Source organism: Anoplopoma fimbria, chromosome 5 (genome assembly GCF_027596085.1).
Source record: "Anoplopoma fimbria isolate UVic2021 breed Golden Eagle Sablefish chromosome 5, Afim_UVic_2022, whole genome shotgun sequence".
Lineage (NCBI taxonomy): Eukaryota > Metazoa > Chordata > Actinopteri > Perciformes > Anoplopomatidae > Anoplopoma > Anoplopoma fimbria.
This window is the reverse complement of record NC_072453.1, coordinates 5386193-5508088: the sequence shown is the minus strand read 5'-3', so window position 1 is coordinate 5508088 and position 121896 is coordinate 5386193. Positions and strand designations below refer to the sequence as shown.

At 42.2% G+C, this 121896-nt stretch overlaps 10 protein-coding genes across 14 annotated transcripts in view; 5 read left to right on the top strand and 5 right to left on the bottom strand.

Annotated features, from left to right (window-relative positions):
- Positions 1-414: 414 nt before the first annotated feature.
- Positions 415-9068, bottom strand: LOC129091097 (cAMP-dependent protein kinase type I-alpha regulatory subunit). Its single transcript, XM_054598562.1, has 11 exons — positions 8929-9068; positions 7133-7348; positions 5639-5809; positions 5423-5514; positions 5264-5325; positions 5128-5174; positions 4870-5028; positions 4599-4659; positions 4242-4363; positions 3162-3243; positions 415-2955 (listed from the first exon to the last, which is right to left on the bottom strand). The coding sequence occupies exons 2-11, from the start codon at positions 7304-7306 to the stop codon at positions 2783-2785; spliced, it is 1143 nt and encodes a 380-aa protein (XP_054454537.1). The 5' UTR covers positions 7307-7348; positions 8929-9068; the 3' UTR covers positions 415-2782.
- Positions 9069-10188: 1120 nt separating this feature from the next.
- Positions 10189-17986, top strand: LOC129091036 (WD repeat domain phosphoinositide-interacting protein 1-like). Of its 2 annotated transcripts, none has more exons than XM_054598460.1 (12): positions 10189-10586; positions 11986-12068; positions 12655-12821; positions 12942-13038; positions 13930-14027; positions 14159-14251; positions 14327-14397; positions 14882-14989; positions 15445-15609; positions 15700-15807; positions 15986-16125; positions 16400-17986. In XM_054598460.1, the coding sequence occupies exons 1-12, from the start codon at positions 10501-10503 to the stop codon at positions 16519-16521; spliced, it is 1338 nt and encodes a 445-aa protein (XP_054454435.1). In that variant the 5' UTR covers positions 10189-10500; the 3' UTR covers positions 16522-17986. The 2 variants fall into 2 exon arrangements, with proteins under 2 accessions (XP_054454435.1, XP_054454434.1); XM_054598459.1 differs by having other exon boundaries at positions 12652-12821; positions 16400-17980.
- Positions 17987-18123: 137 nt separating this feature from the next.
- On the bottom strand, positions 18124-26084 carry arsg (arylsulfatase G). The gene is made up of 11 exons (XM_054598458.1): positions 26043-26084; positions 24654-24893; positions 24191-24426; positions 22894-23008; positions 22114-22260; positions 19807-20021; positions 19640-19720; positions 19404-19512; positions 18957-19077; positions 18763-18853; positions 18124-18648 (listed from the first exon to the last, which is right to left on the bottom strand). Exons 2-11 carry the CDS (start codon positions 24878-24880, stop codon positions 18368-18370), a joined length of 1623 nt encoding a protein of 540 aa, XP_054454433.1. The 5' UTR covers positions 24881-24893; positions 26043-26084; the 3' UTR covers positions 18124-18367.
- A 1176-nt stretch (positions 26085-27260) lies between these two features.
- LOC129091716 (monocarboxylate transporter 7-like) lies at positions 27261-30723 on the top strand. Its single transcript, XM_054599413.1, has 5 exons — positions 27261-27498; positions 27627-27770; positions 27890-28018; positions 28849-29823; positions 30566-30723. The coding sequence occupies exons 1-5, from the start codon at positions 27261-27263 to the stop codon at positions 30721-30723; spliced, it is 1644 nt and encodes a 547-aa protein (XP_054455388.1).
- Positions 30724-31408: 685 nt separating this feature from the next.
- LOC129091613 (archaemetzincin-2) lies at positions 31409-34378 on the bottom strand. Its single transcript, XM_054599300.1, has 6 exons — positions 34084-34378; positions 33583-33756; positions 33286-33414; positions 32767-32930; positions 32414-32590; positions 31409-32028 (listed from the first exon to the last, which is right to left on the bottom strand). Exons 1-6 carry the CDS (start codon positions 34370-34372, stop codon positions 31879-31881), a joined length of 1083 nt encoding a protein of 360 aa, XP_054455275.1. The 5' UTR covers positions 34373-34378; the 3' UTR covers positions 31409-31878.
- A 1408-nt stretch (positions 34379-35786) lies between these two features.
- Positions 35787-37732, top strand: si:dkey-21c1.1 (uncharacterized protein LOC100150256 homolog). Its single transcript, XM_054599329.1, has 3 exons — positions 35787-35980; positions 36472-36577; positions 36891-37732. The coding sequence occupies exons 1-3, from the start codon at positions 35964-35966 to the stop codon at positions 37146-37148; spliced, it is 381 nt and encodes a 126-aa protein (XP_054455304.1). The 5' UTR covers positions 35787-35963; the 3' UTR covers positions 37149-37732.
- A 555-nt stretch (positions 37733-38287) lies between these two features.
- tepsin (TEPSIN adaptor related protein complex 4 accessory protein) lies at positions 38288-44418 on the bottom strand. Its single transcript, XM_054599328.1, has 13 exons — positions 44334-44418; positions 43797-43869; positions 42401-42492; positions 42152-42245; positions 41977-42044; positions 41797-41878; positions 41438-41509; positions 41120-41308; positions 40758-40944; positions 40494-40607; positions 40305-40383; positions 40074-40208; positions 38288-39980 (listed from the first exon to the last, which is right to left on the bottom strand). The coding sequence occupies exons 1-13, from the start codon at positions 44370-44372 to the stop codon at positions 39312-39314; spliced, it is 1893 nt and encodes a 630-aa protein (XP_054455303.1). The 5' UTR covers positions 44373-44418; the 3' UTR covers positions 38288-39311.
- Positions 44419-44626: 208 nt separating this feature from the next.
- On the top strand, positions 44627-46026 carry ndufaf8 (NADH:ubiquinone oxidoreductase complex assembly factor 8). Its single transcript, XM_054599341.1, has 3 exons — positions 44627-44886; positions 45566-45676; positions 45764-46026. The coding sequence occupies exons 1-3, from the start codon at positions 44806-44808 to the stop codon at positions 45782-45784; spliced, it is 213 nt and encodes a 70-aa protein (XP_054455316.1). The 5' UTR covers positions 44627-44805; the 3' UTR covers positions 45785-46026.
- Positions 46027-46071: 45 nt separating this feature from the next.
- On the bottom strand, positions 46072-64280 carry slc38a10 (solute carrier family 38 member 10). 4 transcript variants are annotated; one of them, XM_054598746.1, is made up of 17 exons: positions 64090-64280; positions 63720-63935; positions 62077-62194; positions 61854-61899; positions 61584-61677; positions 61192-61335; positions 58497-58621; positions 55210-55312; positions 54766-54948; positions 54133-54244; positions 52423-52529; positions 52158-52323; positions 50279-50449; positions 49770-50195; positions 49576-49662; positions 48310-48450; positions 46072-48209 (listed from the first exon to the last, which is right to left on the bottom strand). In XM_054598746.1, the coding sequence occupies exons 2-17, from the start codon at positions 63807-63809 to the stop codon at positions 47038-47040; spliced, it is 3285 nt and encodes a 1094-aa protein (XP_054454721.1). In that variant the 5' UTR covers positions 63810-63935; positions 64090-64280; the 3' UTR covers positions 46072-47037. The 4 variants fall into 4 exon arrangements, with proteins under 4 accessions (XP_054454721.1, XP_054454720.1, XP_054454722.1 ...); XM_054598745.1 differs by lacking the exon at positions 58497-58621 and adding an exon at positions 59400-59524 and having other exon boundaries at positions 64100-64280; XM_054598747.1 differs by lacking the exon at positions 58497-58621 and adding an exon at positions 59400-59524 and having other exon boundaries at positions 52170-52323; positions 64100-64280.
- Positions 64281-104376: 40096 nt separating this feature from the next.
- Positions 104377-121896, top strand: part of bahcc1b (BAH domain and coiled-coil containing 1b) — a 51866-nt gene continuing 34346 nt past the window's right edge. Inside the window, exon 1 of the mRNA XM_054599468.1 lies at positions 104377-104548. Within this exon, the coding sequence (XP_054455443.1) occupies positions 104377-104548 (172 nt within the window). The remainder of the gene's footprint in view (positions 104549-121896) is intronic.

Below are 121896 nucleotides of genomic sequence, written 5' to 3'. Positions count from 1 at the left end.
AGCATACTATTAACCATACAAAGCTGGTTTAGAAATAAATTGTTGACAAAAGAGGAATGGAGGAAAGTTTCACATTTAAAATCTGTTCATAGATTTAAATATACAATATTTTTTTATCCATGACGTTTTGGTGAAAGGCTTTTCTGCAGCAACATGTCTCCCCCTGGTGGACAGTTGTCGTATTACATCTGTTTTCAAAGCCCCCAAAACACCGTCTAAACCCAATGAGCATGTATTTAAGATATATTACAATTTAAATTAGTTTAATCAAAAGCCAGTTACAGTAATAGGAGGGAATTACTTAACCAAGAGCCCATGAGACGCATCCTGAACTGGAACCACCATTACAGCTACAGTATCACAGTCAAAGTTGCAACATAAAGGACGGATCCTGACACAAGGATGAATAATTTTTACTTTTTTATTGCTTAAACTGCCATCTGGAACAATCTATACCAAAAGGATAAACATCTTTGCACATACAGGAGGTCAAACTGAATACAGGGTAGAATAGAAAAAGAATGGTCCTCTGATCGCCTGCAGCTCTCCGCGCTGCAGACCTAACAAACTCACTGAAGGTCGGGCTAGCAGGAGTGTACTGACGACTACCATAAGCCCAGGTTAGGTAAGCTAAGGCAAACCGGGACAATTGCAGTGTGGCTAAACATTTTGGACTAAAACCGATGATGCTTGTATTTACATTAAAACAATATTTCGATAAAGGTGAGTCAAACCCCACGCCTCTAACGGAGTCATTTCCTGTGGATCAGGATAAGGATCAGATGAAGGATGATCAATTTAACTGTAAAGAAACATACATATTACTCTTGTCCCTTGACGAAAACTCTTCCCACTGACCTGACTACCCTTCAATCGGCACCAAAATCAAATCTTTTTTGGACGAACAAACAAACATCTCAATTCTAAGCGCATCCCAGTGCTCTGAATGAGACAAAACAGAAACACGTGACTGGTTCTATGTCATTTCTGGTAACAGACAAGTGAGGCAGGAATGAAGAGTTAAGCCTATAATCCAGAAGTCAACATTTTGTGATTTGGTAAAGATCTTTAAAAAAAAAAAAAAAAAAAAAAAAAAAAAAAAAAAAAGAAAAGGAAAACAGACTTAAACATTTTATGCCATCTAAATAGTCATGAAGCAGTTAAGCTAGGTTAGTAACAAACCAAATATTTCACAAAGTTCCTGCTTCTGCACGCGACTGCAGGTTTTTTTTTATTTTATATTTTTTAAATACACGCTTCCATTCATACCGGATCACTGGATGCCTAAAACATCATGCCAAGTAAGCATAGAGAACAGATCACAAGCTACTCTGATGAAAAGACAGCCACCTTTTCAACAGGCAATAAGCAATGACACTAGTTTTAAATAAATATCTGCTCACTCTGCCCGTCAGCTCACCTGTGATGCTTTAATACATAAATACTTCAGGTGTCCTGAAATCCATAAACCTTCTTGTTTTTTCTTCTTTTTTTTTTCTTCAAGACTTCACTTCAATAAACCTGGAATTACCCATTTGATCTATTTTTAAAAAGTTTTAACCCATGACGTTTTACACAATACGATTACATACTGTTTTTGTCAGTTGACAAGAAGGAGCATTTATTTACTTTGTGGCACTGGACACCTAAAATAGAATTTATGGAAAAATAAGTGTTTACAAAAGACAGTTAAACATATTTTTTTTTAAGATCACCATCACTCCAAACCATAAGTTTATCATTAAGTCAATGATAATAATATAACTATGATCGTTTTAACTATACTATGATAACATTTTGATTACAAACCATAGCAGAATAGTGACCAAGTTATTTGGTATATACTAAAAAAATTGAATACTGAAATACACTTAATACTCTTGTTTTTTTTTTCCTTTCTTTTTTCCCCCCTCAGAGTAGTCAAGGCAGTTCTTGTATGGACTTTCTACCGATTAAGAGGACACTAAGGGAAATAACTACTTCCTGTTTGGAGCTCCAAATAGTCAGGGAACAGAACACGCGCTGCATTTCCACGGCTATGCATCTCTGCGTTGTGACAATAATAAACATTTGGCACTAGCCTGGTAGCTGCACAATAAAAAAGAAACCTTAAGTTGTACAAGCTCTCTCCAACGAAGCAAAACCGACTTGTCATCGTCTTATCGTGCCAATCAATGGTGACCAAAACAAGAGGAGCAAAACCATCATATAGCTAAAACCTTAAAAACGCCTGATAAAATTTGATGCAATCATATTCTTCCTGCTTTCTACAGTTTCTAGGTTCTGATCTAATCAGACTAACTGGTGTCAAATAGGAAACTCTTTAACAGGGAAGAAGAAGTCCTCTCTTTTCTTCAATCCTCAACATAAACCTGCAACGAATTCACCAAAAGCGCCATGTAAAGTTTGATTGTCCTGTCTCATCAGTCCGAGACCCTTAAGTCTTTCAGATCTCCTAACAATCCTGCTTTGCGTTTAAGTCTAAAAAAGAAAGCGTAACCAGCAAATACATATATAACATAGGTAACGTGTGATGTAACTGTGCCTACAAGGTAGCGTACAGCAGCTGGTACAAGCGCTGGTGAATGGCTGAAAGTCACCTCAGTGTGACGGTGGTAACAACAAAATAATCTCCGTGTGTAAAACAGAAAAAGGGAGAAAAGCCAACAGAAAGAAGAAGAAAAAGTGACAAAAATAAAGCAAATTGCATTCGTGGACCCTGGGTCTAAAAGGAGAAACGAGGGAGAGGGTGGAGGGAGGGTGGTGGGAGAGAGACGCCCCTTCAGACGGACAGCGAGACGAAGCTGTTGTACTGTTGGATGTTACGTTTGAGAATGTCTGAACAGGGACCCAGGACGCGCTCGAAGCGGGGCCGGTCAAGCTTGACGCACTTCAGGGGTCCGCGGGCGACCACAGTGGCAGCGCGGGGACGGTTCATCAGCAGAGCGATCTCACCTGGAGAACACACACAGAAACACACACACAGTTTAAAATTAAAATAAAAACATAAATCCTCTCACTAACATAGAAACAGAATGACATTTTTATCATGTGTTTAGTGCCACTAGTTCATTTTGTTCATTTTTTTTTTTACTTATGAAAGCACCACAAAATAATATAAAGTAATTACATGAAATTAAAGTGCTGTGATGAGTTCTTACCAAAGTAGTCAGAGGGTCCTAATCTCCCCACCTCCACAAACTCCTCGTTCTCTGAGCGACGCTGCAGCACAGCTGCAGAACCCTGAAAACACACACACACTTTAGTTACATGATCACTTATGTCAGAGAAAAAAAACATCTCTATAAAAGTGCATTCTTAAAGGCAAGAAGGTTTGAAAATTAACTGGTAACACTTAATTATAAATGTGAGTTTAAAGTCAATAACTAATTTCTTTAAGCAGTTAACTGATCATATTAACTCGTTCATTTCTTAATGGTGAGCTACAGGAATTCATGACGCATCCTGCATTGATTCATTTAATCATCATAAAATCTTGCATTGTTAGAGTGTATGTATGTGTGTTTTTATGACAATGTGACCACATTCACTATGACAATAGGCTCTCAATCAATTGAACAACTTCACTCATAAAATGCATAAATACAGACATTATAAGTAAGTAAGTGAAATGGTTTATGCACGATTAAATCAGTTTAGTATAATTAGAAAGAATACATTTAATATTTAGTTTTATTAATGTATAATACTAATTGGGGCACCAACTAATGGTTATTATCATGATCAATAAATCTCATGAGTCATTTCTTGATTAATTGGTTAATTATTTTGTCTACAAAATGCCATTAAAAAAATGTATTTAAACCATATATAAATGTCCATCATAGGTGACGTCAACAACAGAAATGTAAGACCAAAAAAAGCAACAAATTGACATATTTGAGAAGATGGAGCCAGTATTAACTCATATTGTTGCATTTTATTATTTTGATGATCAAAATCATTGCAAGTTAATTTTCTGTTGATAGACTAATCAATTTACTGACTAATCTTTTCAGTTTCAGTTCAAACATCAAATATGTGTGAAGGGCGAGTTTCACATCACGATGTATGTATGAATAACAAATAGGTCCCAACTGTTTGATGTAACTCGGCCAACAGCCAATTATAGAACTGATTAATCTTCACAGGTCAAAGGTAAATTCATGTTACAGTGACACACAGAGCATGTATAAAAGTCATGTGTGTATGCAAGGGAAAGTTAGTGATCATACACATACCTCTAAGATAATGAAGAACTCATCTCCCGGCTCTCCCTGCACAACAATCTTCTGTCCGTCCTCAAACTGGACGGGCTCCAAGGCATCAGCGACTGTCAGACGCTCCCATTTGTCAAGAGACTCTGAGGGGAGGAGAACAAAGAAGAAAGGAGTCAGCTGAAGTAACAGACAACCTTGATATAAAAAAAAAAATTCACTCATTTGAAGGGTTGAACCTGTTTTGGGTTCTTTTTAGGCGAGATATTTTTAGGAAACTCTTTCAGGTTATTTTTAATCTTAGCACCAAACACAGGTTACATGCTTCTTTTATTCTATTTTTAAGTTTACGAATGATGCCGATTTGAAAAACGAACTCACCTAAAATGGACACTTTCCTGAGGAATTCCTCGTACATCTTCCTCTTTCTCAAAGTGCTTCCCTGAAGAGAAAAGATATTTGTGTTAGTACGTTTTAAGTGCGTAAAAACGAAACTACAGACGGTTTTGTTAGAAGTTTGAAATTTCGATAAATACCCCACCTGGGCATTGCGTTAAATTACACTAATGACAAAAATTTCCCAACCAAGCTTTATAAACAGTGGTCTTTCTTTGCATTACAGACCCACATACTAAAAATAATGTCTCCTTACCATGAGTATTCTCCTGTAGCTGTCTCTGTCTATGCCCCACAGTTTGACATTGGTCTTGGCTCTAACTGTGGCCGCCCTTGGGGTGCCGTATATCAGGGCCAGCTCTCCAAAGCTGCCTCCCTCCCCAATGCTGGTCACCCATTCATTGTTCACATACACCTGTAAGATTAGTGGGGTAGAGACCAAGGTGTTGAAATGCAAAGATGACAAAAAACCAAAAACATTTCCTGCCAAATATGACGAGGTTCAGATACTCACATCCATCTCCCCTTGGTCGATAACATAGAAATTGTCACCTTCGTCACCTGGGTGCATACAACAAGACGGTGAGCATCACACAAGGACATGCTAGGATTTGGAAAAAGCTTTAATGACTAAAAATATGTCGTCCTACCCTGCAAAATAACCGTTTCCCCAGCGATGTAGGTGACTGGAAACATTGCATCAAATATGTCACTGGAAAGGAGCAGATTTGTGAGATGATCAGCTGAACACAGTTACACAAGTACCGAAACTTTGTTAATAAAGACAAAAAAAAAACAACAACAGGTACCTCCTCTCATTATCGTCCAGGTGTGAGAAGAGAACGTTCTTTTCAATAGCTTTGGCCAAGGCTGCCATCGTCTTGTAGTCTTTTGGAATGACCTAAGACAAGCAACACAAAGATGTCACACAACTTCTCATAACTCTGATAGCATCAGATTGTTGATGTAGATTTAAGTGTTGCAACACTCTCGTAGCCGCTTGCACTCATGCGTGCCTGTCTTACTTTTCTGACATATGAGGCGGCATCCTCCTCTGTGTAGACTTCCGCGCTGAAGGCTCCTCTCCGCCGGCGGCCCTTTACCACAGGATTCATGGGTGGAGACACCTCCTCATCACGTGAGTCTGAGCGGGAACTGCTGGCCTTCTGCTGGTTCTGAATCTGCTTGGCCTCCTCCTGGAGGAGAGAGAATGGGGATGGAGGTCTATAGTTGCTGCAGTTCATCTTTTAAGTTAAGTCATTGGTCATTTATAAAAGCACTTTTTGTGCAATAAATTGCAACATAAAGAAACATATGCAGACAAATACAAAACAAAACAAAACATACAATTAAAGAAAACCAACAGATGAGATGTTAAGACAAGTGTTCAATTTAAAGCACAACTAAAAAAAAACTGCCTGGCAAGTAAATCGAGAGACTACAAATATATATATATATATATATATATATATATATATACACATATATATATACTGTTTAAGTATGTAGGAGAATTATTTCCAGGCAAGTTTCTCTGTTCTATGTTCTTGGTATATCTAATAATATTCTATAAGACGATTTAAAGGTTACGTCAGGTGAGCATCTGAAAAAATCTGATCATTCATAAGAGGGTGATGAGATATAAAAGACACTCAAAAGAATTCTAAAATAACTCCTACCTCGAATTAGTAAGCTAGTTAGATAGTAGCAAGTTATGAGTGCATCCATCTAGCTGTAGATAGCATGGACAGCTAGACGGATGCAACACTTTTGAAAACAATTCATGGTAGTGGTAAAATGGGATTTAAATAAATATGTGTGCAGTATGTCTAAACTTAATTTACTGAATTGTTTAAATCAGGCATCACTAGCTTTGCCTAACAAAAAATGTTTCTGATTAAATTAAACATAATTTTGAACATGGCTTCCACAAGCATGATCAAAGTGTAAATGTACACTTAGGAAGTCAAAAATCCTGTCCAAAGCATATTCATTCTGTATACAAAAACCCTGTAATGCAGTGTTTTGCCCACTAGTTACAGAGTGAGCACCAAACAGAAACAACCGAAAAGTGAAAATAATAGAAGGGTCAGTATGCTTGTTATAAAGCTAATTAGCCTGCTCTTAATGTAACAACCATTTTCTTTTGTTATTGCTACGTGTTTTTAAGCCGAGCTGCTGTTCTCAGACACGATGCCCCAGAAAATAAAAGTTAAAAAGTTAAAGAAGCTTTAAAGCAAAACATGATAATCATACTTATTGTTGACATTACAAAAAAATAAAGTGCTTCAGGCTAAATGAGAAATAGCTTCATCGTTGACATCCACTGTGTCGTGTTGTTTTTTTACCGGGGAAATAAAGAGGAAATAAGGTCTGACCAAGTGTACAAATATACAGTTTATGATGCAAACATCAGCTGACTTATTAGACAGTTACTGTCTGGTGTAATATAGGCGTACATAATGATCTGCCTTCTGCCCAAAGTTCAATAAGGACAACCAAAAAGCACAGTCACAAACCTTCTCCAGCCTCTCGAAGTACTCCCTGAGGAAGGCCATGGGCCTGTCCGGCCTGGAGGTGCACAGCTGGACAATGCAGTCCTTCAGCAGCTGTTGAATGTTGTGTTTCTGCACGTACTGCTCACACTCCCTCAGGCTCCGCTCCTCCTCGCTGCTCGTACTTCCAGATGCCATGACGACAACCGCAACCCTGCTCTGTGACCTCTAACCTTTTAACTGGAGAGAGTGGACAGTAACGGGGAAAAAGGAGCATAGGTTCAGATCATCTCTGCACAACGTGGAGTCACAGGATTACCAGAGAGCAGCACTCAGTAGGGGTGACTGTGTGTCGTGATGAGAAATGGACGGACAGAAAAAGTAAGAATGTGAGAAAAATAGAACCAGAGTGAGAAGGCACAGAGAGATGGGGTGTTGTTTTGGTACCAAGGAGACTGAGTGTTTCTTAGTGTCGGTAGTGAAAACGGGTCATATGATGTGATCACACATATCCGACCACAGACAACAAACTAGGACTGGGTTTATTTACTCAAAACAACTTGACTTTTTCCACCAGCATGAAAGAACCTCTCTATCAAAAGAGGCAGCTTCATACACAAGGCCTAATTTTAGGCAAATGCTGAAATGAAGGCCGGAGAATCAATTCGCTGAGAAACAGATCAAACCAAAAAAAAGCAAGTGAACTCGCTCGGGGTTTAAACATCTCAGGACACAATGCTGCTACTGAGCAAAATAGCCTGACAGATCCCAGATCATGTGATCAGCCTGATATAGGCTTGTTCGGATAGCTCTGAGCTTGATCAAGCTGTGTTGTGTAAAACAGGAAGGCCTCATGTAACCAGCGTGTGCCTTTTGAGTAAAGATGAGTAAACGAGTGAACAAAAAGAAAGATTCCATCTTGTCCTTGCAAGAGTATCATGCATGTGCATTAGTATAATAGGCTTCTAATTTCTAATCTGACTAGGCCCAGTGGAGATTACTGGTCTTGTTATCAAAGATGAGGCTCACACAACCATTATGCAACTAACTACACTCATGGTGGAAACTTGGCAGGCTTGCTTTAATCTACACCTATAACTAAGAGACAAATGATGCTGTTTTCCAACCAGTTAGGATAAATTAAGAGCTGAGACTACAGACTCAACAACAGGAATCTTCTGCCATATATTATCAGGAAATTATAGTTTAAATATTTTAGGTAGTGAAAGTATATAATTAGCGTGTTGATTTTCTGATTCAGTTACTAAGCTGCAGCATCACATCTGCTGTCTGCCCAGAAGCTGGCTGTCAATTAAATTAGAGAAAACACTGTGATGCACAAATGACCTTGCTGGAAAAGTGAAAACGCGCAATGCTGGAGGATGGACGATAATAACGCATCTAATGATTTATAAATTGAGTAAATGTTCTCGCCTTTGGAGACAGTATGAAGTGTATGCCCTGTCTTTAACACCGTCTAGGTCAGGAAGGCTTCATGAGGAAGCTGGCGGCTGCAGCCAAGTAGCTTACAGCGAACAGACTAACACCGAAAAGCTTCCTACCCTCAATTATAATCACCAGCAAAGACCAAATATGTGAATACTTGATGAATTACACGTTTGCCCGACTGTCTTTGGCCTACGTTACATTGAAGAGTGTGTCTAGTGTGATGCCTAGCTGGCTAGCTCCGTGCAAAGGCAAAGCTCTCCTCCAATGACGCCATCTTGAGTTCTATCATAAACAAACGAGAGACGGAGGAAACAAATTTCACCTATCCAGAGGTCATACGATAGATGGACTGAAAACACGCTGATACTCACAAGAAACGGTGAATTCCTGCCGAGCCCTTCGATAGCGACTCGGGATGGGTGATATTTCTCAAAGCGTACCGTTACCAGATCCTCCTAGCTTCGATTTTTTTCCCGAGCCCTGGACCGCTGCCCCACCGGATACGGCTGAGAACCAATCAACAGCCGTCACTGACGTCAATTCTCCTCGTTCTGACATGTGAGCCCGTAACCCCTGGCAACCTTAAAGGAGACTGCACGGAAACCGTGACGTCAACGAAATAGTTTAGAATTGAGAAAAAAAAAAATCGATTTAAATCTGATTAAAAATTAGCCCGATAACAGGAATCTCTCAGTGTGGTCCTTTTTTTAGACCTCTTCGTTTACTGCAGTGTGCATGGACCTCTTTCGTTTTTCAACATGATGTACAAATGAAATTAAACAGGAATATGACCCCAGTCATAATTATAGTATTATTATATAGTGTTATTACTGATAAATAAATATCCAAGCAGTATTCTAATATTGTGGCCGGTCAAAATACAGCTATTTTAATTGATTTATATTATGTTGGGTAGTTTAATCTATAGTAAATCATCATATTTAATAAGATGATCATGGAGTTAAAAGTATTATGTCTCTAGGATATGTAGTGGAGTACAAGTATATAGTAAATATAATATAATGGAAGTACTTAAGTGAATTGAAGTAAAATAAAATAGTACATGTACTTTACTTTCCACCACAGACAATGAGCGACATAAATGGGTTACTAAGCGTATATATTGTTTGTGGCCTAAAAAATATATAACATTTCAGGGAAAGTATTTAACACCTGTATTTGGAAAAGCAACGTAAACATAAATAAATAAATAAATAAATAAATAAATAAATAAATAAATAAATAAATAAATAAATAAAGCTATGTAAAGGCAAGTTAAAACAAACAAAAAGCATAATATTCCTTTAAAAAGAAAAGTAAAATAACACCAGAATGGCTTTGTTTAGCAGCTGCACATCTCTCCAGGTCGTCGGTGTCTTGAGGAGCCTGATAGTCGTTCGTCCAATGAAATCATGAAAACATTTCCACGTGACTAGCCTGAACGCGTAATTGGCCAATCAACCGTCTTTTCCGCTAAATGGGCGGCTCTTATTTTATTGGCAACTTCTCTGTCCAATCACCTAGAGGCTTTTAAAAGCTCGACCAATGGAAACGCCGGAAAGGAGGGTTAACATGTCGCCACCAGCCAATCAGGATGCACCTCAAAATTGACTCATCCACCCATCAGCTGTTTTTGTTTTGCTGTATGAATATTGGAAGTTAATAACATAATAACAACTGTGTCGACTGAGTGAAGTGAAACGGCTCATTAGGGAGGTGTTATCGTTCATCTTGTATCCCGTTCACGTTTGGGACAGTTGACTCGGTGTGTGATGTGTGCCATCTGAGCCAGTCTGCCCGGACATTCCTCTCCCTGAAGAGTGTGAGCGTGGCGCTTCGAGTCGGGGGGCAGAGGAGGCGAAGCGGGTTCCGGTGGGGATCGACCCGAGGCCAAGGCCACCGACCTCGGCCGGCAGGAGGACAGGGGGATCTACGCGGCTCCGATGGAGTCCCAGGAGTCCCAGGACGCACCGGACGGCACCGACGTTCACCGAGCCTTCATCTGCGCCTCGTTCAACCAGGACACCACGTAAGCGACCCGCGGGCTGGGCCCAGCATGAACCCAATCTCCTTGCTCCACCTGGCATTTGCATAATTATTTATAGTGGCATTTACATACCCCGGTTTGTTTTCTGTCACTCTTGGTTATCAGGCAGTTGTGTGTGTGTGTGTGTGTGTGTGTGTGTGTGTGTGTGTGTGTGTGTGTGTGTGTGTGTGTGTGTGTGTGTGTGTGTGTGTCCAAACTGAAACCAATAGCTTCTGTAGAATTCAAACTTCTAGATTAGTCCCTAAGTGAAGTAGGCTTCTGTTAATCTTTAAGGCCCGTTCAACATTGAACTAGACAATTAGTAACGAAACTTCTGTCTGTTGTGTAATAAGACACAACTTAATACAATTTATTGTAAACAGGCCTCTATATTGTCTTCTGGACACCAGTTGACATACCATAATAGGTTCATATTCAGGTAATGGAACTATTATTGAAAGCAACTTTACAGTCAGAGGTCCCTGTGTCATTTTGACTCCCCCCAAATAACTAATGACTCACACCTGTGTTGTAGGTGTCCACTGGTCCATGTTTAGGGATTATTAACTATAACAGATAGATCCAGCAGAACACAGGTGTGTGCCCTTACTTAAACATCTCCTGTGGCTCTGATAATACATGTCAGCAGGTGGACAAACAGTCAACAGTGTTATCTCTCTGTCGTTGTGTTTTTTCAACCTCAACTATGATAAGATAAGGCAAGCTGCCTTGGGGGATATTAACAGATTTCAATGGAAGCTGCATCACAGCTGTTCTTTTCTAAACAAGATGAGATGGACTGGAAGAAATCATGTCATTGATGACTACAATCTTCGGATGAGTTATAGCCTGGATCTGACCTGGTGACTGCCTCCTGTCAGTTATAGACATACATTGGCCTCTTGCTCCTAGTTCGGGACAATAATGGTTCAACTATCATAACTGTAAAGAAGTCGTACCAGCTCATGCCGCTGTAAGTTTGATCATGGCAGTCATAGAGACAGTGGCAAATAGCAACTATTACATAGTTTTTACCCCATTTTGTGCATTGCTACACTAGCGGTTGTACATGTGTGTGCATGGATTATTTTACTCTAATAGCAAGCTATTCCTTTAAGAGGAAATCCCTTCACTAATCTGTTCTAGTAAAACCAAACAAATAAAAATAGTTCTCTGGGATTATTTTACTGCAACAATAGAAGATTTTATGTCTATCAAAATGTCGACAGCAAATGTTGATATTACGGGTGTGTAATCTGTGTGACAGCAAATATAATATCTTGGATTTTCTGTGAAAAAAGTTGCGGGATCTTTTTATTAAATCGATGTAAGCGTTATTGAGGTATGTTTCACAATGGTGGACGTGGCTGGTAAAATGGTCTTGTTTGTGTTTTTATTGTAGTTCTCTGTCTGTTGGCACAAAGACCGGCTACCGGCTCTTCTCGGTCACTGCTGTGGACAAACTGGACTGCATCCATGAAGGAGGTAAGATGGACACTGTACTTTACTCCATGCGGTAGTCTTCTTTACGAGTTAAAGTGACAGGAAGTGTATAATGTCACATGACAGCTCTACTGCACACACTAATCTATCAATCCAGTCACGCATATACAGTAAGTACATTGTGACACAGCAGCATCTACAAAAGGGACATTAATGCAGATTGATAGAGGTCTACTCAATAATATTTAAGCTCACTTTGGTCATACAACGGTTCAGACTGGCCGCAACATGTTTGATCCTCTACATGCAGAGGGTAAACACAGGAAATGTTCTAATCCTCAATAGCAACAATGGACGAGAAAGTCCGGAGTCAGTTTGAGCGCCATAATGCATTCCTTGTCTGGGGACTGACAGTTTCTATTTATGTGTAGCTACTGTGATTTGATAGCTTAGCATAATAGCAGTAAAGCCATTGTCATTTGTAATTAAAGTGTAGGAAATTGTAAAGAAATTGACAACAGAAGATGTATTTGCCTTCACTGCATGGGTGATATGAGCTTACATGGCTTTTTCTGAGTAAAAGTATGCGATCCGTATCCAAGGTCTTTCTCTCGTCCTCTCCCAGTAGAGTGTCCGGATGTTTATATAGTGGAGCGACTGTTCTCCAGCAGCCTGGTGGTGGTGGTCAGTCTGTCCATGCCCCGGCGAATGAACGTTTACCACTTCAAGAAAGGTACAGAGATTTGTAACTACAGCTACTCCAACAACATCCTCTCTGTCCGGCTCAACAGACAGGTAAAAACGGGGAAACAGATCTCTCTATACCTGTAATCCTTAAAGTCGTTGCTTCTGGACTGTGCTATGTTATGTTTTATTAATTTATGTTGATCTCTCTGTCTGTCAATGTTACCTCAGCGGCTGGTGGTGTGCCTGGAGGAGTCGGTCTACATCCACAATATCAAAGACATGAAACTACTCAAAACCCTGCTGAACACACCCATCAACCCCACAGGTACACTCAGTCTGTTGTACAGATTACATAACATTACATTACATTACAGTCATTTAGCAGACGCTTTTATCCAAAGCGACTTACAATCAGTAGTATATTACATATCATTCACCCATTCACACACTGATGACAGGCTACCATGCAAGGTGCCACCATCAGACTCTAACTAACATTCATGCAACATCCAGTCCACACCGATGGCAAGCCTTCGGGAGCAACTTGGGGTTAAGTGTCTTGCCCAAGGACACATCGACTGCTGAAGCCGGGTATTGAACTACCTTGCTCTCCACTACGCCACAGCTGTAGTGGTGTGTATACAGATATCTGTATACACACCATATAAAAAAGTGTACACATTGATTCCTATAGAATTTGACCAAATTCTTAATTATGATCACTAGGGCCACAAATGGCATTTAGAGGATAATGCTAAATGCTATCACACGGAGTGTAACAGTAGCACAAGCAGAGAGGAGTCCTAAAGAAAGCAATACTGACTCAGTAATGTCAGTTGTAGAACGTGTTTTCTAAGCTTCTGGTCATACTAGCACCATTTGAATGTGTTATTTATTCTTTCGGAACCTTCATAGTGTAGCTTTAAGGCTACTTGCGAGGGAGCCCAGTGCCAATGTAGTCTTATAATATAAAGAGATACTCAAGCCATGCATTTGCAAAACAATTCAATTTTTTACTCAGTATTGTGTTGACATGCATAGCTTGTTTGATTTGGGAGTTTTCAGGACCATTCTTGACAAATTAATAGACGCACACAGATGATACATGTGTAAAGCAACCAATAGGTCCAATTGGTGTGTTGAAGAATAGAGACAGGAAAATCAAAACAAGGAAGAAAAATAAAGTGTCATAATCCACCGCTGTTCTCCCTCGTAGGTCTTTGCGCTCTCTCCGTCAACCACAGTAACTCCTACCTGGTGTATCCTGGCAGCGCCACCATCGGAGAGATCACTGTATACGACGCCAACAACCTGGTGAGGCTACATTAAACTCTATCAAAGCAGCAAAGGACAAAGCTGTTGGCGTGTCTCTTGAAAACCCCAATGAGGACAAGCAGCTCAGTTGTGAGTGCCGATGTCATTAGAAATGTTTTTGCCGCCTTTAGAGCACCCTGACGCTGATCCAAGCCCACGACAGTCCCCTGGCCGCCCTCACCTTCAATGCCTCTGGCAACAAACTGGCCAGCGCTTCAGAGAAGGTAAGGATTCCTTTTTCATCCCTCCTTCTGTCTCGTCTTCCACCAACCTCTGTCTGACCAGTTCCTCCTCTACAGGGCACCGTCATCAGAGTCTTCAGCGTTCCTGAAGGACAGAGACTCTTTGAATTCCGCAGAGGCATGAAAAGGTTAGCGCTCACAATTTTCATAAATTTCAATCAGAAAGTAATAACAAGCACACTTCGGACAAGATGGTTCATGGTGGTTGCGTGCCAGACATTACAGAAAGGTGACATAGGAAGGTCAGCAGTTTAAATTACCGTCCTGTAACTCAACAGTTACTGTTCAGGTGAGTAAGACAACTCCTGCTGCTCAGTAGAACATGGTAGTTGTATCACAAGTATCAGTGATTAGGACATTGTGATTAAGGCAAGGGGAAACATTAGACTCAGAGACAATATCGAGGCTGTTTTACACACATACACACACGCACACACTATGTGCAGTGATCAGGTTTGATCTAAAAACATGGACAAAAATCTGTATTTTGGGCTAAATGTGGTCTTGTGGGTAAATTTTTTTTTTAAATGAAATATGTTGATGTATTTTCAATCAAAATGTAATATTCTAATCATAACTGTTTTGTTCTTTTCCGTCTCTCGTTGGTTTCAGATATGTTAGCATCAGTTCACTGTCCTTCAGCGCCGACACCCAGTTCCTGTGCGCCTCCAGCAACACTGAGACCGTCCATATCTTTAAACTGGAGCAGCACAGCCCCAGGTAAACACATACAGTTCGTTTCTACCTGTTAAATATTTCACTACTTCGTTTTCTGTCAATCAACCACTTACTTGACTAACCAGCTTAGAAACAATGTGATGATAAAGCTGGTACTTTCATCCAGATAAAAATAAAGCCTGTTATTTGCAGACCTCAATTGAAAAAACTCTGGTTAAATGTTAAAATATTACGATAACAAGTGATTCCTCTGAATTAGTAGTCACATGCATCGTCCTTCTCTGAACCTTGCATGGTTCAGAAAAGGACAATGCATGGAAGGACCAGCACCCTCTGCTGTATTTCTGATGTAAAGGAATCCAGTAGTGTTTCTATGACATTCAACCAAGTGGTTTACTATGTAAAATCCAGTTTTACATAAAGAAATTTCAAAGTTTCCAGTGGTGATTAACTCATGTTGGCACCTTTTAACTCTGACCCACGTTGTTTCCTTCCAGTCAGGACGAGGAGTCTCCTACATGGTCAGCATACATGGGCAAAATGTTCACAGCAGCCAGCACCTACCTGCCCAGCCAGGTGTCCGACATGATGCATCAGGACAGAGCCTTCGCCACAGTGCGGCTCAACATGTTTGGCCTGAAGAACATCAGTGCTCTGGCTACGTAAGGCGGAGCGAGACGAGAGAGGGATGTTTCTTTAAAGAGGTGTATTTATGTGTTGTGGATACACATTGTGTGTGTTGTGTTTGTCAGGATTCAGAAGTTACCTCGTCTGCTGGTGGCGTCCTCAGACGGGTGTCTCTACATTTATAATGTGGATCCACAGGATGGAGGCGAGTGCGTCCTGATCCAAAAACACAGGTGTGTATGTCTTAGTGGGCTGCATCATGCATAAATGTCAACATGTTAACAAGATGCTATAACTTCTTCTTTTTTTGCAGATTGCAGCTTTAGAACGTGGCATTGGTTTCTGCTTGTTTTCTCTCAGTGAGTTGGGTGTTATGATGTTGTTACGTCTTTGTTTTCTCTGTCTTTGCAGGCTGTTTGACACCAACGAGGAGCAGGTGGAACAGAAGGAAGAGGAGGTTCCAGAGGATGTCTCTCCCCAACCAGCCAGCCAATCCTACGCTGCCACTGTGGCTCTCCCTTCAACCCCACCCTCCTCCACCACTCTCATGGGTACAGTATTCTTAATCAAAACCTTTTCCAACATTCTTAACTAGATACTTTAACCCTGCTGTGCACTATATTACTTTAGCTCTTATACTGTGTTTGAGGTGAAAAAAAATGTTATGCAACTCCGGAAAACTGCTTGGAGATGCTGGAAAGTCATTTCTTTTACAAATAAATGTGTTCTTAAAATTAGTTTTTAATACTAGAAAAGGTTTCTTCAAATTTCTCAAATGCCACTTGGCCACAACGACCTTATTTTCCTCCTCCCTTCTCTTCCCAGGTTACTCTGAGGAAGGTGGAGCCCAGAAGGGTGAGGTCATCCCCGAGCACGAGTTCGCCGAGAGCCCTGTCTGTCTGGACGACGAGAACGAGTTCCCTCCGTTCGGCAACCAGAGTAATTGACCAAATCCCTCTCTCATGAAACATCCTATCCAATCCCTGCATAACAATCAGACTGTTTTCAAGCAGGAAGTTGGACAAAAAATATTCCTCTGTTGAGACATGGTGACACCCCCACCCTTCCACGTGTACCCCTGCTGGCCTAGGATCAAATCTTTGCCAGAATGTTACTTCCCGGTGTTTCGGTATTCTCAGTCCCTCTCAATTTTTGTAAGGAATAATGGGGGAAAAAAAGGGTGGAAGGGTCCGATCATCACTAAAACAAATTCACAATATATTAGACAGATTGAAAGACTGTCCAAGTGTCCCGTCGTTAACTTCCATGTTACGCCATTAACAACAGTGTTTAAACTATTTTTTTTTTTTTTAATAATGAAACCCTGACAACACAATGATGTAATTGTTGCACAATTATATCATGGTAGCAATCAGATGCACGCACATGTGATTGATCTGGCAGAGTATTAATGAGCAGACTGAATATACCAAGATAGTAGAGGACACAACAGGCGGGTCTGGCCTGCAGCCGTTTTGAGGTAACCAGGGGCAAGATTCACAAAAATGATCTTAAGAGAGGTCATCTGAAAGGTAATTTTAGCAGCTTCTAAACAAGCCAAGTGCAATCAGACAATAATATAAATACAAAACGAAATTAGTAAACTCTCTTTAAGATCATTTCTTGTTTTCTGTCCCTTACAAGTCTTAGAAATAAGCACCTGAAAGTATATCATATGGAAATATTTGTTAATCAGGCCTTTAGGAATGTTTTCAATGGGCATTAAATGTGTCACACCTCAGTAAAGAGGGGCAGTAGTTCACTCAAGAAGGAAAAGATGTGGTAAGTGTGATACACTATTTAAACCATGGTACATGCAGTTAGTATAATATGACTTGCAGATGCAGCTGTCATACTAATTATGGTGGCGATAGATGAGACTAAACACCTGCAGAGTCACAAATGTATCCTGATAATATGTGGAGGAGTCATCAGCTAACTGTGAAGAGCTTGATTGTGAAGCTGCACACGGCAAAGTTACAGGTCCTTGAATTTCACTAATATCCTGATATTTTTATTTACTATAAATGATGCTGAATACAGTTTGTTAACATGCAAGTCATTTTTACTTTGATGTATGAAATATTATTTTGCAAAAATGTTTTAAGTATTACACATCAACGCATAGACCTACCATGCGTGCATATATATTGAGATTTTTTATTGTGTGTATAATGTGTATATAACATTTATATATAGTACTGTTGTAATAAGTAACATGGTAATACCATTTGATTTGCCAAAAGGTGGCGCTGCTAGGACACCCGTTCGCTGCATTGAGTTGTTCAATACTGGACATTGACGCCAGAGACTCATTAAAGCTGAGAAGTGATTAAACCTACATGGTGTTGTTTTTTTTTAACATAGCATAATTTATGTTTATAATATTTTAATCCTGTTTTGAATCTAATCAAATATCCAAGAAATAATAATAATCAAGCTAACCTTTGGACATCAACAAACATTAATTAACGAATTACACAACAACAAATTGACTTATAAATTGTAGTTATGTCTTTTCTGCCTGATAGATCAAATTATTTTAAGTTATTGATCTCACAATACCAACTGGTCAAAGTTCAGCCACCTGCAACTCTTTGCTCTCTGTATGTTTGCACATTTCTGCATTCTTGACAAAAAACGCACCCTCCAAACAAACCGCTGAGCACATCTAAAGGAGATATTTGTCTCCACGTCTGTTTGCGTCGTCTGTTTTCGTCGTCTGTTTTCTTCTCTTTCAGCCCATTGTGTGTTTGTGTGTGTTTGTGTGTGTTTGTGCGGTTTCTCCACCCCTTAGTCCACTGTGTGGCAGCGGCACACAGGCTGTGTTGGGTCACAGCAGGGCGATGCTGATATGTCTGTGCTGTAGTCTGCTGTGGACACAGACTGGTCGGTGGCAATGTCCCATAACAACTTCTCCCTCGCACGGGCGACCCTTTCCGCTATCGCCTTGTACTCAGGTGTCTCGACCTCCAGGGGTGTTTCCTCAGCCTCGTCGCGCTCTAGATCAAATATCAACGGCGGGTCATATAGCTGCTGCATTCCTGTTGCACCGCCACATGCCTCAGCTGCACCTGCAAAGAACAGAGGACATGAGTGTAACATAACAAGCAGCACTGCAGACACACGTCAGTGAGCACTGAGTGTAATGTAGTGGGACTGGTTATTGCACTTTATTCGACCCGTACCTGTGATGTAGAAAGCCTTGTGTGTCTCTGTTCGCACAGTCTGCAGGTCACCAAACTTTCCCGCAGCACCGCTGTTAGGGTGGAACAGAAACTACAAGAAAGAAGAGAAAAACCTAATGCAGGACCCCCACTGACAATACAGGGGAACTATTTATAAAAACCAGAGTAAGACTGACAACAAAACTACTTAGTACCTCATGACCAGTCTGTTCACCACGCAGGAAGATATTTGTGGCGTCAATGCCATCGTAACGTCTGTCTAAGGGCGGAGTTACCTCTGCCAGGGACAGAAGGGTTGGGAAGATGTCCATTCCACTGCAAGAGGTCATAAAGAGGAGAGGAGATACTGTTTTGCATCATGCAATCTTAAATTTGAAATTGTTGACCTGCTGGTGGCACTAGATGAAAAGTCACGGAATCACCAAAGCTATTTGGAATGATCCTTTGACCATGAAGCCCTTTGACCAAATTTCATGATAACCTATCATATTATTATAAACATATTTGGAAAAAAAGACAAAAACACTAGTGCTATGCCTCAGTCCACAGGGATGGATCCATCATATCTAGCAAACACTGAGTCCCTAGCTATAAAGTAAACATAGGATCAAGTCTCTGCTTATTGGTAAAACGTGTAGTACCTGAGGAGGGCGGAGTTGGTGGTGTTTGCAGGGATCCTCCCGGGCCAATAAGCTACTGTTGGCACCCTATGTCCTCCCTCCCAGGTGGTCCGCTTAGCTGAGCCTCCGCCTAACACACAGGCAAAAGATGACTTAAGTGATATGAGGATCCACAGCAACAAACTGTACACTATCAAACACTCATAAAGCATGCATTAAAAGTGTTTCCAATTTCTCAGTATGTTTATTTTTCATACCTCTGCAGGTCTGCCACTTTCCCACGAAAGGTCCTACACTTCCTGCATACTGGCACTTCTGTTCCCACGGACCGTTGTCACCTAAACACAATGCACACACATAATACTTTGATAAGAGTTACACTGGTAGTGTGGGAGGGCAGACATAATCCATTCAGCAGACTAACCAGTGAACCAGATGAGAGTATTGTCTTTATCTGCGGTATCAGAGGCGCTCTTTACCGCCCCCACCAGGCCGTCCATCTCTCGCAGGCTGGCAGCGTACACTTTGCCGTCATCTGGGCGATGGGCGGAGGCGGAGGCATCTGGGGGGAGCGGAGGGGCCAGGGGAACATGCATGTGAGCCAACGCTATGTAGAGGAGATACGGCTGTCCTCGCTCCCTGCAGAGACAATCAATAATGTGAAGCCCTGTCAGAGAACTTCAATGATTTGTACAACGAATGCAATTACTATATATATATATATATATTACTGTTTCTATTGTTCAGTGTTTTGCAAACATACGATACTGGCACCCCCAACATGACATTTAGCATTTTGTTTAACTACATTTTGCAGTATTTTAAACAATTTAAAGTTAAACAGTACAATGCTTGAAATTAAACTCAAGTACATTTTGGGGATTGAAATCATGGTGAAAAATATTCTGTGTGGCATTCATGGTGCAGTTTCCTACTTTAAAGTTCATGGAATCTAAAAAATAGTGAATGTGTTGTTTCAACCAGTCACACTGCAAGAACATCTGTTTTTCTAGACCAGAAAACCCCATCATAGAAAATGAATTTTACAAAATATATATCTGTATCTGTTGTTCTTAAATTGAACTTAGATTCAATACTTTTAAACTGTAATACAGTGCATGGCCCACTTGAAATGAAATCTAAATTAAACCTCTAAATAAGGAAAGTTAAAACAGCCACATATGGTCATTTCAAAGATGTTTAGACAGAATTAATTTCACAGAATTTAGTCAACTACTAATGTTAAACAGGGATGTGCAATGAACATGTAATGTAATTTATCAGAAATATGCCCAAGCCACATTCTAGTTCATTTTTAAACATTACCAACCCAGCTGTACACAGTTGGGTCTTGTCAGCTCATGACTGACAGCTGCACTAGATCACATGACCCTGTTATATAGCATGAAGGTAAGTTGCCAGGCAGCTGTAAACCGCAGGGTTCACTGTCCTCACACACAAACGCACACGCACACGCACACACACACACACACACACACACACACACACACACACACACACACACACACACACACACACACACACACACACACACACAAGCCTCACAAAGCCGATACTGTATTGGCATGTTATCCAGATTAACAGATCTAGCGTTATATTATGTAACTCAATTTCCCAAGCTTCATACTTACATAATCTTTTGGGTATGGAAAATATAAAAACAAAACTTCCATAACCAATAAAAAACAAATAGAGAAGTCATACCATTGCACTAGGGTGACATATTCCTTCATTAACATAAACATGGAAGACAAATGGATGGTGGAAAAAAAGATTCCTAGCTGTGATAAATGATCAGGCTACCAGTGTCTCACGTGGCATGGGAGACAAAAGTTTAGTAGTGTTTTTAAGAACTTTACTGCAGTGTGTTTGGATGGCTGTTTCTTTGCCCCATTGACAAATACAGTTACACTTCTTCAGTTTCCTCTGGAGTACATTTGAGTTTCACCCTCATGCACACTGACGGACTAGTCATCATCAGCTGCTGAGTCGGCCGACGACATACTGACACAAAGTAGGTCAGAAATCTACTTGCCCAAAGACTATTTTTACTTGACCCTTCTTTTTTTGTTGTTGCAGTTATCAAATAACAGCAAGGGCTAAAGCCTATTGTTATGGTAAATTAACAGGAGTTTCACCCACATCCTCTAAAGTCACCCAACTAAACTCCTGTTTCCAGGATAATTGAAACGCTGAAGTTAGTTGCTAGATTTACTTGCCCGATGTGGCGTTTTATTTGCCCCCAAGGCAAACGGGCAATCCTTATCATTGAGCCCTGGCTTAATTAAACACCCAGGTGGCGTAGCTAGGTTCAATAAAAGGTGAACTCACACCAACATAACTACTACAGGGAACTCAAACAAGAACACGACATCTGGCATGCTGTTTTTAAGTATCATATGAAGAAATTGAATCGGTGCAACCTTATGACTTATAAAATCATTATGTGCATCTGTATGTACGCACTTTGATACAGTATAGTGTCAGTTACTTGATGACACACACACACACACACACACACACACACACACACACACACACACACACACACACACACACACACACACACACACACAACCTGTAGGAAATATGACTAAAAGAGAGGAGAATGAATTGTGTCAAATTCAAATGGGTTTTATAAATGTCACGCACGTCAGCAACCTAATATAAATGTCCTATTCTATTGTGTTTGTTTGCAGCTTTATTGTACCTTGCATTGTGTATAATCCTGGTCGCAGCAGATGTGTATTGCTCCGTTAGCGTCCACAGGTCAAGCGGCTGGTCCACTATAGTGCTGTTTTCAATCAGAGGAAGGCCCACTTTGGAATAACAGCCTCCATGTACACTCCTCTTCAATCTAAACCATGTAAACAATGTTGAATAATAACACAATACATGTTATATGTGTCAAGGTTAACATGTTTTGAAATAAGAGATCGAGAAATAGAGAATTGTAGGTATGCAGTGTTTGGCCTGATCAAATAAGAAGCAGTTGGAACTAGTTACCATACTTCTTGCCAAGTAGGCTGGGTGACAAAGTCTCTTTCTTTTTTTTTTTAAGTCATAAATGGTTATGACTTCCAATGTACGAAACATACAACAGGTGCACTCGGCCATACTATGTTTTACTTCATTATCAAAGCTTTATGATTACTTGTCAAATTTCTTCATCAGCAACACAATACCCTAACTTACCAGGGTGTATAGTGGTATTGGTATTGTGTGATGTCTATTTAACTGTATCCCCATATTCTTAGTGTATTATGTTTTTATGATATTAGAAAGCTCTATATTTTAACGGCACTGTTCATGTAAAAGTCTCACTAGGTAGTTGAAAATTAGCTACAGCAATAATCTCTCTGTACTCATCAGCTTCATGCCCTGTATAGGAACTATGTGAAATTACATCGTCCCTTTCAAATAAAAATAAATTCAATACATTATGGCCTGAGAGTGTCATATTTGTTAAAGTAGGAGCACAGAGCAACACCTGATCACTTGAGGTCCAGGTGAGTCACAGGGAGGGCACTGTGGCAAATTATATCCAGGAATGTCAGTGCAGCCCATGTCATTACTGTAGGGAATACCAAGGTAGTAGTCAAAACCTGCCAAAGGGACAATACACATTTACACATTGTTTACAAGAAGAAGTATTTCTCAACCAATAATTAAAAAAATGTAATTATATGACAAAGAAATTGAGCGCCAAAGCTCCCTTTTGACCTTGGAGAGAATAACTTGCACCGTTAATGTGGTGTTAACGTTTACTCTACCATAAAATACCTCAGAATGACACTCTGAACTACAGTGAGATCAGTTTCCAGGAACTAAAGCGTATAAAACAGATAATATGTTCTCACATAAGCAAAAGAGAAGACATGTCCATTTTTCAAGACAAATGATCTGGGATGTCACTCTTAACATTACACCCTGGAGCTGTGCCGCTGAAAAAAAAAGCAGCTGCAAGTGGTGGTGGGGGCTGTTGTTGAGTCAGCTGTAGGCGAAAAGTCAAGGTCAAGTATGTCGTCTCTCAGGATGCGTCTGCAGGGAGTTGTGTCCTGTCTAGTCTTTTCCCTGCAGCGAGGCCGAGGGATTCGCTCGCACACTCCACGTGGTTAGAATGGCCTAGAAAAACTGACTGACGCCTTAACACTGAACTGGAAAGATACAGTACAATGCAACAGGAACAGTCTACGTTAGCTAATATCTCATTCTTTTATGTGGCGTAAACAAATAGTTTTTATAATATGTGAAATTCTTTAACTGCTAAATAAATGCTTGTACGTTGCACTGCATTAGTGTATCAGGAATTATTCTATTACTAATAGTACTGATGACATTTTGCGCACCCTCAAGGCTGGTTTTATATCATACTTTATCATAACCTTATACTCTTTGTACTTATTTACATCTTACTCTTCAATTCATTTTCCTATCATTGTTTGCGTCTGTAGTGGCCGACTACCTCATAGGGTTTATTGATGTTTTAGATAACTATTTAATCTCACCTCACAAAAAGATACCAAAGAGGTTCCAGAAACAAAACAAAATTGCTAAGAGTAGATGGTAATAGGGTTTATTTGTGCTTCAATTTTAAATTTTGTCTGTTCTTGTAGGCAATGGAATGTTTATACCCAAAACCAATCTCTATTGTTTGGCTGAATAATGAGGGACGAATTCAACAAAAGTCCACACACCTCTGTGAAGTTCCTTCTTTATCTGAGCCTGTTGTGTTAAGTAAGGCGCCCTGTGTTTTTTTGGGGTATTAATGTCAAGCTCCCACTTACCTCTCTTAGTCGGACCGTATGGTCCATTGTGGCCGAGGTGCCATTTCCCTATCATGGCCGTGTAATATCCCGCCTTCTGTAGGAGGTGGGGCAAGGTTACTTCAGACAGAGGCAGACCGGCCACAGAGCTCACAGCGAAGTTATGAGTCACACCATTTCTCAGGCCATAGCGGCCTGTCAGGATGGCAGCGCGGGATGGGGAGCAGGTCGAGGCAGGAGAATGGAAGTCTGTCAATCTGGAAGAAGTAAGGATATTATGACTTGGTGGCAATTGGAAGGGAATGTCACTGAGGGGGAGAGTATAGAAAATGTCCTGTCATGTCTTTCTGCAGTACAAGCCCTGGAGACTATGATATCAGAGAGGTTAGGTCACAAGATTTACACCAGACTCTGATAATATGACTTGGACTTTAGATCTACTCAACAAACACAAAGGTATAGAAACAAGGAATAAGTTACCTACCTCAGTCCTTGCTCAGCCATCAGGTTGAGGTAAGGCGTGTTGTTTGCCTTCTCTTCAGGCCGGTTAGCATCCAGGTCACCCCAGCCAATATCATCTGCCAGTATGATGATAAAATTGGGCTTCTTGCTGGGATTATTCACGCTGGCTCCATGTCGGGACACCGTGTGGAGCAGCAGACCACACATTAGCATCCCAGACAAAAGAAACAGGGTGAGACCCTCCACCATTTCGGGTCAAGATCTGCAAAGGGTCACATGGGTTTCATTGTTATACAGTTTTATAATAAGTGAGGTTTCAGTCAGTCAGTGAGGGTAGTAAGTAATCCCATACAGAATAAAGTGAGCACACAATTTAAACACTTAAAATAATTTAGAACCATTGCTGTAATTACGAGTAAACAATAAAGAAGCCTGTAATCAGGGATTGAGATAAATACAACCATGTTTCTTGCTTTAACCTACTTTCTTCCTAAACCTTTATTATTATATTCCTTTATTGATCCCCATGGGGGAAATTCAAGTGTTGCAGCAGCTCAACTACACAGAAACAGATAATAAATACACATATTATACAATAAAAAATAAAATAAAAATAGAATAAAAAAAAAAATAAGAATACAAATAAAAAATGTACAGTATATCCACATGGGGGGGGGGCTGGTCAGCATGATGACAGACTGGGCAACCTTGGGCATGTTAACGTAGTGACAATAATAAAAATCAGATGTCGATATCTGTGCCTTTCCTTTTAGTAGGTTATTTCAAGCTAAACTTCTACACCAGCTTATTATTATGCAGCAGATCACACACTAACTACATAGACAGGTGAAAAAAATAAAATAATAATAAAATAAATAGAGAAAAAATAGAGACATCAGCATGTACCATTGAGAAACAAAAACTGTCTGCAGAAATGAATTACTGCCCCGCTGAAAGGGGGGTTGTTGTGGGGGAGAACTGGCGGTAACCCAATCCCTTGAACCCTCAGGACCCCTCCGTGTATTCTGAGCGAGGGCTGTCCCGAGCATGTGGGAGCGCGCTCCGTGTGCGTGAATGCATACATCCACCCCCCCCCCTCGTGTGCGTGTTCGCGGACACACGCACGCGATAATGTGTAGAGGAGTTCATAGGCGGTGTGCGCGAGACATGGAGACGGGACTACGGCAGGAATAATCACGCGACCGGAGGAATAACTTTGCTCTGAAACGAGCCCCACACACACATACACACACATATATATATACACACACAGGTGAGACCAGACTAACACAAGTTACTACTAAATCTACCAGGATGTTGGCTTCAGTAAAACACTTTGAATGGCAGGAGAGGGATTCAGCACGACTTGAATTAAACGTGTGGCTCAAACAGACGACAGACCAGTACTTACAACGTGTGTATGAGCCGCTACTAAAGTCACGCTGCGCCGCCGGACTGAGAGCGTTGCGTCAGCCGCGGGACTGTTCAGTGTCCATGTGTTCTCCCCTCCCACCCCTCTTAATGAAGGGAATAAGGATAAACAATTATCCTGTTTTAAATTTAAATTATATTAAAAAAAAATAACTTGTGTGTGTTAAATAATTTGATAATCCTAAATAAAAAAACAATAAGGTGTTGGATCCTGTAACAGCACAGACTAGTGTTTTTCCAACTGAAACCAGGACGATGTTATAAGGATTGTTTCCTACCATTAAGTTTGAGTAAATTGAGATGTATGTTAAGGGATTTAATAATAACAATGGAAGGAAAGTTCAAATAACGAATAACAATTTAATAATATCTGGGTGGTAAAAATATACTTTAAATGTTTTTGGAAATTCACTAAAGAAAATAAGTGTGGGTGGGGGGAGGAGAGTAGAAACATTACAAGAAATATGGCTTTTAAAGTAAATCCAAACTGTGCAATGTTTGCCGATAAGAATTATTCAGCGAGCATTTTAACATTCAATCAAACCAGCCTCCTATCTGTAATTACATTGGAGATATCCATTAAAACATTTCTCCTGTGTTCTCACTTGTCAGAATGGTAATTAAAGAAATCCACAATACCATTTAAAGAGTAGAAATAGTTTTTCAAGATATCTACAACTTTAGTTGTACTTACTAAATGTAAAATATATTTAAATCCTTAAAAGGTTTAAGTGGCCATTTTGACATTTAACAACTAGGGTGGAAATAATTGCAGATATCTGTTATCTGATTCTGCATATCAAAAAGAGTATTTCAGATATCCACGAATCATTTTTTTATACACAAATTACATTTTAAATATCCATAACGCCGTTCATCTATGGGCTTTCAATTTTGGATATCTACAATTGTATTTTTGATGTCTCGAATGAATATTCTGGATTCTGCAATGTAATTCTTACACGGAAAAACTATGACAAGTTATTTTAACATTTAATTGCCAGACTGGATAATCATTACTGATATCAGCAACAACGTTTTGCCAAGTCAAAGCTCTAATTCAAGATCTATATTTATGTTTTTACTGGTTGAAAATATTTTTTGTTTTTTTGCATGACTTTATAGATTCACAGCTAGATTATTTTGTTTTTAACTTTGAAAAATGTCTTACCCACTCTGCCATTTCTCTTTACAGGGCATGGCACTGTGTGGAGTGAAGGGGACACGTTTCTTGGGGCCCAATGTGTACCAAGAAGCCCCTGACGGAGGCTGGGGATGGGTGGTTGCTGTGGCCTTCTTCGTGGTGGAAGCTTTCACCTATGGTACCATTAAGATCTTTGGCATCTTCCTCCAGGACCTGATGGAGGAGTTTGGAGAGACCAACAGTCGGGTCTCGTGGATCATCTCCATCTGTGTGTTTGTCATGACCTTCAATGGTGAGTACAGCTAATGGGGTGTTGTGGGAGCAACCAGGTATAGTACAGACTATAGATAGAAAATGATCATGAGGTTGTGACAATCACTGGTCCGTTGTCTATATTGAACAACTGTAATGGGTCCTCAGGTCCTCTCTCCGCTATGATGACAAACCGCTTTGGTTTCCAAGTTGTTGTTATGATTGGAGGAATACTTGTTGCCTCCGGTACCATTGCAACCAGCTTTACCAGCTCCATCCATCAAATGTACATCACCTATGGTTTAATTGCAGGTATTTCATTTCTCCCTATTTGAACATCACGTTAAGCTAATATTCTCTTTGGGCTTGCTTTTTAGCGGCTTGTCTTGCTGAAATACAGTTTAAAAGCTTGAATCTTTTCCACTGTCCAGGTTTTGGATACTGTCTGACCTTCCTGCCCACTGTGACCATCCTCTCCCAGTATTTCACACGCCGGCGGTCTCTGGTCACAGCCGTGGCGTCCACTGGAGAGTCTCTGTCCATGTTCGCCCTAGCACCAGGTGATTGCAATGGCTTCCACTGATGTTTTATGCATACATTTGAAAAGGCAAGCGTTTGTATGGGGGTTAAGGAAAACCAACTCTTTAAGACAGGTTGACTTGTACAATTTATTTAGTGACAGGAAAGCTCAAGGAAAGACAATGTATAAAAAACACATTTTTGTTAGAAGATTCAGAGACTATCTTAAAGGCTAAGTCTAGCATTATTATACATTTTTCTTACTTTCAAAAATGACCAAGAAAAGACTTAAACCAACCATCAATTGATCCCATTAACAATTAATCTGGGTAGTTGTCTTAAAAACAATTAAAAAAACATCAATAGCCACACTTGTACTGATTTGAACATGGGCACTTTAGTTTATTTTGAGTCAATCCCACATACTGAAAATAGTCCCGAACAAATAGACGCTTTATTCCTGTTTGTGTAATCTTTGACAAACACCAATACCCAGCTGTTCTACGAAATTATTTAGCCTTTTTTCAATATCAAACGTTGCAATTTTACCTGTTTTCAAGCCTATAGTGGGAACCATTAGGTTTGGTCTAAGAGCCAAACACAGGTACTGAGAAACAGACCAAGACATTGTTGATTTTAGTCCTTTAATTGGACTTGTTGAGAATAGCCTAACAGAAATGCTTTGATAGCCTTATCCTGTAATGTAGAGAACACTGACGGCACTAATAGGTCATGTCTCCTGTTTCTTTTGTTCATTTCCATAACAGTCTGTTATATACAAGTCACATCACGAACCCTCCACAATTATGACATTATTGTGCATGCATTTTTATTGATGAATACTCACTTAATACCTCCTCTTTCCCCTCAGCCTTTTCTGCCTTGAAGGACCATATTGGCTGGCGACACACCATGGCAGTGATGGGAGGTTTGCAGAGCATCATAATCATCTGTGGTGCTCTGCTTCGGCCAATCATTATCAAACCTAGATCGACCCGTGAGACAGAGACTGACGGATTGTCCCCAAAGGAACTGGAGACTCTTAGTACATCAGAGAATGTCGAGGGCACAAATCCAGAGGACTCTATAATAAACAATACCGCACATGCACATAAACACTCCCATAGTCCCGACAATGAACCAAACGGAGGCTCTGTGATCACTGGGAACTATGGAGCCCAGTCTCTAAAGGACAGAGACCACAGCAGCCCGGAGGAGAAGACCTTGATGCACAAAGAAGCTAGGAAGTCTGTGGAAAACATAATGGCAGAGATAAGAAAATTTGAAATGGAGGAGAAAAAGAGCGAAGATGCAGAGAAACAAGTGATGAAAGATGGGGGAATGAAATCAGCAAAGAATTCAAAACTTCTAGATTTCTCCATCCTCAGAGAGCGCAGCTTCATCCTCTATTCTCTGTTCGGACTGTTCGCTACGCTCGGCTTCTTCGCCCCTCAGCTTTACATCATCGAGCTGAGTGTGAGTCGAGGTGTGGAGCGGGACCTCGCCACCTACATGCTCTCCATCATGGCTGTGGCCGAAATCTTTGGCCGATTCTCTATTGGATGGATGCTGACACGGGAGCGGTTCAGGAAGAAGAAGGTGCTTGTGCTTCTGGCTTGTGTGATTGCTATGACGGCGGTTCTTATAGGAATAACTTTGGCTATGGAGTTCTACGGTCTGGTTGTGTGCTGCTCTTTCTATGGGTTCTTTATGGGAACCCTAGCATGCAGCCACATCCCCATGCTGGCTGAGGACGATGTGGTGGGCATAGAGAGGATGTCTTCAGCTGCTGGTGTCTATGTGTTCATACATAGCTTTGCTGGGCTGGCTGGACCCCCACTGGGAGGTAAGAGACATCTTATAGTGATGAGTTTATTCTAAATACAGGTTATGGTTTCACTTTACCACAGCTTTTATCTTTTTAACACACAAGGATGATTCAGATAAGATTTTCCATTGACTGTGTGCACATGTCAACAGTAAAATCAAAGCTGAAAGATGGAGAGCAAGAGAGAGAGAGAAAGAATGGAAGGCAATGATTTAAAGCACAGCAACAGTAACTGCATTAATGCTGTTCTGAGGTCTAGTTTGGATATATATCTAATATATGTCTTAAAGATCAGATTACATCTAATATTATTGATTTATCATCTTTTTCAGAAGCTTTCTAATGGAATAACTGTTGTCTGCCTTAAAGAGCTACTCCACCATTTAGTACTTAACTTCTATAAAGTTAAGGGACTTGGGGAAGACAGATCAACAAAAAGGTGAAAGGCTAAATATCCACACCAAATCCTACATTTCCCATAATGCAGCTCTTTAGACCTTTCCTTTCTTGTAAGTGTGTAGTAAACTCCACACCTTCAGTTTGTAACACAGGCTTTATGTTAAACAAATCTAGTCTCATAGTCTCCACGCCCAAACTGAGATAACCCTGATGACATCACTGTGACATCATCAGGGTTATTTTCTCAGCCCCCTACAGAGCCACAGGAGGCACTATACAACTGTTTTACACAGGCTGGGTTGTAATCCTCATGTCAAGTGATTTGTTGGAGTGCCCCTTTTTAATTCTTCTCTATCCCCAGGTGTGCTGGTGGATGTGACTCAGAACTATGGATCAGCCTTCTACTCCTGTGCTGTCGGCATGGGACTTAGTGCGCTGTTCCTGGGTTTGGTAAAACCAGCTAAGAAAGGACTACTCTGTAGGAGGAGGAATTCAAAACGCCCTGAAGACATACATTAAAGAGAAGGGGGCTCTGAGGAACAGAATGTGGTGGACAAACAGGACAAAAGAACTGACAGTCATCAGGATGACGACCAGATGGAGGTCACAAGAGATGTCCAGGACGTCATACGTTTTGCTTCAGCTGATAAGATCAAGCATATGAGGGTGAAATGCTGGCTAAAGACTTCAGCTGGAAAGGGCTGAAGTGACACAATGAATAGAAAGACCAAAAGTGTTTATGATCTGAGAGCATTCTTTAGAGTTTTTACTACGTAATATGTTGTGCCATACCTACCATATGTACCAAACAGTGAATTTTCTAGAGTCAATGTTCTTAAAATTTTAAAAAGTTAGACTACTAAATTAGCTTAAAGTGAGTAAAGCTTTTGATGTAGTCTTGCTTTAGCGCACAGGTATAGCTGCAAAGTATGGACATGTTCAAAAGGCAAGACGTAACACTAATACTTGATGAACTTATTACCTAACGTCAAACAATACCTCACACTGCCAGAAAAGCTGTGATTCAAAAATGTAGCTGTGAGAACGATAAATTGCACAGATTCTGTAATGTTTTATAGAAAATACATAAAGCTCAGGAGATGTCATTCAAAGTCTTTATTTTTAATCAAACCGTCACCAAGCTGACAAATCAATGTTATGTGATATGAGATGTCAGAATCAAGCTATTTTTGTACTGAAAATGTGTTCATAATAACGCAAGAGTGATCCGAACCACTTAATGACATTTAAATGTTTTGTTTTTATATGCTTCAACCTTAAAAGCAACTCATTCAACTGCTATTGTTTTTGTCACATAACTTTGATTTGATATACTTTCACATAAAAATATTTTATGTACATATTGCAACCTTCATTTTCTATCCAGAAAACACATTTACTTGAACTCGGCGTTTCATTCTGCCTGGAAACACAAGGGCCATTTGACCTTTTTAAATCAATACAATATACACCTTATTACGTCTCTAGTGGGCCTTGTGTGCGTCCTGAAATTTAATGTAAGGGTCAAGAAAAATAAGGATTCTGATTTGTATTCTAATAGCAGCAGAAATGTTAAGCAAATATTTTAAATGCTATCCATGAATTGGTCAGAGTTGTTGCTTTTATATCCCGATTTTATCCAGACTTATTAACAAGTACAGTCGTTCATCTTTCTCACAGTATGTTGAGGCACCTGTTTAGCCACATTCTGGATGTCTGAAAGGCTTCAGTGGGTTTGGAAAGGTGGAGCACAGACTGACAGGCAGTCGCCTCCTCTTGTCTGGATGTTGGACTCTGATCTCCCTCCATCCAGTGCAGTAAGGCCTGTGGACCACAGTTAAACTTTTACTAAAAGGATGTACAAAAAAATAACATAAATGCATCTGAGTGTGTCTTTGCTTTAATCTGTGATCTGATGTTGTGGTGAGCTTTGATCAAAACAGGAGGGAAGGTGTAAAGTACCTTTATGTATGCTAATTTGTATAGATGATTCTTGGAAAACTACTGGTTCTTATTTACTGGTACTGAAATATACATAAGTGTGGTTCAAATTCAAACTGTCCTGAATGAATGACATGATGGTGGTGCTGTTTTAACTAGGTATCACTGTCATGCATCTTAATTTTACTGTAAACGATGAAAAAATAATAATAAATAGATGAATTTAGGTTTATCATCACAATCTTTTTCCATGAAAAATGTTTTTTACCTTGTATCTTTCAGACATTTTGAAACCGATAGCGACCTGTAGCTTGCGAAGGCAGATGGGACAGAAATCCAGTGGCCTACGATCAGACTCCTCCAGGTGGTTGGAGCCCTGCATGACACAGCTCATCCACTGGCAATGCTTTATTCCAAACATATGGCCAATCTCATGGGTCATTGTCTGTAAAGAATAAATAGATATCTTTCATCAGGTTCTCTTACAAAAAACAACCAGCAGTATTGACTGTTTTTATCAGCAGTATATACAAAAGTAAAGGGATTGAGGATGTTTGGCAAGACCACTCAATAGTTCATAGTACAAAATTGAGTGAGTGGTGGAGAGTGTTTGTTACAAACCTTGCAGGATCGAAGCAGCAGTGTGCTGGTGATGGGGGGAGTGTAATATCCGTCAAACACAGAGTAGTCCCCCTGTTTTGGCTGGAGCCTTTTCTTCAGCCTCCCAGCATAACTTTGGCTGTAGAAGTTGTCATCATACCTGGCAAAGCTGAAAACACCCATTCCTGCAAGCACAGTTGAGAAACAACCGAGAAGATGTAGGTAATAAAAACAAAAACCTCTCCTTGATTGTGTGTTTTCCACCTAGCACCATCTAGTGGCAGCTCACCCACATTACCACGCGACCAGAGACTACTAATGAGAATAAAAAGTTAGTGTATGATTGACTTTGTTAAAAAATATTCCTCTACTATGAAGCAATGTTTCTCTCTTCTCTAATTTAGTGTGGTATTTCAACAGCAAATTAACAGTATGTTGTGTTGCATAGTAACGTTATTATTACGAGTGGTAGCCTCAATCATTATAAATCACATAGAAAGTTATATTTTCTTAGGAAAGGCTTTGTGGTACAAATCTCACCCATGCTTAGAGAAGCCTCTCCGAAGACAAAGTTCCAGGATTCTTTGGGGAAGAGGTCAATCATTGTGATTCCAACAATACAATAAGCATCTTTTGGTTTCCTCTTCCACAGGAATTGCAGCAGGTCACCTAAATTTCACATGAAAACAATAATAACAAAAACAAAATCATACACAGGCGAGCTGGACTCATCCTCTTGCATTTTCTACATGGAGCCTGGCAAAATCCCCCCCCCCAACAGATATATGGTACAATGAAGGCTAGCTTTAAGTGAAAGTGATGGACTCCCTAACTTACCAGTGAGGATCTGAAGGTTGTGCGAGTTACTGTTAACCCTGAAAGAGCATCCTGTTTCGGGCACAGTGACCGCCGGCAGCAACTTGACAGAAAGCCCGTAGAAGAAGGCCTGGCAGTATTCTCTGAGCCACTCCACATACTGGTCTGTCTCTGCCGCCGCAACCCCAAAGGAACCTACAAGAAACAAAGGAGAATTAAGAGCAGCCAACTATGTAACATGCTGCACAAAGTGCCCTGTATAACATATTGTAGATGCCTTATCCATCTGTATAACCTACAATGTAGCTTGAATTTGGTTGTCATTTAGTGAAAGGATGTTACATTTACTTTAAGTGCTCAGGGGTTATAAGTTATTGAACTGGCACTGAGAAATAGCAAATATGCACATGCTTAAATTTCCTTTACTTAACAATGGGCATTATTTTCCCAAATTTACCCACACACTTCACGAGGGCCGAGGATTACAGAGGCTCTAGCCCCACTAAACACAAACATGCTCACCTATGGTTTGAATATAGATAGTATTGTGGCTTGCATTGGGGGTCTTGCGCAAATGGTCTCTATAGAACTTCTCGAAGTCTTGAGGCTCCTCAGGGTGAGCAGAGACCCAGTCTGAGTCAGAGTGCACTTTGATAGGTTGGAAAAGGGAGCCCGGCTGCCCTGGGTGCAATCCTTCCTCCAGAAGATGCCTCTCTTCTTTTGTGTACTGTCTATAAAGTTTAGCTAAGTCCTGGCGGTTGGAGACCAAAGCTCTTTGCAGTGTCTCCACAGAGTGCTGGATCACCTTCATCTGCAAGGAGAGATTTACAGCAGTGACATGGTTACAGATGAAGTCAGGATGAAATATGCAACATGGCTTTGCTACCACATAGAGATTATTTTTTTATCCCCTACAACCTATGGATTTATGCTTATGACGATTATTTGACCAATGCCCTGTCATGCTGTCATTGAAGAAGTACTACCCTGAGCCTTCCACTCAGCACTTATTGTATTTGTATTAGTTTGTTGCACTTATTGTATTCGTATTAGTTTGTTTATGTACTTTTGCTCTGGTTTATGCTTTTAGATGCTTGTTTAAGAAAGGAGATGCACTTATGACTTCTGGTGACTAGCAGTTCTCTTGAATACCTATGTTGAATACACTTATTGTAAGTCGCTTTGGATAAAAGCGTCTGCTAAATGACTGTAATGTAATGTCATGTAATATCATGTGACCTTTGTAGCAGTCAAATTGGAGCTTGCTTAGTAAAGAAAATGTTTAATATGTTACAGATGATATCAAACAATATAATATACACTTAATATGATATTGGACGGAAATGTATAAAAGTGTATAAAATACTGCACAGGGAGGGTATTTAAAGTAGCAGAAGTGAAATTAAAAAACTAAACATTCACACATTATTTGTATATGTGTGCATACTCTTCCTTTCGTGAATGCAAACTCTCCTCGTCACTCAAAATCTCTCTCACGACATATTAATGGATTAATTCGTAAAAAAAAAAAAAAAAAAAAAAAAAAAAAAGCATAATCTGATCCAATTTACAGACGTAAACCAGTTCACCATGGCGACACCATGGCGACACCGGAATCCGTTTCCGCCTTGTACTTCTTCTGGTGACGTCATGTAAACAGAGGGGTGGAGCTCTTCTGGGGAAACATTGACGAGCAGCGGAGAAGACAGGCTGGCGGCTACCGCACGCCTAACGACCTCGTATGATCACTTTATCCTAATTCGGACAAAATTAAACCATTTCAAAACTTATTTAGTTTTCTTGCAACTGAGTTGTGTCAGGTGACGGTACTTGCGACGGTTAACTCCGACCAACGGCAGAGGACGGCTTACGAAAGCGGAAGAAGTTTCAGTGAGCGTAGCGCTGGTGCAGCGGCGGTGGTTAGCTGGAGTAGTTAGCGTTAGCTGACACAACGTCGCACGGTAGCAGCTAGCGGGCTAGCTGGCCGTCATGCCGGGGATTTCTCGAGATATCACTGCGTAAACGAGAACACCTAGCAGCTTGCCGGTTAGCTTCCAGACGCCCAGCAGCAGCACCGAGGCGTAGGCAGGGCGGACCGGACTTGGACCGGTGACAGGTCTGAACTCACGTCAGCACACAGCGGAGGGTTTTGTGCTTTCCTACCGGGGGGGTCCTGTGCTTCAGCCGGCTGGGGATCGCTCACTAGCACGTCCTAGACTTTTTTTTTTTTTTTTTTTTTTTTTTTTTTTTGATGAGATGAGAGCGAGCTTGCCAGGCTGAGTTTCTACGAAATGGTCGTGGAGCTTTAACGGAACCAAAGCTTTACAATAAGAGATCTCAATCCGGCACAAAGGCAGTGTCAACCTTTCTTTTAGCCAAAAAAAAACTGCAACACTGCAGAAATGCTGACAGACAACAGGTAACATGAATACCCCTTTTTTTTCTTTTTTTTAATTTTTAATTTTTACACATGATTCATTAATACAGGCTAATCATTACATACAATAATACATTTGATGTCTGTATCACTGCTGTAATGCAGCATTGTAACTAAGGCATCCATTACAGTAATCAAAAGCTAATACCAGGACGATTGAGTCTTTAAATGCAGTATCAATGTTCTGTCCACACTATGTGTAGTCTCTATATATGCACCCCAGGGATAGCATAGTAATCAATGTGTTCTCATAATGGGAGTGCCACATGTCTGATCATATAACTGCCTGAGTGCGAGTTGCTATTTTTGGTTCCTCTTCATGTTCTCTCTTTCTGATGCTCTTCCTTTCTCCTCCCAATCTCTCCCCCCACCCCCCTGCCTGCCTGCCTCTTTTCTGTCACACTCTCTCCTTCACTTTTATGTTCAGTTAACTGTCCTTTACTCGATGCTCCTTCCATTTCTGTTTTGCACAGGAAACGACTCCGTAGCTGTGACAGGGAGGAGGACCAACAGCTGAGCTCTCAGGCCAAGAGGTCAGGAGGGGGTCCCAGCCTTCTCCTGTCAGATCTGGATTCAGAGGTGAGATTGACTTGATCTTTACGTTCGACTGTGGACCATCATACAGATGTGACTTTACCCAGATTTCATCTAATTGTGTGATGAAAATAAGTCATCTTTTGGCGGAGGATAAATCCGCCAAGGTCATTTATTTTCCATCTGATGTAGAGCCTTTTGAGATCTGCAGACAGTGCAAGCAGTGTGAAATCATGTGTATAAATACATGCGATGCAATGCACCACTGTCAGGAAAAGCACAGAATGTTTTATTTACAGCATCTTGCATCCATCCGTGAAGCTACAATTCAGAGCCCATCTCTGTTCTGGTTTTACAGTCTTCCAGCAGCGACAGCAGTAATGGGATCAGTAGTCCAGAGAGAGCAATAGTGGCCACCACCAGGCCATGCATACACAGCCAGAACAACCGCATCACCCAGGGCTCCCTCAGCCCAAAGCCTGAAGACTCTGGTATCTCCTTGCAGCACGGTTTCCATGGTGATGGCAGCAGGGTCTCTTACGACCACATCAACAAAGTCCTGCGGGAGGCGCACTTCAGTAGTCTTCAGACCAGAGGGCGTCCAGGCTCAACATGACCGTGACCTCCGATCCCTCTCCTGACCTTTTGTCCCTCGCCCATCAGTGCTGACACGACTGGCACAGTGGCTCCTCCTTGAGAAGCCTCAAGGAAGACATTTGGGTCAGGGGGGAAGGGGATGACGTGTGGGGAGGTTTACAGATTTTGGGCATAAAGGCTCATCCCCACCTCACCATTTGTACCATTTGTCAAGACCATAAGCACATCTGCTGTTCCATGGCCCAGCCACTGTGGTTTTTCTGTGCAGTATTGATGTGTATGTATGTTTGTGTGTGTGTGTGTGTGTGTGTGTGCGCGTGTGCACGCACCCTGTGCACTTTATAAAGAGGAATCATTCTCTTTACTTGCGTGCGTTGATGTGTGAACATTGTCATTGGTGCTAATCTCAAGAAATGTGCGTCGATCCAAAGTGCTTGCGAAACTAAATAAAGCTAAGCACTTTACTCAATAACTTCTCATTCTGTTTACTCTCGGCTGGGGAGGTCAGCCGCATGTTTGTGTCTGAAGTGGGAGAGGTTGCGATCCCGCTCACAAAGGAAGTTCATTGAGGCCGATGGATTCGATCCAGAGGACCATTATTAAAACAATCCAATAAAATAACATTTAAGGCCTTCTTTGTTTTCTCAAACCAAAGTAGAAGTTAAATTATAGTGTATTTTCCAGTTACTTTAACTACGACGAAGGTTTTGGTGTGGCAGTTCAGTGGGTTCAAGGTAATGGAACAGAGATTCTTCATGAGCCTCACCACCAAAATCCAACCTCAGATTAGGTCCAGGCTAATTATAGAGCTGTGAGCAGGCACCGGAGTCTGCGGCTCAGGCAGTGTACTGCTCAGCACAGTGCGTCAAACAAAAACAGCCTCGAGAAGAAGCTCTCTAAATCAGTTTGTAACCATGCGTTTACTTCAACATTTTGCACATCGTGTGTATGCGTCATACGCCTGTCAGCCATACTTGGTTCTGTATGGTTAAATATGACCAGTACACTGTGTTGCAAATAAAATGAGATGTGAAAGTAATTCATATTTAATGTAATTTTTCAAATCAATTTGACATTGAAATAAATCGTTCCTGAAAGTGATGCCTGCAACATGTCGCTGATACCATTTAAATAGAGCATAACGAGACTCATTTGTGGAGTAGTTAGTGCTGTAACAAAAACACAGCAGGTTTTATTGTTCTTCAGCTTATGCAACAGCTTAGCTTGTGCTCACTGAAACAGAATACATCAGTGGCGTTCATTGTTCATATCTGTAGGTTGGATTCCCATTTTGGCATGTAGTGTGTACCACATTCCACAGTCCTCAACTCCACAGTGGAGTATGTAACTGAAACAGTCATGGTGAGATAGGGAAGGTAATCTGCTTTGTATTTGGCTACAAAAACAAACCGCTCATGAAATTGCTTATTTTGCATTATGCTGATGGCAGTTTAATGCCACACAAGATATGCACACAAAATATCTCAATATGGAATTATTCCTTTAGTTATCCACTAGTCTTTAATCATGCACCCTACAACCACTCATGAGTTTGTTTTAATCAATACACTGGAGACAATAAATCATTTGTAAACTAGCACTCGTAACATTTACACTGACAATGGCTAAGTACCAAAAATATGGAAGACAACTCTCGTTTGTAGGTTTATGAGACCATTAGAAAAGCAACTGTAGTGCAAATTACAAATGGAGGGATTCTCCCTCAGAGGTTTAGGACGTGCTGCAGAGGCGCAGGAGTTGTTAGTCAGCTAAACGGAATCCTGAGATAAAGCAACTATCAATAATAACCTGTAATTCAAGGCAAGCATTCTTGTTTAATACTTTTAAGATACAAGATTTCAGCCAACAAACAGCAACATAGCTTACAGACCCGTCTCACATATGACAGCTGAGGGGTTTCTCATGCCAACTGTATATTGCACTCACTCTAAGAGGACAACAGTTATGTGTCCTAAATCTCTGTCTCTCAGCCCAGTCTGCTGCTTAAATCGATTTCCAAGGAGGCACCATACCGATAACATAAAACTCCAACCATCAATTTAATCTGCTGTTTATATATAGCTCTAAGCTTATTGGTTTATAAAATTAAATAGTTTTCTAGACATATATACATGATGACATCATTGGCTTAACTGTGACAGTTCCAGCTGTACAACGTTGGTCAAAAGTTGAGAAATGAGAAGGCCGATACTGGTTGGCTGCTCTCAGATCCAACTGAATTGCAAATTAAAGGAGCGTCATCACTGGTTTTACTGGTGCCGATACTGGTATGCACAGCTAGGTTCTCCCTTAAGCTGTCGCCCGTCCTGCCCGTCTCTGTCTGGGACGTCTCTCTTGAACACAGGGGCCTCCCCTGAGTCACCAGCTCCATACCGCTGAACAGCGTCAGTCTGCCCAGACAGGGCTGCTCGCTTTGGGGCTCAGCTGAATGGGGAGAGCTCCCGTTTGTGTTAAGCTCTGATTCCTCATCAACCAATTTAACCTCAGCAGTCCTGACTGGCTCCGGATGGCTTTGCACTAACTCGTGCAAAATGGGAGAACGTTTTTCATCATCGCAGTCCTTCATCAGCTCCCCTGAGAGGTCTCTCTGGGCCAAGGAAAGACTGGAGTGGGGAGATGGGTGATTTGGTGGTTGGGTGACCCCGGTGGGTGAGATGTCAGGCTGTTTATAGATGAGGTCTTGATTCCCAGGTGAGTGGTTAAGTAGTAGAGGGTCTGAGTGTGTAGATGTGGTAAGCTGATTAGTTGTTGCCTGATGGCTGCTGTTTGCTGTATCCTGCCTCGGAGCGAGTACAGATCCACCCATCAGAGCCTCAAACTGTCGCAGGATCTGGTAAGAGGAGATAAGAACAAAAAAGTTAAAAATAAATTCACCCTAATAATTTGAGAACCCTGTGAGGCGTTCTCTTTAGGTCTCTCTTACCTTGGTGGCTTTGTTGGCCACAGGTCCTGAAGCCCCCTCACTCAGCTGGCGGAGCCTTCGTTGTGTTGCTCCAAACATTTGTTCCAGAGACAGGAGGTCAGAGGTCAGGAGGCATGATACAGCACACAGTACCCGCTGCAGGTTTGGAGGAAAATAAAATATATTTATATTAGGATTGCATTCTATGATTAAGAAACCCTGGATCTCCATTAAATCTTAACCATTTGTTACCATCTGAATAGTGTTTGACGGATCTTGAAGCCTGCTTGAGAGCAACTCCACTACGACCTCACAGTTGAGAATGGAGCACCTGACAGATCAAATGAGAGAGAAATTTACCACAAAAAAAACACAGACAAATAATACAGTTAATAAATGGAGAATCAGCAGTATTCTTAGTCTGAATTTAGATGCACTGACTCTTTTATGAAGTGCTGGCTCTCCTCTCTGGACAGGAAAACTCTGGATCCCTCAGTCAGTCTGCTGATCAGCGCCATCTCCTGGCCACAGTCCCCCAACTGCAAGGCTTCCACCCTGAAGACCAGAAGTTGTGTGAGACAAAGATTTGGAGAAAGCGAGAAAACTAACACTGAACATTTAAAAGACTACACAACTTCTCCAATATGACTTCGATGTGATTTAGGCAGGAAATGGCTGGTTAAATCAGTCGACTCTGGCACTCACCTTTCTGATAGGTCCCCACTGCTCTCTCTACTGGCCCCCGATTGGCTCCCGGTACCGGCTGACTTGCTGCCCACGGAGGCCTGGCTGTTTGCTGCGATATCCTGAGAAGAGTTGTGAGAGGAGCTGTTGCCGCTGTCGGTCTCTTCCCAGCCGCCTCCCACCTGCCCTGGACACCGCTGGGTCAATGCTGCCGTGGAGACACGCGGTGGTTCCAGGGGTCAAAATAAATGTATAATCGACTCTAATAAGTCGTGCCACAAAGTGAGCTGGTACATGATTCATACACAAATACATTTTTTAGATTCAAGCTTTCTTTTAAGAAAACCTAAGTCCACGTTTCCATCACACCGACAACGGCTCACCTTTTGGTGTGCGAGCAGGCAGGTTATAGGCACACGCAGGCACTGCCACCTCTATGGGTGCGGACGGCGCAACTACTGCCCGGTAATGGTTGTCATGGAGACGGATGCCCTGGTGTTCGGTTGGGGGAAGGACAGCACTGGCCACTACCTCTGCAGCTTTCTGGATCTTATTCAGTAGTGAATCACTGGCTGATGGGAGGAGCAAGTAAAGACAGAAATATACAGAAATTTACAAAGACAATAACCTTGACTGTATTTGTGTCAGTGTGCAGCGTGTGTGTGTGTGTGTTTGTGTGTGTGTCAGTATTTATCCCTCACCTGTCCCCTGCTTCCCTGGACTGTATCCAAAGCCCTGCATTCCTGACCTGTGGGAAGTCGCTGAGCCCATACCTGGACAGAAAGACACAGGAGACTTCTAGTACTCAGGGCTTTAAGTTCACAAAATACTAATAACCTGATGCAAGTTATTTTAATCATTCAAGCTCAGGTGTTTTCACTTATGAATGATGAGCCCTGCTCTTTGGACTGTCACATTATTTCCAGTATAGCTGTGCCCAAATTCAATCTGAGCAGAAGTCTAATTAGCCAGAATAAGTGAAAGCACATGCGAGGTTGTACCTGGCATTTAGTAAAGATTTTAATGGCACTTATTAAATGAATCATTACCTATCACTCACCCATTGTTATGGGGGCTAGGTTGAGCGGGGAAACTCCATCTTTGGTGGAAATTGTATCTGTGAAGAGCAACCTGGCCACTTCCTGCAAATAGAAAATAGAAAAAAGTAAAAAGTGAGGGTGTTTGCCTTGCTGTCACAGATATATGATTGACATGATGATTGACTACAGCCAAGGCTCACCTGTGCTGTATTTCTCACTTTCTGGTACAATGCTGTGCCATGGATAGGATCAGGAGGGCCGCTGTAAACTTAAAAGGCAAAACACCCGACAGCAAGTGAATCTTCAGAACGACATAGTGGCAACAGAGTGATAACAGTCAAATAGAGCTAAAAGCAAAAGTAACCAATGTCTAACCTGATGCCTGCTGGATGAAGGTGGAGTTCCTTCGAAGTTCTGTGAGGAAATGGTCTGAGCCATGACCACAAAGATGGACAAAGATCTTCAGCACCTAAAACACCAGCGACATTAGCAGAACCTCGAGTTACTCACAGACAGGAAAGGGAGGAAAATCACTAACATTAAAACTTTATACATTATGTCACAGCGGCACTACACAGTTTTTAGATAACAGACAGAAACTAGGATAATAATCACTGTTCTCACCTTAAGTTTGACATGACAGGATTCCACCTGCAACCTCTCCAGAAGGTACTCCAACAAACACTGACCGCAACCTGAAGACTCATGGGAGATTTCTACAGTGTGACGATGGTTAAGGATTTTACAATCATAGCATAAGAGACTCAGTATGTCTGATTTGAGAAAGGTGATTTTGCCCTGGTCAGAATACCAGAAAATAACAACATTACTATGAAGAGCACTGTCCTGCTGTCATGTGTATGAATGGGTGTGAATGATTAGATAGATCCTGATGGGCAGGTGGCGTAGCATGGTAGCCCCTGTCATCAGTGTATGACTGGGTGTGAATGGGTGAATGATTAGTAATGTAAAAGCGCTTTGAGTGGTCGGAAGACTAGAAAAGCGCTATACAAGTACAGTCCATTTACCATGTTTATATCATGAACTCTTGTGGATCCAGCTCATGATAATAAACTTACAATCCGGTCCTGCTTAGGATCCAAATTTAAACCATGTACAGGTTCCCACACAGTTATTATTATTATTATATTCCTTTATTGATCCCCATGGGGGAAATTCGAGTGTTGCAGCAGCTCAACTACACAGACAATAAATACATATACTATACAACAAAATAAAGATAGAACAAAAATAAGAAATAAGAATAAAAATAAAAATAAAAATGTACAGTATATCCACATGGGGGGGGGGGGGGGCTGGTCAGCATGTTGACAGACTGTGGTCTCCGCTGTTGTTACAGTCTGATGGCAGTGGGCACAAATGAGCGTCTGAAGCGCTCCGTCCTGCTCTTTGGCAGAATCAGCCGATGGATGAAAGAGCTGCCCAGCTGCCACAGTTCCTCATGGAGAGGGTGAGAGGGATTGTCCAGGATGGCTCCGAGTTTGGCCTTCATCCTCCTCTCACCCACTGACTCCAGACTGTCCAGCTCCAGACCCACCACAGAGCTGGCTTTCCTCACCAGCTTATTAAGTTTGTTGGCATCTCCAGTCCTGATGCCACCACCCCAGCACACTACAGCGAAGAAGAGGGCGCTGGCTACCACAGACTGGTAGAATGCCTTGAGCAGTTTATTGCACACATTGAAGGACCTCAGCCTCCTCAGGAAGAACAGCCTGCTCTGTCCTTTCCTGTAGAGGGCATCAGTGTTGTGTGTCCAGTCCAGTTTATTGTTTATCTGCACCCCAAGGTACTTGTAGGACTCAAGTACCTTGGGGGTATTTTCCCTGAAGAGTTTTTATTGGTAGGGTTTCTGGAAAACAGTACGACTTGAACGGTCACTCTCCATTAGAGAGCGTTACATTAAAAAGGGAGATGTGTCACTGAGCTTTGCTATGTTAAAAATATAATTGATCAATGGATGTCAACCCTTTGTTCACAACAGAAGATGGCAAAAGGATACTTCCAATATCTTGGAAAAGGTACCCAGGACAGGGGGTTTCATCATCTGCTGTAGCCTTCATCAGAGTTGGGACCTTCAGTTGGTGGAAAATATGGTAAGACAAAATGTGATACAAGTTTCAAGCTGACACTAAAAGACTATCTTGTATCCCATGAGCATTGAACAGTCCATAACCAAATACACAACACCCCTTGTTCTAACCACGACACCAGGATGTGAGTACCAGGTTAGCTTTAGCCAAACAGACTGTTATAAACATACAGCCTGCTGCTTTAGGACTGCTGCTTTAGGACTGCTGCTTTAGGACTGCTGCTTTAGGACTTCAACGAAACAAGCTGGCAGGTCAACAGGAAAATGACATGAAATGCAATTCCCAAATGAGTGTCTTCTTACTGTTAGCTGGCATGCTACTAGCAAGCTAGTGCTAGCACAACTTAACAGATACAAGCAGACACGTTAACGTACGTCAACCTCGTCATGCTCCGTCCAGCTGTTTACTAGCATTCACAAAAAGTAATGACCGTAAACAGCACTTACTTTCTGAAGGAAAGCCAGTCGTTCCATGAATGTTGCCATGATTTAGCAATCCTGGCTGCGGGTTACTCATCTTCCTCTGAGGGGTACGAGGGGAAGGCGGTAATCGAGGTGACAGCTAGCCAATCACAGGACAGCAAGCAGCAATCCTAAAGTCTATTGGCGCTCAGGTGACGCCTACGGTCTAAAGACAGCGAATCAGCTTCGGGAAAACTAGAGCTGACACTTTGATTGACGGGGACGGGAGCGAATCACATCACTGAACACCCTGCTGGACGTTTCCTTGATGACAGGGTCAACAATATGGCGCCGTCCATGGTGTACAGAAAAGCTTCGTCTAGGAGTTGATGTATACTTGTTTATTTACAGCTTAATACGTTTGCTAGTACATTTTACAAACTGTGAAGTGTCGTCTGTTTATCTCTCCATATACTTAAACACCTAAAGGATTTGCGTTAACGCCTGAACAGCAACCATGTCTGGTTCAAATGCCTGGAGTCGAAGTCGAGAGAAAATGAGACTTTTCCCTGAGCTTTTTGCACAGTGTGCAGGAGAGGTAAGCACTGCTATCATATCTGAGCAGGGGACATTGTGCTGTGCAATTTTTGTGCACGTCTTGAAAAATTCAAATTAATTCCAACTAACTGCCTATGCTACTACAAAACACAGTTTAAGTACAAGGTAGATATCAGACTTTTGGATGACATTGTTTGTGTAGTTAAATACCACCTCACTCATAGTCATTATGTATTTTTATTTGATTCCATTATTATTAATATATGTAGGCTTGGGTTTAGCTGTGGGTGGATAGGTTAAGCTCTACTGTCATAACTGAAAGCAGGATTGCAAAATGAAATGCAGTTCCCCTGTATGCAATAACACCAACAGCAATTGTATGAAAAAAGATGAAATGATCAATAAGCGTAGGATAAACATTTGTAGAATAATAAATACAGCAAAAAACAAAGCAGCAATAAAGAAAGATGACATAGTATATTTATATGCATGCAGGTTACACACACATTATGTATAATGCGACTTAAATTTTTGATTCAAAGAAACCAGGAAGTAAGAATGGCCAAGGGTGTGCAAAAAAACAGACACAAGAGGTCAGCAGAGTAGACACAGTAGAATAAAAGAGGGGAGAGTTTTCATTTTACATGTGTGTTTCCTTCACCATCAGTGAAAAAGATTTGTGTTCCTTCGTCTAATGTCAACTTGTGTGTGTGATTCAGGCAGCAACGTATGGGAAGTGTGTGGCAGCTACCACAAAAGGCAGACAGGAGCTGAGGAAGGACATGTGTGCCAAGGAATTTGAAGCATTGAAGACGTGCTTTACAACTGCAGTAAGTGATAAAGTCAGTAATCCTCCTGCTGGATTTACGCAGTCGTGGTAGACGGTCATGATTGAAATGTTATAATCTTTATTACAGGCCAAGAAAAAAGCCAAATGAATGAAAACTGTCCTGGCTTTGTTGGAGCTGTAAATTCACTGAATGGACCTCAATTGTGAATAGAGAAGACGGGAATTCAAAGTGTTGATCGACTTCTTGTGCTGGATCTTGAAAACAGAACACTTCCTCTACTAGGAACTGTAAATAAACTGGACGTGTGATGTGTTGAAAAGTATTTCTGCTACATTCTTTTATATTAAAGACTGAATGTAATATACTGAGGTGAATAAAACATTGCGTTTATTATCTGTCTTTATTGTCTGAACACAAACCAACAGTCCTGGATGTAATAGAGATGTTTTTTTATTCATTCTTATCAGCAAAAAGTACAGAAATACAATGCACATAGAGAAAATAGAAAAATAGCTTCTTTTTCAGAAAAGTTGGATAACAAAGAAACACTACAGACATATTCCATATTTCTTTCCACTGTCCTTAACACAACGTACACATTTTCATAATTACTGTACTCACAGTAAGAGTAGAAGCAAAAAGAAAAATACCACATTTTGTTTTGAGATAACAGCAGCATAGGGATTGGAAGGCACTAATAAATCAACAGGAAACATATATCCAAAATGGAATGATTGATAACTCGAGTCATGGTTCCAGCTGCTTCATTGTCCACAGGTTATCAAACAATAAGCCTTCACTATAAACCTTGTAGCTCCAGCATGAGGCTGAATACCGTTACTTTCATTTGAAAGCATAGTGAAACGGCTCTTACAAAAGGCCTCTGAACCCACATTACATCCAATATGTGGTACATACACCCAGTTATATTATATATACATATCAAAGTAAAAGATAAATACTAACCAGACTTGACAGAAAACCAGCACAGAAGACAATAAAGCACAAACAGATCCTACAGAGAGGCAGACTCCTCTAAGCTGGTGAATGAAAAGTGACTCATATACACAAACATTAATACATCCACCCCGTATAAACACTATAAAGAAAGGTATTGCATAGATTTATATACATTTTAACAGTTACCTCTTCAAAATTCTCCTCCCTCGAGACAAAAATAAGTTAATATTTACATCACACATTTGCTCTTTAATAAAAGACTTTGGGTTTATTCTAGAGTATCAAGAAAGAGAAAGTGGTCCTCTTTGTCCATATCATTTCTGAAGGCAAAAAAGAATGTAAGGCAACGACATAGAAGTCCACAGTATTAGAAGTTTTCTGCAGGAGTACAGTAGGAGTTGAACTTCCAATCATTGAGTGAGAATGTATGTGCGTGTTGTCTAATGTGTGTTATTTCGCCCATCATCCTCCTCTGGGGCCTGTTTAATCTGCCGCGTGTGCACCATCGCCCCAGCCAGAAGCTGCTCCTCCAGGGCCGCGTGCAGGTCGGAGCCCCCCAGCTCCAGCAGGGGCTCCAGACCCGGCATCCCCCTGGACACCCCCGTCTCCTCCGGGGGCCCTCCGGCTACTCTCGGTCCCAGTGCCCTACGCCTCCGTCTTAGATCCGTTTCTCCCTGGTCCCCGATCTTCCCGTGGAAGCCCTGGGGGTGAGCCTCGGCTTTGACGGCCCCGTCTTCCACACCTTCTCCGGGGTCCGCCCGAGCAGCAGCATTCTCTTTGAGGTCTCGTCCTCCTTTCTTCAAAGCTTCACCATCTTCTCTCTCAGCCCCCTGTGCAGCCTGTCTGTCTTCTTCTTTAGCTCGCTCCTGCTGCGCCAGCCTCTCCTGAGCCTCTTCATTCTTCTTCTTCTTCTTCTCCTCCTCCTCCTCCTCTTTTTTCACTCTCTCAAGTATTTCATTGTCTGTTTTCTCCATCTCCCGCTGAAGTCTCTCTTCTTCAGCCTTTTCCTTTGCGATTTTATCCTTTACGGCTCTCTCTATCTCCAGCTCCTGCTCTTTGGCCAGCTTCTCCTTTATCTCGCGATCACGCTGTTCTTTTTCCTCTCTTGCCTTAACCCCTTTCTCTTTCTGTACTTGTTTAAGATATTCAGTTTCCTTCTTTACCTTATCTATACTTGCTTCATCATCTTTAGGTTGAGCTACCTGATCATTTTGAGGTACTGGCTGACGGTTATCAGGTCTTTTCTTTACCAATGGCACGCCCCTAGCCCCTAGCTCACTCTGCTTATGGGATTCTCCTCCAAGTGCAACATGGCCATCCTCCTTGTAAGCTGCTTGAACACCTTCTTTTGGAGCCCCTACCTCTGCAACCTTATCCCTGGCCTGTGCTTGATTGTGGACCACGGCCTGAGGCTCCTCTACTCTAGATCCAGTGTCAGCTGCATCTACAGCTCCAGCTCCAGCTCCAGCTCCAGCTCCTGCTCCTGCTCCTGCTCCTGCTCCTGCTGCAGCTCCTGCTCCTGCTGCAGCTCCTGCTCCTGCTCCAGCTCCAGCTCCAGCTGCACCTTCCATTCCCTCCTGGATGCCCTTCTCTGGCTCACCGTCAGCAGCCCCTTTAATTAAAACCACTTTTGTCACGCTTATTTCTTAAATTTAACACAACTACCTATGATCTCAAATGTCATATCTGCAAAGCATTAGGTGTGCACTCACCAGCAGGTTGTTTCTGGTGAATTTCCTTGTGTTGCTCTTCTATTAAATCCAGTAGTTTATCCTGCTGGTCAAGAAGTCTCTTCTGTTGCTCTTGCTGCTGCTTGATCACCTGCAGTAGCACTGCGTGGTCCAGCTGGCCTTCTGTAGGACCAACATTTTGAATTAAAGTAAGTCACAAAATTGATATTAATATATTGCACTGGTTAAGAAGCTTAATTAGACTGATGTAGGGCCAGTCTCTAGGTGAGAGAGGAAGGGAAATAGTCCACTATGGCTTAGTACCGTCTCAGTGATCCAATCAAACACACATCTCTAGATTGTAGCCTTAAACATAAACTAGAATGGGCAGCTGTAGACACACACAAACTATGTTAGGGGGGCAAGGTGAGAGGGCGGATTATACACTGGCACATTATTTAGTTGTATGATAGAAATGCATATTACTATATGCACTGTATATGTAAATATCTGTTAACTTGGCCCAGTGAGTGAATGAAAATTTGAGCGACAGACAGAGATAAAGAGAAGAGGCAAGAGGGAATTCATACCTGCAACCAGCTTTTTTATCACTGTGATAGGAGTCCAGCAGAGAAAGACAGAAAAAAAGGAAAGAGAGAGAGAAGGCAAAAGTAAACAGAACAAGAAAGTCAACAAAAGCCAAAAAAGACTGTGTGGTGTATACAGTAAGGTCAAGAAATAGGAGAAAGAAATGGATTTGAATATTTCTGCTGTGTTTTAAACTATTTATGCCGTAAGAACAGGCACAATAAGCAAGAACAGATCACAGAGATTAGATTATACAAGATAAAACAAGGCAAGTTAAATATGAAAAAGAGAGGCAGGGACATAAACATGCAGCAGACCATGGCAAATAATTATATAGCCAATTAAAGGAAAAAAACGTATTTAATTATTTTCAATTTGTGAGTAAGTGGTTAACTTGTTTTATGTCCTGTGTCCTCTTTCCTGCAACCTGTCTAAATCTCTTGTATTGTAGTTATTACATTTTTAAGAATAACCTTAAAGTACAAGGTAGGTCAAGCTTGCTGGCTGCATGATTGTTAAATGTTGGTGAAAAAACCATCTCTAAAATTAGCAGGACAAAATAATATTAGTGGAGCTGCGTTTTAGATTACATCCAATCCATTGTATAAATGAAAAATAATGACAAAGGCATCACCAAATGATACATTTGCAGTCCAACTTGTTTTAAATTGCTGCTAAATAATTGACTCTATGCGACTGGACGTGTTCCACTTCACTCACCGTCCATCTTCTCATCCGCTGTGTCTTTGCTGTCTGCAGCGGCAGCTCCATCTCCAGTAAGATGATTCTCTCCTTCAGGAAGCGGAGCTGAAGAACAACCAAATATCGTGAGGTCAATGTTGGATTTTCCTAGAACCGTTTTACCACCTAGCTGCCTTAAACTACAGTTATACAAGGGTTGGGTTAACACTCACGTTTCCCTGCAGCATCTGGAGCTTTGCCCACTGGATTTACCACCTCAGCTACATTCCCTGCAAGAGGATCTTTCATCGGATCCAGGTTCTCAACTTGCTTTAGGAGGGGAATGTCCTGCTTTTTGTCTGCCTCTGCACCCGGGTTCTCCACCACTTCATTGGACCGGACTTCACCTCCACCCAAATCCACCTCCTCTTTCCCCACAACAGCCACAGCAGGCTTTGGATTCTCTTCAGCCTTGTTGTCTTTGTTGCCGTCTTCCACCACAGCGTGCCCTAAACCTTGCTCCTCGTCTCTTTTAGGTTCATCGGGTTGTTTCTTATCTTCCGCCAGCTCTGCGTTGTTCTTTCTTGTGTCCACATGGACCGCGTCATGAGGGATGGGTGGTTCATGCCGATGGGCCTCGCCCTCTGGCACCGCAACACCTGGGAGAAAACAGACAAAACATCACTTATTCTGGCCAGTTCCAAATTCAGTGAAGATTCCAGCATCCGCTCGGTTTCCTTACCGGCACCAGGGCGGTCCAACTGGGCCTCTTCCTCCTTCTTCCTCTCAGGTAGTTCCACTGGTCCTTTAATCTGGGGGGGCTCAGGCGGGTCCCTCTCGACTGGTTGTACCACCTCCACAGCTGGAAGGTCAGGTTTTTCTATCTCCACTGGCTTCTTGTTTGGAGGGTTGTCTACATGCAGACACACAAAAACACAATCTGTTACAACACAGACCACTGCTACTGAATATCACCTCTATTAAAAGGGCACAGATCCCATAGCCAAACTGTGTTCCCTGTTACGTCAAAATCAGTAAATCCCTCCTTTACTAATAGATTTATACAACTATAAAAAGTTATTCTATGCAAGAATATGTTGCATTCTTGTTTAGTACCGCTGCTGCTGGTGAGCTTTTTATTTGCTTTTCTCACACAGCCAGAATATAAATATACATATATATAAATATATATATATATATATATATATATATATAAAAAAATATATATAAAAATATAAATATAAATATATATATATATATATAAAAATATAAATATAAATATATATATATATATATATATAGAGTCAGTCTAAAAATATGAGACACATTACTGCGACTAAATTTAGAAAACATAAATCTTCTACCTCATTTATTCCACTGTTTTCTTTCTTGTCTGACAAATGTATAATGACTGTGTTCTAGTGCATTACTATTTAACACTGGCCCTGACCTGCACTCTTTATTTTCTTGCGCTGTTGTGTTTATTACACAAATTAACGGCTGGCATTAAAATAAATTAGCACCTCCGGTATATCTCTCATGAACTGTGCGTACTGATGCTCTCAGATGTAATTGAATTCAAGCCGACTAAACCTGACAAGTATCTCCACTAGGTGGCAGCAAGCACTGACAATGCCTGAACTGACACAGTTGGTGGGGTTTTATAATTGAGCAAGAGTGGAGGGAGACGAATTAACATTGAAAGTGACAAACAGGAAGCAGATGTAAAAGGTTGGACCACATGAGTTTCACCTTGAGTCAAAATGTGAGAAAAGAATGCAGTTAAATCAAACTAGTTAAGGAAAAAAGAAAGAACCACAAGGGCTTTAGTAGTGTCAGTGAACAGGTTAGAAAAAGATTCTATGAAGAACCATAGGGTAAGAAGAGGAAGTGGAAACTAAAAGCCCCTCCTGTTTCACCCTAAAATAAGAACATTCACTCAAAAGGTTCCTCTCCGAACTCATCCCCTTTTTTTTCGTTTGTACCCCTCCCCAAACCTATATCACCCTCTTCCCTTTATACAGCCAGAGCTCGCAGGCATTTTATAGCTGCCACAGGAGATGGGGGGGGGGAGGAGACAGAGGTGTAGACAATGTATTTTGGGGGGAGGGGGTGGCAGGAGAAATGAACAGAGGTAGAGGGGTGGAGAGAAATTACTGGAGTTTGAAGGGCATCACTCTCGCTCCATCAATGTCAGGCACTCAGCGCTGCTCTCAGATATTATCAAGAGGTTATCTCCTCACCCTGCCTGTCTGTCTATCAGTCACTGTCTGTCTCCATCTTTTCTTCTCACAGAGATAAAAGAAAAACCCCGTTCTTTGGCTGTGGCTTTGTGCTTTTGTTTTAGTCTCACTGGCCCCTCTGCCACTGGCTCATATTTTTCTTTACGTTGCCGTTTTAGGGCGCTGTAGTCCACGACTTTGAAAATAAAACAAGAAATAAACGTGTCTCTGGTGTCGCCGGAGCTTTTGCATGAAATAATTACATGGCGTCTGATCTCAGACGCTGCAGAAAACCCTGTCTCCGGCCCGTTAAGGTAAATCTTTCCATGGTTGATTAGTAAACCACTTTCTTATATTGTCCATCAAGTAGATAAGTGATAGCGAGCCATTAGCCCATACCATGATCTTTACCGTTCAGTTCAGGGAGGTCTGGAAGCAGCTGGTTGTGCTTGACAGATGCTGGAGGTGGAGGAGCTTGGACATTGGTGCGGGGGCTTGTGGCCGAAATTGAGAGGGTGGTAAAGGTGCTGACCAGTAGGATGCCCAGACCAACGCAAAGCACCAGCTAAAGGAGAGAGAGAAAGAGGAAAAGAACAGCAGGTCAGTGAATAACACATTTTCACTGAGCAATTGATAAGGAAAGTGCCAATTCTGACTGTGTAACCTGTGAAATGAAGCCATTTTTCTGGATCTTCCTGTAGATGAGAGCAGGGCATATGAAGCAGATGAGGCTGCCCATAGTGGCTCCAGTCAGACCCAGAATGGTTTCCACTAAAGAGAGAAAAGGAAAAAACAAAAACACAGGGATCATCTTGTCGTCCTGTAGGGTCACACCCAGGGGTGATGCAGTTGTTAGGGTGTAAGTGGCAGTAATGTATGTGAAATGAGTGGCTAACATATTTAGCTGAAAGTAGTGGATAAATAGCTAAAACAGTTAGATAAAAGTAATAGATCAATTATTGTAATAATTAGGTAAATTAATGGATAAACAGTTTAAATGAAGTAATGAAGTAATGTATTGACCATCAATGGTATGAGAAGAATATTATAACAATAATCACTTTTTGTGGCATTTGGAAACGGACATGTGATGTGTCAGTGAAGGGATACTTGAGCTCATCTAATAGGGATGTGGTGCTCCGTTAACATCAGTCAGAAAATCTTGGGAACCACTGCTGTAGAGCACACTGGGCCACACATGCACCGACATTGCCAGAGTTGAGGGGTTTGGGTACCGCTGAGCACACTGTTCTACATCTCTGTTGCTAAAAAGCGCAAAGCTATTCCCACGTATCGATGCTCTTTATCACTAGCTCCATTCATACCTGCCTCTGCCATTCATAACCGGCACCCGCCCAGCCCCAGGCTCCCGTCCATGGCACCCTGCATCTTGGCAGAGGCAAGCCCTGGCCCCACCCCTGTCTCTGTGGACCGCGTCTGGCTGGGCGTCAGGCCTGGAAAACCCATCGTTCATCCAGAGGACGGACACCATATTGTCTCCATCAGATTTAGTGTCCATTCTCCCCAGGGTCCTTACCTCCCTTCTTCTCAGTCTATTAGTCTGATTAGATACACAAAGGGCCAGCCAAACCCACTGTGTGTGTGTGTGTGTGTGTGTGTGTGTGTGTGTGTGTGTGTGTGTGTGTGTGTGTGTGTGTGTGTGTGTGTGTGTGTGTGTGTGTGTGTGTGTGTGTGTGTGTGTCTACCCAATCAAAAGTTTAACAAACAGCCTCCAAATAAAAGGATGAATAAAACATAAACTCATTCTAACCTTTACATCTCCACCATTTTGGAGCCGTTTGTGAGTGGGACAGAAAGACTCAAAGAACCTGACAGAGAGCCAATATTGGTGTGTATATATATATATTTGTGTGTGTGTGTGTGTGTGTGTGTGTGTGTGTGTGTGTGTGTGTGTGTGTGTGTGTGTGTGTGTGTGTCAGAGATGAGAGAGAGAGAGAGAGAGAGAGAGAGAGAGAGAGAGTCTGGGAGAATAATAGCCCTATCTTCCTGTCTTCCCGTCTTAAAGAAGATAAAAGTTAGGGCCCTGATTTAAGGACTGTGTTAGAGTGTGACAGTCACTGACTCGTAAAGTCACATTCACACACACGTCGTAAAGCTACCCGGCTACTCCGCCCACATAAAGGAACACATGCACCTTGAAGAGCGAGCTGTACACATACACACACACAATTTCAATCCAAGCCTGATTGTTCACACACACACACACACACACACACACACACACACACACACACACACACACACACACACACACACACACACACACACACACACACACACACACACACACACACACACACACACACACACACACACACACACACACACACACACACACACACACAGGATGTACCATTTGGGATGAGAATGCCTCCCAGCATGGTGCCAAACACAATGCAGAGGGTGATCATCTTAAAGCGCAGAGGAGGCATGTATCCCCCGGCAGCAAACGTCCCGTCCTTCTGCTGTGAGACGAAAACAAAGAGTCTCACAAATCTCAAAATGTACAATTCAATTGGCTTTTATTTTTTGTTTCTTGGGTAACTTGTTCTTTTTATCATTTCTGTTACATTCAGTCAAGTGCTGTCTCTTACCCACAGCCAGCACTACTGATCTGGTTTTCACCAAAAATACAAGCAGGACTTTATTTTCTCAATGTTTCTGTTTTCATTATAGAGAGAAAGGGAGTGCAGGTTCCACAATAATAGATGCAGTGGGTTACACTGTGTATTATTGTGCAATAATGAATTTTATTAGGAAGGCAATAATTATTTTTTCTTAGGAAAGAACAAGAACATAGCAGCGTTTAGTATCTACAATATGTTAAATGCAGCAAACACCTACTGGAAGGGGGGCTGTTGTTTAACACATCACACACTAACTTCAGTTTCTGAACTTGTATCCAAACCTTTAAACCATTTGCAATCAGCATACAGCTATTAGTACTTTATATATATTCATTAGTAGTAGTAGCATTCAAGCTAACCTGCTGCTCAAAAAGCATGGTGTTGATGGCCTGGCGGCAGGGCAGGATCATCATGGGGAATCCTACGGCCACGGACATCATAAAGCCCACACGAATCATCTCTGTGACCAGGTTGGACGGGAAGTTCATCAGCACGTTGCCTGCGATGTTCTCTGTGAAACTGACGTAGCCAAAGAAACCCACCTGGTTCAGAGAGGTGGAGGGAACCAAACACAGGGTTAGGAGGACAGCAAAAAGAGGGACACATTAAGATGTAAAACACTAACACATTAAAAACGGTGTTCCAGAACTTTTTAGGCTCTGATTTGAAGATGTTTGAAAAGTAGACACTCCGTAACAACATCACAAAATCAATATGAATCTATGGAACAGCAGCATCTGAAGCAAGTGTAGCCGGTGTAAATGGCGGTGGCTCGTGCGCATGGAGAGTGCGTTTCCACTCACAGTGATGTAGAAGATGGTGACTACGTTGAGGCTCGAGGTGAAGATGGTGCTCATGCGTTTGACGGACGGCTCGTCAAGGCTGTCGTAAGTCGGGAGCACCTGCCTGTGAGAGAAAAAGCAGTCCAACAACAACATATTCCGCATGCTGTGTGACATAAAGACCACACTGGTGCTGCTCTTGTGCATTCATGTGCTGTCCAGGTTATCAGATATACAACTTTTAGCTATGGGAAGTGGAAGGGGAGTCAGGGAAAGTAGTCCCATGAATGTTACATGAACTGCTCTGTAGATTTCTCTAACGAGCAGCCATATGGAGGCCCATTTGTGCCATTTAATAATCAAATGATGCATGTCTTTTTCTCATGTCCTTGTCAGCATCCAACTCAGACAAGTGATTTGTTTGTGCTTGTTTAGCCCATTCTAGTTTTAACAACATCAGACAGTCATCAGTAACACAAGTTTTGTATTGTCTACAAAAGGTGTAGTTTTTTATCTGCATTGTTGTAAGTTAATGTAGATCATTGCCAACAAGCATATCACAAAACTATTTATATCTTTTAAAATTATAATTTTTTGAGAATATAAAATATCACAGTGGCTTCAACTGCCTGCAGGTGCTTATGATAGCATTGACCTATGGGCAATAAGAAACAATTTTTTTTTTCTGCAATAGGAATAAAAGAAAAAAGATTAAATTAAAATTATATTATTTATCCGTACTTAGTGAATCATTTGTTATTCTCTAGCTAATGTTTTGTTTCACATCCTCCCTTTACCCATTCATCCAACAATTGTTTAACCAAGTAAATCCATTGAATCCTTATGTGATAGCTGTCTTGTTAATTATTAATTGATTAGTTGATTATTACTTACAAAGTGGGCCTCCAAACCCTACAGCCAGATGCATTTTAGATACTTGTAATTCTGGACATAAAGCACATCAATATAAAGGTAAGAACATCAAACAGGCACATGAATGCAACAATTTTTTTAGCATGTGGATTTCTTTCAGATTTTGAATATAATGCAAATATATTTTATATCACAGTAGATGAAAGTAATGTCATGGCAGTGGTGGTGGAGTAAGTGGGAAGTGTTTTTGTCTACATCCGAGTGTGTGCGTGCATGTGTGCGACACAGAATGGGTGACAGTAGCTAAGGCTGGCTGAAGCTACACCTGAGACTGTCTGGCCATCTGTAAGCAGTAGGGGTGCATGTCCCTCTGTCATTTTCTGCTCTGTGCTATAGGAGAGCGCGGCGGTGTGGAGGGAACCATCGGCACATTAACCTGTGAATTTACAAGCGTTATATATAACGGCAAGTGCCTGGCTGGGTTTAGAGCATTATAAACTTTCCTGGCAGACTCTTTGTGCTCACCTCCTCTCTTTCTCCATCTCCCTCACACGTGTGTGAGAGGAAGAAACAGAGAGACTCTCTTTCGCACACTCTGGTTTTATGAGCAAGCACTGTCCCGTGGTGCTTTTCTCTTGATGCTTGTTTAATCTGCAAACCAGTAAATTCTCATAGCCAAGGTTAAAGAAAAATGGCATTTTGTAAGTGGGAAGCTAAAGCATTTAATGTTCACTCAATAGTCCTGACTCAGAGGCTAATGTGTTTTTTTGCTTTAACGCTGCCCTTAAATGGAGGAAATATGAAGGAGGAAGTCTTCAAAGCAAAAACGTGGTGGAGTGCGTATGTGTGTTGGGGGGGGCTTTTAGTGTGTGCTGTAGATAATATCATTAACTAGTTGAAAAGCCTGCTGACAGTAGCATCACAGAGGGACATTTTTTTTCCTGCATGTTTTTCTTATGTCCCGCTATTATGAGCTAACTGCTCCTCGTCATTTAAACGTGCAGCCAAAAACACAACCGGGCCGGCTCCGGTCCCGCCATAATGGTGATGTTAAGTAATGTTTTAACTGAAAGTAAGCACGTTTCATGACTGTAATAAAAATCCAATGTGCTGAGAGCAGTTTAATCAGCCTGTGAATACATCAGTGTGTGTCTGCAAGATGGCGGCAGTCCAACCCGTTGATTAGTGGTTTGGCTTTAGCTGCCTGCCGCCTAACGGAGCCCTTGCTTTGCTTGGCCCGACCACAGGCCAAGAAATCGTCCTGCCAAGTATCACTCAGCACAGCTAGTGGGAACCGACGCACAAAACACACATGCGTAAACACACACAAGTGCACACTTTCTTCTTCTTCTCCTAACATGCGCACACCTCACTTGCGCTAATGAACACGTCCCGCCATAATGTTACGTTGGCTTTGTAAGATTACATTAATTAAAGTCTAATTTCAGTCTCACGGCAACGGTCACCCATTCCTGCCACTTACCTCACTCGCTCTCACACAAACAAACCCATACAGCAGCAGCACCACCCAAACATCTGGCCCCGAATGACTTCCACAATAACACTCCCTGCACCCTCCCCCAGCACTGTATTCAATTCAAAGATAAGACTTTGTACACATCAAGATCCCATCAGACCTTCACATGTTACCCCCTTTCGCTAGATCAACTCACCACAAACCCACAGCAAGCGCTAAAGCAAAGAGGACAGGACAAAAGAGGCAGTGACAGAGCATGCAGATGAGTGAAAATGGAGAAATAAATGAGTACGGTGGCTCTGATAAAGCTGTAAAAGTGAAATATAGTGGTCTGATCTCTGCAGTCACTGCGAGGAATGTTAATGCAATGCAAAGATAAGCGTGGAAACCCTCCTACTGTTTAGCAAAGAACAAAAAAGATCTCAACGTATGTACCGACAATTTATATTTTCAGATCAGAATATCTGATTGGAATATGGACAAAGTCTAAATGTTCAAATTCTCATTGTAGCTTTTGTGACACAGTAAAGTCACTTGACAAATGAACACAGACACTGTTTTCCACCTGAGACAGGTTATTTCTAAAAAAGGGCAGCACAAACGGTGGAGCAGAAACTGATGAGCTGACAGTGAAAAGCACTTAAGCGATAATAAGCAGCGTCCTTTTAAAACTAGTAATTCCTCAACAACCACCTCATCTCCACCACACGTGTCTCTCTACATGACAAACTCATCCAAAACCCTCCTCTCTGGCTTGCAGCAATGATGCAAGTGCACATGCACTAACTATGAAATTTGCTCAATTTCTACATGCAGCAATGAAGGATTAAATTCACTGTGCCTCTGCAGGAGTCAGACAGTGGAAAAGCCCCCATTTGAGCATCTACTACCCCCCCCTGTTTGACATTAGTTTCATTACATTGTCCTGTGCGGGTGGAGGGGCGGGAGGAGTACTTACGACTGACAGGCGAAGGCCATCCCACAGATGGGGAGACAGCGAAACACACCCTCCCAGCGCACCAAACAGACCTGCCCTAGCCACCAGCCGCCGAGCAGCCCGTGTTTGAACGACGACAGCACCATCTGAAGGGAAGGAGGGGGGGGGTGGAGGGGGGTTACCGGCCCGAACCAAATGAAGACGAGGTTAGGGAGGGAGCAAGGTGGAGAAAATTGGGGGCTGCACCCATGCTGGCAGCTCACAGACAGATAATGAAGGCGATCAATGAGGAGAGAAAACCAGAGAAAATGAAGAAAGGGAAACAACAAAAAGACATGACAAGAATCCCCATACTAAACATAAAACCTGTCATGGCTGTGAAAATAAATTAATGAAGGTGTGATGGAATGAATTCAAGTGAAATCATAAATTTGATCAAAATAAAAAAAAAGAGCGTTCGAGACAAAAACAGCCAGACAGGTTTTCGATCAGCATGCGTTTCTTACGTCTTGCTCATTTAATTACCTCACAGAGTCCCAAAGGACAGCAGAACACTCCCCCCCCCCCCCCACCCCACCCCCACCAGACTGCTAATAGGTGGTGCGGGGCGGTGGTGGGAGGGCAGCGAAGATGAAACTTTCAGTTGAGTATGTTACACTTCTCTGCCTTACTACTACTGCCACCAAGAACACACACACACACACACACACACACACACACACAAATACAGACACACTCACAGAGCTCAAACGGCTCAGACCAAACCCGAATTAAAGGTGAGAAATTAGGATGACTGAGAGGAGAGGTTAAAGGAGCGTAAGGATGCAGGAGAGACATCTGGCTTCCTTCACTCTCCAACCCCCACCAACTGCCCTTACGGTGGTGTTATTGCGGGGGGTGGGTGGGTTCCTTTGGTTTACTTACGGGTGACAGCAGAAGGTTGTGGCGACAATGGGCAGGCACTGAATGACGCCCTTGATACGCCACAGGTGAACCCGCTCCACCCAGGAGCCTGAGATAATGCCGTAGCGCAGAGACGACAACACTATCTACAGCAGCAGCAGCAGAAACAGCAGTGGGACAGAGGGGGGAGCAAACAAAGGAGGTAGTCGAGGAGAGTGAGGGAGAGCAGAAGGATACGAGGGTAAAAGAGAGGAGGAGAAGGAAGTAGAGGGGTGCGATGAGCAGAAGATGAAAAAACGAAGAGTAGGATGAAAGGAGGGAGGGAAGGATATACATCACTGTTAGAGGGTTAGGGATCTGGACAGGTCCGGGCCTGGATCTAAAGCCAGACACACACCACACCACTGCTCCAGCTTTTCACAATGCTACGAACTACTTTCACATCACACGAAGAGACCGTAAACGGCAGTGAGAAGTCTGTGGAAGCAGCAACACGGGTCAGTAGAACAGAACCACACATTTAAATGGTAAATGAGCTGAATCCCATGAGGCAGAAAACTCCTGCTGGACCGTCACTTGAGTCAAACGTTTTAGTATGTTGCACACTCTGAGCACACTCCAACCTATGAAGCAGAGCTGTGTGTGTTTAGTGCTGCTGAACTTTAAATGCAAAGAGTATAGCATTGAACGTCCTATTGGAAAGAGTTGTACTTGTTGCTACTTTAGTAGGCTTTGATTATTGTGTGAATACTGATATTGTTATAATATGCACTGATGGCTGATTACATGAAAATGTGCGCTACTGATGCGTTTGCATTAGTACTGAAAGGACTAGTCCGTCATCTGGGAGCAGTGTAATTTGAATATCTTTGGGTTTTGGACTGCATGTTGGACAAAACAGCTATTTGAAGACGTCATTGAGGTTTCTTGGAATTTGTGATCCAACATTTTTCAGTTGGATCACAAATTCTTTTCTACACTTTAAAGACTTAGTTTATTCAATAAATTAAAAGGAAGTCAAGAAAATACTCTCTTATGAAAATGTTTTTGTTTCAGCCATAGTTTCCACTATGGATGTACAGTTTTCATGTTGTTAAAAAATCTAAAAGTCTTTCTTTAAAAATGACAAGTAATTTGACATTTGGCAAGAAAAATAAGTCTGAAATATATCAAATGCAATTGACATTAATATCTGGCAACAAATGAGCAGATATAGAAAAAATAATTCAGTTAAGTTGCAACAGTGTGTGATTTAGTGGAGTTGACTATGTGACCTCTATTTACTTTGCATTTACAGTGCTTAAAATGTCTCTAGTGGCCATTTCCGAGTGGTGTCTCCCTCCCAGGGGAGGGACTTTGTTTCAGCCTATAAAGAGCAGTGCAGCAATTGTTTTCTGCCTGATGTGATTTAGTACGACTTTGCTCTTGAAAAAAAGAGGAGCCAGAAAATATTGTGTCAGTAAGGAAGACATACTTCTGTACAATGGAGCGAATAAGGAGGTATTAACACGGAATACAATTAAATAACATTTGTCCATGAACTGTGTAGCAGGTTACAAATGCATTTATGGGAAAGAAAACTACAATAAAAAAGCACACTGGCTTCAGAATCAACTCTAATACTTTAGGAAAACCCATAAAATAGAGAACATAGAGAACAAAAAGCATCAACAAAATTTCAGTAATTATTTAACCTTATAAACAAATGTAATATTCAAAACGCTGTAACAAAAACTGTCCTCTCTAAGCAAAGCCAAAGTGTTTCCACTGCAGTCTGTTCAGAATGTAGCGGTCTGTGTGTTGGTGGGCTCACCGTGAACATGAAGAGGGTGTAGAACATGAGAGCCATGGCGGAGAAGGACTGGATGGAGGACATCATGTTCCTCTGCAGACTCAGAGGGAGGACGATGAACAGAGACACGGCGATCAGCAGCAGCACGCGAAAACCGCCAGTCACCTTTAGAGGAAAGCGTGACACGACAATACAACATTGTTTCTTAAGGACTTACTAACAGACTTGATTCTACCTATTCGTAGTAAGTTAGTTTAACACAATTAATCTTATTATTTCGACATTTCAAACAGTTATTTGCTGTTTTGGTTGCTTAAGAGTAAAGTTAAGTCTCAGGACGCAGAACGGAGCAGTGGATATGAAACATATGTTCAAAGATTAAGAGATTATTATAGCAAATAATTATCTCAAACCTGTAAACCCAACAGCTGAGCGAAGAAATTCGAGCCCAGATCAGCTATCACAACGTAGAAGGCAATACAGGTCCCCAGCATCAAACCGATCATACTGCAGGGGGAGGGAGAGAAGGCAGGGACAATCTGGATTATTATTACTGTCAATGGTTTTGGAAATAAATGCACTTCATATTTATACATCTATGATAATTATCTGTAGAAAATCAAGCCATAATATACGCTTCAAATACAGGATAATGTGTGTGGTGAATTAATAATGAGACTTGCCTCATCTCCACCACTGTTTTTCCTGGTTTCCCGTAAGCATGGAAAGCTGCAGGGAAGAGAGTGACGTCAGTGGGAATAACAGGCGGACAAACAGATGGCAGTGTCGGGAAAAATACATTTTGATGTTGTATTCTGTAAAATGAAGCTTAACTTTCTGTTGCTGGTACAATTGTATCTGTCTGCTCAGTTACGATGGCCATTATTCACCACTATTTAAACTCACCCAATCCTGCATAGGTCCTTCTTTTGGTGCTGCTCGCTGTGTTGACCAGGAACATACAAGACTTGTGGGTCATCCACGAACAGAAGAACAACAGGAGAGTTCCCAGCACTATCCCACACTAAAAGAGAGGACAGGACACTTAAACACACAATACACATAAATACACACATTCACATACCAAACATGCAAATTATTGTCCTCTATGAAATCATACAAGCACCTTTTTCATTTGGGTAAAGTATCCCAATCTTGATGTGCTGCCTTGGAATAAAACTAGAATCCTGCTTGACCTTCTTCACTACATTTAATACTTACAAATAACTGCAACATCAATCCAAACAGGAAACATATTTGACAGTTTTATATTAAGTAGTCTCAAAACATCAAGGTCTGAAAAAAAACCAAACTTAAAGATATAACAAATGATAGCTTATCAATGTGAAGGACATCTGCAACATAAAATAAAGAGAATTGAGTTTACTTTTTTTTTAACTCTTTTTGCCCTGTTTTCAACAAGGGAGGTTGGAGGGTAAAATACAAAAAACATTGTAACTTCTTTGAGGTTTACAAACACGGAGGGACAAAAACACTCGTTGGCCAAAATGAAGCGCTCTCTCATCGACATCAAGCGGTAGTTTGTTACAACATTCAGTTTAGGGTGAAATCCTTTAAGCAAGATGTTGATTCAACAACGTTGTGGTCATTGAGGGGGCTTTAGTTTGAGATGCTGTTGAATTATGTTGCATTATACTGAAAGGTGTTTTAAACTGTTTCTCAGCTGCAATATATCAGTGAGTGTCAAACCTAATACTAGAAACATCTCGCTTTAAAATTCAACAACATCCAAAACTACTAGTGACTGGAAACTACACTATTTCGATGGACTATTTCAAACTGAAGCTTGTTAATTTGAACTGGAAATGTGACAGCTTGTGAGTTGTTTTAGGCATGATGTACAGTACAATTTATCATGTTCTCTAAGGCTGTTTATTGCTAACTGAGTGTTAATTGATATATGATATTCATGTGATGAAATAAAAGCTATTATAAAAATATTTATGTCGCTTGAAACATTTCTCTACACCTATACAATCTGACTGTCTTAGATTTATGCAAAACACATATGTAGTCAATGATAAGGAGTAACAACCAAGTGCATTTACTCAAGTACTCCACATAAGTACAGTTTTACAGTAATGTTACCTGCAATATACTTTCCCTCTTACTACTACTACTACTACTGTAGCTACTTTTTAATTTACAATGTTTATATCCGACCTGTAGCTATATATTTACAGATGAAGATTTTATACACTAAACATATGGTAAGTTTTAATAATAGAATCCTTATTAAATTACCCAACAGTGTGTGTGTGTGTGTGTGTGTGTGTGTGTGTGTGTATGTATGTATGTATGTATATATATATATATATATATATATATATATATGCAGTTAAAATATACTGCTTACATGTAAATCCAACAATACTTATGGTCCAGAAGTATATAATAATATCATAGCCATTTGCATTATAACCTATTTTGCCAATACTTCTGTTTAAGCACTTTTATGGAGAACTTTCAATGCTATTAAAAGTAAGTGAAGTAGAGGGTGGTGTTTCTGACAGCTGCTGACAGCCCACCTGTTTGAAGCAGAAGGGCATGGTGAGGACACTGACTCCAACGATGCTGTTCACCACGTTCATGATGAGACCCCAGTTAGACGCCGTCATGGTCACCGCTTACTGGGAGGTGAAATGTCAAACAGACGAGGTCTTGTGTGCAGTCCGGAGCGGGGACTCGGGACTATTTTCTGGGTGCGTGTTTCTGACTCTTCCGCCGATCAATGACGTGGCGCTCTAAGAGAAAACACAGAGACAACCGAGGGCAACGTTTGACACTTTTTAATCTGTCCATGCTTTGTAAAAACACACAGTAACACAGGCATGAATAGAGAACTAATTAAAATAAAGTCCAGAATGTCATAAAACTATAGACATTAAACTACTCAACCTTGACTCACGTGTATCTGCGCCTCACTGCGTGCCTGTCCCGTTTACGGCATCACAGACGGTTTCCTCTCATCAAACGACCATTTATCGGGGAAAGTTGGGTGTTCGTGAGTGTAAAAGCAACAGGTTAACGGAAACTCTTTAAAAACAGACAAATCCAGCTTTTTTCCACCGAGCGCGTAACCAGGAAGTAGAGATAGTAGTCGAGGAAGTGATGGAGACAACACAGCCTAGTTTCACCTCTGGAGAAACGCTCCAGCGCCCACTAGTGGCTCAGTGTGGTCATTACATTACATTACATTACAGTCATTTAGCAGACGCTTTTATCCAAAGCGACTTACAGGAAGTGTATTCAACATAGGTATTCAAGAGAACTACTAGTCACCAGAAGTCATAAGTGCATCTCCTTTCTTAAACAAGCATCTAAAAGCATAAACCAGAGCAAAAGTATAGTGCAGAGGCAAATTACTACGAAAACAATAATTGCAACAGACTAATCCGAATATAGTAAGTGCTACAAACTACTACGAATAGGATAAGTGCAGTAAACAAATACAAATTCAATAAGTGCAGCGAACTGATACGAATACAGTAAGTGCAGCAACTAATACGAGTCATGAACACACTACGGCTTTAAACTCATGTTTATTCCTCCAGCAGGAGTAATCATTGCGAATTATTTCGTTTCTGCTGTTGTTGTGTACTTTACTTGAGCTTTACTTAGTTTCTACGGCTGTATATTTCATAGAGAAACATTTTTACTCCAAGTTACTTTTCAGACTTATATTTTTCATTCACAAAAAAGTGATAATATATATATGACATATATGATTTTAATATCTTACTGGGCTTTGGATTCATCCAATCCTACTTTATTTGCAAATAAGAAAACATGTGATTCATATACACACTCGCTGTGTGTCTATGAGGACGAGTCACGTGACCGTGGGAATTTGTTTAGAGACAATGGTTTGAAAGGTTTAAGTTATCTGCTTACTAACAAACATGGATAAAACAAATGAGCAGATGAGCAGCCTGAGCGAAAAGGCTAACAAGAAAAAGGTAGTATAGACATTGTACTTCGGAAAAACACAACATAACTTATTTTTCTCCAAAAATCGTCTGGCCAGGACCACACCGACGCGGAGGCCCAGCCTGACACGGAACCAGAAGGCAGAGACCAGGCGGCGGGTAAGCCAGCAGGTTAGCAGCCCCACAGTTTACCTGTTTCAGTTTGAACCGTAGTGTAAAGCTATTCCAAACATATATCCATCACAGTACTTTTAGCTAACACTTTCAAAAGTTTATTCCTTATGAATATACCAGGTTTAAGCCTTAAAAGCGGAGTCAATCCATTGAAGATATGAATACTGGTTGTCTATTTCAATTTTGAAAGCGTGTTTACATTCTGAACACCACACCTATAAATTAGAGGCTCATCTCAAATATATCACACAATACTGTGAGCAGAATGGGCTGTACTTACTGACTGTGAAAAAAAGAAATAGTTATCCTGACGGATCAGTACTTTCTTGCTTATCCCATTGAGCTACTCACTAGGGTAATCCGCTCTGATATTGTTGCCAATGGCCCAGAAATGTATTGTTGCAATCATTTGGTGTAAATCCTGTATGAACGATGATATCTACAGGCCTCTTATTGTCCTTAAGGTTGTGATCATAGGCTAAAGCCTAATAACAGCAACGTTACTAATACAACAACAACAACAACAACCTTGGTATTTCTAGGCACAGGAGCTCCTTCTCATCATCCAAGTCTTCCATAATTATGTTTTCCAGCCATGGAGTTGTGTTGGGAATCTCTCCTATCAAATAAATCTAAGACCGCCTGACAAAAGTATCTGAAAACTGCATGTCCAAATAAATACTACGCTGCTAGAAAACAAAAAGATATTTAAATTTAAGAGGCATTTATGTTTTTATTTTTCTTCTTTTCTACCTCAATAATAATCCCATGACCCCCCCAGATTCATCTTGTGATCCTTTGGAGGGGGTCTGAACTCTAAGTTGGGAACAGCTGGACCAAACTATCTACGATCTAATAATTCCATATATAATATAACAGTCACATGGGCCATCTTTCTATAAAAGTACTCATGCTGCATGAGTACTTTTATTTTTGATACTTTAAGCACATGTTGCTTATAATACTTCTGTGCTTTTGCTCGAGTAGGATATTGAATGAAGGACTTGGACATGTAATTCAATATTTTAAAACCCACATGTCATGTTGCTATTTTTACTTAACTAAAGGATCTGACCAGTTCTTCCACCACTGACGAGCTCTGTAATCATAACAATACCAACAGACTTGCATGAATCCTGTTTTTCCAGATGCCACAGCGATTCCTTTCAGGAAAGGGAAACCGGCAACAGAGGGTGTGAGGGGGGGACAAAAAAAAGACTAAAACAGAACAGGCAAATGGTGGATGACATCAGAGAAAATACTCAGCCCGAACACCTGAAATGTTGTATTTGGGTTTATTTCAGTCGGTCAAAGCGCCTGCCCGGTGCCCTCTCTCATAGACGGCTATTGTGTTGTTTGACCAGGAAAGAGAAGAATGAGAGACGGTTTGGAAGGGAGGGGAGGGGTTTGACCTGGGAGCTTTTCCTCAGCCGGGTGTGCTTTCCCCCGGGGACGAAGGATTTTTTAGAAGCAGAGACGGGATGAAGCTTTGAGAGGCGGACAGGAGGGAATTTTGAATTGTATGGACTGGTGTGTTTGTGCATTTGTGTGCACATGTGTGCGTGTGCCTTTGTGGCAAGATTGCATAAAGTCCTGTCCGACAAATTTCTAACTTTTTTAAAATCATCTTTAACTCTGAAAACACTTTTATTAACTTGAATATGTAATGATTGTTAATCTTGCATATTTATATAGTTTCTATTCTTATAGGATCAATTTTTTTACTCACTTGTTCAGCATTTAACTCATCCAGAAACAGTTTTTGAGCCCTGCCTTTTACTGAAATGATATAAATAATGTTTATTGTCATTACGTGTGCATGCCTATGAGTGTGTGCGTGCATATGTGTGTGATCAGAGGGGTTAAGACAGGAAAACCCTGGCCATTGTGCACCAGTGACCCCTCAAAATCAATGTGACAGACCGGTTGATTGGCTGGAGGGTCCTGTCTCTCTGCACCTAATCCCTCAAGGTAGACCCTCAGCCAGGCCTGCTGCGCTCGTAAGTGTGTGTGTGTGTGTGTGTGTGTGTGTGTGTGTGTGTGTGTGTGTGTGTGTGTGTGTGTGTGTGTGTGTGTGTGTGTGTGTGTGTGTGTGTGTGTGTGTGTGTGTGTGTGTGTGTGTGTGTGTGTGTGTGAATGTATCTGTGCTTGTATGTGTGTCTTTCTGCACCTAATCCCTCAAGATAGACCAAAGGCCATGGGATGGGGTATTAGTGCAGTTACAGGGGGTCAGGCAAGCATGTGTGTCTGTGTGTGAGAGAGAGAGAAACAGAGTATGAGAGAGCTCTAGTGTGAGTCCAATTAGGCTGCAGAGTACCTATGTATTTCTATGGGACTCAGTCATTCGTGGAGGTAGTAGTGGGGTTTAGGGTGGGGTAGGCAAGGGGCAAATTTTAGGGCAGATTTGGACGGATAACCCAGTTGGGGCGAAATTAGACGCAGGCATCTGGATTTGACCTCGGGCCCTCAACGTGACCCCGGGTCACTCAGGGGTCGCGGGGCACAAAGCAGAGCGCTGACCCTGCACAGGTCAAGCATGCGGGCGGCTGAAAGGACGCCTTTGTGGGGCCCTGGCATGCTCACTATTTCCCATGAGCACCAGGGGACCGTGTCTGCCCAGGAAACTGGACCGGAGAGCGGGCCAGACAAGGTGTGTGTGTGCGTGAGTGTGTGGATGGAAACCATAATTGATTTTTGTTTATGTTTCTGCTTGTTTGCTTTATGATTATCACTGACTGAAGGTCATAGTTTAGCCTGATTTTTATTTATCACTTGGTATGTGTTTATGTTTGTGCCTTTTTGGAGGCTTCGGAGGGTAGGTTACAAACTGTCAGGTAAAAACCTTGCAATTCATGTTTAAACTTCAGTTGAAAGATTACATACACCCCGCTTGAAAAAAAAAAGTCTTCCACCCTTGGGCTTATTTCCTTTCAAATCCAATCCTGCTTTCTTTAGTGCCTGAAAAGTTGACATTTTGGAGATACATGATTTTGTTCTTCTGTTTATGTTTGTGTATCAGGGAGAGATATATGCCGTAGTTTTTTTAGGTATGCCTGTGGTCATTGCTTGTGTACATCTGTTAGCGCCTCCTTAATGAGGGCATGCACGCTGCCTCCAGTCCTGTGTGTGGCCCTCAGAGAGGGAGAGAGAAGCCCTCTGCTCCAGTAATCACATTTAATTACGCACCAGCATTAGACGGCCTATGAATAGGGTTTTTAGGCAGGCCTCTCACACAGAAATTGGCTGCATCCAGCTGAACATTGCCCACCTTTGTCCTGCCCATCCCACTATATTCTATTAACACTTTGTCATTTGACCATCAGCGAAGCACTACGGTCTAGCACTAACAACTGCTGGACTAATGCCGCACATTAAAAACGGGAAGGTAAAGGGAACAATAGGCGTTTTCTTGGCTGAACGGCTTGCATCTGCCCCTTTAATGAAGCAAATGGACCACACATTAGACTCCATCCACAATTACATAGCACCTAGAATCACAGAAAAGGACGTGGAGTCTCAAGAAAATCCTGTCACGTCTGCTAATCTTAGGTTTAAGCGACAAATTCGGGTGCTTCTTTTGAAGAGAAGAAGTGGAATTTACTTTGTTAATCTCTGGGGGGGGGTTCTCGCTCTGTGAAATCAATTTGGAACCAGAGCGTTTTGTAAGATGACGTGGGATTTTGCATTGCAGAGAGAGGGAGAGAGAGAGATGCCAAGTTGCCATCTGCACCGTTAAGTTCTGTATGCGTGCATGTGCAATGTGTGTGTAAGTGTTAATATCGACATTAATCACTATGTTTAGATGCAGGAATATTTCTGTTTCCCACTCGGATCACCTGGTTTGGGGTCAACTCATGTAAACATCACTACTCAGACAGTTTACGGCCCAAACTAAACATGTTACTGTGGCATGAAAACACTTTTTAGTGCTTTTACTTGATTAATACTTGCAATTGCACACCCCTAATGCATTATGGGTACATCTTGTATTCCCTTATTTGCTGTATTTGCTATCACACACTCTAGGGTTGGAGTAACACAGGGCTGATAACCCTCTCATCACGTTGACTATTTGGGTTAATTATAGGGTTGTAAATCACAACTTTCAACACAATGAAATATTGTATTGCTTCTTTAGACACCAATACCATTGCTGATATCCCAAAGTCTGCCACTATACTGTTGCAATTTGATTCGATTTCGGGGCCAGAGATTGATATGAGATAATATCATATGCCTATTTAACAAAATCAGTTACATTTATATAATCTCATATGGAGCAACGAAAATATGATTTGATAATTTTATTACTGCGGTCTGTAGGAAAGAGATGCTCTTGTCTTTGTTTAAGGGGGAAAAAAAAATGTCTTGACTCACACACACACTAACACACACATCAAACTATTTCTCTCTCACACACACACACACTGTGTGTGAGATAACGCCCAAACTGACCATAAATCCAGTCTGTTTTTAAAAGGCTAGACTCGTAAAGAGAAGAGGTGACACAGCAGCTCTGATGGGTCAATATGGCCAATCCTACCACACACATACTCTCTCTCTCGCTCTCTCTCTCCCCCTCTCCCCCTCTGAGAGGTCAGATACAATACATATACAAACACACAGCGCTACATTTGCATGAGAACACTCAATCACATTCATATATGCATATTGTATACATATCTATGTGCACACTGAAGCACATGATGTACAGTATGCAGGGACTCTCACAAGTGTGTATTAACACACACACACACACACACACACACACACACACACACACACACACACACACACACACACACACACACACACACACACACACACACACACAGGGCCGGAGTGTAGTGAATGGTGTGTTTGACTGGAACAGAATGACTGTGGGGATTCATGCTGGCTTTCCTCTATTAAACTCTGCAATAAGGCTCACTGTGTATGGGAGCGCTGACGTCCCTGCCCACCTCGATGATCTACAGCCTGTGTGTTTGTGTGTGTGTGTGTGTGTGTGTGTGTGTGTGTGTGTGTGTGTGTGTGTGTGTGTGTGTGTGTGTGTGTGTGTGTGTGTGTGTGTGTGTGCATGCTAAACTCTCTACCTGTTCCCAGTGATCTATAGCTCCAGGGGATTTTTATATACCCATATACGAACATTTGTGTGCATTTGTGTGTGTTTAAATCAATGTTTGCGAGTGAGCGTGTCCACATGGGCGTGCAGCTGCATGCTCCACAGCTCCGGTTCGCAGAGGTTTGGGGTTTGGCACACAGAGGGAGGGAATTCCTTCGGATTCGGACCGAGACAGAGGAGGGTCTCACCGGTGACTCCAGACGGCTGCAAACATTGGACGGGGGAGTGATAATTTACAGTCCGAGCAGGCTGCAACTGAAGGGCGACTCAGTGAAGTGGTGGAAACGGGCCGGCCCGTATATCTCCCGGTAATTGACGGCGTTCAGGCCCTGTGCAGAGTTCAGAGCCAGGAGAGATGGTGTTACCCCAGGTTCTCCTCAGGCTCCTCCACTGCTCCCGTCTCTGTGGCCGTCTGCGGCTGCCACCAGAAAACAGGCCTTTCATTTGAAACACTGCTTTATATGGCTCTCTGGTGCCAGCAGCATCATTAGGATTTTAGGAGTGGCACTTACCACATGAACAGCCAGGTCCTTACCCAACGAGTATTGGGATTATTCCTGTTTTTTTATTTTTTTTATTGCTTTGCTGATTTATTACAGACAAAGCAAGAACAGACAGCAGCCTAAACGCCCTAACCATACCCAGTCAGCTTCGTACGATACAGACTGAAAGAACGTTATTAAATGTTTGTTACTTAAAATGCACTTAAAGTCAGAGGCTTTTTTCCCAACCGCTAAAGGATTACATAGAGGAGACATGACAAAAAACAGACAGCAGTTTGACATTAAAGTACCGAGGTGGAGGGGTCTGGAGGTCTGGGGCGGACCGTTTGCTGCATTTGCTTTCAACTCTGTTGACCATTTATAAATCCTGCAAAGGAGTTTCCTGGAAGGGAAACTTAGATCTTCTCACAGTCTCTTGTGAGTCTTTTGTGAATCTTGCCACATGGAGGCGCAGAATGCTGTAGGATCAACAGAAGAGTTGGTGATGGAGGGTTTCGAGATGTTCAAAGGCGGTTTTAATAACAAAACTGAATTGAAGTTTGTTTAATTTTTCTAATCAATCTGTGCCAAAAAGCCATGATTGTTTTATTAAGTTTGATGCAGTCTTTCTGATAGGGTCATGTTTGGTATTTAGAAGTTCACACATATTACATTAGTAAATAGCCATGCAGTTATGTTTTATTTATTTGTTTGTTTCCTCAAGTTTTAAGATATTGGTCTTTGAGGTTTCTGCTGATATCTCAATATAATGGCGGTAAATGGAATTTTGTATATGGAGCTCAATTAAAACAAAATAACACAGTTCAACTGCATATTTCCAGAAAAAGTACATCACATTGAACAGTGTTCTTATAAACTACTTTCTACCAGGAAAATGTCCCTATGAAAATGGTTGGTGAGGTTTGTGGATTACCAAAACAACCAGTACATTTTTCTTAAAGAGACACGCTGCTTTCGAAAATGATTAAATTCAATGAATGTTTATTTTCAATGCGGTGAGCAGCAAACATTCACTTCCAATTCATAACGACAGTGGCATAAATCTGAAGGCCTCAGTAAATTAAACTATATACATAAAATACCGCTTCGGGAGAAAATAGTTTTTTTGTCATTTGGGTGAGATGACTATGTAGTGCAGTTACACCTTGAGGATTTTTGCCTAAATTATGAAGGAAAAAACTCAAATGTCATAGATCACCGTAAAGCCTACAGCTTTGAATACACATTAACATCTTACCTCGTAACGTCACAGCAGGATTACATTTTTTTTTTGACTGATACAAATATCAACGTACAGCTCCTGTTTTTCTCATCTCTCTTACCAGTATGTGTGTGTGTGTGTGTGTGTGTGTGTGTGTGTGTGTGTGTGTGTGTGTGTGTGTGTGTGTGTGTGTGTGTGTGTGTGTTGATGCAAACACAGCAAATTCCCCTAATAAACAGGAAATATATCTTCAATCCTAAGACATGCTCAGGCATTCACTTGTCAGCACAAATTATGTGCCGATGCTCATAGATCTGGTTGTTAAATCAGTCCAGCAACCCACACACACACATGTGTGTATATGTATATGTGTGTATATATATATATATATATATATATATATATATATATGCAAACACAAACCTTAAATTACACTTGAGAAGATTTTTAAAGTCTTGCCAGGCTCACACATTCGTCCGGTCTTCTACATAGTTTTCCACATTCCTCCCATTTCTTTTTTTCTCTTTTTCTTTTTTTCCTTGAAGGATATACTATCCTTCTTCTCTCTCTCCCTTTTCACAAGCCTTCCCCGCCTCTACTTGTTCTCCCTTCCTCCTCCTTTTCTTCTGTTCTCATCGAAATTCAGCTGTGTAATTCCCTCTCCGAGGACACCATTGATCTCTCCTTCCCTGCATGTTTGAGAAACACTGGGCGGGCAAAGCAAGACGGCGAGAGGAGAAGGGACGAAGAGCAGAGGAATGACAGAAAGTGAACTGGAGAGAGAAACAGGAAGCAGAAAGAGAAAGCGTAAAAGAAGAAAAAAAGGGTGAAGAAGAGGAGGAAGGGGGGAGGCAGAGGAGGAGAGCCAGACCCACTCTATAGTGGCTGGAGAAGAAAAGACACGGGCTTTCCTCGTGATCGCATCTTCCGCCCCTCTTCTTGAAGCACAGAGAGACAAGAGAGCAGCTATTTACTGGAGCCCACACATAATGGCCACTTTTATTTACTTTCGTCCATTTAGCTTCTGCCAAAGACTCTATAATGTTCGGGCCAAAAACAGAAACCCGAGGTGTTTTACAAAGTACCAAAGTCCCCTCCTCCTCGTCTATATGTGTGCGTTCTTATTTAATTGCTGATCTCCGACTCCAAAACCACCAACAAAACAAAGAAATCCCAATGCATAGGCAGAGATATTTCTCCCTTTCTCAACATGTGGGCACATTTATATATGACCTGCCTTCAATCCTCCCCCAGGCCAGTCTACACACACACACACACACAGACATACACACATACACACCAAATCCACACACCCACAGACCCCTGCTCTGACATCAGAAAGGTCAGCAGTCCTATCCGGGCTGCGACGCAGCTGACCCTCTGTCCTGAGGCGAGCCTGGCGACCAAACGCCGCTCCTCCTCTCCTCTGAGTTCCCCGTTGACCTTTGAATCATTGCTACCAGACCTCAGACAAACCGCAGCTCATCAGGAAAATCAGGCCCGAAGATCTTTATGGACTCTCTTCTGCTGTTTGTAAATCTGACTTTCTTCCGATAATGATCAAATCTGCTCTTAGAGCGTTCTCATTTATTTTCTTAAGTCCAATTATTTTTTTTTTATCCACCAATTTACCAAACCACTTCCAATGCTGATATTGCTACTTTTACTAATTATTAAAATAGCAAAATGAAAAGTGGTATTAGGATCATAAGTGTAAGTAATTAATTTTGGATTCAGATTTTAGTTTAGTGTCACTACCCTTTAAAAATCATGTAATTTGTGTCCAAAATGTAAATTGAATGAATGCTGTTAACTTAGAAAAACAACCATAATTTTATTTTTGTGGTAATGCTTTTTGATTTTTGGTTTTATAGGCCAAAAAAGAAAGAAACATTTTTCAACCCTTTAATCTTACAGTGTATCTTGAAACTTAAAATTTTGAGACACATGATTTCCACTGCCTGCTAGTGACTTTATCAGAACTGTAGCCGGGACTTTAGAAATACTTAGGCCATGAGAATAAATTCACCCAATGCAACCAGACACCAAAAAGGAAGTCTGTGAAAATCTTCTAATTACCTAGTTTTTTACATTTCATATAACTGTTCATTTATATTTACAACAATCCTGATGGGGAGATAATTAAATATTTATTTATTTGTCTGTGACCAAAACTTGTTGAAATGGTATATATATAAAATTATATAAATATACAATTATATAAATATAAATATAAATATATATATAATTTTTTTTTTAATCCTGCATTTGTTTATAAAAATAAGGTAAAGTGTACATTTTATCATGCTCCCTAAATGTTCCTTATTCATACAATGTAAATTATCTGAGCGACTGGACACACTTTATTACATTTAGATGTTTATTGCTACATTTACTTCTTTCACAATTTTATTTCCATAAAAATGTTTAAACTGCTCATAGCGATATCTCATACAGATTAGGAAATCCTGCAGAGCTGCCTTTCCGTTCAAGTACAAAGTAGGATCCAGAACAAAATGTATTGATATGGAGAAATTGATTGTCAAACTTTTACCTTTACTGTGGTCATTTGAGTAATAATATTGTAGTTTGTACAACTTTTGTGATCCTGGATCACATCACAGCTTTGCAGTTTCTCACTTCTCACCGACTCTACTCTCTGCCTTATGAAACAGCGTCCTGTGTGACACTGATCTTCCTGCTCTTGCAACGTGCTTGTTTTCTTTTTTGCAAAAACGAGAAGCAGCTTTCTCTCAAATGAAACTCACAAGGGGCCGATCACAGGACGGAGCAGGTTGTGTGTCTGCTGACAGTACGGTGACGGACGCCCCTCTTGCCCTGCACTTGGTGCCTTTTAGTCAGGGGCCTCTGAGCCTCCTACATTCAAAAACAAATAAGCTGCCACATAAAGATCATCCATGATTTCTTCTCCAGTCACTCAGAGCCTCGCCGCCTTCTGTCATACATGTGAAGATGCACCATCACTTAAAGCACACTGACCGCCATACGTCTCCAATCAGTAACATACCGACCTCCTTTAAAAAGTGTTATGTGCTCTCTCTCTGCGTAGCATTTGGTAACTACACACACACACCCCAGAACAAGCAACACACACACACCCAGCCATGCACCAGAGGCTAACATCTGTAAGGGATTTGTACAGTGAGATGATACCCAATAATAAATAATGTGAACATTTGAAACTCATTTCAGTCCCCCTCAGTGTGACCCCAAACAAGGTCAAAGGAGTGTGTGTGTTGTAGGAAGTAAGATAGCGACCGTGCGTGCATGCATCGTGTACATCAGTGTTTTATCCACGCATGTCTGCGATATGACGAATCCTGGAATCCCACAGGTGTTCCCAATTCCCAGTTACCGCGGCGACCTCGCCTCAGTGTCCCCTCTCTCACCCTTCACCCTTTACCCTCAAAGGAAAAACAAAAAAAGTCTCTCCATCAGATCTCACCTCCTCTGCTCACTTTTAATCATAGGATCCTTTAATTGGTTCAGTTAATCAGATTCAGATGATGCAGGATCAGATCTCATGTCCCCCCCCCTTTAAATCGAGTCTGGTATGTGGCCACTAGGGGGGGCTGTGGCTCATCCTTTGAGACTCTTCCTGTCGCCTCCCGAAAACACAAAGCCAGCTGATCCCGCTGGTCACAGGTCAGCAGAAGGCCCTCAAAAGTCACGGGGCGTTCCAGTTGAGCAGATTCAGAATTCAACAGACAAAAAAAACCTGCAGGACGGCGGAGATGAGGCTAGAGTCACTACGGTGGATGAAGTTTTACCCCGATGGAGGATGTGACTCCTGGACTGTCCTCCTCCTCCCAGCCTTTGACCCCCCCCCCCCCGCCTCCTCCTCCTCCTCTTCTCGTTCTCAGGACGGCCTGTTGCATATTTAGTTGTTGTCATGGCAGCAGCTGTTTGTTTGAGACCATGACGGGATCATCTGTTATGTCACCTGACCCGACCTCACTCTGAACCCACGCGCCCACAATTGTAGTGTGATGTCATCTCAAACAAGACACCTTCAAGTGAAGCTCCATGTTCTGTTATGATGATGTGATGTGTGTGTGTGTGTGTGTGTGTGTGTGTGTGTGTGTGTGTGTGTGGAATGTAGAGAAGCAGACACTCAGCTGTGTGTGTGTGTGTGTGTGTGTGTGTGTGTGTGTGTGTGTGTGTGTGTGTGTGTGTGTGTGTGTGTGTTTTTCTGCCTGATTTTATGAAGGTGAGGATGGGGGAGAAAAAAGGAGGGAGGCAGAGGTGGCATGTGACGGTGTATGTCAGCTACGGGGGAGGAAAGAGGGGGAGTAAATCTGACCCTGTGACACAACCCGCCCCACACACACATACACACACACACACAAACGCAGCACACCTTCACATCTGGTTTGGCCATCGGTCCCATTCTCAATTGACGTGCCCCTCCTCCAATACACACACACACACACACATTAATTCTCCCCGTAGTGCTACTCCTCACCCCTTTCGCTATCGCTGGCAAAGAAAACCCACCATGTGAGAATGATGAATGGGCTATCCTGCACCGGAAGCACACGTTAGAAACCCCCTGCCACCCCGGCCTGCTGCTGCTGCTGCGCACACACACACACACACACACACACACACGTCCACTATCCTCTCTCCTCCTCTTTCTCTCCTGTTGACTTCATAAGCCTCCTTCCTTCCTGGTCGCCACATCTGCCCTCCCAACACACACACAGGATCCTGACGTATGTGTGTGTGTGTGTGTGTGTGTGTGTGTGAGAGAGACTCATACAGAGGGTGTAGTGTCTTGTCGATGGTGTCCATTGTCATACACACTACTGCAGGTCCTGTGCTAGTTGTTTATTATGTGCTTTTGTGAGTGGATGCCTTTTAGGTAAACTAAATGGTCGTGTTTGTGTGTGTTGATGTGGCGGCTAAATGATTATGTGTTCCACAATTAGAAGCCACAAATTCAAAGATTTCAATTCTTTATTAAAAAATGTTAAGCATCGATTTTTGATGAAAACACAAATAAAAAACATAATCCATGCACCATTATTCCAGTTTAGCATTGCAAATGACATATTTCATCCGTCTCTTCTTCAGCTATAGACATCACATGTATAGTTGACCTGAGGGAGTCTGAAATCAGCCGGGGGAAATGTTGAAACTCCAGGTGGTCCACAACCAATTAAATAAAGCATCACAGTGCTTCTTTTTGAACACACACACACACACACACACACACACACACACACACACACACACACACACACACACACACACACACACACACACACACACACACACACACACACACACACACACACACACACACACACACAGTGAGCGAGAGAGAAGCCCTCTAGATGCAGGGTAGGAGGAAAAAAAAGAGAAAAGAATTGTTTTTTTCCACAATGTTGGGGAAAAAAGGAGAAAGAAACGAGTTTCATTTGCTGTCAAAACATTTGTAGTGGAATTAAACATATGGATGCCACAGGCAAAGTGAGGGCTGGAATATATTAGAGCTGCACGATGTTACACTAACCCTCCAGTATCTTACACTGCTCCGAGAGATTAATGGAATAAAGAGGGGAGAGAGAGGAAGGGGAGGTTGGGGGAGAGAGAAAGGGTGAGTGGTGAGTGAGTGAGTGAGTGTGTCTGTCTTTCTCAGGCCACTGCAAAAATCAATATTTTTTCCATGATACACCCTCATTGATGTCCGTAGACGTACAAACACCTCCATCAAAACCTAAATATTAGCTGTTCTGACTTCAAATCTGACGTCTAAGTTAATTACGCACGTGTGTTTGAAATTGTAGTATTTGATTTGTTTATGAATCTGCTCCTGAGGTTTTTCATTTGTATACAAAAAGAAATTAAACTGACATCTCTTTTCTTTTCTACACACACTCCTGCAACGTGTAAGTGTTATTGCTCGCTCTACAGATAATATTCTGCACCTAGTTCCAACACGTTCATATCAACATGCGGGTGTCTGTTAATTTTTTTTTTTCTCTTTTTTTTTTTTAAAGAAGCCCAAGGAGCACACTACTGCATCGATTTTTCTGTTCTATTAAATTAGTTGTTTCAGCACAGCGGGGTAATTGAGAAAGGCTTGTATGAGTAAATTTCAGTGCGAAGACAGAAAGGGGGGAAAAAAAAGGAATGTGCCGATACGTTCACAAATGAATAGTGGGCTTGTTGTTTTATGCCCTCGGTACGGAGAGAATTGAACTATGCATTGAATGTCTCAAAGGGAAAAGAGCCTGATGGGAGGAGGGGACTCAACAGATACAGTGTTTGGTTTGAAATCTACAAGTTTGAATGGAATGATCTAGACAAAAAAGAAATGCTGCTAATATAAACCGAAAAATAAATCCTGATTGTGGTTTTCACTTCTCCTTCAGGGGCATTACGAGCTCATATACCTGGCATGGGTGTGATACCGCTCACTGTGATATTTGCTCTGAATGTGAGTCATAAAAAGAGTTTCAGCGGTTTTGACCCTCGACGTATTTAAGCACTCACCAGGCGACTCCGGTTGAAAATCTATCATTGTACATGAATGTAGCTAGTTTAAATATGACTTGACACAACTGCTATAAACAATGATTCTCCATATTTTTTTAACATGATAAATTAATTATCTTTATCTTCTTTTTTTCCCCCATATGAAACGCCTCTGGAGGTTTTGTTCCAGGCAGGGTGTGAATGACATTTAGCCTGCAAATGATTTCTAATTTGCACTTTTATCTGATGATCAAACAGCGAGAATATTGAAAGTGAAAATGAGAAATGACTGTACAATAGATCTATACAGGATAGTCATTTATTCAAATTTCTGTTAGTGTACAAAAAATGTTCCGCACAAGTTTTTGTTTTTTTCATCCTGTTATATTTAATAACAAAATAAGGAAACATTACGAAATGAGCTTTTCTATAGAATAAGACTAAAGTCACTAATGTCCTTGTCAAATATAAGTCTATAAAAATGAGTTTAGCTTTACTCTCCACGTAGTAACATAAACACTCACAAGGCTTGAATTACACGAACATAAACAGGCTTGTGAAGCAGTTAAACAAGATTAACCCTAATATAATTCAAATTTTAGTAAGGAAATGAAAAGTCTATTTCTTTCTTATATCTTCTCTTTGAATCCTCATGCAACCTTTCTGATTTGAATGAGATTAAAAGGTGTGATAGTTATAACGTTCACTTATTTGAAGTCTCACCTCATAACTGTCTGGTTTAAAGCAAATAAATAATTGTGAAATGTGTCACAGGTTTAGAAGAGTGTTTTAAAATGAGTTTGCCTGGTTTTGTTCTCCCTGCTACAGAGGCTGCAGGTAAAGACTGACCCTCCCTCCCTCTCTCTGTTTGTAATTATTGTTTACACTCTTTACTGCTAAACCATCTTTTTGCCATGTACTAATTTCACGCTAGACAGCCACAAAATTATTCAGCATTCTTGCAATATGTGAAAGTCGTGAATACATTTTCCTTTTGCAGCGGCCGTCCTCTCTGGTGGGTAACAATGTGGCAATTTAGCCCATGTAGCAGTTTGACCTTAAACACGCGCTTTTAGAGACAAACCTGGTTATTTGAGCAGGAATTTCCTAACAAAAGGCACAAGGCAGACAGTTGCCCCTCCTGGACTAAATTTGGTAAATGTGGCCCTATGCATATTTTACATAACGATTCTGCCTATTATTGCAATTTCAGAGATCCTACAGTGTGAGAACGACGGCCAATTTATCATTCATTGCGGGTAAATCGCAGCGGAGACTGCATTTAATTGAGTTTGTATTGTATTTCGTAGCTGGGTGCCTTCTCACTATAGGGTGGGGGGATTCTCTCCCAGGCCATCCCAGTGCAGCGGGGGCTGAGAGAAGGGAGGTGGAGGGGGGTGAGGAGAGGGGACCCCCTCCACTACACCACCCCCCCTCCTCGCAGCTCCGCCTCTGTCTTACCAAACAATCAACTGGTAACGAAAATAGGCATCTTTCATGTAAAGTAGAGCCACAACAGGCTGCTGCAGATTCACATATTGTGGTTATTGTATGCAAAAGCATTTATTAGCCCGTTTTAAATGATAGTGATGTGTAAGTTTATAAAAAAAAAAGGGGAAAAAAAGCAGTAAGTAAACAACTCCATTCTTACACCAGGAAGTTAATTATGGCGCAAGAGAAGCATCAACTTGCGCCATTTAATCGGCCTGATTTTATGAGGTGGAATAAATTTAACGATAAGGTGAAGAAACCAGGTTTACCTGCACGTTCATCTGAGTCATGTGAGCAGAACTTTACTTTGTATTATTGCCAAACCTGCTCCACGTGAATGATCGCGGACACGTTGCACGAGCTGCACGTCTGACCCCTTTACATTAAACCTCACGGGCTCTCCACTGGGCTCATTTGCGTCTTAATTGTCCGGTTATGGAGACACGGACGGTCTGCCTGACGCCCATCGGTGCGGTTCGGTTAATCAGCTTTGACTCCCTGGTTCGAGTCGACTGTCTGTGGCCTCGACTAGCAGCTCCGCCCGGACACATCCCAGCATGCCCCGCTGCTGTGGCCTTCACTGTTCACAGGAAAGTCTGTCCGGTTGTTTTTTTTTTTTTTAAATTAAATATATTTGCTCTTTCATATTGAATATAATGCATCAGCGGCCTTCTTTTAGGTTTTGCATGGATTACACTCGTGAACACACACACGCAGGCACACAAGGCTTGTTTGTCTTGCAATTTTTTTTTAATAATTCAGGTGTCAACTATAACAATTACACATGCACAAAATACACACATGCACGCACAAAGGGTTGTTTTCATAAGCAAACTGAAAATCTTTAGTCTTCAGGTTGTTACTTAATTAATTAAATAACTCTGAAGCATTTACGTAACAAGATGATCAAAAACTTCTGACATTGTGTGTGTTTCACACAGTCAATGACTAGGATACGTATTGCGAGAATAATCTGATAAATGGCCATTCCGTTGTATAAATATTTTTATTTGAACAGGACAAAAAAAAAAGTTCTGCACAAAGATTCAGCTGTCAAATCTGTTCTGATTAAGTGAGTATTCCGGTTAATATTTAGTTTAAAAATACATTCGCACTATAGGTGACCCAAAATATGGAAGTAAAAAAAAAAACAATCTAATATTTGATCTATTAAATCTATTATTATTATTTAATTATTTATCGTGATATGTTCTTATATTCTGTGTTGATTGTTTGTGTGCCTATTGGCTTGTTTGCAGTAGGGTGTCTCAGAATATATTTTTTCAAAGCAAAAATGATACGCATTTAATTTTTTTGTTTTATTGTTTTTTTTTGCTATATTTATTTATATTTAATCAAAATGTTATCAATTAATATGCATTAATTACATTTCTTATACTAACAATTGTAGTTTTGAGATCAACGTTTGGTCAGTTGTACTCATTAATAAATGTAGACAGTTTTGTTATTAATAATAATAGGCTAATACTTATATTATAAATAATAGTATTAACATTATTATTATTATTCGCGTAGTTGGACTACAAGTAAACCTTGTTAAAGTTTCAGGGCAGTTTTAAGTATTAAAACACACATGAATGGAAAAAAAATAAAAATAAATCATTGTTCAGTACTTATTCCAGAGTTAATATTGCAGGGTTTCTCCTCCGCCTGTGAGTCTGCGTCTTGTTATTGTTATTATTGCTATTATCGCCTCATCGTGCTGCCACAGAAGAGCTGCCCGTCCTGCTGCAGTCACTTTGAATTAACTTCACCAACACGTTAACTCCTCACTGACTGCAGCAGCCACACAACACACACGCAGCTTACAGGGTGAAGTCTGGGAAATTTAGCCAGACACACCTAAATACAAAGACGTGTTTATAGCGGTTTTCACTAATGATGGATTATTAAACTAAATAAAAACCCACTGTGTTTGACGGTGAAGCAGAACAGACAGAAGACAAACACAATGTTGCTTTTTGTCAAAAATGTTCAAGCGGAATTACAAAAACTGCGAATAAGATAATAAGGATAATATGTTTGCATTTTAATGAGCTGCTGTTGTACTTCCTCTGATGATTAGTAGAAGTAAAAGCGTGTTCTTCAAAGTGAGCAGACTAGTGCTCCGTGTGTAATTATGTAAAGTAGGCCTGCTACCGGAGCCAGCCTGTAATTTTACATTTTTCTGAAGTCTGTAGACTTTAAAAAGGAGATCCAACATCTATCCAGACGACAAAAAACAAGAGGAGAAATACCTTAAATATTTTTTAGCAAAAGTCGGATGAAATCGCTCTAAATCTGAATAAAACTGTTCTCCCACTTGTGTCCAATTCCCTACGGTTGTTTTTGTAAATCTTTTTTTGTTTGTTTGTAACTAAAATCAATGTATTTTAATTTATTAAATCTATTTTACATTTATAGACTCTACATTTTTGATCAAAGCCTACAATATTTTTGTAATCTGGGTAAAAAAAATAAAAAGGTCAGGGTAATAGGACCTCTGGAAACACACACACACACACACACACACACACACACACACACACACACTCTCACACACACACACACACACACACACACACACACACACACACACACACACACAAAGGATCGCCCAACCCGCCAATAATCGATTTTTTTAGGTTTTATTAGATTGTGTTTTTACGCCGTGAACGCACCACCGCTTGTTTCAAACTGATTTAAAATAAAGAAAAAAATTCCAGAAAAGCTGAAATCGTTTAAATGAATTAGTTCCATCAAACATTTTAATTCGGTCATATTCTTAAAAAGAGGGAAAAACCACAATTGCAACATGTAAGTCTTTATTCGCATCTATATATATTTTTTTACATTCTGTGTTTGCTGGTTGCGTTTTTTATTTAATAACTTTGCATAATTATTGATCTGTTAAAAATTATAGGTTTTAATTTTGCATATTATATAATGTATGCAATTTTATTTTTGACTATATACTCAAATTTGGAATTCTACAGAACTAATCCAAGAATAAACAATAACAACAACACTGCCTCACTAACCTACAGCTGCATGGGCTTGTAGTTAAAAAGGTAATAAAATAATCATGAAATCTCTCACCTTTTTGTAATAAAAACATTATATCAAAAAGAAAAAATAGATGACAATTTAAAGTTTCGTCCAGTTTTCCTGTTTTTCCCTTCAGTCCATGTTCATGAGAGTGTAACATGAGACGAGAGCAGCAAAAATAAATCTCATATGCAAAAGAAGGCTTTTGAAAATGGCGCCCTGCAGCAAACGCCTCCTTGTCAATGTGGAGGAGGAAGGGTGGAGGAGGAGGAAGGGTGGAGGAGGACGGGATGGGCGGGCCGTGTGCGTCGAGCTGCTGCAACGAGGCTGCAGCCTCTGCTCCTGTGTCGGTTGTAGTATTTGGATCTGTCCCCGATATTCGCCGGTATAGCCTCACACGTTGAACCACCACCCCCACCTCCTCCTCCTCCTCCTCCTCCTCCTCCCCCATCCCGACAACAGCACGTCGGTACAACCACCGGAGAGACGCGTCGTGTCATTACGCACCGATTAAAAGCGCACCTTCTCGGGCGTCCGTGTCTCTCTGAAGCCTCCCATCCCCCCACCTCTCCCTCCCACTGTCTCTCTGTCTCTCTCTCTCTCTCTCCGAAAACACGGGTCCGTCTCCCGTTTCTTCCCGTTTCTTCGCGTGAAAACGAGCCTTTTCTTTCGCCCCGTGTCTCCGTCTCTCCGGCCGTCCCGTCGCTCCGTGGCCATCATCCACATCACACACACACACCGCCATTCCGGCTTTGCAGGCAGGCAGCCCGAGCAACCGCACAGTCAAGCCAGCAGCTGGGGCTACCAGGGGAGAGTCGTGAAGAGGGGATCTCTCTCTCTCTCTCTCTCTCTCTCTCTCTCTCTCTCTCTCTCTCTCTCTCTCTCTCTCTCGCTCCACGGCGGAGCGGCAGCGAGGGAGAAGAAGAGGAGGAGGAGGAGGAGGAGGGGAAAGCCCACGCTGATAGCTGGAGGGAGCCCCAGTGTGTGTGTGTGTGTGTGTGTGTGTGTGTGTGTGTGTGTGTGTGTGTGTGTGTGTGTGTGTGTGTGTGTGTGTGTGTGTGTGTGTGATAATCGTTGCTAGGAAATCCTTTCTGCGGTGGTGTGAGGGAGGATCTACAAGCAGGATGAGAAGGCATCTGTAGTTAAAAACAAAAAAAATCTTCTGCAAAAACCTAAATCAACTATTATCTTCTTTCAAATATAGAATGTGGTCTTTTTCCTCCAATTTTCAAGTACAAGTTATGGATTTGATGAGCAGTGGTTAGGTGTGTGTGTGTGCGCTATGTTCTCCGCTTTTTATGTACATTAGTGTTTGCATGCACATGTGTGCAGCTGTGAGTTAATCTGTGCACACACACGCACACTGGAAATGAAATAGGGCGCTTCATCCATAGTGAAAGAATTGATTCAGAGCAGTGCTCTCTCTCTCTCTCTCTCTCTCTGTGTGTGTGTGTGTGTGTGTGTGTGTGTGTAGTTACTGGTGGTATTTTTCAGATAAATCACTCTCGGCTTGCAGAACAGTCAGTCCTCACCTATGTAAACGCACCCCTGAGGGCAACAGATTTATCTGCAAGAGGACGGTTCACCTCCCTTTAACACACGCACACACAAGAACGTGCACACACACACATGCACACATGCCCCCCCCCCCCTCCCTCCGTTACCCCCTTTCCCCCTCAGCCTGGAGATGGATGGCCCATGTCCCTTTTGTCTCGATGCAAATGGACTTTAACCCCGAATTAATGGATAACTCCCCAGAAAGGCCTAATAATGCTGCGCTCACATGATGTACACACACACACACACGCACACGTCTTTGGCCGGCAGGCCTCTGATTTGATCAAACATTTTGGCTTGTCTGCAGAACATTTTCACAATATGTGCATCATATTTATCTGAGCAGTTAATGAGCATGGAAAAATGTAAGTTGCTGCATTACATTACATTACATTACAGTCATTTAGCAGACGCTTTTATCCAAAGCGACTTACAGGAAGTGTATTCAACATAGGTATTCAAGAGAACTACTAGTCACCAGAAGTCATAAGTGCATCTCCTTTCTTAAACAAGCATCTTAAAGCATAAACTGCAGTTGTACAATGATGAACAATCAGGAATTGATTTGTTTAATTTTTGTATTTCCTATCTCCTGATAAAGTGCTTCTAAAACCAAATCAATCTCTGCTCTGGGATTCCACCATCCACACAACCACTGTGACCAGCCTTTCCACCGCAACAGTAGAAGAAATCCTGTTTTCCCACCTTCCTTTATGACCTCTATAACACAGAAATATCACATTTTGTTTTCCTTTTATGTGCAGACATTTGAACTTTTAGGCCCGTTGTATCCCGTGCCGAGCACACGGGATGATGACAGACGCTGCGGTCTAAACGTGGAGCTGGGTGCAGGAACGGGGGATGTAGATATGATCCCCCATTAGCTGTGGCGCCATGCTGCTCCGCAACATTACCACGGCACTAAAATTTTATTTGAGCAGCCCCGCTCACTCCGGTTGATCAAGAGGAGAAGGGGGTGGGGGGGTGGAGAAAAGCGAGTAGGAAAGCCTCAAAGTGGCTGTGTTGTGTGTTTAGGCGCAAGTGTGTGTGCATGCACTTGTTGTGTTTTTTTGTGAACAATAAACCCGCTTCCTCCATGTATACCTGTCACCGCTGAGCGCAATCAATGAAACGCCCCCCGTTTGCTTCGTGTCAGGAGCAGACTGCAATACCACGGATGTAAAAATTCATCTGGGGAAGAGGCCACTTGTTGCTGGAGATGACGACAGCCGGCTGGGGAAGAGGGGAGGTGAGGGAGAGAGAGAGGAGGAGGAGGAGGGTGTGGGAGAGCTAGAATAATTTCTTCCAAGTAAGATGGATGTTTTAATGCATCTGCTTCATGTAAGGTCCTCCACAACATGCCACATAAACATATCTGTCTTTATGGATGATATTGGAGAAGAAAGGCGGTGAAGAGCTGTCAGTTGTGCAGTTTGTGGGTTTGTATGTGTTAGTGTGTGTGTGTGTGTGTGTGTGTGTGTGTGTGTGTGTGTGTGTGTGTGTGTGTGTGTGTGTGTGTGTGTGTGTGTGTGTGTGTGTGTGTGCAGGGATTCAGTGTAGGCAGCAGATAAACAGTATAGTGGGCATAGTTTCATTACATGCGTCTTCTCTCGCATAAGCCAATTTCTTTGTCCAATGGATCTCTGTCTTATCTCTTAGATGGATTTGCTCTGGGCTGGTGAAACTAAAGGGCAATTAAGGTCATCTTAGAACCACATTTGGTTTAAAATAAAAATCACACACAGAGCAATCATGAATATAATAACCATGAACTCGTAAACTATCCCGTTTTTTTTCAATGTACCCTTTTATCAGCGCAGTAAGTTCTCTGAACTTTTTTGCCCTCTCTTCTTCAGCCCCTGGTATCGCAGCAGTCGCTCTGTCCCATGATCAACACAGGGTGTATACACAAGCTATTGTTGTCGGAGAGGACGGCCCCGTCGATGAAGGAGCTTTGTCAGAGGACAATGCGCCCATACTTCCTGATGCTACACCTGTAGCGGCATCAGCTTACTGTTGCAGTTCAGCAACTGCACCTGTGCTCGATACTACTGATAGTTACCTTCTACTGCATTCAGAATTCAAATGTTCTCACATTGCATAAAGCTTGCGTTAAAATATCACCCAAAAGTATTGAAAGGAAATATGTGTATTTTTCTAAAATATTGTTTAAACTTAAGTTCATCAGATGTTAATGATGATCTAAATCTTGAAATTCCAACATAAGACCCTTTCGTGTTTTTTTAACTATCAACATGAAAGCAAGCGAGTTGGTTCCAAGTTCTTGTAGATCGTTTTGGTTTGTAGATCTGTTCAAATCAAAAAAAAAATCCTGTGTTGTCTGAGTGCCTTAAAGCTCAGCAGCTTCATTCTTTCCTGATTTCCCACTTACAAGGCATGGCACTCCGGATCTTTTTGATACACTAAGAGTGATTTTACAGAATGAGGTTCTTATTCCTCAAACGTTCCATGTCCAGCTTTTGACCCCGTTGTGGTGAAGCTCATAATATTCTGGTGATCTGTAAATGTACAAACCACATCGTCACATCTTTTAAATCGGAGTCAGCTACAGGCGTTTGGGTCCGACCAGAAGCCAAAAAGCAAAGAAGAAAGCTTTAATGACGGCAACAAGAGGGGAAGGACGGAGTAAACATGTATGGCCCTTTTGTAGCTTGAGCTGATTGGATCGGAGTTGAGTTGACCTCTGACCTCCCAGCTGGGCAAAAAACTAGGTTCTGACACACACTTCCCTTTTCTTCTCCCAGGCAACAGCCACTGCGGAGATCACATGACTCTCCGGGCCGACCATGCAAGGCCGCGTGACGCTGCTGCAGATGTGGGGAGAAGGTTGGGGGGGATTACAAAAGGAAGAAAAGAAGTTTTTAGTGAAAGATTGGAAGGGGAACAAGGGCTAGGGGGTGACATGGAGAACAAGTAAACGCGTCAGCAGACAGCGCGGAGGGGAGATGGGGGCCACAAAGCTAGCTTTGTCTCAGTTCTGGCTGCTGCGTTAGCAGCTGCAATAAAAAAAAGCTTAGGGAGAAGAGGATGGATGGACGATGGCATGGAGGGATGAATGGCCTGGCATGATGTTTAAGAGATGTCTCTGTTTGTCACGTCGCTACACTGTGCTTTATCGCAGCTTCATAGAATATGCACACACACCATAACTAATAGAGCAAGATGAAAACCTACATGGAAGAATCAAGATAAAGGCACCACTGTGTGTGCAGTGATGTAACGCGCTTTTATGACTGATATGCATTGCAATATGAGAGCAAAAGATGAAAGAATTTACTGCTTTGGCAAGAAAGTCATATCCCAGGATGCTTTGCTCTCTTAGCTCACCCTTTAGTGGCCGCCTCAGTTATGCAGCTATGCTCACCTATGGGGTCACTGGGCCTCTATAAACTTCAAGAATTGGGTTCTATGTCTGTGTGTGTGTGTGTGTGTGTGTGTGTGTGTGTGTGTGTGTGTGTGTGTGTGTGTGTGTGTGTGTGTGTGTGTGTGTGTGTGTGTGTGTGTGTGTGCAGTGGACTTGCCTCTGGGGCAAACAGCCTCCGCTCGCCAAAAATCACATGACCACGTAAACTGCAGAAACAGGCACCATCTTTACGTCCGGTGGCACCTTGAAGTGTTTTCCATTTGCCAAAGAGGAGCTGTGGCCTCAAATTGGAACCAGAAACAGGTTTAGCGTCTGATTCTTAACCTATCGCAGCTGTGTCACACACACACACACACACACACACACACACACACACACACACACACACACACACACACACACACACACACACACACACACATTCACACAAATATCGGGGGTCCACATGCACACAGGTGCAGCCGGCTCAGAACAGGGTTAAGAGTGAGCAACTGTATTACACCACGAAAAAAAATGAGAAGCAACACATCTAGAGAGTAAATCTCAAACATTTGTCCACGTTTATCAATACCGCCACATGTGTAGGACATCATGATCGGCTCAAAAGCTTGTCGGAAACACACACAAGGACAAGCATTGTCTCTTCTGCAGCTGCTATGTTTTGTCATGAATATTACAGATGTTTCCTGCATAAACCTGCTCACTACTGTATGACGTACGTGATGGAAAACAACAAAGATGTTTCAATGCCATGAGACATGACTTTGTCCCAACAGGTGCTATGTATTTAGAATCCACGCTTTAAGTGAAGGAATCCAGGAGTGAAAACCACCTGACACCTCTGATAGAATCTCATTGAGGTGTGTTTACCCAACACTAGCACAGTGTGAGCAGAGAGGGTTCGGGCTGGCCAGGGGTTTAGCAGTAGACTGGCCCTTTTGGGATCGTTCTAATGAGGAGGGAAGGGTCGCATTTCAGGCTGCAGGCATTGATTTGAGTGCAACAGAATTGTCCTTCATTTGAGGTGAAATAGATGGATGTTTGAGTGTTTGGACGGCATCTGTTGAACCTTCGGGTCTAAGGCCTGTGCGTTTCTCTAACAGATGGAACTTTGGTTGCAAGAGAAGGAAAGCGAAGGCAAACACAACAGTTTCCATGAGGTTGTGAAGAATTTCCAGTTTAACGGATTCTATTCTGTGAGAAATTAAGCACATATTTTGTATCCCACATCAATGAATACACTCCAACCACAGTTAAAGAAAATGTGTGCAAAAAATGGAACAGGGTGAATATTTACCAATAAAAAACTTATGGTCATATGGCTTCATGAGATAGGACAAAGAGGCTGGGTGTGTTCAATGGACTGTGGGGATATTATGAGGATTGGGAGGAATTTGGTACAAATACTTTACTTTCCCTGAAGCTAAAAATTTTTTTACATATATGATTACACTCAGGACAGAAAAAAAGTCACAAGTGCATTTAAAAGTTATCTACATTTTCAAAATTCGAATTTAAATAGATTGTATTTAAATTATAAATATATATATAAAAAACTAGTGCAATAAGATGAAAATATCTGTTGACATTGTGTCTTTTAATGGAAATTTTAAATAGGTTTTTAGCATTAACACTAACTGCAAAACCCACAATGCAACAGTAGGCCATTACAGAGACAAATAAAGGTCACGCTCCTTAGTGGGTGGGGTCTGCCGTGACCCTCCCACTTCCCCTTCCCATAAATCCTTTCAAAGGCAAAGCCAAAACCATACTGGAAGGATTTATGGATGCATTGTTGCTTTTGGTCTTGAGCATAGTTTCTATTTTTCAACACTGTGATGGCTCTCATCACAGTGTTGGTTTGGAAAAAGTCGTAATAGAATGACTTAGCTTGAACTCTGGTGTGTTAGTTTTACTGGATTGGCCTGTCAGGGCTGGTGAGGCATATTTCTAGTTGTTGGATGGAAACGTCTGATGTCTTCATGTAACTCAGTCCTCTGAAACATTCAACATACCCAGGGTTGACTGTGAACGATTGATTTATTTATTTACTTTAGTGCCATTTTGGTTATTTGGGTGTTTTTGGTTTGTATTAGGCAGCCTCTGCAATAATTCACATGCCGATTTGTTACAAAAATCATATAAGGATATGAATCATAAAGGGCTGGTGTAAATTTGGTTGAAATGACAAGCAAGCTAATATAACCATTGAAATACTTAACATATAAATTATTATACAAATGAGGAAAGGTGGGGGGGGGGGGGGTATTTAAGAGTTTTTACTTTTCTTTATGTTGTTCTGATTTCATTAAGATTCAAATTTGGCAAATTTATTTGAATTTTTCAGGAAAAGATAGTAGTGTGCGTCAGGATATGGAGAGAAACAAACAACAACAACAACAACAACAACAACAACAACAACAACAGTAAACCCGTTCAGACTAATTACAGCAGTTATTCTTAATTGTAAGAAACCTGTTCCTCGTTTGGCTGGAGACCCCCTTGACCCAGCCTTCAGGGCTCCTTGGAGCACATTTTGGGACCCCACCCGGCACCACCACCCTCCTCCTCCTCCTGCTTCTGTCCCAGTGGACGCGGCGATGGAGGGGTTAACGTGGTGACGTGGTGCTCCTGAAGCGTTGACCCACGGGGGCAGCCAGTAGGGGGGGGAGGAGGAGGAGAAAGCCGGAGCTGAGGTCCCGTTTGGGGAAGAGAGGAAGGAGACTGCAACAACCGCCGCGTTTCTGCAATAAGATCCAGACTGCCGCTCGGAGATGTCGCTTCTTCCGCATTCATCTCCAACCTCATGTGTTGTCCTCCGTGTCCTCAGTAAACGCCTCCTCCAATGGAAACTCTGTTGTGTGTGTGGTGTTTTTTTTTCATGCACGATTGTTTGCAATCATGTCTTTGTTTCAGAGCCACACACCGAAGCAGCCTGAGCTCCCCTTTAGGTGGAGCTAGACCGGGAGATCATTTCCACCTTTTTACGCGCAAACTTGTCCGGATCTTTTTTTTGGACGCGACCAAAAGGCTGCGCACACATGCAGTGGAGTCTCTGTGCTGACTGTTTATGGCTCTGTGCTGACTGTTTATGGCTGTTACAGTCCGACCCGTGTGTGCACGGCCGGGTTTGCCTGCACCGCCCGGTCATCCTCAAAACAAAAAAACAAAAAAAATGCCTCTGAAACTCAGCAGAGCAGTTATATATAGCAGGCATTGATGTAGCTGCTGGTGGATTTAAAAAAAAAAAAAAAAAAAAGGTGGGTAAAGTGTGACCTCCAGCCGGTAATTAGGGATATCATTTGGCAAAAGGCTATAAACAAATACCAGTTGGATTTCCAGAGAAGTGCTGATTGCTCCTTTTCATGCCGACTCAAACTATTCCACAAATAAAAAGCCGAGCTCGGCCTGCCTCCACATCACGTTATAGGTTCAACACATGGTGCATAGACAGATAAGTTATTACCCCAAACCTCCCAGTTCACTTTGATCAAACTTGTAGAGAGAGATGGGGGCAGTTTGGTCAGAAAGAGTGATAGGCCTGTTGTCAGAAAAAGGTGTGTGTGTGTGTGTGTGTGTGTGTGTGTGTGTGTGTGTTTGGTGCGTAAATGTGTGTGTAACCTATACTCTACGGTTCTATCTTTCTAGGTGGGGATTGAAGTGGGTGTATTCTGTGTGAAACTCATGGATGATGTCCCTTTTCCCCCTCCCCTGATAAAAAAAAAAAAACAACAACTTAAAAAGCAAAAAACCTCCCTTTTACTCTCCTAGAAGAGAAGAGAGAGAGAGAGAGAGAGAGAGAGAGTGCATGGGAAAGAGGGAAAGAGAGAGTCTCTCCATCAATTTTCTGTTTAATGTCATCGCTCCGGCTCCATTGTGGGAGAGAGAGGACGCGTCATCCAGACATAGATTTGCTGTTACAGCCTCACGGAGACTCACATCCACAGGATCCGGAGCCTGTAGTCGGGGAAAACCCCTCGGTGGGTAGATTCAGCAGAGAGCCAACGCGTAAGGAAACGGGGCGCTATTTAAGTCCGCACTTCTGGATGAAACGTGTAGGAACAGGATTGGTTTTTTTGTTTTTTTTCAAGTTTCGAGAGGAAGAAAGACTCTTTTTTTGGTTGTTTATTTTTGAATTCATATCAATTATTACAATTATTTGCAATATGGAGACGGTCATTGTGTAGGTAGGTGTTGTGTTTTGTACTTTATGTTAAATCATTCTAACTGCAATTTATTTTTATCGAGGACTTGGGAAAAAAATATATCTGCTTTAGTTTACGAAGGCGTGGTTTTGGGGATGAAGATAAATAGTCCTGATGGGTTTTTTAAAAAAATGACAGGCGTTTTTTGAGTCCAACGAAAGGTCCAAGAAAAAAAATCTGTTTATTTCTTTGATTTCCTTTTCTTTCACAGGGCTGTTTATCACGTTTTGGCTACTTTTTTTTTATTTAGGACTAAAAACACTTGCGTAATGTGTCTTTCGCGCCCAACAACTTTAAGATTTGTTGCGTTGTCACTCCCCACATTTGTTCTGTATTCAATGTATACTGTTAACTCACAGTATACATTGAATACAGGATGCATGTTTCTGAATTCTTTAACATTGAGTTGATCAGTTGGGGCGTCTCGGTGATTTGGGCCAACAAACAAACAAGGTGACCCAACCATTTACAGTGTTTTCCTTTTAGTTGATCGGATCCACAGTTGGGTATTATAGTTTGTCAGGCTTACTTGTCTTATATTAAATTACACGGTAACACTGCATACTGTAGTTGCTGTTGATGCCTCTCTTTCTATCTCTCTCATGCACACACACACACACACACACACACACACACACACACACACACACACACACACACACACACACACACACACACACACACACACATCAAAAGCTTTTGGCAACACCGTTGGCCATAAAGCCATCCATGCGAGATGACACACGTCTTTTTCGGGGTCCTTTTTTCTCTTTCTGATTTCAAGACTTAGTTTGAAAAGTGGCAATTAATACAATAGATAATGTCCTCGATTTAGATATTGATGCATTGAGTCTTTTACAAAAAAAACAACCCCACCATATATAACGTGAATTAATCAGCCTCGCTTTTAGAGTAATATGTGAAAAATCTTTCTTTTTTTTTCTTGCAGTCTAATTTATAAATGATGGTGGCTTACATCCTGGGGTCAAGTCAGATATTTACATCTGAATGTACACATTGTGGCACTTTAGCTGTAGAAAATAAACTTCTGTTAAGCTACAGTGTCCACTGTATGGAGGTCTACAGTTAACACCTGCTTTACTTCTTAGTCTCATCGCTCACACACACACAATCATTGTGAGTTTTGGTTTATTTTATTTTTAGAAACAACGCACATTGAGTAAATATCCCAGAAGCTAAAAAAAAAATACAGCAAATAAATGTTGTTAAATATTATAATTCGAAGCTATATTATGTTATCAAGATCATACAAGTGTCACTCTGGATCATGATGAGGTGGTGGTTATTGGACACATGACTTGTTTATAGTCGAGTCACAATTTGTACTTTCTTTTGAGAGTTAGACTGTGTTTGATACGGCAGGTTGTTCAGTCCAAAATGTGTCTGGCTCCTATGAGCAGCCAGTAATACGCTGTTGCTTTCGACATGCAGCCTTAACTCAAAATGTAATTGTTGTTGGTTGAGTTTTCTTTTGAGAGATGATCCAGATGTGATATGATTAGGTGTAATCCCTCACCGACAACACGGCGAAAACACAGTGAAGCAACAGTGTGCAAGAGGAGAAGATGACTACATATTAAAATTGTTTTTCTTAGTGTTGAAAGTTTTTTTTCTTCTTCTTAGGAGTCAGTTGCTGGTGCGTCACTAAAAAGCACGTTATGAGTCATGCTTAGACCGTAGTTGCAAAAAAATAAGTATTTGTTAAAACAATCAATTGAAATCGAATTTTCTGTGTGACGAATTGCAGAAGGTCAGCTGACCTGTTGACCCAGACACATATTTGGCGTTTTCCAATCCAACAACACGTGTTTTATGTTCTTCACTGCTTGGAACAACCAGAATAACAAAGAAGTGTGTGTGTGTGTGTGTGTGTGTGTGTGTGTGTGTGTGTGTGTGTGTGTGTGTGTGTGTGTGTGTGTGTGTGTGTGTGTGTGTGTGTGTGTGTGTGTGTGTGTGTGTGTACCCAGCGCCATTGTGTGTGTACCCAGCGCCATTGTGCGACGTTCTGGCCAAGGAGGAAGTATGGAAATGTTGGGAGACAAAAAAATACCAAATGTGGCACTATAGATCCGTCACGTGTCCGGCACACGATGTGTTTAATCCCATTATTTGCGAGTATAATGTCAACATTTCACGATCTGTTTGGTTTCATTTCTGCGGCTGTGATTCAATCATCTGGATACAAACTATACCACATGAGCTCACAGTGCAAACACACGCCGGACGGCACGCTATGGCTGTTCGCCTTCAAATGATAATTAAAGCCTCCACCTGCGTGTTTTTGATGGCCCATAAATAGATGCTGGTGCTTTTCATCTCACTCGTACAGCCCTTGGTGGTGGTTACAGCCGGATATACGGCTGTGTGACAGGCACTCATTTGGTGTCCAAGCCATTCCCTCCCTCAATATCGCCATCATCATCATCATCATCTTCTTCTTCTTCATCTGCTGCTGCCATCATCCTCCTCATTTGAAGACAATGCTCAAATAGTCATCTAACAGTTGACGTCTCTTTAAAGCGTTTTTGAGAAGGACGAGAACCTTTTTTTTCTCCCCACAATGCCAAGAAGCATTTCACTTTCCATGACCCCCGTGGTGTGAGGCCGCAGCTCGTATCTGTCGGGGTGATCAGACATAGCAGCATCCATCCTGCGCACACAGAGAAGAAAAGGTCATGTTGTTTTTGTGTCCAGTCAACTTCTGACTCCATCATGTCTTCTTCTTCTTCTTCTTCTTCTTCTTCTTCTTCTTCTTCTTCTTCTTCTTCTTCTTCCTCTGAACGATCGCCGGTGCAGTTGTTGTTTGTTGAGGTTGATATTTACAGTGTGTTGGCCACCAATGAATGGGTTGGGTTGGGTTGGGGTTACAGAACGATATATAGGCTATCACATGACTTCTGTTACATGCCTATAGCCTCTTCTTCCATAACATAATCCACAAAGCTTGTCAGCGCTTCATTTCTTGTGCTTTCCTCTCTCGTATGGCTCTATCGTCTCGGGGGTTGCACCACCTTTAGGTAGCCGGGGCGTCTCCCTAGTGAACGGCCCTGTTTTGGAAATCCTCATCATTAAAGGCCCATCAGGGATATCTGGGGGAATAGGGTGGCTGGCCTGCGTGGAGGGCCTCCCGCGGTGACTGCTCTCCATTTGGACCTCATTTAAGAAACCAGCCTCGCCAATGTGTTTCCCGTTGACTGTGAATTATGCTTTTTTTTTTTTTTTTTTTTTTTTTTCTTCCTTTCTGTGGTCCTATTTAGATGTTCAGAAGTTTATTCAATTAATGCCGGGGCTGCATGGGAGGATGTGGCACCCACTTTAACCACTTCAAACACTTTTTTTTTAATGTGCGGAAAATAAGCGTATTCACCTTTTATTTTTTTTTTTTTTTTAAGAGACTTAACTCTTCGTGAGGTGAAGTTGCAGTGGGTTAGAGAGCAGAAGTGTCTGGACAGATGCATTGTCAGGTTGCACACACATATTTATGGTTAATGGACGCTATAGCCTACGTTTTCATAGCTGGGAGAAACTGCTCCGCCTGGCCGGGCTGGACGGCTGAGAAGCGGCCCGGAGGAAGAGTCCTGCACACCGGTCTAGTGTGAGCGAAGAGAGGGGGGGAGAGGAGGAAGGGAAGAGAAGGTGGAAAGTGTCAGTCAGGAACGCTTCATTGCTCGAGGACAATCCACGCGCAGGACCGGTCCGTTTCAAGAGCAATCAGTCAATCCGCATTAATTACCCCCCCCCCACCCCCACCCCCACTCCACACACACACACACACACACACACACACACACACACACACACACACACACACACACACACACACACACACACACACACACACTCTCACACACAGTACAGTGTAGCTAGCGCTGGCACACGGACAAGAGAAGGCTGGTGTGTGTGTGTGTGTGTGTGTGTGTGTGTGTGTGTGTTATGCTTTCTGTCTCTCTCGCGCACACTGATCCAAACACACACACACACACACACACACACACACACACACACACACACACACACACACACACACACACACAACCCCCACCTTTTAAGTGAAAAAGAACCAATAAAAATCAAGCTATAAAAGGCTTTTGCTTGTCGCTAAATAAATTAAATGCAGATTTCTGTTTTAAGTGCCGGACCCCTTTTGTGAGCTGCCGAACAGGATTCTTTATTGTCCCCATCTCATTAGTGTGAGGGCAACACTGTTGTTGGAGAGAAACGTGGAACCGAAGTCATTTCAAAAAATAGAAAAGTATATGTAGTTATAGGCTACTGTTGGCTGTATCGACATATTCTGTCTTTGGGCTTCTAAGATGCAGTAAGCAGTGAGGAAGAGTGACTGATTTCCCAAACTTTGCGTAATGGTTGAAAACATAAACGTTGGCATATTTGTTGCACTGCTTTTTTTGCAACATTACTAGCTTTGGGATTTGTAATATCACTGCAAACGTATTGGTTCTGGTTTTAAAGTAGACCCTAATGGTCATATTTGGAGCCAGACTTCCTGGCTGACTATACATGTGAGATATAAAATGAATCTTTTTTTTATTCATGGGATATAGAATTATGCAGCCTGTACGTTTTGATGCACACCGAGCACCACCTGGGTTTCACAACTCCACAAAGGTTATGTCACCTTAAAGGACGCGAATGCATAAATGATCATTCACGGTTGTTGATGGTTCCAGAGCACATTTGCTATTAAAATATGGACTTTGAATGTGGAAGTATGCAGCATATACACTGTGTGTGTGTGCGTGTGTGTGTGTGTGTGTGTGTGTGTGTGTGTGTGTGTGTGTGTGTGTGTGTGTGTGTGTGTGTGTGTGGACACGTGGAGGCTGAAGCCCATTGGAGAGCGCGAGGCTGTGGAATGCAGGCTGCTATGTAAATAGGAAAAGAGGGTAACGATTATCTAATTACAGACGTGATAAATCTGCTCGCTTTGGCGTTATTTGATTTGAATTATATATATATCAATTAATTCTACTGGATAGATGAAAGACCCGTTGTCCTCCATGCACACAATTTATAAGCTATATGGGCTGCAGACCATCTTGGGTCCTCTTTGTCCAGTGTGTTTTGTTGGGGGCTGGACCAAAGCAAGGGAGCCAGACTCTCTCTCTCTCTCTCTTAATGTAAAGAGACATCAGCTGGAACAATCTTCATATACTTCATGAAGTGCATGTTCAGTGTTGTCAACTCCGGAGAAGTTATGCTAAAAGCCATACACGTGCAGCCACATGACTGAATCTTTGATATATCTTTATTTATATAAGTTTATTAATTTGTATACATTTATTTTATTTATAATATATATATATATATATATATAAAATTGTTGAGGTATTAATATGTATATGTACACTTGCTTTTATGTAACACACACATTTTCTCATCAGAGAAAAAATAATTAAGGCCAAAGATTTCATATTTCTCAAAATGTATTTATTTTATATAATGTTAATTTACAGATGCTGTTTTTTTTTTTACTGCAAATATATACAAATACAAATATATAATGTCATACATTTTCAGAATCTTTAAACGCCCAAATGTATTATTATGACCTACAGTTTAAGCTGCTGCGTAAAAGCGGAAATGTCCACTTAATTATTGAACAGTTGGCAATAAAAAACTTTTAGTCAATATTTTAGGCGCAGCAGCAGATCCAATATCGTCACAATTTACTTTTAGGTGAGACAATCTTTTAAGAGGTATTGCTCTCTTCCCATCGTTTCCTTTGTCAACAAAAACTTTTCTCTCTATGTTAGTAAAAAAAAAAAAAAAAAAAAAAAAGGAACTCTCTCGAAGCAGCTGGCTTTTTTCCGGTTCTTCTTGCCGTCCTCTTCCCCATTTTCTAAACACAAAGTTGTTATTGCACCATTCCACAAAAATCTAGCCTCGACGTTTAATACAACGTGTAATTCCCCCCCTTTTACCGTATTCCCTTTGATTTAGTCACTCTTGACTCTCCTTTGGCTCTGGGGCCGACGGGGTTCGCCGTGGGGGCGCCTTGAAACCGCCCCTCCTTATCTCCTTTCATCGTCCTGCGCCGGGCCGCCTTGAAACCGCAGGGGCAGTAATTGCTTTTTTCAGGCAGCCCAGTGCGGACTGGCCAGCAGCCAATCAGAGCCTTGTTTACAGTCGCTGAGTGACAGAGTCCTGGCGACGTGCCAGCCAATCAGGAGCCTCGCAGGGCCGAAGCCTCGCAGTTTTAACCCTTTGCCTCCACGTTAAAAAACAAACCTGGACGAGAATATTAGCCTATAGCAAGCTCATATATTTCGACATGGAAACACACAAGCCCGTATCCTTCCACTTTTAATTGGCTAAATTAGTGAGCCGTAACCCCGGGGACAGCAGTGCCTCACATTACCCCTCTGACTGAGAAAGGTAAACAGACATATAGATATAACATAGATGGAAATAAAGCATCTTTATTCACCTTTTTTCCAACAAAAGCCAAACTGCGTTTAGGTGCCCTGTACTGTTTTTTTGGTTTTTTTTTTTACTACATCATAGATGCCTATAAAAATATGGCATATTGTGAGTTTACACTAGAAGAAATGCACGTTCATTGTCAGAGCATAACCTGCACAAGTTAGGGACGGAGCAGAGACTTATATTTGATAAAAATCCTCCCAGTGTCCCAGTGGACACATTCTCTTTATCAAACTTACACTTAACTTCACGCCTGTCAATTAGTGGCCCTAAACTTCTCCTATCTTAATGTGGTTGTGCGAAATGTTTTTGCTTTGCGAGGCTATACGTGTTCAATAAATCAGATAGACATTCTGCAAATAAGGATTTATTTAGCAAAACACATGCGCATGGGGCGGATAAAAAGGCAGATTTCCCCTCAAGGAGCATCACAGAAACCCATCACATCACCGCTGTCACAGAGCAAATAAAATAACGATACACTCGGAGAACTGCGGCGGGATCACACAGAATAGGGTAGATGCTGTTTGCTCTCCACCAGTGATCAGGAAAGTGCAGGCAGGCAGGCAGGCAGGCAGGCAGGCAGGCAGGCGGCAGGCTCTCTCCTCTCCTCTCCTCTCTTCTCCTCTCCTCTCCTCTCTCTCTCCCTCCTCTCCTCTCTCCCTCTCCTCTCTCTCCTCTCCTCTCCTCTCTCCTCTCCTCCTCCTCTCCTCTCCTCTCCTCTCCCTCTCTCCTCTCCTCTCCTCTCCTCTCTCTCCTCTCCTCTCCCTCTCTCCTCTCTTCTCCTCTCCCTCCTCTCCTCTCCTCTCCTCTCCTCTCCTCTCCTCCTCTCCTCTCCTCTCTCCCTCTCTCCTCTCCCCTCCTCCTCTCCTCTCCCTCCTCTCCTCTCCTCTCCCTCTCCTCTCCCTCTCCTCTCCTCTCCCTCTCCTCTCTCCTCTCTCTCCTCCTCTCCCCTCTCCTCCTCTCCTCTCTCCTCCTCTCTCTCCCTCTCCTCTCCTCCTCTCCCCCTCCCCTCCTCCTCTCTCTCCTCTCCTCTCCTCTCTCTCTCTCTCCTCTCCCTCTCCTCTCCTCTCCTCTCTCTCTCTCCTCTCCTCTCCTCTCCTCTCTCCTCTCCTCTCCTCCTCTCCTCTCCTCCCTCCTCTCCTCTCTCGGTGCCGCCTGTCTCATCGCATTTGCTTGTGCGCGCAGTGCTCCGAGGGCTGGGAATCAAACGCGCGCCGTTTTGCTCCGCGGCTCCGGCGGCTTCCTCATTGGCTCGGAGCGGCAGCCAATGGCGGCGTGTGTTTACCGACGATGGGGGGTGGTGGTGTGTGTGTGTGTGTGTGGGGGGGATGTGTAGGAAAAGGGGTGGTGGTAGGGTGGGGGGTGGTGGGGCGCCTCACGGGCACGCTTTCACATTGTCGTTCTCAAACCAATAGGCCTGCGCTCACTCCTCCCTCCACGCTCACTCCACACACACACACACACACACACACACACACACACACACACACACACACACACACACACACACACACACACCCTCCATCCTCCCTCCTCCTCCTCCACCTTCTCCTCCTCCCGGCGTGTCTGAATCTCCGGCTGCATGAACGAGCCTCGATTCACTACAAGCCTGAACTTCTCCGCCGCGTCTCTCCCATACCTCACCCGGCTGCACAGCCCGGTCTGAGCAGCACAGGATGTAATCAATCCCACATGTTTCATCTCTGCGACTCGGGGATTTTCACTTTGAATATTTTTGTACTTTTTCTTTCATTTTTATAAGCGACCCGCCACGCAAATGGATGTAACTTACGAGTGAGTAGCAAATATATATATTTTTTTTTTTTATATATCCGCGTTTTATAATCTTTACCGATTGTGCTGAATGTACATTTCAGTTCAAGTGCTGCATGAAGGAGTGTGGTTTTAATGTAACGTTTTATTTAAATGGAGATCTATTCTTTTTTTTCTTCCCCGAAACATTATTATTCACTGTCATGCCTTTAGAGAAGTAAACGGTGAAATGCAAGCTGATATGACTCTGCAATAGTTTACAGGGTAATAATGTAAAGACATCCCTCAATCAGTAATTGTAATATTTGTATTAAAGTAACACAGGTAGGATTTATTTACAGTCCACTCCTGAGCTGTGGGCGATGTGTGTGTGTCACTTTTTTTGATTTGACCTCTTCACAGCCAAATTACTTGTGTGTTTCCGATCCATTCAGAGGGCTATTCAGAAGCTCTCGCTTTTCAGATCGCCTCCTCTCGCCTCTAGTTTTATATATTCTGAATTGTAGATTATTCCTAGTTAGTTTCTTTTCGTGTGAGCGTGTGTTTGAGAGGAAGGGAGACAGTTCAGTTTATTGTAAACTGCAGAGCTCCCCCCATCGGCATGAAGGCTGTCTGACGCCGGTCTGTCCTCGGCTCGGCCGGGCTTGTCTCTCCTGTGTAGTCGGCCTCTGAATATCGGGATTTAGTGTCTCGGTTATTCTTTGTGACTTCACTTTATTGCAAAATTGTAGAAGGCAATGAGTTGGCCTCTGAACCTGAGCCACTAATGCCTTTTTTTTTTTTTTTTTTTTATCTTTTGTCCAAGACATTTATGATTCAATGGTTTTCTGTTCAAATAGCACAAAACGCGTATTTTAGGTTTGAAACCTGGATCGCAGGATATCTGAAAAATACAATTCTTTGCGGATTTGCTGGCTTTTGTGCTGAGTTCATGTAATGTCGTTTTCATCAGTATTGGGTACTTTTTGTTAAGGGGATTTTCGTCTGCCGATTGCTTGACCCTCTGCAGGGCTGGTTGAGGTGTGTGTGTGTGTGTGTGTGTGTGTGTGTGTGTGTGTGTGTGTGTGTGTGTGTGTGTGTGTGTGTGTGTGTGTGTGTGTGTGTGTGTTTGGGAGGCGTGTATGGGGTTTGGGGGAGTCTGGGTGAAGTGGAAGGAAGTCTGAACGCCTTCCACGTAGACACATATACGCACACGCTCACACACACACACACACACACACACACACACACACACACACACACACACACACACACACACACACACACACACACACACACACACACATCTACAGTCGATCCAAATGATAATTTTTCCCCCCAAACTGTTACGCGCGATCTGCTCACGTCGTTTTGTTTGCGTGGCGAGCGATAACACGGGCTTTAGATCCAGGTTGTTAAATGCAGCCTGAGTGGCTCTCTGTTGACGTGGAATGTAAATACCAAGGACGTGTGTTTACGGCCTGAAAATGTAAAAATGTATAGACAAATGTCAGACGAGAGTGGTTTATGATTGATGTCCCGTAGAGAAGGGCCATTGTTTCTCACAGCCGTGGGGACAGGAGAGAGTCCATTTTGCCTTCCCAGTAGTCTCCGTTTCTCTCCTGTTTCACCCTCGTTTATCCTCTTTCTGTCCAATAGATGTGGTCAAAAACGATAACGCGGTGCTCACTGATAAAAAGGGAAATTACAATATTTAAATGCACTTGCTTGTTTAGAGCAGATGTTCTTATGGGAAGCATTTAGATATATGCATGCATTGGATATGTTATGCTTGTGAGTGTTTGGACGGACACACACACACACAAATACACATTCACTCTGTCAGTGCTGCTGAACTTTGGAGATTTCCCCCCAACCCCATAACACAATTCCTGAAAGTTGGAGTCCTTGAGCAGCTTGGTCTGTGAGTGTGTGTGTGTGTGTGTGTGTGTGTGTGTGTGTGTGTGTGTGTGTGTGCGTAAAGGAGACTTGAATATCCGAGCTCATGCAGGCTATGCACTTCACAAGCCCCCTGGTCCACCAGAGCATTTGATATTTTCTTTGTTCCTTTATCGTTGATTCCTGGGAGGTGCTATCAGCATCTACAGAGCGCTAGATGGACGTGCCATGCATTGAGAAGCCTAATAAATGGGTTGCTGAGGTGTGTGTGTTGTTGAACGCAGGCTCCCAGCTCCCACTATATATCTGAGCGTCACATGGAGCCCTATTTAAGTAAATGGACCTGGCTATAAGGCATACTACATATAAAGTCGATGATTTCCTAGTCTATTTCACTGTGTTATTGCTTCGCTCTTTCGCACTGGAGCATAAAGGTGATTTGATTTGTGTTTGTGATTACAGTGTAGCCTTATTGTATACTGTGTACGTGTAGCAGAGATGCATGGTGCTCGCCATTGCCAGGAGCCGAGGGCCACTGCTGCTGACCCCGCAGGAGTTTGACAGAAATAGCTGTTTCATCACCGTTTTCATTAATAAGCAACACTACAAATAGGAATCTCGGTTACAACGGTCCCAACTATATAAAAAAAAAAAAAAAAAAGAAAGAAGCTAAACATCAAAGTGAAACAAGTTTGGATAATCCATAAAAAACAAGGATCAGTAAAGTCAGATTTTATTCTAAAAGCTATAAAACACCATTGATCCAAGGCAGACACGTGTGTGTTTGTGTGTGTGTGTGTGTGTGTGTGTGTGTGTGTGTGTGTGTGTGTGTGTGTGTGTGTGTGTGTGTGTGTGTGGCTACTGGATCTTCTACAAATCTAACGTTTTATTTCCTTTTTTTTTTAAATTATAGAATATCCTGTCCTCTTACGTGACACGTTAAATGAATGTACAATGGATCAGATTTTATGACAACCGAATGGCGAAAGAAATCAAACTTAATTTACATAAACAACAACCATTAATCAAAGCTGAAACGTGTGTGTCTATGAGAAACTCTGAGGTGTGGGGGAATATATATTAGTCGCCATAATTTAGGGGTTGCGCATTCTTGCTCGTAAGTATTGTGAAAATGGTTTCATTTCATATTTTAGTGCAAGATCCCCCCCAGAACCAGCTTGTTTATGGCCAGTCCTTGTTCAGTCTAAAGACTTAACAACTCGTCCTTCATCGAGAGAGGCTTTTTTTTTTTTTTTTTTACGGCTGTGAACTCTTGTACTGTATATGCACCATTTGTTTGTACCTGAGCCAAATCTCCCCCTTTCCTTTCCATTCTTTTCGCTGATAAAGAAAGCTCCCGTGTGCGTTATTTGCATCGTGTTTGGTCACAGGATGAGGATGAGGATGAGGAGGAGGAGGAGGAGGAGGAGGAGGAGGAGGAGGAGGGTAAAGACTCCAGCGATGAGGTGTGCAGGGTAAATCCACATAAACTCAGCTCAACCACCGTTTTATCTGCAGAACAGACTTCTCTCACCTTCCTGGGCTGGCGTTAAATGAAACGTGGAGAGAGGACAGTATATATACACCAAACTAGTGAGAATGATATGTAAATGTGGGGTCGTTTTTTTTTGTTGTGAAATTTGAATTGCTTTGTAAATGCTGGTTGTTTGTCTCAACATGAACAGCGACTGTCTCTCAGCTCAGCCCTTTCCTTTCTTCGGCACTACATCCCTGGTTGGCTCATTATTGTCAGCGGTTTTGACGTGTCTCCTGCTCTCCCTCCTGTAGGACATGACGGGGACTCAGTTTCCACCCTGCAAAGCCAAAACTCCGCTCAACGTGAGGGGAGCCCGAAGTTCATAAAAGGGATTATTTTGCATCTGGGTGCCTGAGACCTTGCGGTGCTTCCGGATTTTACTTCGGATTTGGGATTTATCGGTTCTCAACGGGATGGAAAGCCGAGATTTCGCTCCTCCGCACCACCTCCTGACGGAGCGGAGCGCCTTGGTCCACAGCGCCGCGTCTCGGATGGCTTCAGGCGGCCACGGCTCCGTGCAGCACCCCGCTCACTTCCAGCCGGGGAAGTACTACTCGTCCCACCTCTCCATGGGTCCACACTCAGGTCAGTTTTCAATGTCTTTTCGTGTGTGTGTGTGTGTAAATGACAAGTGTGGGTTTAAACAAATACTAATTGACTCTCTTTTGTCTGAAGCATATGCTCTCCATATTTCAAACTTGGGAAACATTAAAGCTTCTTGGGACGAGCTAATTTGCTGTGGAAGGATATCGCTCACATTGTGGGTAGTGAGGAATTAGAAAGGCATTTTAAATAATTATATGTTTTATTTGATTTAATTGTTTATGTCATAGCTGCTTCCTGTGTGTAACATTTAAACAATAATGCATCAGTTTAGTGTTTCAGCCTCGCGTAAAAACAAAAAAAAAAGCAACATTGTGGGACATTTCCCTTTTAAAGAAACTTGGCAAATCAGATTCACTTTAACTTGACTCCATAACTCCCTTTTTTTTTGTTTTTAGACTTAAAACATCTCGTGATTCTAGAAACATTCTAGGATTATTCGTCTTCATCAATCATGGATTATTAGGCGTTTTTTCCAGTGGCATAATCTTGTCACAAATTTGTATGGTTTCATCAATTAGTAAAGTACTAATCATTGCCATTTGAAGTAATTAATTAGAATTGGGTAATTCCACTGCTTATATTTCCCATTAAACAATAAATGAAAGCTATTAGCTGAGTGCAGTTTCTGTGGCAGCGTTTCCTCCTTCACGCCTGGTTGTGTGGCTCCGAGGAGCAGGATGGGTTTGGTGCTGGTGGGTCCCGGGGCACATGCTGGTTTGGACTGGTCGCAAACTGGGGGTCGTGCGAAGGGGGGGGGGTTGGAGGGTAGCTCTGGGTAATAGAAGTGCGGGTAATACCAGAAAATCCGGTTTCTATATTGAGCGGGGGACGTGACGGGGTGCGAATGGGTTGACAGTGCATGCATTAGATTTAACAAGTAGCTTTGGTATCCTGTCTCAATAGGGGGGGTGTGTGTGTGTGTGGGGGGGGGGTGTGTGTGTGTGTGTGTGTGTGTGTGTGTGTGTGTGTGTGTGTGTGTGTGTGTGTGTAAAGAGAGAGAAAGAAAGACTCTGCTCGAAATCATACAGTGTCTATAAATTGGACTAACTGGATGAATGTAAACGTGCTCGATGAGAAATCCCATTAATTATCATTTATCAAATGCAGCGGCTGTTTAAATGGACGTTGAGACGTTGGGCCTATGAATGAATGAATGAATGAATGAATGAATGATATCGTCTATCGCGTGTAGGATCCACACATCCTGTGTCTCTTCTAATTTGCATATTCATTAGCTTTACACAACAGCAAAAAAGGAGCCAGACATCCAGTGCGAAATTTAACCTTTTTTTTCTTCTTTTTTAACAAAATACATAATTTCCACATATCCGGTCAAACACATTGAGCTCGTCGCACTGTTTGCAGAAATGTAAACTCAACCAGTTAGATATTTGACGTCTTTGAGGTCCTGGTTCTGGTCATAGCTGCTTGAAATGGAGGAATCCTGATCATAAATAATATAATTATTAGTACCAGCACGTTTTGTCTTCAGAGAGGTTCTTACACACTCTTCATGACTCCAAACGTAACAGCATATGTTTTTACTTTAACTGTATTGTGTATGCAACCCATGGCTACGCTTTAATTTCGTACAATCAATTTCCAATAAACCTAGGACTACCAGTACAAGATTTATACTTATAATTGTAAATAATTTAGGGTTTGTTTAAATATATATTTTAAATGTTACATATTAAATCGTCTATATGTCTAACAAACGTGGTATTGTAAATGTTATACTCTGTATTATTACTATACAATACTTGTATGCAATACACATTAAATAATTTACAGTATTTACAGTTCTACACTATATTAAAATATATTACACAATAATAACATTAATTTATATTAGTAGAATATTTTATATATTTCATGAGACATTTAGTTGCATGTCTCCCTAAAATTTGACTGAAGCGATTTTATCCAGAATATGGCCTTGTCATTTTTAAACCTCAACCTGATGGTGAGATATTTTTAACAAACACACATCTAACTTGCATAACAATTTAAACCGCTTACACTCCCCTTTGACTGATATTGCTACCCGCTGACATACATTATGGTCCAATTTAAAGATGATTCTGTAATGTTGAACGGAAAAAAAGCGTAGTAATGCAGGGTGATAATGCTATTGAAATATATTCAAGAGGGCCTCTCACTGGGTCTCAAGGTGCATGACACTGTATTGAGATTCCAGATATCCAGACTCTCCATGCATGTCCCTGATGGGGTTTTGACTGACATGATGGGCATAGAGGATTGTTGTTTTGGGATGGGGGTTGGGGTACGTGTGTGTGCGTGTGTGTGTGTGTGTGTGTGTGTGTGTGTGTGTGTAAGCTGGGAGGTTAGGATGGGGGTTACCTTTGTGCTTGCCCCCCTTAGAGATTCAGAAAGCTGTATGCCTGGCCCTAGGCCTCAGCACAGGGGGTAGATATGATGTGGGGTTGGCCATACCGGGGCAGGAGGGGGGTTACGATGGGGGGTTTGTTTCAGATCTTTGGAAAAGAGACACACACACACATTTCTTTTACTGTCTCACAAGACCAAACTGGGTGTATTACTTACAGTAATTCAAAGTATATAAAAAAAAACCTTTCTCATTCCCCCCTGTTTCTTCATATCCCGGAAAAACCTGCAATCCATCAATTTGCTGAAGCCTCTTATTTAGATCAGCATGGTGTCTGCTTGAATATGGTCGCGCTTGACAAGGTGATGGAATGACAGCCGCATACCAACGCCATAAGATTCAGCCCACATTTGATAAAACCCCACAATGATATTACACAGGCGTTTAGATTACTGATAGGAGTGGTGGGAAAGCCTTTGTCTCTCTTTCCCCTCCCTGTTTCACTGCTTTGCTTTTATTCCAGTCTCCCTCTCTTTCTTCCTTTTTTTCTGTGATGTTAGCCCCTGGGCTGTAGTTGTGCAAGTGTGTGTGTGTGTGTGTGTGTGTGTGGGTGTGGGTGTGATTAAGGTTAGGTTTAGCCTGCAGTAGCACAGGTGTGCAGTATTATGGAGGGCGTGGCAAAGCTTGTCATTGAACAGGTGTGTTACTTCCCAGACAGCAGACGGTTTTTGTTTACATGACTGTGTGTGTGTGTGTGTGTGTGTGTGTGTGTGTGTGTGTAATGTGTTCGAGCGAGTGTGTGTGACCTAGTAATACAGACAGAAAGAGCGCCCATTCATGTCACATGCGTGAACGCATGCACAGCTGTACACACACATACGCACAGGGTTTCTATCTTAATCTGCTTGTGTTTTGTGCTTTGAAAAAGTAATAAACCATAATCACAGTGTTTTGGTTGGACGAGATAACCTCTGCAGCTTCTCTCCGTCTTTTCCCTCAGTCTGTCCTCTTTGACCTTTTTCTTCTTCTTTTCTTTCTCCCCGTCCTATTCCTTCTTCCCGTTCAGTCTTGTTAGTGAACGCAAGATCCTGCAGCTAAATCCTGCGATTCTTTGCTATAAATGTGTGCAGCTGTGTGTGTGTGTGTGTGTGTGTGTGTGTGTGTGTGTGTGTGTGTGTGTGTGTGTGTGTGTGTGTGTGTGTGTGTGTGTGTGTGTGTGTGTGTGTGTGTGTGTGTGTGTGTGTGTGAGACACGCAGCCGCTCCGTCCATTCATCATGAGGCTGTCAGTAATGTCTCTCTTCTCTTGGAAGTTTCACGTCTTTGGCTTTGATCGTCACGGCAGCAGAGATGAGACACGCCCCTTTACACTCCTACCTGCACACACCTTCGCACACAAACAACTTGCATGACGTAGAGAGAGAATATGGTGTGTGTGTGTGTGTGTGTGCATGGGTTTGGAAGTTTCTGAGTGTTTACATGCTTGTAGGATTAGAGAAACAGAGGTCTTTAATACAGATATCTGTGTGTGTGTGTGTGTAGAGTACTGATTGTGTCAGAGGCCCTGTATAAGAAAGAAAGAACTGGGTGAAAAGAGAATATGAGCATGTAAATGATAGATAGATGGTCTGAGGAAGAGAGGGAGGAGGGGGAGGAGTAGTGGGAGTTGAGAGGCTGAATGTTTCCACCTGGTTGGTAATCCAGTCAGATTACCACTGCCTGACGGCCCCCACTGGCTGCCGTCCCCGACTCCTCAGCCTGCCGCCTCCGCTGCCTCTCAAGAGTGCGAGAGAGAGTGAAAGCCAGAGAGAGAGAGGAGACGCTTATGTGTGTATGTGTGTGTGTGTGTGAGATGAGTCAGCAGTGGATGAACCTCAGACAGACCAAACCCCCCCCTCACCTCACCAGTGCTACCCGGGGTACGAGGGGTACATCCCGGGTGCAGCGTGCAAGACGACCCCCTGTGTGGGGGAGACAGCTGGTGGAGGCTGCGGCCAGCCGAGCTGCCGATTGGACGCCGTGAGAAAGGAGCAGAGTGTAAACTGTCAATTCAGTTCAACTCAAAAAAACAAAATACATAGGCTTCACTTAAAATCTAAATTGACATTTGCATCAATATTGCACCAATGCACAACTGGGTTAATTCACCTAGTACCCATGGGTTGAGAACCATGGTTGTTTTTTATTATTTTTTGGGGTTTATTCACCCAAACCCAAATATGTTTTTTAGTTTCATTTTTAAACTTGTTTAAAAATATATAATATTTGTTACTGATTGTCAATAATATGTATATATCCTTTTGAATGCTACATGCACATTTTATGACAGTTTTAAGGCAAAGCTTCCAATAACCCTATTTTAACAGTAATGTGAAATATAGCACTCACTTCATACAAATTCTATAAAAATCTAATTTTACATCCACACTTTTTTTTTATGGCAACCTCCAAACATTGGAAAACTAATTTCACACCCACATCAGTGCTGCACTTATCGCAACTTAAAATAAAATATGCAAAAAAGGCCAAAGAAATCTGTTAAATGAGTCCGACTGTTTGAAATGTGTTGACGCATTAAAGGCATTAAGTAATTAAGTAAAGTCAGTAAAGTCAGTAAAGTCAGTAAAGTCATTAAAGTCATTTCCATTACAAATTAGACTCTTGTGTATTCTCTGATAATTCAAGCAAACTACGGCACATCATTTAAATATATTCCTGAATCTACTTTTGTCTAATCAAATTGACCTCGGAGTAACCGAGACACGAGCCGTCAGAAAGGTCACATCTCAACAACGGAGAGATTTTTGAAAAATTTGAATAAACTGAGCTGAGTTTTGAATGAAGCGTGTGTTTGTTCTGAAGCACATTTGCTGCACCGACAGAAGACTTTTGTCTCGTCTCCAACTCTCATCCAACATGTGAACAGCTGCTTATTGTCGGTAGCAGTGATTTGAAGGGAGTGGGGTACGTTTGGTTGCGACATCTCCGGGGTGTGAACACACACCGCCATCTGATGACTTGGCATGTGAATGGAAAGCGCCAGACTTCCTGTGTCCATGTGCTCTCTCTCTCTCTCTCTCTCTCTCTCTCTGCTCTTCTCTCTTTTCTTCTTCTTCTTCTGTCCCTCACTGGCCAGACGTCCCCTCCACCCCGTCTCCCTCGCTCCTCTTTGACCACATGCTCTCCCTCCCTCTTCCTCCTCTCCTTCTGCTTTCCTCTTTCACTTCCCCTTCACTCTGCACTCGCTCCTCTCAGCTTTTTTCGAGTGGTCCTCCAGCCCTCCTTCCTCCTCACAGCCATGTACCTCCCCACTCTTTCTCTCTCTCTCCCCCTTCTCTTCTCAATCGATCCCCCCCCCCCCACATCTTATATCCAGGGCCCATCTCTGTCTAACTCCCTCACACACCCTATCGCCTCCTCTCGTTGTTAGCAGACCAGCTTCTCTCAGCACTCCCGCTATTTCTGTCTCAATTTCAGCCCGCTCCCACTCCTTTTCCACATTGCCTCATTTGTTTCTCCCCCTTCCTCCTCTCTTCTTACCTCCCCCTCTCCCCACCATTCGGCCGGTTGTTAACGGGCCCGTCCCGGTGCTACTCGGCCCATGGCCAACTCACTAAATCAGAAACGATTGGAGGATTTGGCAAGAGGGAGTGAGAGCTCAGCGCGGCGCCTTTGAAGTCGGAGAAACGAGAGAAAAATGACATTTTAAACAGCCCGCAAAACACAAGGCTAAAACAGCTTCTTACGCTGTACAGGGGGGGAGTGGTGGGGGAGTGGTGTGTGTGTGTGTGTGTGTGTGTGTGTGTGTGTGTGTGTGTGTGTGTGTGTGTGTGTGTGTGTGTGTGTGTGTGTGTGTGTGTGTGTGTGTGTGTGTGTGTGTGTGTGTGTGTGTGTGTGTGTGTGTGTGTGTGTGTGTGTGTGTCCATTTAAAAATACAATATAAGGTGTTTTATGTGGATATGTGTCTGCTGTGGCTGGTATTCATGATATGAATGCATGAAAAATAAAAAGTGGCTATTGTGTGTGTGTGTGTGTGTGTGTGTGTGTGTGTGTGTGTGTGTGTGTGTTTGCAGACACTATAATTTCCAGCTATTTTATGGCTTTCCACCTCTTCAGAGGGGTCAAGGCAATCCCCTGTTTACGCAACATAAAAAAAGGTGATGTCACTCGGTGGGGACTGATGTCACAGTCTCGCCAGATCCACAGGTCTGCAACCCCCTGAAAATGCATACCGCAAAGCAAGGTGGTGCAACCACGGCAACCGTTATCGCGGCAGCGGCCGACACCTGAGACCGGCCGGCTTTTTATCCGTCTCAGGGTCACATTTATGCCTGACTCATCGTCACTCGAGCTGACTTGTTTGAGTCAGCCCCGGTCCTTTTTTCTCGGCCGTTGTGTTTTGGTTCTCTATTCGATTCATTTCAGCTCTGTTTGGCTCATTCATATTGTAATGGCCTCCATTCAGGCGGGTCTATGTCCAGTTTGTTTTGCTGTCAGGGCCTCAGATGGATGGAGGGGGCCGTAGGTTCATCTGGAGGTGAGGTTAAAGAAGGCAGAGTGGTCGGACTGCCTCCTGAATCCCAGACCCTTCAAGTTCTTCTGAGTCACACTGCTGATTGAACAGATTGAGTGTTTGGAGTGAAAGACAGCTAATGTGCTCTTATCCAGGAAAAAAGGTCCATATCTGTGTGTGTGTGTGTGTATGTGTATGTGTTAGTGATGGGGGGGGTGAAGAGAGTAAAAAAAGGGAGAAGCAGCTGTGTGGAACAGCATGGATCGTTACACAGTGACACACATGAAAGCATTAAGTATATTCAGGAGCCGTCGTTGAATATACATGGAGCTGTGTGCAGCTTTATATATGTGAGTGTTTGTGGTGTGTGTGTGTGTGTGTGTGTGTGTGTTTGAATCCTCTTCCATGCTCTTGCCGGAGCTGAGAGTTGTGAGAAGGAAAACAAGAAAAGGGAGCACGAGAAAGAAAGAGGGGGGGAATAAACAAAAAAAACAACAACAACAAAGATCCGTCATCAGTCATTCATGGCTAATCAGTCTCGTGGGACGTGCACACACACACACACACACACACACACACACACACACACACACACACACACACACACACACACACACACACACACACACACACAGTGCCGAGGTCCTAATCCTACTGGGACTGCTTGTGCCTCTGTGTGTGCCTGTCTAAATTTTGGATCCGGGCTGATTAGAAGCACACTCTCCTTTTTGCCCCCCCCCCCCTCTCTCTCTCTCTCTCTCTCTCTCTCTGTCTCTTCTCCTCTACATCTTTGATTGCTGGTAAAGTGTCTCTTCTCCTTCTCTCTATTTTCCTCTTTTGTCTCTTTAATAACCGCCTACTGTCTTTTCCGGTCGTTTTGATGTGTGTTTTTGTAATGTTTGGAAGCATGTGTGCATGCATAATATAGGGCAGTCTATTGTGTGCGAGTGTGCACTTTTCTCTGCTTTTGCATGTGTGTGTGTGTGTGTGTGTGTGTGTGTGTGTGTGCTCAATTCTGCATATGCATGTGTGTGTTTGTACGTCTTGCTTCATTACAACCTCTCAGCGTTGGTCTTGTCTGTGTTTTAGCCGCTCTTCCATTTATTTCCGCTTTGTTAAAAAAAAATCAAATTCACTTTAGCAGCATGGATGTTTATGTTATTGCCAAAGATAAATTACATATTTCTGAACACAACACTTCATAAGAATAAAAAGGATAGATAATCACAAGAAGACAAAAATCTTAAACAGAACAATCCTGTGGATGTATAACAAAAAACAGAATAAATAAAAAAGGAGTGGTCTCGTGGGTTTTCTCCTCAGTTGTGACATGCAGATATATTTTGCAGCTAAGTGATCTGTTTTGCTGATCTGTACCAAGATGTCAGCATGTTTACCCTCATTTGTCTGATATACAGAGTGATGCTGACTTTGTGTAAAAATTGTTGTCTTAAGTCTGTATAATTGGTGCATCCAGGAAGTGAAGCTCTTTCTTATCGGCGTGCTGTGCAGAGTGAAAGACAGTCTTTTCTTGGTAACAAGGGCTCATTATCATAATATAAATATATCACAATACAAAACATGTCTATAAAACAATAAAAGAACAATGTGTTCTTCTTTTACTTTTTAACATTACATTATTATATTATCACAATTAGTTTTTTGATTCATCAACTGAACATTTTTTTAAAACAAAGAAGTGAAAAATGACTATTATATTCTTTTAAAGCCCAGATTGCCCCAAAAATCCAGATTAGGTTTATGATCCACTAAAACAAAGTTAAACAGCAATTCCTCACAATTAAGAAACTCGAACTAGAAAATGTTTGGAATTTTTCATTTAACAGCTTACTTTAACTAATAATGAATTACCAAAATAATTAACTGCGTAGTTAATAGGCAATTTCTTTCAGTTCTATATTGCATTGTTGGCCAGCATATTTGCAACCTCAGGGTTTTTCTTTAAAATAATGTAAAAAGAGTGCTGTTATAAAGGTGTACTTTAGGGTGAAATTTGTTTGAGTGGAATTCTTGTGTGATGATTTGATAATTAATCGTTTCAGTCATGCAGTTTCTAAGCACAACTGCCAAACATTGTCTGGCTCCAGCCTCCAAAATCAGTTTTATACCTGGATGCAATTGAACGTGTTTTGGTTTTGGTGACATTTGAAGTCATCACCTTGGCCTCTGAAAAATAGTGATAGGCATTTACTCATTTTCTTTTTCTCACATTTCACACACTAAATGATGAATTGAATAATCAAGAAAATAATTGGCTGACTGATTGACAATGAAAATAATTGTTAGTTGCAGCCCTGAAACCCCCCCTCAATCTATCAGCCTCCTGTTCTCCATTCTTTCTTTGGTTTATTCTCCCTTTCTCACCCCTTTTCTTGCTATTTATTTCCTGAATCTCTCCAATAATCTTTTATTCCTGTGTAAATATTACAGCAATGAGGGAATACAAAGAATGGAAAAGCCATGCTGAAATAAGGTCACACTAGGTTATTTTCACCTGCTGTCTCTCTCTCTGTCTCACTCTCCCCCTCTCTCGCCTGCTCGTTCCCTATCCTCACCCCCTACCTCCGTCACTCCTACCCTCTCTCTTCCCCCGCTCGCTCCCTCGTTGCCTCTCTCTCTCGTTTTCGCTGTCTGCTGATCCCGCTCTTCTCTCTTGTTCAGTCTCTTCCCACTCACAGACACACAAACCGGCACACACTGACTGTCTGGCACCCACACACACACACACACACACACACACACACACACACACACATACAGTGCACATCCAGTACACACACATATACACACACGCTGACACCTGCATGTCGAGCCGTTGAGGGTCTAATTTAAGTAAAGTGCTTCTCTAGGAACCACAACCCCTCGACTCACGATGATGGAGGGTGATACGGAGCGGCGTGGTAGAACACACACACACACACACACACACACACACACACACACACACAGACACACAGTTATACATAGATGCACACACATACACATCCTGCTCCAGTGATACTGAGATATGACTCTTCATGGTGTGGGATTAAAGGAAGCACTGTAGATGGCTTGTAAGTAGCATGCTGTAATAATAATGTGATATTTGATCGTCTCAGGGTAGTAGGCAGATCAGACTGCGGGGTCAGTTACAGCGGTGGCAGAGCTGGTAGGGATTCAGTGTCTTGCACAAGGACACTTCGGCAGGGTGGATGCTCACCTCTGCTGGTTAAAGGATGTTGTCCTCCGCCCTTGCATGCTGCGCCTTCTGCTGTGTAGGTGTGTTTGTTTCCACTGGAGTTTGAGCTAACTTTAGCTGAGGCAGGATCCAGCTGCAGTGCTGCTGCAAAAGCAGCCCGGAATCACAAACCCCTGTAAAAAAAAAAACGGATCGGTAAATTTAGTCCGCAAGAAGTTATTTCAAGATACTTCAATTTCAGCATGTCTTATCTTACCCTTCTTTCCGCATAGGAAGGCTCTCTAAACGATATTCAGATCATTAATATAGCAGCCAACAACTATTTGCCAACTAAAGATTTAGCTGAGTAATGCTTACCTCAGCAGAGAATGATGTCACTCTCCCTCCTTGTGTGTTGTAATCCGAGTTTCTCTGTGCTTTGTTGACATAGCTGGGCCGCTTGTGCGTACCTTTTAGTGCATGTGAGCATGCCCCACTGTGGCGCTGTGCACTGCAGTAGCGGGTGCTGCTGATAACAACGTCCCGACTTACGGCGTCATCTCCCACTTAAGAATTGGTTTCCATTTTTAGCTTGATAGCTAGCCTCTAAAGCTTAGGGCATGTCCACACTAACCCGTTTTCAAATGAATCCGAATATCTTTTGCTGCGTTTGCACCGAGCGTCCACACTATACCGGAGTTTTTGGGCACCGAAAACGGAGGAGTTCGAAAACGCTCCTGGGGACAGATAAGTTTGAAAACGCGGCGTTTTCCTGATGGTGTGGATGGCGGAAAACGAAGCAGTTTGAAAACGATGACTTAGGCACCAGCGTTCGCTACTTGATTGGTTCTTAGCAGTTGCGACGTGTCATTCCCTGATTCGTCACGCGCCTGTCACATGACCATTTCCGGAAGAGAACAACAACAACAGCCTTGATTACCGATCGACTACCAGGTTATTTCAACATGGATAATGTGGTATTTGTTACAAATGTAGCTATTAGTAGCTAATACTTGCCACATTTCCTACTTAAACCTGCATTGGCAGACTTTTTTGGCTAACATTACTACGACGAACATTAGATTCATTCAAAGTCGTGTTTGTGTCCACTTGGTGAATTCCAGCTTAATATTCACTTTCTTAGCTCTATTTTTGGTATCTACCAAGTCCTGGAAATATCTGCCTTTTCAGCTGCTAAATGCTCCTTTTAGTTTAATAGTTAGTTGCTAATTTTGTGTGTCTGCTGTTTAGTGCTGAGCAGGTCCTGGATTTTTGGTGGATTTTTTATTTATTTTTGGCAACTGCCTGCTGCATCTGGAAACACGAGTAGTGAGACTGGAGTGAACAGTAAAATTGCCAAAGCAATGATCTGAAAGATGCTAAATCGCTCCGTATATCTTAACCATCAGCAGGGTTGTCATTATGAGCAACCTTTTCACATAGAAGTCGTTTGTATGCGATGCATTGTTTATTTTTAAAATAGGCTATTGATTATACCCACTTTAGATGTGGATAAAATTTTAACAAACTAAATCGTTATTGCTGTAGCCTGCCCTGCAGACAGAGCACAGTAATGCTGTTAAACTTACTGATTAAACATAGAAAGAATGAACGATAGAAATTAGAGCAGTTGGTAGAAAATCTACTAATTCAAAAATGTTACTGAAACATGTTTAGCAGTTATTTTAGCTGAGAAAAGAAAGTCCTGTGGAAACTGGTCTAATCTCCAATCTTCTCTTGGCATTTCCTATTTCATCTTATCATTTGTGCCAAATATTGAACCACTGCATTGCGTCACATATTGTTAACGTCTCTATTGAACCATCATAACAATCAAGGGATTCATGTAAACGAGTAACAGAGCAACAAAATGCAGCCCTAAAGAACATGTTTTTAATAGGGATTGTGTGGCTAATGTCTCCTAGTTTGTAATATGTAACCAGGAAACCTAGTAAATGTTGATAAGTGGCGAACTTGACTTGTGTTTGAACTTCAGTAGATCATGTGACTTGTGGAGAAACACATGTGAACCTCTTCGTCTCTGTCTTCTCTCAGCTCACGGTGACGTGTTTTCTGTTAGACTCACTTTGTGCTCTTCCTGGTGTCTTGACCCCCCCGGTGTATTTCATCCAGCAGTAGGCACATGCAGCTTCAAATCATTACTGTCTGTCTGTGTGTGTGAGTGTGTGTGTTGGTGTTAGTGTGTGCTTGCTGTGGCTTCAGACTGTATGGACCACAGGGGCGTGGCACAGGCATGTCGGACTGGAGGAGGACCAGAACTCCCAGAACAGGCTTCCTCACTGTTTACCAGAGCGGCAAAGCAACTGTGGGGGTTACGGTTGGGGGGTTGCTGTCACACACATCCCCCCCACACACACACACACACACACACACACAGACACACACACACACGTATACACAAACCAGTTAGACGGAATTGCATTATTGGCTCTCACCGCAGGCTTTCCTGAAATATCAGCAACCTTATGCTTTTAATTAGTGTGTTGTGTGTGTGTGTGTGTGTGTGTGTGTGTGTGCGCCCATACATAACAGTTGTGGCTCATTCTGACCCGCGCCGCAGAACCTGTCTCCTGTGACCCTGTTCCCCAAAATCCCCTGTTTTCTTTAGTAAAACATGGAAAAACTTACTCTAAAACAGCTCCCCCTCTTTCCTCCTTCCTGCTTCCTAAGAGTCTCCCATGTGTTGTGAGTTCCTGCTCTTCGTGACCAAATATGGCCCTTCCTCCTGCCGTGGGTGGGTGGGTGTGTAGTGTCCAAAAAGTCTGTGGTCAAAAGCAGGAACTTTTTCCCTCTCACTCACAGTTTTACTGCTGCATTTTGTGGGCCACGTTCGCCAATGGAAAACAACAGCGGAGTTCTTTTTTCTCATTTTTTTTTCAGGCTGGGTTGACACCAGGTGCACTGTTTTCTTCCCTGTTCATTTAATTCCTTCTGCTTCGCTCCTGCTTTTATTTCCTGTAATTTTCCCGGCATCACAGCCAGCAGATGATGTGCCTCTTCCCGTCTTTACTGGCTTTTGATTGTGGAAACGCACTCATGTAGGTGCAGCAAGATTGGGATGTAACTACAGTAGTTATGTGCATGCAGAGAGATGGTAGCAGGAGGAGTGTGTGTGTGTGTGTGTGTGTGTGTGTGTGGGTGGTGTGTGTGTGTGTGTGTGTGTGTGTGTGTGTGTGTGTGGATGGCGAGGCTCTGGTCCGCAGCCTGGGAGCCGCGCTTTGAGCTGTGCTGTTCATAGTCTGCTGATTTATGCGCCTCACAGGGAAATCTCTCATTTGTAGCTCTTTCATCTCATTTTTCCCCTCCACTCTTTTTCTCCCTCTCTCTCTCTCTCTCCCTTTCTCTTCCTCCGTCCTCTCTCTTCTTCCCGCCGTAATGTGATTCAGTACAGCCGCTCGTCCCAGGCGACATGCCATGCTTTGCTCGCACACCCTGCTCTCTCTAACATGAATGAGTCAATTGATGAATAATAAGATAGAGCAGGAGGAAAATGCTATCCGGATCTAGTCGAGCAAAATAACTCCTTTTCTCTCCTGAACGTATTCTTTGTAAGCACCGCTCGGGTGCTTACTCACACATTGAATGTGTTTGTGTCCCCAGTGCCATAATGCTTTTACGGACCTTTGTGTGTGTTCGTGTGTGTGTGTGTGTGTGTGTCGGTGTGTGTGTGTCTAAGCGCCTTCCACAACCGCCTTGTTTGAGTAGCCCTGTCACTTGTGCAATTCCGTGGTGTCAAAACAGATCAGAAAGGTCTGGCTTGACTCCTGCCCCTAAATACACACACACTGACACACACACACGCGGGTGTGACACACAAACACACACACACACACACACACACACACACACACACACACACACACACACACACACACACACACACACACACACACACACACACACACACGCACAGATTGAAGGCTCGGTGCCAGGGCTCTTGGTGGTTGGAGGCTTATGAAAGGGTCGGACTTACGAGAGGTTGCCAAGTGTACGGCAATAAGCGTAACAGCCAAGCTAACGAGAGTCAGAACCTCTGACACACACACACACACACACACACACACACACACACACTGAGACTGTACTGCAAGGCTCTCAGGCTCTCTCAGTAGTCAGCGGCAGAGTCGAAGAAATGTGTGTGTGTGTGTGTGTGCGCGCGTGAGAGAGAGGGTTCAGTATATCAGTGTGTGGACAGAGGCTTTTGTTAATTGGCAAATGTGACAATAGAGCATGAGAGGATATTGATCTTCAATCGGATGCAGATCGATTTAACTCGTCATCCTTCTAGTGTGTGTGTGTGTGTGTGTGTGTGTGTGTGTGTGTCAGTCAGTGTGTGTGTGTGTGTGTGTGTCCGTCTGTGTGTGTGTGTATCGATCAGCAGCAGTCCATTCAGAGAGCCACAGCCAAGAATATCACTCCATTACGTTATCTGTGTTTGCTTCTTTCACCCTGTGACTTTCATTATATCTCCGCTATCTGCTCTTGGTGTCTTCCTTTTCTCCTCTCCTGTTTGCCTCTTCCTCCTCCTCTTCATCCTCCTTTTCTCTCTATAGAATAGTGAGAAACCTTGGGCCTGTTATCTGTTGTCCCGCTGTTTTGTTTCACTGTAGATTTCATCAAGCACTCTTCAGCAGCTGCTGAGACAACACAAAAGCAGGGTTATTTTATTTCACATAGATTTTATTAAATTTTTTACCTTGCCTCGTGCAACATACTTCATATGCTGTATATGAGTTGGTTCATAAATGCAAGAGAGGATCTAGTATAATACAAGAATGGGTGCGTTTCATCATTTGACACTTTCTTTGGATTTGGCATGAAAGCGTTTACTCTTTCTAAACATGACTGCCAAGCATTTTGAGCTGACCTGGTTGATACATCCTTAATTAAATTGTCGTAGTGTGCCTTAAAGGTGTGAAAACGTGAGTGCACTCGTAAAAAATACTTCTTTTTTGGTGCAACTTTCATCCTTTTGGGTTAAATACAAATTCCATCCTGAAATATCCCCAGACTACCACAGGTGTTATTTCAATCATCTTTTCAAAGCAGAAATAGTGTGACAGTTACTGCTACTCGCCGTGGAGAAATTTAGATTATTTTTTTTTGCCTTTTGTAGATAGATTTCTCCCGGTCAGTGTAAAATGGCGTCTCTGAAGCTCTGGCTGTTAAATTCTGAAGCACTGACACCAAATCATGACGTTTCATACTGTTGAATCTCCAGACTTGCTGCTATCAACTCCACTGTGGCTGCGCTGGAAATATAACAACGTCCCAAAATTCATGTTTGGCCCCGATATCCATGAGAATACCAAAAATATGCCAAGCAGCAAAACCTGCCCGGAAAAGCAAGGCACATTTCCAGCACTTTTTCTTTATTTTTTTTAACAGTGTTAAAGTGTGTTTTAGTGGATTTTCCTCTCAGCAAATCACATTACAGTCAATCATGTATAAACTAAAGCAGATTTTGCTCACTGTAAGTACAGCTGGATGTATTAGCATGAATAGAAACTCATAATTCCGAGTCTTAATACCTTGGTTTGTCAACATCGGAGGATTCGCTGCCTGTGTGTTGACACACTTTTCCAACTCATGATGCCAACTGGGAAAAATTGGTGACATACGAACACATTTTCTACTTTAATTACCGCTGAATGACTGAATGGAACCACTTTCTCAGTCAGCAGCTTGTATTTATGGTAAATAACATCTGCTTATATAGCAATAAGCCCGACGTAGATATAATGTCACTTGGGTCAGAGTTGAATTTTTGACATAGACGTGTGGGTGATCAGAACATCCAACCCACTGATGAGTACAGCTTGTTTTGTTTTTTTTATCTCTCTCACTATTCCTCAGATATATATCTCATGCGTTGTGGCTAATTCCGTGCTTTCATCAATTGGTGCTTCGGGGAAGCTACGAGAGGATGCAGCGGCGACAGATGGAAAGGGAATGTGCGGATTAGGATAAAACAAAGGCAGAAACTGAGGGCAGGAAGAGAAAAAGTAGGAGGAGGAGGAGGAGAAAAAAAAACTGTGACAGAAATAAGGTTTACGTTAACTGCTGGCCTCCAATACTATTTTCCATATCAGCTGACCAGAGAGAGCAAGCAAATACGATTTTTCTCCTCAACTACCAAAAAACCCAGAAAAACAGACAGAGAGGGAAGGGAGCGAGGGAGGTGACAGGAAAGAAGGGATCGGGGGGAGGAAAGAGGAGAAAGGGAAAGAGATGAGTAAATGGAAAAACGATGGGGAAATGGGGGAAGGGTGGAGACCTGGGAGGGTGAGAGATTAAAGAACAGCTGTGGGAAGAAAGTCCGCAAGGAATGCTGAGTATTTACACCACGAAACTTACTTATCAATATCACTACTGTTTCAAATCAGTGTAACCATTTTTTTTATGTCTTCCTTTAATACAATTTAGCTTTTATGGCGCTTGGAGACACACAAGATGCATCAAGTAATTTAAAAAATGCATGGCTACTCAGCTTTCTTTTCTAAAGTTTGTTGTAGTAGACGAGGTGCAGGGAGCAATGAGTGTACATCAGTCTCAGTTTGAAGTGTGTGTGTTTGTCTGTATATATGTGTGTGTGTGTGTGTGTGTGTGTGTGTGTGTGTGTGTGTGTGTGTGTGAGAGAGAGAGAGAGAGTCTGCTATGCCAGAGGGGGCTTGTGAAACCAGCCTGAGTCTTATATGAGCTGTGTTTTATTATGACTGGCTGAAAGGCCACTGATCTACAGTTGTACAAGAAAAGATTTGGAGAAAAAAAAAAGAGAAAAAAAACAAAAAACACTGTAAAAATATCCTGTCTGAGAGAGGGTGAGGGAGAGGACGAAAGAGAGAAAATAAATGTCTAAAAGGGAAAGTTTTCTTCTTCCTCCAAATTTATTATGACTACAGAGAGTGAAAATATCAAGCGGCAAAAGATGGAGGGATTTCTACTTTTAAATTGTCTTCATCTGTGTGTGTGTGTGTGTGTGTGTGTGTGTGTGTGTGTGTGTGTGTGTGTGTGTGTGTGTCGACGCTTCAGATCCAGCTGTATAAATAGACACACACACACACACACCTCTTTCTGATTTGTCTCCTTCTACACACCGCTGCTCCATCTCCCTGTCGATTCATCCCGTGCCCTCTCTCTAACGTGTGCGCCGGTTTCACTGTGTGAGAGAGAGGAGAGCAGCAGATTGGCAGACAGTTGAAGGCACTTGTGGTTGTGGTTGTTAGGGCGTCTGGGTCGTGGTTGAGGTGGGGGTGCTGTACATGTA

What these genes read in the sequence shown, in the direction of transcription:
- LOC129091097 (XM_054598562.1), bottom strand. Translation starts at nt 7,306, where the DNA reads ATGGCATCTGGAAGTACGAGCAGCGAGGAGGAGCGGAGCCTGAGGGAG. An exon ending in CTGGACGATAATGAGAGGAG is followed by an intron (nt 5,326 to 5,422) that starts GTACCTGTTGTT and finishes GCTCCTTTCCAG; the next exon opens with TGACATATTTGATGCAATGT. An exon ending in AGTTCTTCATTATCTTAGAG is followed by an intron (nt 3,244 to 4,241) that starts GTATGTGTATGA and finishes GTGTGTTTTCAG; the next exon opens with GGTTCTGCAGCTGTGCTGCA.
- LOC129091036 (XM_054598459.1), top strand. Translation starts at nt 10,501, where the DNA reads ATGGAGTCCCAGGAGTCCCAGGACGCACCGGACGGCACCGACGTTCAC. An exon ending in TTCCGCAGAGGCATGAAAAG is followed by an intron (nt 14,398 to 14,881) that starts GTTAGCGCTCAC and finishes CGTTGGTTTCAG; the next exon opens with ATATGTTAGCATCAGTTCAC. An exon ending in CTCCTCCACCACTCTCATGG is followed by an intron (nt 16,126 to 16,399) that starts GTACAGTATTCT and finishes TTCTCTTCCCAG; the next exon opens with GTTACTCTGAGGAAGGTGGA.
- arsg (XM_054598458.1), bottom strand. Translation starts at nt 24,880, where the DNA reads ATGGTGGAGGGTCTCACCCTGTTTCTTTTGTCTGGGATGCTAATGTGT. An exon ending in GTGAACAGACTGGTCATGAG is followed by an intron (nt 18,854 to 18,956) that starts GTACTAAGTAGT and finishes TCTTTCTTGTAG; the next exon opens with TTTCTGTTCCACCCTAACAG. An exon ending in CAAGGCTTTCTACATCACAG is followed by an intron (nt 18,649 to 18,762) that starts GTACGGGTCGAA and finishes TGTTCTTTGCAG; the next exon opens with GTGCAGCTGAGGCATGTGGC.
- LOC129091716 (XM_054599413.1), top strand. Translation starts at nt 27,261, where the DNA reads ATGGCACTGTGTGGAGTGAAGGGGACACGTTTCTTGGGGCCCAATGTG. An exon ending in GTTTGTCATGACCTTCAATG is followed by an intron (nt 27,499 to 27,626) that starts GTGAGTACAGCT and finishes ATGGGTCCTCAG; the next exon opens with GTCCTCTCTCCGCTATGATG. An exon ending in CACCTATGGTTTAATTGCAG is followed by an intron (nt 27,771 to 27,889) that starts GTATTTCATTTC and finishes TCCACTGTCCAG; the next exon opens with GTTTTGGATACTGTCTGACC.
- LOC129091613 (XM_054599300.1), bottom strand. Translation starts at nt 34,372, where the DNA reads ATGAAGGTGATCCAGCACTCTGTGGAGACACTGCAAAGAGCTTTGGTC. An exon ending in CAACCTTCAGATCCTCACTG is followed by an intron (nt 33,415 to 33,582) that starts GTAAGTTAGGGA and finishes TGTGAAATTTAG; the next exon opens with GTGACCTGCTGCAATTCCTG. An exon ending in AAATGTCTGAAAGATACAAG is followed by an intron (nt 32,029 to 32,413) that starts GTAAAAAACATT and finishes TGTGGTCCACAG; the next exon opens with GCCTTACTGCACTGGATGGA.
- si:dkey-21c1.1 (XM_054599329.1), top strand. An exon ending in TGTCAGATCTGGATTCAGAG is followed by an intron (nt 36,578 to 36,890) that starts GTGAGATTGACT and finishes CTGGTTTTACAG; the next exon opens with TCTTCCAGCAGCGACAGCAG.
- tepsin (XM_054599328.1), bottom strand. Translation starts at nt 44,372, where the DNA reads ATGGCAACATTCATGGAACGACTGGCTTTCCTTCAGAAA. An exon ending in CTTCATCCAGCAGGCATCAG is followed by an intron (nt 42,045 to 42,151) that starts GTTAGACATTGG and finishes TTGCCTTTTAAG; the next exon opens with TTTACAGCGGCCCTCCTGAT. An exon ending in CGTCAAACACTATTCAGATG is followed by an intron (nt 40,209 to 40,304) that starts GTAACAAATGGT and finishes CCAAACCTGCAG; the next exon opens with CGGGTACTGTGTGCTGTATC.
- ndufaf8 (XM_054599341.1), top strand. Translation starts at nt 44,806, where the DNA reads ATGTCTGGTTCAAATGCCTGGAGTCGAAGTCGAGAGAAAATGAGACTT. An exon ending in TTGCACAGTGTGCAGGAGAG is followed by an intron (nt 44,887 to 45,565) that starts GTAAGCACTGCT and finishes TGTGTGATTCAG; the next exon opens with GCAGCAACGTATGGGAAGTG. An exon ending in AGACGTGCTTTACAACTGCA is followed by an intron (nt 45,677 to 45,763) that starts GTAAGTGATAAA and finishes TCTTTATTACAG; the next exon opens with GCCAAGAAAAAAGCCAAATG.
- slc38a10 (XM_054598746.1), bottom strand. Translation starts at nt 63,809, where the DNA reads ATGACGGCGTCTAACTGGGGTCTCATCATGAACGTGGTGAACAGCATC. An exon ending in TCACCATCTTCTACATCACT is followed by an intron (nt 54,949 to 55,209) that starts GTGAGTGGAAAC and finishes TCTCTGAACCAG; the next exon opens with GTGGGTTTCTTTGGCTACGT. An exon ending in GTTGGACCGCCCTGGTGCCG is followed by an intron (nt 50,196 to 50,278) that starts GTAAGGAAACCG and finishes GTTTTCTCCCAG; the next exon opens with GTGTTGCGGTGCCAGAGGGC.